We start from the raw sequence: 130,594 nt of genomic DNA, 5'->3' as shown, positions 1-130,594 counted from the left end.
GATAAGGGATTCACCTTTTTGTAAAAAAATTATTCTGCTCTCAATGATAAAATATAAAAAAAATATGGAAAGATAACATTTTCTTCCCCTCTATGATACTCTTCAAAGGACCCTCAGTCAAGGAAAATTTTCTCATATGGTAGATTTTCTTTTTGGTGATTCGGTATATTTTATTTGTACAAGTTACCAAATCTTCTCATTATTAAATCGATCCCATTGTTATTCTCCTATATAATTGTATGCAAGCAGTTACAGCATGTTAAATGGGAAATTTTCTGTTCGATTATCTAAAGAAGCATGCAACAAAAGAGGCATATTTTGTTTTCATTTCTCAACGCGAATCTATTTATTGAAAAAGATTGTAATGAACTTTTAAGATATAAGAATACAAAACAGATATGGTAATAAATTTTAACAATATTAGCAAACCTCAAAAGAGATAGATTTAATCTTGTAATTATTTGTAATTATATTCTTAAAGGCTGCCTGAATGCTTTCCTATTCTTGTAGAAAGACTCATTTTGCTAAGTAAATCGCGTCAAATCATAGAGTAACTTCACATTCAAGAAACGATCTGCAAAAAACATTCTATAAATTTACGAACCTTCAATTCTCGAACACCAACTTGAGAATTCTCCCAAAGGAGCTTGTTTCATATATATTTGCCACCTTAAATTAATGGCGACAAAAAACTTAGGAGAGGATAAGATTTGGGTAATGAAACATGTCTTCCTCTGCTTCATCTTGTTTTCTGTTTCTATGGGGATAGCAGATCAAAGCAGCGATGGTGGTTCTGATCATCAGACCCTTGAGATTCACAAGCTTCTTAGGAAGTTGAATAGACCAGCTGTTAAGTCTATTAAGGTATACAATTCATTTTTTTAAATAAATTTTTCTTCTGAAAATTTCTATGTTTTATATTTCATATTGGTTAACGATTGGTGTTTTATAATCAGAGCCCGGATGGTGATATAATTGATTGCGTTCATATTTTAAATCAACCAGCTTTTAAACATCCAAGGCTCAGAAATCACAAAATTCAGGTAATATATATATATATATATATATAACATAATGTGCCCTTCTTTCATGTTTCTTTGTTTTTTTTTTTTTGCCACCAATTAAATTAAAGGTATCTCTTATTGACAAGTAATTGTTCCTCATTTATTTGAAGATGAGACCAAGTTTTCATCCAGAGGGGAATATGTTTGAAGAAAATGAAGTTCCTTCAAAGTCAGAGCCAATTTCTCAGTTGTGGCACCAAAGTGGAAATTGCCCAGAAGGGACCATTCCTATTAGAAGAATAAGAAAACAAGACATCTTAAGGCAGAGTCTATCCACAAATTTGGGAAGAAGAGTCACAATAGAATCCATGAGTTTACATCCCTTGAAACTAATAAAGCTCAACAACACCAGGTATGTATTATCAGTATAACCAAAGTCGATCTCTGAAATTCCTGAGCCACTCTTCAAATTTTTTGATAAATTAAGATAGGTAGTGTTTGAATGGTGGATCTGGATTTTGAATTTAAAATCTCACATTTCTAATTCATGTATTTAAAATCTTTTATTTAGATAGTATAAAAAATTTCAAATTCAAAGACAACAAAAAAAAAGGAGATGAAAAATGAAAAGAGAATGAGTGTCAGAGAGTAACTCCGATTTCAAATAATTAGGGTGGGGAGAGATTTGAAATTAAAAAAAAAACATTAATCGATTATGCATTTGAATTTGGACCCCATACATCGAAACACGACATTATATAAGAGTATTTAGATCCGCCACTATCAATTTAAACAGAGTTTTTTTCATGTAAATAATTAAAACAAGCCGTCCGTGCTATGCACACTCACACACATATACATACATACATATATATATATATATATGGCAATATGAAAATGTTAAGGTTCGAAACACTCTGAAATTCAATTTTCTTGTTTGAAAATTGTTTCTCCAATTTTAATTATGTTTATTTATTATTAATGCATTTGTCTTGTTTCTTTGACGATTTTGGATCGTCTAGTTTGCCACAGTTTATGTGAACGGAGATAAGTATTATGGAGGCAAGGCAACTATGAACCTTTGGAATCCCATGGTTCAAAAGCATAACGAATTTAGCAACTCTCAAATGGGTATTCAAAATGGCGATACTAGGAAAGGTTACGATAGCATTCAAGCTGGTTGGCAGGTAAATATTCTTTAATTTCCTTCAAAAAAATTTAAAAGCAAACATATTATAGATCAAACTTTTCATTTCTCTCGTGCTTAACCTACGTTTCTCTCTGTCTCTTTTGAATTTGAAAAATTAGGTCAATCCACAGCTATATGGAGATAATAATACCAGACTTTTTACATTTTGGACAGTGAGTTCAATTCTCTTAATTCATCATCAAATGATGTATTGGTTGTTATTAAATTATTTTACTAATTTAATTTTATTTGACACTGGACAGGCTGATTCAGGTAAAACTACGGGATGTTATGATATGCTTTGCTCTGGTTTTGTTCAACTTGACAATGGAGTATCTGTGGGAGCCTCAGTCCAACCATTGTCTGTCTATGGTGACCCTAAATCCCAATTTGATATGACCATCCTTATTTGGAAGGTACCAACATTTTTCAATCAATTATGCAAACACATGTCTTAAGTTCAAACTTATCATGTGAGAACACACACACACACACACACACAACATTTTCTTGTAATTTAATCTCATCACATCATGTCCATTTCTCTATTCATATCAACTAGCTAGTTTGTTTCCTTACATCAGAAGGACTTGAATTCCGTTTAGTAATAAGGCCATATCTTTTTTTTTTTTAACAGAAACAAGACCATATCTTATACACCACGATTTACATATAAAAAAAAAGCAGTTATTTCCTTACTTCTATGAAAAGATTGACATGTCGTCGTTCGTCTTTCGCCCTTAACCCTTTTATTATGAAAATGAAAATAAGTGTTTAGTTAGACTATATTTCTCATAGCCACATCAATTAATACAAGGGTAGTTTTGGTAAAATGATTTCGAACAATGCTAAGTGTCCTACATTTTAGACCAAGCTTATTTGAGGGAAAAAAATGTCTTGCAATTTGGACCGGATCAGGGTGTATGTCCTATATGATGTAGGTATACACACCTGTATTTGTATGATATAGTCCTTTGATAATGAAGCATGCATACTTGTGAAATTGTGAGCAGGATCCAATCAATGGAGACTGGTGGATGCAATATGGGAGAGATAGAGTGGTGGGATATTGGCCGTCCTCATTGTTTTCTCGCCTCTCTGGCAGCGCGACGGCGATACAGTGGGGAGGTGAAGTGTTAAACTTAGCATCTGATGATGGGAAGCATACAACAACAGAAATGGGAAGTGGGCATTTTGGTGGGGAAGGTGTTGGGAGATCAAGCTATTTCAGTCGCATTAAAATTGTGAATGGGAAAAATCAGTCTCTGCCTCCTCCCAATGGTGTTGCCACTTACACTGACAATTTCAATTGCTATAATGTTCAAATGGGACTTTCTGATGATGAACATGGAGCCTACTTCTACTTTGGTGGTCCAGGGAGAAACTCTGCTTGCCCATGAGATCATTCCTAACTCATATATATGTATGAACTCTGAGAAGAGAGAGAGAGAGAGAGAGTTATTATTATATATGCAGATTTTTATATTATTAGTTTTCTTTTCCGAATGATATTTTTGGTCAAATTGGTGTATTTGTTGTTGCCTTAGTTTAGTTAATTGTTTTTTATTTATAGTTCTTTGTATTAACCTATTAGAATAAGAAGTACAATTGAAGTGAGAAAAAGGTTATAGTGAGACTAAATTACTGCATTAAAAGGCCTAATTTAGACGCAAGCAATATACATTTGTATGTGTTTCCGCGGGAAAATTAATTTCCATATTTCCAAAGTTATGCATCAGCCGTATCATTTACTACTTTTTGACATTTAATTAAAAGTAGTTAAATGTCAAAAATATTTACAACTTTTTTAAAAATTAATATTAATCAAATTAAAGCCATTATTAAAACCAGAGACTAGAGAGAAAGAAACAAGACCATTTTTGAATATAATTATAAATGTATTATTAAATTTTGTAAAAGATCTATTAAGAATCAGCAATAAGTAAGGTCTTATAAATAAGATTGGAAGGAGTAATTGTATAAGATCAATATTAAAACACAACATTTCACTGTGGAAATAAAAAATGACAATGCTTACTCTTGTGTTGGATTACATCAAGTCCATAGGATATGATGATAAAGACAATGTTATATACTACATGCATTGCCACTCATAAGTAAATAATAAATGCATAGAATTCAGCATAAACAGGATAACAAAGAAGAGCCCTTATTATATATTTCACCGAACAAATCTTAGTTGATACATGATTGAGTTAATAAAGAACTGAAAGTACTGTAAAAAAGGCTTCCAACAATAACAACAAAACATTACTTTTTCCCCCCACTTTTCCTTTCGATCTTCCGAGTTTTCAATGAGATAGGAAAGATCATGGGCAAGCAGGGTTTCTTCCAGGACCGCCAAAAAAGAAGTACTTGCCCCAATCATTAGAAGTACCAATTTGGACATTGTAGCACTTGGATTGGAAGTGTAATTGTGAATGTTGCCTGGAGGGAAAGCTTGATTTTTGGCATTAACAACTCCAATTTTCTTGAAAAAGCTTGCTTTTCCAAAACCTTCTTCTGGAAAATGACCACTTCCCATTTGTGTTGTGGTGTGTTGTCCCCTAGATTATGAATTCAAAACTTCACCACCCCACGGTACCTTTATTGCACTTTCAGAGAGGCGAGGCAATAGAGAGGCTGGCCAGTATCCCACAAATATATTATTCCTATAAGACATCCACCAATCCCCTTTCTTTGGATCCTTCTCATTATCATCAAAAAGATAAATACATCAAATCATTAATGTTTTAAACTGAACAAATTAGCTTGATAGATGTGAATCTCACTAATTGTTAATTTGATCCCTTACATTTGTTAATTACTAAAGGATAAGATATCCTTGAATTTTTCTTTTCTACAAAAATAAAAGTGAGAACTTTCATATCATCATGGGGAGGGCAGCAATGCCACTTGGACAAGGCAACCTAATGCTATCCAGCCCAAAATGCTTGGGCATACTATGAGTAGGCTTAAGTAGCGAGTTGCAAAATGCAGCCTGTTCATTCTTCAGGCTGGGAATCAGGTAGGGGCCTACTAGAGAGATCCAATATTATAAATATCTATAGATAAGAGATCTAACTACGAATGATAAGAGATCTAACATTTTCTAAATCTATCATTTAGGCAAACCAATCAAAGAAGTCACGCATTTAAAAATTAAAAGATAGATTAAGAATATATATAAAATTTAGGGTGTGTCTAATCAAATGACCTAAGTTATTTTGATAAAGTAGATTATCTTTAAGCATACTTAATATAAAGAGTCTAACAACAGCCACACCTCATGTTCTCATGTGATGAGATTCAAATCTGTTAATAGAAAGTGCGTCAGTATCTAATGTGCAAGGAAAAATGTTGGTACCTTCCTGATGAGAATGGTGATGTGATATTGGGAATTATTATCACCAAAGACAGACAATGGTTTAATGGTGATGTGACATATGTTGAAGACCATGATCATTCGAAGAAACCACATTAATTTTGGTTGCCAAGAAGTTGATGAACTCACTGTCCAAAATGCAAAAAGCCTTGTGTTATTATCTCCATAAAGCTCTGGATGCACCTAATAATTTTCCAAATTAATCAAAGAGAGTACCGCAGGTAAGCACGTGAGAAATTAAAACTTAGTTTCATATTATATTTCCTGAAATAAGTTTAGTTAGGATTTTTTTTTTTAAATAATTAGGACGTGTTTAGTTTTTATTTTAAAAAACTGTTTTCCGCTTTTAAAAACAGAAAAATTTTAAAAATTATTGGGAGAATGACATTTTAATCCCAAAAGACTAATTTAATGCCAGTAAAGTCCTAAGAAATTGGAAAATGTTGATAAAGTCCCAGAGTACATTGATCAAAAAGGAAAAGACAAAATCATTCCCCTCTCTCTGTAAAGCAGCAGGTGATGTTTAACGATGATCCTCAAAACTCTATCTCCCTATCACTCGTTCCCCAACAAAATCCAAAATTCTAGCTTCTAATTTCTGAACAAAATTCTTAAAAATTAAAAAATAAACAAAATTTATGAACAGAAATTCTTATCAACTATAATGACTAACATTTTCTAAAAAAATATTTTACAAGATATAATTTATATTGGAGCACAATATAAATCATTTCCTAGAAGTTTTATTTGATTCAAAATATAAAATAATTGGTAGAAGTTATATAAATATTTATTTCAATACTTTCTCCATTAAAAAATGTAAGGTATTTTTGAAATAGTTAAATATTAAAAAATATAAGGCACTTTAAGGGTTTCAAAGTGTAATTATTGTGCATTTTTTAAAAATACTCTTAATAAATAAATCACTTATATTTATTTTAAAGTGAACCATGGTATTAAATTTTGGCCCCAAAAAAAATATATTAAATAAGGGTAAATATAAAAACATGAAATTAGTTTGAAGACAAATAATTACTTTATTATAAGATGAGATTCAATTAAAAATGATTTATATTTTTAATGGAGGGAGTACATCTTTACTTTATTGAGTAATTAATGAGGATGTTTTGAACAATTCAAAAGTTATATTTGTTACACTCAAGGGTATAAATGTAAATATGTGAATTTTTAGAAAATCAATATTTTAAGAAATTTTTTAAAACATAAATCAATTAATAATGACTTATATTGTGGTATGAAAGGAATGCATTTTTATATGATATAACAAATCAAAATAAATTTACCGAAATCCAACTACTGCTGCAAGTAATTTTTCATTTAAAAAAAATGTAATTTAACCTACGAATTTTAAAAAAAATATGTATTAGTGATTATTTCCATATAAAAATGAAATATATAATTATAAAATAAAAATATATTAAAATATAACAATTTTAAATTTTTAATATTATACTATTAATTTAACCTAATAATTTTAATATAATACATTTATTAGTAATTTATTTGCTATATTATATTAAAACTTATAAGTTATAACCTGTGAAATATTCTTTTCATAGGAAAATGTAATCATTGTAATTAATAAAAATTTCTGTCATAAATTTTGCTTATGTTTATTTCTTTAAGAATTTTGTTTAAAGATTAGAGGCTAGAATTTTGGATTTTGTTGGGGAAAGGGAGGAAGGGAGATAGAGTTTTGAGGGTAATTGGTAAACGTGGAGAAATGATTTTTCAACCTTTACATCACCTATATTTGCTCCAAAAAAAAAAAAACCTTCACATCACCTATTGCTATACAGAGAGGGGGTGATTTCGTTTTTATCTTTTCAATCGATGTACCGTCGGACTTTATTAACATTTTTCAACTTGTTGGGACTTTACTGATATTAAATTAGTCTTTTGGGACTAAAATGTCATTGTCCCAAGATTATTTGGATAAATATTTTGGATTTAATTGATTTTAAAACTGTTCTTACTTTTTAATTTTAAAAACAAAAAAAATAAAAGCATCTTAAAATTTTTTTTATTTTATTTTTTTTATTTTTAAAATATACTGCATTTGATTACTAGAAAATATAGTTAGTTTGAGTAATTTCTATCATAAAATACTATCATTAATTGCCTGCAACCATTATTATTAGATTATTTTTTAATTGTAAAATTGTTAATACATTTTAAATTTTAAACAATTAAACTTGTAACAATATATCCCCACAATAATTTTAAGCAAACATCCATTTTGTGGGATCCAAAAATTCTCTCCCTCTCTACCGCTCTGCTCCCCCCTCTCTCTTCTCCTCTCTCCTCTCGCTCTCCGCTTTGTTTCCTCTATCTCTTACCTTGTCATTCCTGAAATGCCACAACTGCACCAGATCCCTCTCGATGGTAGAGTCTAGCTGGAGGGAGAGGAGAGGGCCATAGGTTTTGGCTAAGGAAGAGGGATTATGCTCCTCCACATATTTGGCTCTTCTTTTCACTGATTTAGAAGCAAAGCGAAAGGAGAGGAACGAAGGGAGAGAAGGAAGAGAGAGGTAGACAGGAAGAGAATTTCTGGACCCACAAAACCCACGTTTGTTTGAAATTAATGATAGAAGTTAGATTATCTCAAATTTAAATGTTCAAAGTTTAAAATACATCAAAAAAGAATTTAAGGTTAAAACTTAAATGGTTATTGAGCTTATAATTTAAGTTTTTTTTAAGTTGAAGGAGAAGATTATATCAAAATTGAATAGGAAACGCTTGGCTCTTAAACAAATAGTTTGATGGCAAAAATAATCTTCTAAGTTAATTTAAATTTAAATAATCTTCAGAATAAGATCGCCATGCCATGTGTAACAAAATATAAAAAGTGGGAGTCAAAACGGGAATAAGAAATTTCAAGAAACCAAATATGTAAATTCCATGTTTCATTAATATAAGTTATTCCTCTACATATAGGTATCTGCATATTAAAACATATATGTGAGTTCCAATTCTCAGCTACTTCATATTGCCCTCCACAATTGCGCCATATCCAATCCTGCAAAAGATAGATATAAATTCATCAAATTAAAGATGCAAAAAAAAAATGTTATCATTGCCAATTTTTGAAATTTCATGCAATAGATCATTGAAAAAAAAATAGGACAAGACTTACATACTTTATATATACTTTTATGCAATCAAATCAAAATAAATGAATTTTAATATGTTAATAATATTAATAACAAGAACTTATTATAGAATAAATAATCTATAAAAATATTCACTTGTCTTGATTTATTAAAAATAAGCATCTTAAATATATGAGGCTAAGTAAATAAATTTTTTTCAAAAAAAATAAACGTATCTCTCTTTTGCCAGAATATATAAATATATCAAATTATATAATTCTTTGCATAATTAAATAGATTAAATCAAACAAAATATATCCGACATAATCATTTTCTGTGGCCGATATTCTATGATTGATTTAACTTACCCGACTTTTATGAATCAATCTTGTTAAAATTAAAATTTCTCAGAACCAAGCCTTATTAATTGCTTGAAGAGTAGTGAAAGGGAAACCATTTTTTAAAAATCACTTTTACTAATTTAAACCATTAAATTAAAACTCCCAACAAATCAGACTTTAAACTTAAATAAAATCACTTTAATTTTCTTTATTTTATTCCATCCCCGATATTTGGAAAACCCAGGGATATTACCACCACCCATTTAGTCTAATCCGAGTCCCCACTATGACTATGCGGGACTGTTCTTAGCAAGAGCAGCTTCACCAATACCTCAGACATATTTTCGGCATTTATATTTAATGTAACTGCATATCCAAAACATGAACCCGAAATGCAAAGTAAGCCAAATCCTTCGTTCAGTTGAATCTGGTGCCCTCGTAGATATTTTTTCTTTAATTTTAAACAAACCGGCCCATAATTGTTAATTAATTAAAACGTACTTGTTGCAGTCCAAGTCAGGAGAAATCTCGAACGGCAAGGAAATGCCACAGTTATCAGGAAGATCATGAGCATTTTGAAGATTGACGTTGATGGTTTTAGCAGCAGCTTTAGCGCATTCACAAGCAGCCTTCCTATCTTCCGGCGTAGAAGCTGCAGCAACCAAAGCTTTGGCTCCGTCACAACACGCCGGCGGCGGCTTCGCCCCAGTCGGGCCGGTCAAGTACTCGTTGCATGGCTTCAAGTACCCTACTGCTTGGTCACACGTAATTGCACCATCACTGGAAGATGAAGCAGCTAGCAGAACCAGCAGAACCAGAAGTGAAGGCACAAAGTGAGAAGGATTCATGGTTTAGTATCAGAAGAAAAACGCGTTTATTAATTTCTTTGGTTTGAGTCTACTTGAATCATTTTCTTTATATGTTCTTGTGTGTGTATATAAAGAGAAGTGTTAGAATAGGAAGTAAATGTTGCTTTGGAATGATAGGCGCCGCTTGGAGTGACCCTCTCATCTTCGTCATTTCACATTGCTTGCCACACACTAGAAGAAATCAGAACGGCTAACTTCTTAGCTTGTCGCGTTTGCAAAAATAAGCAAAAGGAACCTGAAATTTTGGTGTCTTGAGGCAGTGTAAGCGGTGATGTATAGATATTAGTCACAGATTTGGATCCAATATTCCAGTGAATGGCCTAAATTCATTCAAAGTTTCTCAAATACAGCTATTAGCGGTTTTATCAACACTTTAAAATTATCAAGATACGTTTTCCTTTTTAAAAATCCAAAACAACTATCACGATCGAAACCCTCATTATGTACACCATCTCCTCCAATAATTTAAGATTTGGTGATTTTCTAAGTATTGTATGACCGAATCTCATGATAATCATTATTTGTACCACTCCGCACGCCGCTAATCGATATGTTAAAACAGGTTTGGTGAATTAAATACACTAATGTACCATTGGTCGGTGAAAATTGTCCTATAAAACTAGAAAAATTAATCATTTAATATTTATAGTTTTAATTTAGTTATAACTTATTAATCCATTATAGTTATAACTGATTAAATACACTAATGTACCATTGGTCGGTGAAAATTGTCCTATAAAATTAAGAAAAATTAATCATTTAATCTTTATAATTTTAATTTAGTTGTAACTCATTAATCTTTTATAGTTGTAACTCATTAAATACACTAATCTACCATTGGTCAGTGAAAATTGTCCTATAAAATTAGAAAAATTTAATCATTTGATTCTTATAGTTTTGAATTTTGATTGTTGTAATTCGGTTATTATAGTTTTGATTTAATTGTAAACCCAATCTTTGAATTTTGACTCCTGCAACTCAATCTCTATAGCTTTAACTAATTAAAATATTAATTCTTATATTTTAAAAAATAAAACTATAAAATTAAAACTACTTTAAAATTTTAAGGTTTATAATCTTTATAGAGATTAAAATTTAAACTACTGTAACATCATGTTAATATTTAAAATTTTATTTTTTACCATATAGGGACCAATATTTTGAATGTTTAATATTATAAAGAATGGGTTGTAAGAGTCAAAATTTAGGGAATAAGTTACAATTAAGTCAAAATAATAAGGATTGAATTATAATGAGTTGAAGTTTAAGGATTAAGTTATAATTAAATTAAAACTATAAGAATTAAATAATTAATTTTTTTCATAAAATTATTATGATCTAATCATATATTATGGGTATATTTGTCAGCATATTCTAATTATTTGATGAAAGCTGGATTGGTTGAAAAAGAAGATCTCTAAATTATTAAGTTTGGCTTTTCCACAGTTGATTCCACGTATGGTCCAAAATATTTATGGTGATCCGTGACAGTAAAGAAACACAGATAAACAAATAATTTCCGGAAAAGGGATAATCTAGTAATTTCCAGAAAACATAAATGGCCCTATAAATTGTGCACGATCAAGTCGTGATGAATACCCACCTGGGAACTTTCGTCTAGGTGCTTGCATCCTATTTATCTGCTTAGAATTGTGAAAATGATCCTAACACATATTCCCTCCTTTTTAAATTATAAAATATTTTAAAAAAATTATTAAAAAATATAAGATACTTTAAATAGATTAAAATTTTATTAAATGCATCAATTTTAATATTGTTCTTTCTCTCTCTATAATTAATTTTTGTCCCTTTTTTTTCAATGTATTAAATGATAGATATTTTTGAAAGTTTATATTTTTATTTTAAAAAGATAAAATTGTTGAATATATTTAATAAAATTTATTGATATGCGAAATTTTATCTAACAATGTCTTATAATTTAGGACAAAGAGAGTAGTTTTAGTCCTTTAAGTTTATATACTCCTCTTATTTTATTTATAAAGCACTTCTAACATGTTTCACCATAATCAAGAAAAATTTTAAAACTTATTAACTCTATATAAAAATTTAATAATTTCTCAACTTTACCCTTATTAAATATTTATGCTTTAACAATGTATTTTCTCTCTCCAACATTCAATGGAGGTCAAATTGAAAAATTTTTAATGAAAATTTAATGATGTGACTTATAAATTGAACCAAAAAATTTTTCTCTCTTTGCTCTATAAATAGAATTAGAGGGAGTAACATTTTATTTTGATTACTTAATTTTATAAAATATATTTTTAATTATTTAATCTTAACACTGTTAGTTTTATTATAAAATATTTTCACATTAAACTTTTAAATATGTTGGCAAAATATTTTCAAATATTAACATATTAAGTTTATTTTTTTAAAACAATAATGATTGACACAAATTAAAACTAACAGTGTTTTATGGTTAAAAGATCGAAAAGATATTTTGTAAAATTAAAAAATTAAATTGAAATGCTATAAAAAATTAAAGGACGAAAGTATACTTTTGCCAAAAGGATATTATATCTCTTAAAATTAGATCTTATGTTAAAATATATATTTAATCCTTTTAATTTTACATTATACTTTATTTTTATCCCTTAACTTTATAAAGTGTATTTTTAGTCCTTTAACCTTAATACTATTAGTTTTATCCTAACAAATTTTTACATTAAACTTTCAAATATTGATAAAATATTCTTAAATGTTAACATATTAAGTTTAATTTTTTTAAAAATAACAATGATTGATACAAAAATAATTATTTAAAATTATAATGTTATGATTGAAGAACTAAAAAGATACTTTATAAAATTAAAGAACCAAATTAAAACCTTATATAAAATTAAAGAACTAAAAGTATACTTTAACCTAAATATTATAAAAAAAGACCGATAGAGTAGAAATTAATGCTAGCATGTCACCATCAATACTAATATTAAAATGAAAAAAACTTATATATTAATGCTTATATTTAAGGTGCTTGTTTTTAATTAAATCAAGATATATATATCTTGTATAGATTATTTATTTTATAACAAATTCTTATTATTAATATTAATAACACATTAAATTTTCATGTCTTAATTTGATTTGATAAAAGTATATTAAATATATAAGAATAAGTATATAAGTCTTATTTATTAAAATCTCTTGCCAATTGAAGGATTTAACAAGGAGGGGCAACATTGTTGATGGATAAATCCATAATGGAGGAAGTATTTTTTAAGACTTTATTGAAAATTACTTTTTTCAATATTATGATATACGACTTCTTTTTTTATGCAAGGAGTGGATACACTATCAATTTCATTGTTGGTGGATATTTTAGAAACCACAAAAATAACAACGAAGATGCATATGGGTCCGATTAAAAGGCCCGTTTCATGAATAATGGGGCACCAAGGCCCACTTTATGACCCAGGCTCCAGAAAAATAAGACCGATCTATAGACAGGATCAATTGGATCCAGCTTTATGCTTTTCCCTCTTTTAATGTACATGTACTTTTGCCTCACTTATTTACTATCAATATTTGATAAAAGTGTAATACCACGTGGATCACTCATGTTCATAATTTGTGATTTTTTAGTTAAAAATTATACTTATATATATAAAATTATACTTATATATATATATATATATATATATATTGCCAAGTATATGTGTGAACAAAAAGAAAGTTACATAACAAGTCCAATTACCGTTCAGTTAGTTTTACCCATTTTGACTGGTCCTTCTCCTTTTTGGGTTTCTCATTATATCTTATTCATGTGATCAGTTCCCGATCGAACCAGCTAATTCAGTTCTCATAACTCTGAACCTCATGCTTCTGGATTTTTTTTTTTTTTTTTTCTGGGTGGGGGGATGAAATAGATTCATACTTTTGTTGTACAAAAAGTGATACAAAAACTTTAGAATAACAAATCGATACTGACAAGTTGATGGCATCTCTCAATGACTGAAACAAGTTTTTGTCCTAATACAAACAATCGATCAAAATAATTTTTGAAATAAGACCATATCATTAACATTTAACAATGAATTGAATCAGACTTGGGGCCAATTTGTTAAGAATTAAAGAAAAAAGTGATTTAAATTTAACACCTGAGTTGTTGAAAAACTTTAAATTAATCATGAAGCTTTTTTGGAAAAAATAATTTTTTGTACCTTTTTATTTTTTAAGTATTCCAAATAACTTGTTTTTTCAACACATTCCTGACGCATTTAACTTAAATTCTCCCAGTAACTCCATCATATACCCAACAACTTTCTCAGGTTTAACCTGACTAAAATCACTTCTTTTTTAAATCTTAAACAAACAAATGGCCCTTAATCACATTCAAAATCAAAACATTTACAATTACAACTGACTGAACATCAATCATTCTCATAGAAGAATGAATTAGCAAGGGCTGGGCAAGGAAGCAATAAAGTATCATCAAGTGTTTGAATCAGTGAATAATAGTGACACCTATTTCGGTGAGTGTTTATCAGTTTTTTATACATAGTTACACATACCAGGATTCCTAACACACCATAGTGGCTGAATGGGCTCAGCTCCTATGCCTCTGCTTACCATTCTGCTTCTCCACTCATTCAATCTATCTGTGGCCTCTGCATATCTCTTCACGCCCTTCTCATCTCTGTTACCAGACCACAGTGACTCCGCCATCGCTGATGTTCTTGGCCAAAGTCTCGAATCCAACACAGTTTGATCTGCTTGCTCAGACCACAATGCTACTTCCCCACCAAGAACTAGCTTTGCCTCATCTTCACTCAACCCATATGTGATATCATAGTTATAGATAAGTTGCCATGTCTTGAAAGGTCCACACCAAGACCCTCCATTCCCTTGGTTTCCACTTTGAATATCATACTGGGAATCATTCCCAACAAATTCCCCATGACCACAGTCCAGATAGTAGAATTCTGCAGACGAAACAATGGTTCTATATCCAGAAGAAACAAGCCGTTTCGTGTTGTTGTGTCCATTGTTCCATGTCTGTAGAATCACGTTTTCTTTAGGAAGGACTGTGGATGGAACATGAACTTGGTCGGATAGGAACACATCTTCCCAATAGACCACAGTTCGGTTGAGGGATAAGATATAAGGGAGAGTGGAATTGATGAATGTCTCCAGAACTTGGTTGACGGTTCCATTGTTGGCTAGGAAGCTTTGAATTGTGGGGTCGGTTTTCCAGCAAGCTGCGATGACCTCATCGGCACCAGCGTGGTAGAATGGTTCAGGGAATAACAAGGCAACATCTTTTATGACATTCTTAAGCACAGTATAGGTCTTAGGATTTAAGGGATTCAAATGTCCTGTTCCAGGTTCTGCGGCAAGTGGATCACCTCCTGGCGGATTCCAGAACATGTTGGCACATGTTACAATCTCAGGGTATGCCAATGCCCAAGATCCTGTGTGCCCTGTCAGTCAAATCACAGCTTCTTTTAATCAGTAATCATGGTAACCTGAAAATTATAAACATTGGCATAACAAGAGATGCGATACATACAGATCCTGTTCCATTTTCTTTTGAACAGTAATCAGCATTGTCTAGATGCATAATGACCCAAATATGATACATGCAAGATATAAAATGTGAAATATCAAACACATTGGGCTCCGTTTTTCAAGTATAACGCTTTTATATTAGAATAAAGGTTATAGTAAAGACAAAGTATCAGTACGACGGTGCCCCAAGCTGTAAACTTCAAACTCGAATGTTAAACAAAAACTGCTGAATAACTACTAATCAAAAGGCATTCCTTATGAGTAGACTAATAATCAGTCCTGAACATTCTTTGCGCGTTTTTGAACTCAATGAACCGGGCAATTCCTAACTTTTCAGTAACACTGATTACAAAACACTTCACCTAAGCATAAATTGAAGCGTTAGATATGAATGTTAAACACATCAAACACAAAATATGACTGGTATCATAATCCTCAGAACTACCGTTTTAAAAAGCTGAATCATGTTGGGAAAACGGAATAATTTTGGACTGTAATAAAGTGCCAATGCTAACAGAAACAATTACTTATCCGAAGTTCTAAACATTCAAGTCATACGAAAAGTATAGACAAATCAGTTATATCAATCAGCCTCTCTCTGTTTTTTTTTTTTTTTTTTTGGGGGGGGGGTATCAATCAGTTTTCTGCTCTTACACAGTGAAGTTTCAAACTTTAATAATCAATTATCAGGCCGATACCAATGGCTTAGGAGGGATTAGCCGATAAGTTGCATCCAAATAAAGTGAATAACTAGATTTACGGTTATGGCCTACCAGTCTACCACAGAGCTTTATAGTTTCAATTAGAATATAATAACACTACATATTTATATACATATATAACCAAATTCTCCTATTTTTGTATTTTACCATGATGATTACATTTAAAAAAAAAAAAAAGGATGAGTTGACTCAGTACATAATCTCATAGTCTGTCTTTTATGTTTCTCCGTCATTACATCATAAATTGAATGTCAAAGATTCAATTTCACCAATATATTTTTCTTGAATTCTGAAATTTTTTTACAAAAAAAAATTTGAAAGTTTTTGAGATATGTATAGATATACTCACGTAATCTCAAATTTTTAAGGGAAAAAAAAAATCCATGTTTGTGGTCTTAAATTATTCACAAGGAGCCTCAAATTCAAAAAGAACAAAAATTGTTTGCATCTTGGGCATTATAGATCGTGACTTTCAAATTAGGTACACTAACCAGGTGAGTCAATTTCAGGCAAAACTCTAACACCATGATCAAGCCCAAATTGAACAATCCGTCGAACATCGGCAGGAGAATACTGCATATCGGTGCCATACGACCCCTTATCGGCCAAATCTGGTTCGGACGGAACCACCAACGGAAAAGAATGCGAATCCGTAATGTGCCAGTGAAACACGTTCATCTTGTTCATACTCATGGCCGAAATCATCCTCAGAATATCCTCCACCGGAAAGTAATTCCTCGACGTATCAAGCAAAACCCCTCTGTGAGCGAAGATCGGCGCGTCCCAGACGTACACTCCCACGGCCACGATAGTCGGATTTCCCCATGCGAGCTGCGAGAACGTCTCCAGGCCTCGGATGGCGCCCCACGGCGTAGCTGCAGTGAGATTGGCGGGTCCGGTTGTAGGAATTGTGAGAGAATATGACTCATCGACACCATGGTGGAGCGGAGCGGCGGGATCAGCGACGGTGATGGTGAGGGACGGCAAGGGAGGGGTGTTATCGGAGAAATTGACAGCGGAGGGAGGAACAAGAGGATGGTGGTGCTCGGTGCGGATGAGGCGGAGGTAGCGGCTGACGGCAGCGACGAGGTGTATGTGGTGGGCGGCGTTGGTGGTGATGGTGAAGGAAGGGGAGAGAAGAGTGGCTTGCTGAGGAGAAGACCATGAGAAATTTCGTGGTTGGGGCCACACGGTAATGCCAGTGGTAGTGCCAGCAGCACAATGCACCTTCCCTATTGAAGAACTGAAAATGCAAAGTGCTAGTACAAGCACAAGAAGTGAAAGGGAAGGTGCATTGAAAGCCATTGTTGGTGGAATTGAGGAGTCCATGTGGTGCTTCGTTATATACTAAGAGGAAAACACACAAAAATAAGCTTTCTTTTTGCCTAAACATATAAATCACTATTTTACCTTATCTTGCTTGTATAAAAGCAAAATATTTTTGTACTATATAAGCAATAGTAGTTGTAAAATTTAACCCAGGATTTCTTTCAAGTAAAAAATAAAAATAAAAAATAGATTTGCCACTAAGACAATTAGATTTTGATATGGTTGATGTTTAGAATTGTGCTTTGTATTTATCTTGATCGACTCATACCTATCCTGACTATATTAGGATAGGATTGTCTTAGCCAAAAAAAATAGGATAAGAGCTTGTGGTACATGATAGAGAAGGGGTCGAGATAGGATGAAACTCAAGATACCTTTGAGACACCTCATTTCATCCCAATATTATATATATACACATCTTTTTATTATATATATATATATATATATATTAATTATTATATTATTTTTATTGTTTATTTGTTTATATTTTCTATTTATTTTGTCTCTATTTAATTTTACGTTGTTTTTCGATACTCAATCTAGCCAAATAAATTGTGAGATATTTTCTCATAATTATCAATATTGATTTGAAGAATTAAAAACACAAACCTGGATTGTTGCTATTCAAGTAACCTAATGAGTTTATTTTTTGAGTCCATACTTGGTTATTGTTGCTTATTATAATCTAAGTTTATAATATGTTCTAACCAAGTAACCTGCACATACACAAGAACTCTTATATTTGGGCTACTCATATCCTTATATTTATCTATTTATGTATTAAAACTCAATTGATGAATTTTATATATATGAAAAAATGTATAAGTCTCCATGTACGTTAGTTAAATATTACTAGTCATACGAGGATACAAGTGAGGATGGCCAAAACAAGTAAGAATAGATAAAACAAATAAAAATAGTTATCAAAACATCCCAATCACATCCCAACTCTTATCAGGACAGGACAGAATAACTTTTTAAATGAGATATAATATGAGATAAGAGTGTCCTGATCTTATTTTGTCCCATTGTGTAAATACTCCTAATTGTGGATCACATTTTAGTGTCATTATCTCAATTTATTTTCCTATTGCTTATCCGTGGACCACATATTACAAATACAATGGTAAATTTAGGAACTACATGTTGAAAATTTGTAACTTGTAAGTAGAACGGTAGGAAAAAGGTTCAATTTCTTGTCATTTTTTTATTAAAAAATTATCTTCATTAATTGCGTATCTCATGTAATCATTGATATTACTTTAACCCACTTAACATTAACCTACCATTCACAGATATATATAAAAGAAAGTTATTTTCAGTGGTAAAATAATCAACAATTATGATTTGATTAGATAAAAATTGAACGATATAAATCTCACTCCAATGCATCCTATAGGTTGGTCTTCATGTATGTAGAAAATAATAATAATTACTCCCTCTTGTTTAATTAAAATATAAGTTATGTTTTAAGAAAACTTCAAACATATAAAAAGAAATAAAAAATGAATAACACATTAAATATGTTTAAAAAATTATATCTCATTCCACATCTGTTCTTAAATTTTTAATTAAAACCAAGACAAAACAGCCAAAAAAAATCATTAGCATACCAAACAATAACAATAAGTTTTATCCCATTAGGTAGGATTAGTTATATGGATTATACAACCATATTGTACTCTATCATTAATCAATATTTTAAGAATATTATTAATTAAAAGGTACTGTCCAACAACCTTCATAAGTATTCTACTTGATCTTCCTTTACCTCTTAATATACCAATAACACCTAAATATCAATTATATTACAGGTCATAAATAATAAGTTTTTTTTATTCCATCACTTAATAACCTAAGAAACATGAAGATGTTACCACCTCCAGATGATAAATCCTAGTATTTGCATCAATTTTGTTCTCTTTATTCTTGGTTTTTAACACTTTGGGTATTTTGAGTATTTTGAACATCATTTGTATCGGATTTAATTTGCGATTTTGAGAATTAAGATCAAAATTAGGAGTGATAATTATTAGTATTTCTAACCATCAAAATTTTAAAATATCAACTTCTTATGAGATTTAATCTTAGTTGACCTTGAGTTATATTAGAGTTAACTTTATTAATTTAAATCTAATATAACTGCATATCTTAAAATTTGAATTTGAAATTTTAAGATAAGTTAATTCAATTCTATTAATCAATTGAATCAAGTATCTCTCATTAGCTTATAATAAGTTTTTTGAAACTTGAGTATAGTAGGATTAAAAATGTGATGAAATCAAAGATGTGCTCAAAAATAGATGGGTGTGATATAAATTAGAATAGTGGTTTATATTATTAACTCGTAGCTTTTGTTTTCTTACATTTGGCTTGTTTTTTATTGGACTTAACTCATTTGACACTTCTTATGATCATACGTAATTAAACTCCATTTGTTTCGTGACGCTTATTTCCCGGCTTACAATGTCATCAAAGTTTTATATATTTTTTTTTCGCAGTTAAATATCATTTTGTTTTTTGTTTGTGTCTTTATATAGTCATCTTCTGCTTCCTTTTCCGCCATCTAATGTTTTTTTTTTTTTTAATCTTTTTAACATTCTCATCGTGTGGTAAAAGGCAAGCACCGTGTATGACAATGCACTCTTCTGTATCCTTTTAGATTTTTTTTTTTTAAAATTGAGTTGGATTCATCACAAGCTTTTCTCATGAGAAGGATTAGTTATATTAAACCAATTTTTATTGACATATTATATTCTTCTAAACTTTATAGCTTATCATTGTTTGGCTGCAAGAAAAGGCTTGGTTTCTTTTCAACCTCCTTTTGGTTTTGGTCCCTTCAAAGTTCAAATGAAATGAAAAGGACGGGATTAAAAAATTAAACTTAGAGACAACATATGCATACAACAAGCTTCCAAGTATTAAATTATACATTACCCTTAATTATATAAACATGCTAAGACTATTTTGCTATTAATTAAAATCTTAAACATAACCATTTATTACATAAAGGCGGAGGTGAATTTATTGAAAAAGCCGTCCTTAATTAACAACAATATTTATGACAATGGAACATATATATTTAGTATAGTAAGAACAAGAACATGAGACATTTATAAGAACGAAAATTATATTTATATCAAAGTGATATTAAATCTCAACAGCTTATCATTTATATTCAAAAAAAGTAATTTTAATTTCTTAAGCATTAGCTCTTGAATCTGTCACACAGACACACACACACCTATATTTTTCCTGAGATCATTGTTTGCATAATAAAATTTCTTATGATCTTTGAAAACATTATTTTGCAATAAAAGCAACAAAAGCATTAAAACGTAATCCTCTAGCAAATCGCGTTAAGAACAACCAAGGCATTCAGTAATGTGATTGACACAAAACAAGTAACTTGTATTATTAAAATGATTAATTGCCGAGACCTTTCTTGAGTCCTCATTTGTTCTTCTAGGAACTGTGGTAGAGTTTCAGGGCCGTTTGGTTTAGCTTATTTCGTTTAAAAAAAATTACTTATTTTTTAAAAAATATATTCTGTGAGTTTTTAATATGTTCATTTAAACTTTTGAAAATAATCAAAATTTAAAAAAATATATTTTTAAGTATTTAAAAAGTTATCTTAAGTAGTTTTTGAAAATAATTTAATGCGATAGATGAGAAAGAGTGTTTTAAAGAGGGAGATATGTGAAAATATAATAAGTTTTTAAAATAATATAATAATAAATTATTTTTATAAAATAAAAATTAAGGAAGATATCATAAAATTTAAAAATAAGTAACTAATAATCACCTTTTTATTATTGTAATCAAATATAAAATATTGTTTGCTTTTTATAAAATCTCTACAAAATAAATCTTTTTTTTATAAAATCTCTAAACTGCTTAGAAATTCTTTATTTTTTAATCTTAAATAATCGGGCCATTAATTGGCTAGCATAATAGATAATCTAAGCTCCATGTGAATTTTTTTATAAAAATTATGTCAAATAATTCTATAAGAAATTAATAAATTTGAGTCAATTAATATACAATTCAGTTATTATGTTATGAACTACTTTCGTATGGTTTAATGAATGATTTAAATTTTGAAACAGAGCCTTGGAGTGTTGTTTTTGTCTCATTAAAGCCATCGAAATTATCAGTTGCCGGCCTCCCAATTTATTATTCATGATTTTTCTTTGACGTCGAAGAATTGTCTACATTGTCCCAAAAAAAAAAAAAAAGTGGACCTTCCACTACTTTGTTTCTATAATTTGGAAAAACAAGGCCGGCTCTCATTTCCTTGGTTTAATAAAAAACAAATAATCGAGCTGAATGAAAAATAAATAAATTTATTACTCACCTTAAATAAGGTTTTATAAATCATATGAATAAGAGATATTATATTAAGAAACACGTTGATAATATTTGAATATAAATTTGTGTTGTAGTTCTGGATGCTATATGTTTGTCACAAAAAATGTAATTTATCATACGTTTTTTTGCAAATTGAAAGTTAAGCAAATTAAATATTCGTCAAAGAATAAATTAACAAAAAAAAATTCCTCAAGAATAGTGGCAATATACATGCTCTAACTTGAAATAAGATCCCAAACAAAAGTTTGGAATTTTAAAATGGAAAATAATAAAAGACAAAATAAATGTTTTTGAATAGAAAAATTACATATAAGTCATGTGGAACAAACTTATTTATAAATGAGTATCAATAAATTTAGAAATCACAATTAAATTTTTTAAAATCTGAGTATAATTTGAAATTAAAGTAAAAAGATAACACTACTTCTATTAAAAATGTTGAAAATACAATTATAAAATATTAAAGTGATAGTTATGAATTATTAAAAATAATTGTAAATATTAATGTGTTAAACTTTGTTAGAAATATATGATTAATTTAATTATTAAATATGTAAAATTATAGTTCTAAAATATTAAAATAATAGTTATAAATTTTTAAAGAAATAGTTATACATAATTTAATTATATTGTAAAATGCATCAATATTACTATAGAACAACAGGTCTTCCAAGTTCAAACAGTAAATGGCAAGACTTAGTTTTTTTTTTAATTTTTTTACTTACAAAGTGATAACTATAAATTATTAAAAAGTATTTATAAATATTAATGTGTTAAACTTTATTAAAAATATATTATTAATTTAATTATTAAATATATAAAATTATAGTTGTAAAATATTAAAATGATAGTTATAAATTGTTAAAGAAATAGTTATATATAATTTAGTCATATTATAAAATGCATCAATATTACTATAAAATGACAGTTCTTCTTCGAATAGTAAATGACTAGACCTTTTTTTTTTAATTTCTTAATGATTATTGTAAATTACTGAAAAATAATTATAAATATTAATGTGTTAAATTTTATTAAAAATAATAATTAATTTAATTATTAAATTTATAAAATTATAGTTATAAAATATTAAATTTATAATTGTAAATTATTAAAGAAATAGTTATACATAATTTACTTATAATGTAAATTGCATTATTAATATTGGTATAGAACAACAGTTCTTTGAACAGTAAATGACAGGACTCATGTTTTTAAATTTTTCTACTTGTAAAGTGGTGGGACCTAGCCTTTTTAATTTTCTACAAGTAAAGCGGTGGGCCCATTTTTTTAAACAAATCTACCCGTAATCAGTGTCCGAGCTCTTTTTATTGTTTACAACCAATTTTTTTTTATTTTTATACTAATTTTTTAATTATTATATAGAAAATAAAAAATAAAAGATTATAAATATTTTATAATTAAAAAAAGTGGGTATAGGATTCAAAGGAAAAATGAATGATCAACATGGAATAAATATTAAAAAATATTCTTTTTATATCACAATATATGATATTATGACATCTTTTAAAAGTTTTACTTCATTTAAAATATAAGGCATTGATAATTTTTATAATTATTTTTTAACTATACATCTACTTCATTTATTATACTTTTTAAAAATAAATTATGTATTAAAATTTTAATTATCATTGTTAAGTCACTTATCTAAAGTATTTAATAAGGTTAAAATTGAAAATATGTACTAAATGTTTTTTAGAGTCATAAAGTAATTGCCAATTCCATGTATTATGGTTCAGAGGGAGTAATTTATAATTTTTTTTTACAAAATTATGTACATTAATTAAATTTTATTAAATATACTTTACAATCTTATTGTATTAAAGCAAAAATATAAATTTTTAAAAATAAAATTTTTTTCATATAAATTTACTTGTGAAACATAAATAGATAGTGAATATAACAAAAAAGGAAGGGTAATATTAAACAAGTATAATTAATAAAATCTTAAAATATTTTATATTTTGGGACACTAAATTATCTCCAAATGTGCCTTACAAATTAAGACGGGGGGAGTGTGTGTGTCACAATTTCCTTTTTCTTTTTTGTTTTTATACAAAAAATAAATACCTCATGAAAATTAATGGATCTCAATTTAAAAAGATAAAAAAAATAAACGATAAATATGAAACTCATACATAGTAATAATTTGATTCATGGCATGCGTAATACATATCATTTATTCTTTTGAAATTTGTTACCTGTTATGATCAATTTGTAAAATTTAATTGTTTTTAAAAAATTACTTATTCTAATGTCACCCAAACTTGAGCTTGTTTTTATATTATACTCTCTTTATTAAAAAATGTAATATATTTTAATTAAATCTTACTTTTCAATAAAGTAGTTATTTGTCTTTAAATTAGTACTATCTTTTCATATATACCCCTATTCAATATGATATTTTACTCTAAAATATAAAATAATTTATTCATTAGGGATATTGTTTTGGGAAAAAAAGGTAATTATTACACCTTAAAATACTAAAAATACCTTATATTTTTAAATATTCAAACTCTCAAAAATAACTTACATTTTTAATGAAAAGATTAAATGAGAGTTAATATCCCATGCATCTCACGGGTATAGAACTCTAGTTAGCATTAAAGCTATAATACATTATTAATTTAACTATTGAATATATAAAGTTACAGTTATAAAAAATTAAAATAATAATTATAGATCACTAATAAAATCATTATAAATTATTTGATTAACATAATATATTTTTAATAGGGGTATTATTATTTTTGCACCCTAATTTTAAATTACATTCATATCCTAAGAGACCTGATTGTGATATTTGAATTCTGCAAAAACTTATTTATAAATAAATTTACTCCACAAAACTTATACATTATTTTTCCTTTTTAAATCAAGTGAAGAGTTCTATAAAAAAATTAATTTGTGTTTAGTACAATTAATCAATAGATATTTTTATTAATATTTTTATATTTGATTATGTTTTGTAACGAATCAAAAGGTAATTTTCTTATAAACTTATTGGATCAAAAAATGTATTAGAATTAGAGCTTGAATCATCAACTCAAGAATACAAAGGATGATAGACTGATAAATATAGTTAAATCAACTTATCTTCAAATTTTGAATTCAAATCTTAAAATATGCAGTCATGTTAAATCAAACTGTCAAAAGCATTTTTGAAATACCGATGAAATTGCCATTGATAAAAATAGTCCAACACAAAACTAATGCCCAGCATTAGTTAGACTGAGCATATGGTGGTAATATCCCAAAATTTTCAGGAGGATAGCGATAGAATTTAAAAAAGAGTACATACGATGATACTCTATTGCTCTATATATACCAAAGACTTAGGGTGGCGCCATAAAAATATTTCAAGGCCGCCCTAATTAGTCTAACAAAGTGGATTAGCTTTGTGGTGTAATAATGTTTGTTGGTGAAGAAATTATGTTTTATTGACGAATGGCTTTTGAATTCAACAGTCTAATTATCAAGTAGATTAGGTTTAATTTGTGGTGTAATAATAATGATGCGGATGGAAATTGAAATATTGTTTGTACTAATTAGTAAGTCATCAGCTATAGATCAGTACATGCCATGTATATAACTATATATACCTAGCACATTAATGACTTTGTAAACTCACAGCAGATTATACATAGCTAAAATCCTCGCAAATATGAAGAAATATGTCTTGACAAGCTTTGTTTCTACTGACTAAGGGATCATTTTCTTTAAGAAGGCTATTCCATGACCATATAATTATTGCTCATGAAGTATTATGCTATCACAGAAATAAATTAAAAATCTAAAATGATCCCATGAATATTTGAAAACTAGACATATAACATAGCTGATGAGGGTTTGCTCGAGTTAGAGTTGGTAATTCGAATTAAACCTGATAGATAAGCCAAAACATATAAGTCAAAAAAAATATTTAGGGACTGGCTTAGCAAAATAATTTTTTAGTATTTGGGCTAGTCTGAATAAACCTGAAAAAATTTAAGCAATACACAAATAAAATTTTACTTTTCAAAAAATATAAAATAGATATTAAATATTAATTAATTATTTAAATTTTAGTTGATTTTATAATGAGAGACCAAATATTTGAGTATATTATTACTGACATTTTCTTAAAAAATAAAAAAAGTTCTTATTGTTATACTTTTATTATTTTTAATCTATAAAATATCTCAAAATAATATTAAAAATATATTTTAATCTTGATTTTTAAACATTAACATCCACAATTTTGTTAAAAAAAATTGAGTCTTAGCTTCTACATTTTTTAGATATCCCCAAAATATTTTTAAAATTTTGTAGAAAATAAAAAAATAAATTTTAAAGTAAAATATTAAATTTTATTAGAAAATCAAAAAATTGAGTATTCACGTTGGCCTATATGGCCCCTGGCGAAATCCAAAGAGATTAGGGTCAGGCTTGACTATTTAAATTTTTTAATATAAACTCAAGCTTATTAAATCGATCCAAATTAAATCTAACTTGAATAAATTCAACTCACACAAATTACTAACTCTAATTAAGGTAACTTAGTTTGTTTTGAGAAGTGCATAAGATATATAGTTAAGTTTCACATATAATACGAGAAAGAGTGAATTCTACTCTTGTGACTATGTAAGAGGAATAGTCACTCTTCTCTTCATTTCCATAAGGGAAACACTTTGAATCAATATTTTTAAATTCAGACCGGATGTTGAACTGGAAAAGGTAACGTTCGAAGTTTTTTTGGTTTAACCCGTTAGATCGACAGACAAACTGGTGACATAAAAATAATATTTATTAATTTGTTGAAGGTGCTTGGGATCTCAATGCTAAATACTAGATGGCTGGATCACTAGAGTATATTGAAGCAAAATGTTGGAGCTGGAGGCACATCATCATATCACGACTTATGAGTTTTTAATCTCAATACAAAAGGTTGAATTGCTAGCTAGAGTTGGAAGTAGAAGCAGGAGGAGAGATTAGAGTTTAAGCATGGGCTGTGGAAGAAAGACTATAAATTAAAGAAGAAAAGATAGAAGAGAATTGGAGATTAGAGGAAAAAATCGTTAATCTGAGCAACTGAGCCTTAGTTTTCTTTTCCTTTTTCTTTTTATTTTTTAGGCTTGGACCAGGTTGACCTGCTCCAATTTTTGGGGTCAACTCTGATTCTCTTAGGCCATGTTTGGTAGGTTGGAATTGTGAAGATGGAAATGGAATTGGGATAGGAATATGAATAAAGTGATGTTTGGTAGATATGAATTACAATTCCTGGGAATCCTAATTCTATGGAAAAAAGCTAATTTTGATTCCTTATGTAAATCTATGGAATTGGGAGCAATTCTATGGAATTGTAATGTTTAAGACACTTTTGCCCTCATATAAATTCCAGAAAGACAAATTTGCCCTCAAAAAAAAAATAAAACCCTCATATGCTAGCAAAAAAAAGAAAAAGGGAGTATAAAAGGGTGAATAATATTTTTTCTCATTATATATAAAGCGTTATAATATATATATAAGATGGTATTATATATAATATTTGTATATAATTTATATATTTATAATATTTTTTTGGTATAAGAAGTAGAATTGATTTGTTTGACATTTTTCTTCTAAATCTACATGTTAGTGTATTTATTTTAAAGTAGAAGGGATGGGAACCATTGTCAATTTTATTTTCAAGAAAATGTTCCCTCTGATGATAAAACTTTTTGTTTGGCCCAAGCTAGTGAATAATAGTTACAAATATAATCTATGATTTATATAATATTTTATTAATATAAAATACATAAGAAAATTGGTACACAATTAATTTTTTATTATGTTTTATTTTAATTTTTATATAGGGTATTTTTATCTTTTAAGTATAATTCCATTTCCATGTCTTGCATACCAAACAAAAGTAATGCAAGGATTACATCTAATTTTTCTGACATACCAAACATACTTTTATAATTCAATTCTATTCCAATTCTGATTCCAATTCTGATTCCAATTCCAATTCCAATTCCATCAAAAACTATTCCATCATACCAAACGGGGCCTTAAAATTACTCGGATTAATCTAGTCCAAATGCTAAATTAGCTCAACTAGTTGGATTAGATCATTTTATTTAGCGGGTGGTGGTTAGACTGATCGGGTTTCACATCAATGCTTTTAATATTTTGGATTATAATTTAAATTATTAAAATTAGATATTTATGTTTGATCGAGATATTCTTGATCCCTATATATTTTCTGAACTCTACATTTCAATTTCAGTTTCTTTTTAGGAAAAAGTTTGAGAATAATCAAGGAAAAATCATTCTAAGGTCCCATAGAAGCATTGTAAAATACACTGAAATCCCATAAATTCATCAAATAGCTGCTAGATCCTCAGGAACTTAAGGGTGAATAAATCTAAAAATAAAATTACTGATTTGTCCTTTACCATTAAAAAGGAAATTTTGTTTGAATGCATATCTCACAAAACCCATGATCAACGATACTGAATAGAGTTGGGAATTCAATCAGCTCAGCCCAAATAAGCCCAAACCCAACAGGCCTGACTCCCCAAAAAGCCCGAATAGCTAAGCCTAACCACAATTCCTTCGGGCTTTGAGCGGCCCGAATACCCAAATTTTATTTTTAAAATCTTTTTTAATTAAAGTTTTTACTTTAAAATTAATTATTTTATTCACAAAAAAATATAAAACACATTTTTTTGATACTTAAATGATGTATACAACTCAAATATATGGTATTTTAATATAAAATGACCTAAAACTTAAATAATTAATTAATATTTATCATTTTTTATATATTTTATAAAAATAAAAAAAATTTATTCGGGGTTTGGGCTTGGCCCAAATTTTCTCGAGCCTATCTCGAATAGGCCCGAACATAAAAATATCATAATTTTTCTAAGCCTGGCCCTAATTTTTTTCGGGTAGGTTTGAGCTAGTCCGTCGAGCTCTGCTCGAATTACCGTCTCTAATACTGAAAATTGATGCATATCCATGATTGTTGATCATGGTAAGGTAATTTTCACTTCCTCATATCTATGATTACCGCTCTTGTCTTCATCTAAGTGAGGTGGGAGTGTTCATCCGTGACTGCAATATTTCATCGACAGAAAACAATACAGTAATTGTTGAGTGAGTAAATGATTTATTATGCATTAATGATTTCATTATTGTTTAAGGGTAGGCTAATGCTTTCTGGGTATACCTACGATCATTTGATTTGCATAGCTAACGGGTATGGCTTTATCTGGTGTAACATTGATACGCTAAAAAATATCTAATACGAATAACTCTACATGTTGTTAATAGTGTATTTTTGTGTTGTCAATATGCTATGGATAGTTGTCGATATATTGTATTATGTAGGATGACTTGTAAGAATGCTTATACTACTGGAAAATATGTATTATGTTATATTTTTTTTCATATAGGGGACATTTTATATATTATTCTCAAGCATTTGATACAAGCTTGTTTTGTTGAAAAATCTCTATTGTACCTTATAAGACTGACTTATCGTGCAGGATGACCTTTATAGGAAGAAGATAGAATTCTTATGGTGGCTATTGAGTCATTGTAACAACGTGAAGGAGCACGAAGCCATGCCCTTATTAGAAAGATCCCAAGAAAGGAAGAAGAGGAAATAGAAGATTATTGATAGAACTTTAGGATACAACTTTATTGATAATCATGTCCTTTTATATAGTTTTCCATTTTGTGTAGTTACTTTAGACAATGTTATTATGAATGGTGATTACAAGTTTGTAAATATGGCAAATAGTTTGTTTTATTAATTAAATGTTGACAAGTAGCCAACTATGATTGACGAGTGGTTTTCACTTTATTGATAAGCCATGCATTTACTATTGACTAGTGCTGATACATAAGGTGCTGTTATTCCCTTTAAAAATTGACAAACTATAAGAACCTGTTGATTACTTACTGTTGACAATTGACAAGTGGTTATCACTATATTAACAAGCTATACATTTACTATTAACAAGTGTTGATGCATTAAGTGCTGTTATTCCCTTTAAAAATTAATAAGTTGCAAGAACCTATTAATTATTTGTTGTTGGCAATTAAGAAGTGATTATCACTATATTGACAAGTTATGCATTCACCATTGACAAGTACTGATATATTAAGTACTGTTATTCTCTTTAAAAATCAACTAATTATAAGAACCTGTGACCACTTGTCATTGGCCATTGACTATAAGTTATCACTATATTGACAAGCTATGCATTCGTCATTAACAAGTGTTGATACATTAGGTGCTGTTATTCCCTTTAAAAATTAATCAGTTACAAGAACCTATTAACTACTTGCCGTTGGTTATTAACTACAAGTTATCATTATATTGACAAGTTATGTATTTTTCATTGACAAGTGCTGATACATTAGATGTAATAATTCCCTTTAAAAATCAACCAGTTACAAGAACCGATTGATTACTTGCCATTGGCTATTGACTACAAATTATCACTTCATTGACAAGCTATGCATTCTTCAGTGACAAATGTTGATACATTAGGTGCAATAATAAAATAAATTCCAAATACATAAATAAAAAAGTATACTTGTCTCTGATATTTTCTAGCATGAATTAGGATTTTTGCAAGTCTTGGAGGTATGACCAGTCTCATGGCATCTTACACAATGATAAACCATTTTGTTTTGGATTTGAAATTCCCTTCTTTACGCTTTGGCCTACCCGAAAGCCTTATAGTCATTGGTAGCTTTAAGCAGGTTTGGGTTAATAAATTTATCACCGTCAATGCTTATGGACATAGACAGTCATATGTGGCTACCAACCTCATGTTGCTGGCATATATCTTCTGTTGAGCGATAAACTTGTAACATTCATCCACAAAATTGTATACATTACCATAAATTAGCTTGATTGTTGCATATGCATGTGCACAAGGTATTCCACTTATTTGCTATGCTAAACAAGAGCATGTTTGTGTGCTACTCATTTGATGATATCATTCTTATCAACTCTCATATGTTATCCGTTCCTTAATTGTTCTTATTCTAACACTCCTCTCAACATATTGCATACTTTCTTGGTCATAATTTTGAAAATGTCCCCTATATGAAAAAAATATAGTATATGTTTTCCAGAAGAACTTGCCATCTTACAGGTCAACATACACCACACACAGTATATTGACAACTACACACAGCATAATGACAACACATTCATCCACTATTGACAAGATACATTGTTGTTTCATAATAGAGATTTTTTAACAAAACAAGCTTATATCAAATGCTTGAGAATAATATATAAAATGTTCCCTATATGAAAAAAGAAATATAACATAATACATGTTTCCAGTAGTATAAACATTCTTACAAGTCATCCTGCATAATACAGTGTATCGACAACTATCCATAGCATATTGACAACACAAGAATACACTATTGACAACATGTAGAGTTATTCGTATCAGATATTTTTTAACGTATCAATATTGCACCAGATAAATCCATACCCATTAGCTATGCAAATCAAATGATTGCAGGTATACTTAGAAAGCATTATCCGACCCTTAAACAATCATGAAATCATTAACGCATAAGAAATCGTTTACTCACTCAACAATCACTGTATTGTTTTTTGTTGATGAAATACTGCAGTCGCAGATGAACACTCCCACCTCGCTTAGATGAAGATAAGGGCGGTAATCATAGATATGAGGAAGTAAAAATTACCTTATCGTGATCAACAATCATGAACATGCATCAATCTTCAGTATCGTTGATTATGGGTTTTGTGAGATATACACTCAAGCAAAATTTCCTTTTTAAAGGTAGAGGGCAAATTAGTAATTTTATTTTCAGACTTATTCACCCTTAAGTCTCTAGAGATCTAGCAATTATTTGGTGAATTCATGAGACTTCAGTATATTTTGAATGCTTCTATGGAACCTTAGAATGATTTTCCCATTAATCAATTCCTACATTTGTATATCATATCCAATTCAAAATTGAGGTTTCCATGAGAAAATTGTGTTGCTTTTAGGCAGTGGTTGTAGTTCTCTAACCGAGCTATTTGTTGCACAAAGGTAATTCCCATTTTTGAAATTTACTAGTAGCTTAAGGTTAGGATTTGATGTGGTGTTATCATTGGGCTAGTGTTATCACTAGACTTTCTTTGGTGTATCATTATATATAAAGAGCCCTAGGGCTTTTGGGTTTTTCTTTTTTTAAGTACTTTTTTTGGGAGGTTGGATTTGGGCCTTTTTTTTTGACATTTTTGCATTCTCTTTCTTTCCTCCTTGTAAGACATTTTCCATATTTAAACCATTTATTAAAAAAAATAGCAAAACATGTAAGAGCTTTTTATAAAAAAAAAAAGCTTTTTTATACCTATTATGCAAATATCCCCCTTTCTAAAACACTTTCCAAAAATATAATTAAGGATAGTATTGAAATGTTTTAGTAATTTTTGAAAAATATAAACAAATTTAACTAATTCTAACCACTTTTTATAATTTATGAGATTAAATGATTTAATTAAAAGATTCATAAACAATAAGCTAAAGTATATATTTAATTTTTTAACTTTATATAACATTTTATTTTAGTCGTTTAACTTTATAAAGCATATTTTTAGTCTTTTAATTTTAATATAGTTAATTTTATCCTAACAAATTTTTACATTGAACTTTTAAATATTGACAAAATATTTTTTAAATATTGACACATTAAATTTAATTTTTTTAAAATAAAAATATTAAATAATCATTTAAAATTAATAATGTTAGGGTTAAAGGATTAAAAGTAGAGGTGGGAAAATAGATGGCCTTAGCCCTTATGGGCCCAATCCTTTAGGGCTCAGGACCTCGAGCTTGGTTTCTCAAAAAATGATTAATTTTTTAAGCTCGACACTTATTTAAAGGGCTCAAGGTTGAGCCCGTAGGCCCGTTTTATATTTTAAAAAATTTACAACAACAACAACAAGCTTTTATCCCACTAGGTGGGGTTGGCTACATGAATTGCAAGACGCCATTGTGCTTTATCATTTATCAAGCTTTTAGGAATATTATTAATTAAGAGATCGCGTTCAACAACTTCTAAGAGTGTTCTCTTAGGCCTTCCTCTACCCTTCTTAATCGGACTCAAAGTTATATGTTCCACTCTTCTCATTGGTGCCTTCCTTGGTCTTCTTTGTACATGCCCAAACCATCTCAACCGATTTTCTACCATTTTTTCCTCAATAGGTGCTACCCTCACTTTTTCGCGTATGTGCTCATTTCGAATTTTATCTTTATTTGTATGTCCGCACATCCATCGTAACATTCTCATCTCTGGTACTCCAACTTTATGCTCTTGTTGTCCCGTTAGAACCCAGCATTCACTACCATATAACATTGTCGGTCTGATAGCAGTGTGATAAAACTTTCCTTTAAGTTTATTAGGCACCTTACGATCGCAAATAACTCCTTTAGCTTTTCTCCAATTAAACCACCCAGCTTGAATCTTATGTGAAATATCTCCACTGATTTCGCCATCATTTTGAATAATGGCTCCCAAATATCTAAACTTTTTCACTTGAGGTATAATTTGATCTCCCAATTTCACTTCAAAATTATTATCAAATAGTCTCTTACCAAATTTACAATATAAATATTCCGTCTTACTCCTACTCAGACGGAAACCTTTCGACTCCAATGTCCTCCTCCATAACTCAAGTTTGCAATTAACCTCTTCTCTTGTCTCTGCTATAAGAACTATATCATCTACAAAGAGCATACATTTGGGAATTTCTCCTTGAATATGTTCCGTCAAAACATTTAGGATCAAGTTGAACAGATAAAGACTCAAAGATGATCCCTGATGAAGTCCAATCTTTATAGGAAAATCCTTTGTTTGACCACTAGGCGTTCTTATATTAGTTTTTACCCCCTCATACATATCTTGTATGGCTTTAATATAAGCAATCCATACTCCCTTTTTTTCCAACGCTTTTCAAAGCACTTCTCTTGGTATACGGTCATAAGCTTTTTCCAAATCAATAAAAACTATGTGTAAATCTTTATTTTTACAACGATACTTTTCCATTAATCCCCTTAATAGATAAATCGCTTCTGTAGTTGATCTACCTAGTATAAAACCAAACTGATTCTCAGAAATACTTGTCTCCAATCTCAACCTGTGCTCAATTACTTTCTCCCACAATTTCATGGTGTGGCTCATGAGTTTAATCCCTCTATAGTTAGTATAATTCTGAATATCTCCTTTATTTTTATAAATAGGAATTAATGTACTTCTCCTCCACTCATCAGGCATTTTCTTGGACCGTAAAATCACATTAAATAACTTAGTTAACCATCTCACCCCTTCTTCACCTAAACATTTCCACGCTTCGATAGATATACAATCAGGTCCGTTGGCTCTACCATTTGTCATTTTCTTAATTGCTTCCCTTACTTCCTTATCACGTATTATTTGATAGAATGACAAATTTTGTTTTCCTTCACCAGTTACTAAATCCTCCAAGTTACTAGATGAACCCTCTCCATCATTGAAAAGTTTGGAAAAGTAAGTCTCCCATTTATTTTAATTTCATCATTTGTAACTAAAATTCTTCCCTCTTCATCCTTAATACACCTTACTTGTTCTAGATCTCTTGATTTTCTTTCCCTACTCTTAGCAATCTTATAAATGTTTCGTTCTCCTTCCTCCATCTCAAGGCTCTTATAAAATTCTTCAAAAGCTTTAGAACGAGCTTCACCCACAGCTCTCTTAGTTTCTTTCTTAGCCATACGGTACCTCTCCCAATTTTTCTCATTGTTACACAAATGTATGGCTTTAAAACAGTTCTTCTTATACTTGATTTTGTCCTATACACTATTATTCTACCACCAAGTCTCCTTATCTCTCGAACCAGAACCTTTTAATTCTCCCAAAACTACTTTTGCAACCTCCTGTATTTTTTTAGCCATATCCTCCCACATGATGTTAGCACTTCCCTGAGATTCTCAAATTCCTTTGTCCAAAAGATTTCGCTTGAAAATATCTTGCTTCTCACCTTTTAATTGCCACCACCTAATCTTTGGTGCTACTACTTGTCGATGTTTTTGAATTTTACTCATAATACACACATCAAGGACTAGGACCCTATGTTGTGTCGTTACAGCATCTCCGGGAATCATCTTACAATTTTTACAAAGTCTTCTATCTGTGTTCCTAACCAAAAGAAAATCAATTTGTGACTTTGAGGCTCCACTTTTGTAAGTGATGAGATGCTCATCTCTCTTCTTGAAACAAGTGTTGGCAATCTTAAAATCATACGCCAATAAGAAATCAAGAAGAGTTTGTCCTTCATTATTTCGCTCTCCAAAACCAAAACCACTATGCACCCTCGCATACTGACCAGCCTCCCTCCCGACATGCCCATTAAAGTCTCCTCCAATAAAAATCTTTTCACTTTGTGGTATGTGTCGAATCAACCCCTCCAGATCCTCCCAAAATAATTCCTTAAGACTGGCTTCTGTCTTGACTTGCGGCGCATAAGCGCTAACAGTATTAACAGTCTCACGTCCAATTATCATTTTTAAGGAAATAATTCTGTCTTCAATTCTGCTAACTTCTACAACGTTCTTCTTCCATTCCTTATCCATAATGATGCCTACTCCATTGCGTGTGCTTACTTTTCCTGTATACCAAAGTTTGAAACCTTGAATATCCTTAGCTTCTTCTCCACACCATTTTGTTTCTTGCAGGCAAAGGATATTGATTTTCCTTTGAATCATAACCCCTACAACCTCTACAGATTTAATTTAATGACCCAACATTCCAAGTACCAAATCTAATTTTGCTCTTATGGACTAACTTCTTTAGCCCCGCACGTCCAGAATGACGCGGTAGCCCTTGCTCATTTAACACTACATCCGGGCGCTGATGCAGCGGCTCTAACTCACTTATCACTGTACTCGAGCCATGCAGTGCGTTACTTACGGGTAACGACCTAGCATTAACATTATAACGTCTATTGTCTATGTTCATGATAGATTCAACAAAGTTTTACATTGGCTGTTGATGGCCTAACACAACCCTCCTTCTTTACCCGGGTTTGGGACCGGCTATAAAATTTTAAAAAAATTTAATAAAATAAAAAAATATAAATCTAGATATAGAATCTTAATCAAGTTTTAAAATGAAGATAGAAATTTTCTGTCAAGGTTAATCCTATCAAATTTGATAAATACAAAAACTTGTGTATCATAAAATACAACATTAATAATCATATTTAAAAAATTAATAAAAAATCTGTCAATATTATGTTAAAATAAATGGTAAAAGATCCAACATCAATTATTTTGACAATATAATACTTAAAAAATCATCTATTTTGAGAGAATAAGGTGTGGAGGGCTTGAATCTTTACCTAAACATAGCTTTTAAGCTCAGCCCTTTAAATCTGACCTTAATTCTTGACTTTAACTAAAAAATATTCTATAAAATTAAAGAATTAAATTAAAATTTTATATAAAATTAGAGAATAAAAGTTATTTTAGCATAGAAAATAGAGGAGAGCGAAGTGTGTTTTATTTCTGACCTGAAAAAGGAAAAACTTTGGCTGGAAGCAATTAATCATCATTTCCATTCAATTCAAATTTGTGGAAGATACTGATGTTCATGAGAAGCAATACAGCTAAAGGTCTTTGCATCAACTAAACATGTTCTTTTTTTTCCTTCCTTTTTTTTATAATATCTTTTTTATTTTTTATTTTTTGGGCAACATTAACTAAAACTTAAGAAAAGAAAAGGAAAAACAAAAACAAAATAAACGTCCGAAGCACTATTGGCTTTGTCAGCCAAAAGGAAAAACAAAAACAAAATAAACGTCCAAAGCACTATTGGCTTTGTCAGCCATAAGAACCTGTTGACCTAAACATGTTTCCGTGCATTCACGAGTTGTGTGAATTGCCATATATGTACATTATTGATGATTACTGACAATTTCAAATCCATTCCAGTTGCTCTTCCCTTTCGGCTCAGGTGGTCCTTCCTCTCCCAACAATTCACCAGGCAAACTAATCACAATGTTCTACAGAAGCTTTTTCAACTTCCCGGGCAACCATTTCACTTTCTCCAGCCCTTCTGCAATATCATAGCTTTTCTTCGGACCCCATTTTCTGAAATAGTTCAGCCATGGCGACTCCGCAATCTCTGACCCCAAATACTTCGCAGAAATCACTTCATACCCTACCCCCATATCCACAATCACATTACCCTCCGCAGTTGTATCGGTCCCTTGAAGATGAAGCCCTGCTTTGGGGTAAAACGCATGGCCGTGAAGTGCAGAATAAACGATGGGTTTGTTTCTGTTCTTAAATTTGAGCTCTGAGGAATCAACCCAGGTACCTCCACTGTGTTCTGAGAAATAAACTCGTTTGAGTTCTCCATTGAAATTACTGATTCTCAATGTTCCGTGTTCCCAGTCCCCCAAGTGTTCGCCGATTTTCCCCAGTGAAACAGTGATGAATTCTTCTTTTATTCTTGCAGGACCATTGAATGGGTAGTATAACCAGAAAACTATGTCTGTGAAAGTTCCACCAAACATGGATTTTATGTGCAAGTAAGCTTGTGAGCTTTGTAAATCACCCCCTTTAACTCTTTCCTTGTTAGATTCGTCTGCTGGAAGATCCAGCCAATAGGAACTGTCATTGCGATGATCCTGAGGAAGATTAGTGCCATTTTGGTTGTATTGGGGTAGGTTGTGATTCATGTCCTTTTTTATATAGTAATCCTCCATTATTGAAAAACCAATTTACATAGGAAGGTAGGTATTTTTCATCAGGATGTAAGTACATGATTGGAGAATAAGCTTGAACTATTGCTTGAATTTGTTGTAAGTTAGGCATAGAGGGTATGTGAACATTGATGTTTTTCAAACAGGATATAGACAGAGGACTGGTATTTCTACCATTTTGAGCTAGAAATGCACCTACCAGGACTCCTGGAGCTTTAATCCCTCTTTTGCTCGGTCTCGTTTCATACAAATTGAACTCATTAGAGTCACTGGATCTGCCTGGTCCCCAAATCCATTTCTATGTCTCAATCCGATCGGTGAGGTCTGACTGGACACACCAGATTTTATCGAGGGAGGGCTTGTCAGGTGTGGTGGTTACAACTAGGTCTACTGCTTTATAGCCATCAGGAGTAGTGGGTAGCCAAAAGTAGGCATGGCTATTTTGATTAATTTGCATAGAGTTGGTGCTCCATGTTTGTGTGTAGTCAAGTGGTTCCTTTAGTGCTGGACTGCTGGCTTACGGGTTGAAGAGTGCTCTTTGGCCACAAGAACCCATCCAAAAAGGGGCTTGTTGTTAGGTTGGCTATAGTAACCTAACATAGAGAATCCTTGCGGTAGTCCTGTTGGTTCAAAGATTGTAGCCCCGAGATTATCTGGAGCACCTTTATAGGATCTCCATACTTTGTTGAATGTTGAAATATGAGCCACTTGTATGTCACCCAGATTGATGGCCCACTGGCAAATCCATCACCTAAATGCAAAGGAGTAATTCATCACCAACAAGAATTGGCTAAATATAGCAGCATCGATCAAGTATGATAAATTTTGACAGTATCTGACATATCACAGCACTTCAATTTATGCTTGAATCTAACTTTGTCCGAAAGTATAACGAAGCACTTAGCATCATACAAGTGCTTCTGAAGTATCAGTGCTTCGCACAGGGATACTTCGAGTGTGGAATATGAAGCTGAAGTGTGCTTGTGTCGGACACTTTGTCATTTACATTCTAAATTGTGCTTGTATCAGATTAAGGAATCTGCTGTGTTCTAATTCTATATCTCTGCTTTTGAACAGGGAACAGTTTGAACATCAAGAGAGGAAAGAGAAGACAAAATGAAGATAACGGTTATTACCTGGTGGCCAGACTGGTGTCGGAGCAGGAAGCTTGAAAGTGGTATCAATGGGAAGAGTTTGATCTTTGCTTGAGATACGGTTTGCAGAAGGAAGAGTAAGACAGTTCCCCAACTCTGTTTTTATCAAAAGAAGATGGAATCCGAGAATATATAAGGAGCATATTTCTTTGATGCTAAATATGGCGATAAAGATTAAAGACTACATGTATGTATAAGATCATTTTGTCTCAATGATGTTTCGTGCAAGGAAGCCATTTGTCCTTACAGGTATTCGTCTAAAATCTTAAACCTTATGATATGCTACTCATTTGTTTCTTGAATTTCTTGTTAAGCCTGAACTCTCGTTCAAGATGCCAGATTTTGGACTGATTCATTCCAAATTCTGATTTAGAACAAGTGTCAAAGGCAATAAATGAAAAGCATCTAATTATCTTGAGCAAGAATACTCATTTTAGTTCTCTTACCAGTTTGTATTTTGTAGTATATGCGTAATATGCGAGTTTCGAGACAAAATTGAGGTTGTGTGTGTGTGTGTGTGTATTCCTATGGCTTAATATGCACGTTACATTTATTTTGAATACCTTATTTGGCTTCTTGATTGTTAACTAAATCATAAATTCAAAACTTTCAAATAGTTGAGATGAAAAACAAAAAAATTTAAATTTTAAGGCTCGGCCTTCTCAAGGGTCATGTCTTAGTAGTTACATATATCCATGAGTCAGTAAAAAGTGATACCAGCAGCAAATGAGAAAAATAGCACTGAGATTAATTCATTTTATTTACTTATTATATTTTTTTTATAATGTTATAATATCATCGCAATATTTAATAATCCAATCTTTTTTATTTTTATTTTGAAATTTTGTTTAATTGTTTTCATTATGTAAATAAAGCATTCTTTTTCCTCATTTAATTTTAGTATTTATTATTATTTTAAATAAAACTAATATTTTATAAGCAAGTGTGAAAACTTGTAAAAATCATAAAAGATTTTAAATAATTATTTATTATGTAAATTATTGAGTAAAATTTTATTTCTAAAATCAACAATATGATATTGTTCTATTGGGGAAAAAATATTCTTAAATAAAAGGGTTTTTTTTTTGGGCCAAAATTTTTATTAAAAACTTTAGTGAAGTGTTTTTCAAAATAAATACTTGGAAATATCATTTCACAATTTTTTTTGCGTGTTCTCTGATCTTTTCTCTGTGAAGCCTCATGTTGCCTACCTAGAAATCTCAAACAGACACAAGAAGATAGAGATTGCTAGCTGTATAGGACGAGCTTGAATCTTTGAAGCCAGAATCCGAACAAAGCAACAGCATACATACATAAGAAGTTTTCATATCCAAAGAAATTCGCAAACAAAAACAAGGCAGGTAAATGACGAAGCATACATAGCAGAGTCTACTGATGATTCTGATTCTCACCTGAAAATGCCTTGAACCTCCCAGCTGCAGCTCCGGCCAGTAGCCTTGCCGTCGCATGATCTCCACATAGAAACACAGACCACACAAAGCCTAAAACCATCATATTCATCATTTTCTTCTTCAATGTTCTCCAAACCCTACTTTCTCTCTCTCCCTCCACATGATATTATCAACAAAACCCAGAAATCTCCCCTTTTCTGTGTCTCAGTGTCTGTATGTGTGTGTATATACAAATGCGCGTGCATGCATGCATGTTTATACATTGCTTTCAAATATAAGTAATTGATGATTCTGTTTAGTATATTCTTCTCTCTCATTTCTTATGCCTTTGTGTGATAATCTCAATTAGTTTTTCTTGAAAACATTATTGAGAACTGAGAGATACTTGAATGAAATGTAAATTAATGAATACTCTGTAAGATTAGTACTGTTGGTTTCTAACATAATTAGGCCAGTATTGACTCTAATATACATGAATGCTTTTAAGACTTGCACTACTTCACGAAGCTTAAAGCCAATCCCTTAAACTTTGTGTTTGACACTATTAACTAATTAAACTAATAACGGAAGTTTGTCATGTCAGACAAGTCAGAATATTCTGTATGCATGTGATTATATGACATGGAATTACGAGTATATAACCGAAGAGTACTGTTGTGATGATGATGATGTACGATATATATAGGAAGAATTCTGCTTCGAGGGAAATCAGTAGACGATATGAATTTGGTGACGTACGAAGAAAAAGTAGGGCAACCAGAAGGAAGATGATATACGTAGGTTTAGTTTTATGTAAAATTATCTGATAACTTGGGCCGAAGTGGCGTCCGGTTTCGGTGTTCATCATAATGAGCAATTTAAATTGTTAAGATAACCAACGGGAGTTGGTTTGAGTAGTAAGGAGCTCGATTCCGCTTAAGCAAGATCTCGACTTCAAGCCTTGTGTATGCAAAAAATTTCCGCTAGGAGACTCACCCACCATGCCAGGTGTGTGATGCGGGTCAGATCTGGATGTAGTCGAGGCAACGCTTCAGTGAATCGGGTGGGCTATCAAAAAAATAAATTCTCAAGATAATTTGAACGGTTGATATTAACAAGTTTTATTTTATTGTTTATTTTATAATTATTAAAATAAAAATTATAAAAAAATTGTCTAATAAACTTATTTTATTATTAATTTAAACAATATAAATTTAATCTTATGGCTCAATTCAATATTAAAAAATTCAGAACTATTTTGGCCAATCCAATTTTAAAATTTTTAACTCACAACTTTTTTCTAATATATTTTTTTAAGTGTTACTTTGGAGATTATTTTTATTTTTAATATTATTATTACTAAAATAAAAATTCTAAAAAATTTAATGTTAAATTTAAACCGTTCCATGTATATGTGGACGATAAATTTTAAAAAATTGGATAGCCATTATATTTTATTTCATCAAAAATAAGAATTGGATTGTCCAAATTGAATCTATATTATCCAAATGGTTAATAAGGTTCATTTATTAAAATTTTACAATTTTTATTTCAATAAATAATAAATAAAAATAAAATAAAACTTATAAATTTAAACTATTTAAATTAAAAATTTAAATAATTTATATTACTGTGATGAGCTCCACCTCTTCTTCTTCCTTCTTTAATTATCATTGGATCTTGTAATATGTAAATATGTCGTGGGGATTTTAAAGTAATTCTTCGAAAAACATGATACCTGACCCCACGTTTCTTCTTACGAAGAGTCAATAGTTGTGTTTCAAAAACAGTCATTTGATGATTATAAAGCACATTGCAACTTGCATCCAAATGAAACAATTCTTGACGGAAAAATTACTGTGAGGATTGCTTAAATAGATTTAATTTTAGTTAAAAGCTCTTGAAGTTTTAAAATTTTACTGTGCATTTGGATTGAAATAAAATTTAAAAGTTAACTGAAATAATCTTATTGTCCCTTATAAATCTAAGCACATAAATAATTCATGTAGAAAAATTAATAATTAATGTATGAAATATGAACAATTAACGTTAGTGAAATTTACAACTCTCATTAATAATATAATGCTATTATAAATATAAATAAATAAAGTGAAGCGCATGAATAACTCGTGTGAAAAAATAAATAATTAACATATAAAAAATAAATAATTAACACAGGTGAAATAAGAGTTCTAATTTCATAGCATATTATGCTGTTAATAAAAATTATAAATTTCACCTACATTAATTTTTTATATCAATTATTAATTTTTTTTATATAAATTATTCAAACACCAAACTTTATTGGAGATAATAAAATTTTTTCGACCGGCTTTTTAATCTCATTTCTATTTGTAGTAAAATTTCAAAATTTTTAAGACTTTAACTGAAATTAAATTCGGTGAAGTGGTGAAAATTTCCCATTCTTGAACCCCGGACGGAGGTTTAGAACTCTTTCGCAGCTTGTAATTTTACCGGGTTAATTAATATATTAGTATTTAAAAATACTATGATTTTTTTGTTTGTTTTTTCGGTAATTCTCAACTCCACCATATATATGAGTTTTAACTTTAGTTTCTGATTTTCTGTTAAATAATGAGAAAAATCGATTCCCCCATTTCCTATTTTTTTACCCCAAAATTAGTTTTGGCTCGGCGCAATCACTAATAGCATTTGCATTCAATTCAACTTGTTAAAAAAAAAAAGAATGATGAATAAGAATCTTATAAAAATGTTAATATTAAATTAAAAATAAAAAAAGAGTATTAAATTTAAGAACGTGAATGTTAAAAAAAATTAATTCGATATTAATATTTTTATAGATTTCACTTGTCATTCTCCCTAAAAAAAAAAGGAAAAGAAAAAGTCAAATACAGCTATTCGTATGAAACAACAGTGAGTTATACTGATCTTCACATCAACGAACAACTTCATCTCCATTCCAGTTGCTCTTCACTTTCGGACCAGTGGGCCCTTCTTCTCCTAGCAGTTCATTTGGCAAACTTCTGACCAATTTCTCCAAAAGCTTCTTCAACTTCATGGGCAAATATTTCTCCATCTTCTCCAACTTTTCTGCAATATCATACCTTATCTTCGGACCCCATTCTCGGTAATAGTTCAGCCATGGCGGTTCCACAATCTCCAACCCCAAATACTCCGCAGAAACTACTTCATACCCCGTCCCCATATCCACCACCATATTACTCTCCGCAGTATCGTTTCTGAGCCCGACGCTATTGGTTCCTTGAGGATTGAGCCCTGGTTTAGGGTAAAACGCATGGCCATGAAGCGAAGAATATACGACGGGTTTGTTTCCGTTCTTGAATTCAAGATCGAAGGAATCGACCCAGGTACCACCACTGTGTTGTGAGAAATATACCTTCTTGAGTTCTCCATTGAAATTGCTTACTCTTAGCGTCACGTGTTCCCAGTCCCCTACGTGTTGGCCGATTTTCCCTAGTGAAATAGGGATGAACTCTACTTTTGCTCTTGCTGGTCCATTGAATGGGTAGTATACCCAGAATGCTATGTCTGTGAATGTTCCACCAAACATGGGTTTTATGTGCAGATACACTCGTGAGCTTTGTAAATCACCCCTTTTAACCCTTTCCTTATTGTCTCTGTCTGCTGGAAGATCTAGCCAATAGGAACCATCATTATTAGGATCCTGAGGAAGATTAGTGCCATTTGGTTGTATTGGGGCAGGTTGTGACTCGTCTCCTTTTTTATAGAGTAATCCTCCGTTGGCGAAAAACCAGTTTACAGAGGAAGGGAGGTATTGCTCTTTAGGATGCAAGTACATGATTGGAGAGTAAGCCTTGACTATTGCTTGAATTTGTTGTAGATTAGGCATGGAGGTTAAGTTAATGTTAGTGTTTTTGAAGCAGGATATAGCCAAAGCACTAGTATTTCCACTATTTTGAGCTAGAAATGTGCCTACAAGAATGCCTTGAGCTTGAGTTCCTTTATTTCTTGGTCTTGTTTCATAGAGATTGAACTCATTGGAGTCATTCGATTTTCTTGGCCCCCAAATCCATGTATGTGTCTCAATCTGGTCAGTGAGGTCTGACCGGACACACCGGATTTTGTCGAGTGATGGCTTGTCCGGTGTTGTGGTCACAACATGGCCTACTGCTTTATAGCCATCAGGAGGGTTTGGTAGCCAAAAATAGGCTGAGCTATTTTGATCAATTTGCAGAGACTTGGTGCTCCATATCAGATTGTAGTCAAGTGGTTCTTTTAGAGCTGGGTTACTGGTTGAAGTTGAAGAGTTGGCTTGTGCTACAAGAACCCATCCCGAAAGGGGCTTGTTGTTAGGATGGCTATAATAACCCAACATAGAGAATCCTTCTGGTAGCCCTGTGGGTTCAAAGATTGTGGCCCCAAGATTTTCTGGACCACCTTCATAGGATGTCCAAACTTGGTTGAATGTTGAAATCTGTGCCACTTGCAGCTCACCAAGATTGATAATCCCACTGGCAAACCCATCACCTACATGTAACATGGTAACAATCCTTCCTCAATGAGACAATATTTGACACAACACTTGCTTTGAATTGGACTTAAAACTCGCATATGTAATTTTTATCCTAAAAAAGAGCACAATCTATGAGAGATGGGGTGTTATACATGTTTAAGATATGATATAACCCTGTTTCTGAAGTCGAACAGCAAAAAAGGAGGAGAAACAACTATATGAATATATGATTATTAATTACCTGGTGGCCAGACTGGTGTTGGAGCAGGAAGCTTGAATGTGTTATCAATGGGACGGCTTTGATCCTTCCTGGAGATACCCTTTCCACAGGGCAGAGCAAGACAATTCCTCATGTCTGTTTTTATCAGAAGGAAATTGAATCCACATGGTAAGGTGAGTAATGTTCTTATACAATAACGGCGGATTTTGCAAGGAGCATATTCACTTGATGGTACATGCATGTGACCATAGAAAGTTTATGAGTGGAAACAAAAAAGACAGCCCAATGATGCGTTGTGCAAGGATGCCTTGTTGTCTCTATTGTATATGTGTGCTTATTAAATCTTATTAACCTTGAATTGTCGCTGATTCGAATGTATGACTTTGGAAAGGACTTTTGGGATCTAAAAAGGACTTTCTGAAAATGCACTTTGTCCCAGAGTTGTTTGGTTTATTATCTTTTTATTTGGTTGAGTTTGGGTTCAGTTTTTGGAACAGTTGTACCCTTGAAACATGAATTTGAAGGCTAGGACAAGATTGTTTCCAATAAAAAATACCCGTAAACAATAGAGGCACTTTAAGTTGTTTTCGGCTTCAGAGAAGTGTTCGTTACCCACGGGACAATCCTTCTTCCCATGCTATCCTCTTCTCTTCTGTCAAAAACAACTCTCTCCTCTTCCCATATTTCGCTGCTGAATCTGATCGCAAGGTCTTGTTGGAGGTGGCTAATCGAAGGCCACAAGTTCGTTTTCATAATCTTCTTCTCTGGAGAAATCATCTCCATCACAGGAATCTTCAATCTGCAAAAATCATCTTCGTTTATGGGTGGTTGTGGGTGCTTCGCGGTCTTCGTCTTCTTCAATGGCAAGGGTGAAGAGAAAAGAAAATGAAGATAATTTGTTGAGATATTTTAGGAGAGAATGAGGGATGGAAAAGTGACGATGAAAAAAGAGAACTTCCAAGTTTTTTCCTCCTTTTTAAATTATAATTATAATTAAAAATAAAAAAACTATAAAAATTTTTATGAATAATTGATAATTAATTTTAAAATAATATATCTGAATTTTTTAATGTTGAATTATAAGTTATAAATGTTCTTTTCTTTTAGTAATTATGTTTAAAACAAAATGTTAATAATTATCTTGATTTTATGTGATGTTTGTATATTCAGATTGTATTGGGTTATATAGTATTTAACATTATACATACATAAAAATATTTATATTTTTTTGTTTAAAAATATAAAATATTTTTAATTAAATTTTACCTTTAATAAAATAGTTATTTCTTTTTAAATTAATTCTATCTTTTCATGTTTACTCTTATTTAATAAAGTATTTTACTTTAAAATAAATATAAAGTAATTTATACGATAAGGATATTTTTGAAAAACAATAATAATTATACTTTAAAAAATTAAAAATATATTTTATTTTTAAACATTTAACTTTTTGAAAATATTTTACATTTTTAAAGGGAGGAAATATTATTTTTTAGTCAATATACCAAGTATTATTTTTATTTTTTTTAAAATCAAGTTTTACGTAACTTGGTTAATCATGATGATAAATAATACTAATTACCATCTTCATCATCGATTTCAAATGTAGACTCAAGAGAGGTAAATAATGTACATGATATGGAAATTAAAATGTGCATTACAATTGAACAATTCGTCATTTAATTTTTTTTATTTGAATATATTTAAAATTATTTATATTATTATTTATTTTTATTATTCAGCATCTCAAATTTGTTTTATTTTTTTTGGTCAGAACATATCAAATTTATTTTATTTAAGTTTTTTATTACGTATATTTTCTAAACATTTCATACACACACATATATGTCATTTGCAAAACAAAAGTTAGTATCATAAAATCAATCTCTTTTTTTATAATTCAGAAAAAAAAATTATTGCATACAAGATAAAAATCCAGGAAAAATAAAAAACTTAAAACATTTGCAACAGCATCAACAACATCATCATTAACATTATCATCAACATTAATATAATTTGACACTTCTTCTTATGGTGCTTCTTTAGTAACAAAGATATTAAGCTTTTTTATATCTTTCTTAATCATCTTTCATTATTAATATAATTTAATTACTGTATATTTTTTACTTAAAAATTTTGAAATATAATTATTTATATTTTGTTGTTATAATTATTTACTTGTAATTTGTAATTGCTTATACAATTTCATTTCACATCTTGTAAATAGAATTAGTTGATATAATATAATTAAGATAATATTTTTTAATATTTAATTTTTAATAATTTTAAATGTCTCAGTGCATCACTAATCACTAAGAGTAGTAAAATCTAATTTATAAGTAATCTCCAAAAAGTGTCTTGTAACTTTGTAATGGCTTTAACTAATTGTCAAAAGTTGTAAAAAATTTTAATATTAACAAGCTTTAAGTGATTTCTTAATTTTAAAAATCTATTTGGGAGCATTTTATTTTTGAACCACAGCAACTAGTTATTTTCAAGTTAGACTCAAAAACTTTGAAAACACATTAGAAGCTCATAGAAGACTTAATTTCTTAATGTTAACAAGTCATGCTAAATTGATTTAATGCATGTTAGATGATGCACAAATAATGTTGTGGCCTTAACAAAAAGTATCTTTACCTTTATCTTTGCTGCAAACTAACGCATATCAAATTGAAAAGTCTAAAATAAGATGCCCACTAACTATCCCAAACCATCAAGGTTCATATTGAAAAATTCTTATACCTCTTAACCTAAGAGAAGAAGTCACAAAACTCAATATTAATTATCAAATAAATTATCACCCACATTGAATGCCCCTTTCATGATAGAAGCAAGCAAATAAGTATTTAAATTTGGTGGCTGTATTTAATATAAACACTAAGTGCCTTTATCATCTAAGCCGTTAAAATATAAATCAACGATTTAGATAAACTCATTCATTTATTAATTTTAAATAAAATATAAATTAATAATTATTGATTTGAATTTTAATGATTTAAATATATAAACATTTAATATTTATATTAAATATAGTTATTGAATTTAAATCTCGTAAGTGAGGGTCAGAGAGCACAAATATCATGGAGAATAACTCCTATTGACGAAGAGAGAGAAACCCCACAAAAAAAACTCCAAAATCTTGCATTGTTTTTTCAAATTTCAATGTGTTTGATTAGTAAATAATTAACTACTGTAGTCCATAAAATTCTCCCAAAATATTTAACAAAGGCCTTCTAAAAAAGACATCAGGAGTAGCAATAAAATACTGATATATATATATATATATATAAAAGCAAAAAATACATTTCAAGTCTTGGATCAACTGACAGCTTCATCTCCATTCCAGTTATGCTTCACCTTTGGACCAGTGGGCCCCTCCTCACCAAACAGTTCACTCGGCAAACTGTTCACAATCTTCTCCAAAAGCTTCTTCAACTTCCCAGGCAACCATTTCTCTAACTTCTTCAGCTCTTCTGCAACATCATAACTTATCTTCGGACCCCATTCTCTGAAATAGTTCAGCCATGGCGGCTCCACAATCACCGACCCCAGATACTCCGCAGAAACCACTTCATACCCTGCCCCCATATCCACCACCATATTACTTTCTGCAGTATCGTTCCTAAGTCCAACTCCATCGGTCCCTTGAAGATTAGTCCCTGCTTTGGGGTAAAACGCATGGCCGTGAAGCGAAGAATAAGCAACAGGTTTGTTTCCGTTCTTGAATTCCAGATCGAAGGAATCGACCCAGGTGCCTCCACTGTGTTCTGAGAAATAAAGACTTTTAAGTTCTCCGTTGAAGTTGCTAACTCTTAGTGTCACATGTTCCCAGTCCCCCACGTGTTCACCGATTGTCCCCAATGAAATGGTGATGAATTCTAGTTGTACTCTTGCTGGTCCATTGAATGGGTAGTATACCCAGCAGGATATGTCTGTGAATGTTCCACCAAACATGGGTTTTATGTGCAGATAAGCTTTTGAGCTTTGTAAATCCCTCTTTTGACTCTTTCCTTGTTGTCTTCGTCTGCTGGAAGATCCAGCCAATAGGAACCATCATTATTAGGATCCTGAGGAAGATTAGTTCCATTTGGTTGTATTGGGGTAGGATTTGATTCATCTCCTTTTTTATAGAGTAATCCTCCATTGGCGAAAAACCAGTTTACAGAGGAAGGAAGGTATTCTTCATCAGGATGCAAGTACATTACTGGCGAGTAAGCTTGGACTATTGCTTGAATTTGTTGTAGATTAGGCATAGAGGTTAGGTTAACATTGGTGTTTTTCAAACAGGATATAGCTATAGCACTGGTATTCCCACCATTTTGAGCTAGAAATGTGCCGACAAGAAGTCCTGGAGCTTTAGTCCCTCTGTTGCTTGGTCTTGTTTCATAGAGATTGAACCCATTTGGGTCATTGGATGTTCCTGGTCCCCAAATCCATGCATATGTCTCCATCTGATCAGTAAGGTCTGCCCGGACACACCGGATTTTATTGAGCGAAGGCTTGTCCGGTGTTGTTGTCACAACATGGCCTACTGCTTTATAACCATCAGGAGGGTTTGGTTGCCAAAAATAGGCAGAACTATTTTGATTAATTTGGAGAGACTTGGTGCTCCATATCAGAGTGTAGTCAAGTGGTTCTTTTAGAGCTGGATTGCTAGGTGAAGAGTTAGCTTTTGCCACAAGAAACCCATCCAAAAAGGGGCTTGTTGTTAGGTTGGCTATAGCAACCTAACATAGTAAATCCTTCTGGCAGTCCTGTTGGTTCAAAGATTGTAGCCCCAAGATTATCTGGACCACCTTCATAGGATGTCCATACTCTGTTGAATGTTGAAATCTGCGCCACTTGAAACTCATCCAGACTGATTATCCCACTAGCAAATTCATCACCTGCATGTAAAATGGTGATAATCCTTCACCAATGAGACAGTGTTTGACATAAATCATACTTCAAATTGTGCTTTAACCTCAAACATATTTTGTTCTAAACTAACGCAAAAGCACAATCTGTGACACATGGGGTGTGGTCTTATGTCTAATGTAAGTGTTATCCATGTTTAAGGTATGACAGAACTTTGTTTCTGAAGTGTCAATGCTTTGCAGATAAATGCTTCAAATATGGAATATAGAGCTTATATATGTATGTTTGATAATTTTTCAAGTATTGTGTCAGATATGTCATGACATTTCAAATAATATATAACTGCCCTGCATCTGTTGTGTTTGCATCTTGTTTTTGGACAAGTAAGAATCTGAACAAGATAATGATGATTACCAGGTGGCCAGGCTGGTATTGGAGCAGGAAGCTTGAATGTGTTATCAATGGGAAGACTTTGATCCTTGTCGGAGATACCTGTTCCACAAGGGAGAGTAAGACAATTCCCCATCTCTGTTTTGATCAAAAAGAAAATTGAATCCACAAGGTAATTAAGTTGAGTAATGCTCTTATACAGACAAGAACTACGGATTTTGCAAGGACCATATCCATTTCGATGATACATGTGACGATAGCAAGTCTTTGAGTGGAAACAAAAGGGACGGCCCTATGATGATGTGTCGTGCAAGTAAGCCATTTCTGTTTCTATATGTGTGCTTCTCATGAAACCTCATGGGAATGATTGTTTATTTTTCTTGCCGTTCTTGTCAATTCTTTCTTTTGGACGACTTTTTCTTCTTATATAACATTGAATTCTCATGATTTCTCCTGTCAGGCACAAATACATCTCTTATGTGATGAAATAAACTTCAAGATGGACCCTTTAGATGGGGGAATTTCAATAAGATATTAATGTAGATTAATCATATAACAAGAAAGCTCTTTCATGTAAAACTCAACTTTTTTTTTCCAAGATTGACCCTAGAAAGTACAGGACCTAATGGGTAGTTTGAAGGACTTAACCTTTATTGACAGCTCTATAGGCATTCAACATTATTCTACATACATTTTAAAAAGTAATAAATTAAATAAAAATAGTTAAGTAATAAATATAAATCATAATGAATATTATAAAAAAGGTTAATTTCATGTATAAGAATTTATGCTTCATTCCTTCTATCTAAAGTCGGTAATTCGAATTTAGTTTGGCCGAGCTGAATTTAGTTTAGCCAGGCTCAATTCAAGTTAGGCTTAAAAATACTCAAATATATAAAAAATCTTATATAGTTAAGTCTGACTGTGATGTCTTGGGCTTTAAACTTATTCAGGCTAGCTTGTAAACTTCAATTGTTAAACATTATTTATTTTATTTTTAGTCAATTTTAATTTTTATCTTAAAAAAATTAAGATTTTTCCAAGCATCATAACATTACAATACACCTTTTCTTCCTTTGTTTATAACAAAAATTTTATGTGAATTAAATATGAAAACTCATCAAGATTAAGGCATACTCCTATAACTTCAAAGAGTACTTATAGAGATACTAATAAATTATCCATTAACAAAGTTCTCATAGGGATTTGAACTCATGGCCTTATAAATTATGGACCAAATTGTTACCGATTAAACCAACTTTTGTTGCTTTTTATTTTCCTATTCTTTATAAAGTGAGATCAAGCATTAAAAGAGTAAAAAAGAAAGCACATAAAGTAGCATCTTGTGTTTATTTTTCCTTAATCTTTTTAAGAAATATTCAAAACAAATGATTAATTTTATTTTATTACTAATAAAAAGAATTAAGGTATTCAGGTTGAATTTGAATAAACTTGAAATAAATAAAAAATTACTAAATTCTTAAGTTTGGTCTTAAAATTTTTCAAATTTTCTTGTGCCAACCCGTTATGCTTGACTTGGATTACGAACTTTGCTTCTATTTATGTATATGCCTTAATATGCTCACTGCACTTATTTATTTATTTATTTGGCAAAAGATCAGTTATGTTTAACAAAAAAACGTTATTTACGCAATGATCCCCCCATGACCGTGTGCTACGTATGCTTAATATTTTTTATTTATAAATAGTATACAAAAAGTGTAAGAAATAATAAAAGATCTTATGAATAACTATTCCTGCTTTACTAATAAAAAATTTCAAGGAAATTATAAAAAAGAAAAATCTTATTTCTAAAAACCAATAATATGGCATTGCTTTATTGATAAAAAGTACGTACGTACACACACACACATATATGATTGTTAAAAAAAAAATTTCTGGACAATTAATTTATTCTAAATATAAAAGTATTTTAATTTTTGAGTCGTACAAATAATCATGCTTATGTTTAAAACTTAACAATTTTTTCGTTAAACTTTAAAATTTATGGGAGTAGTAACTCTGCCATTTTTCAGTCCATCCTTTAAAAATGGAGTATCTGTATGACACCTCACTGATACTTATATTTGCTCGAATTTTATTTATTTGTATAGATAATTTCTTAAATCTTTAATAATGCACGCCTAAAGATTTTAAACCATATGCATATAAAACCTTTAAATTACAATTTTATATTCAATTAGAGAAGTATGACAAAATAACGGCAAGTGAGTTATGTACATAAATTTAAATGTTCAGAGGGTTGTTATTAAGTTTCAAGTAATGTTAAGAGAGTTATCTACACGGGAAGTTTCAACAAGTATATATAATATAGCCGAATTTTTATAAAAAAAAGATATTAGAGTTTTTTCTAAACTTAATATGACGAAATATCATTACAGCAATTTTTTTATTTTGTCTCTTTTTATCCTCTTGTTACCTAGCAAGAAATCAGCAATGATAAAAAATATTCAGATCCAACGAAAGCAAGCAAAACAAGAAAAATGAATGGAATGTGACCTGAGAATTCCTCCAACGGCGGCAGTGCAGCTTTCATCGGCATCCTCGTCGCCTCATGATCTCGACAAAGAAACACAAACCAAACAAACCCTAAAACCATTGTTATATTCATCATTTTCTTCTTCATCTCTTCGTCTAACCCTACTTTCTCTCTCTTGCTTCACGGATTTAATTATCAGAAACCCAGAACCTCTTTATACACTGACACAAGACCTCCTTCACTCCCTTCCCCTTAATTTGTTGTGGACTATTGTCATATAATATATATATATATATATTTATATCTGTTTGCTATAAATTGCTTTCACTTTATGGGAATATATATATCAACGAATTTGCGTTGGTATATCTTTCTCTTTCTATTTCCACCCTTCTGTGATAATCTCAAAATATGTCTTTTCTTTCCAAGTTTTCTCTTTTGTTATTTAATATCCGTTTTGTCTTTTTTCCTCAGAGACTTACAGTGTCACCGCATCAACCGGAAAGCAATACTGAGGACTGAGAGAAAGAGGAATGCTCGTTTAGAATATAATTAATCAGAATGTTTCTGGTATAAGTAAATGTAGCAAATATTAATTTTTGAGAAAACATTCAATGAATAAGTCTTAATTAAATTCACTTCAGAGTGAATAAATGATTTATTTATTTTTTTGGGTAAAAAAAATGATTGTTTATTCTAATTACCGAAGAGATGCAGAAAGAAGCGTAATTCGTAACTGAGTCTGCTACGTATGCATGAATCAAAACATGCATGCATTTATATTTATAGTTATATGAACATTAATAACTTCCTTTTTCATTCATTGGAGAAGATAATGGCTTTATCACCTAGTGGCCAGGCTAATGACGAAAGAGAAAGCTTGAATCAATGGGAAGATTATCAATTCCAAACATCTCTTATTCTGATACAACCGTGCCAAGTGTCATGATTTTTAAAAACCTATGGTGGCAATAATGACTTTATTTTTGTTAGCCGCGTGTTTTTTTTTCGAGACTATCATGTAGGGATACATATCTTATTTGTGACCCTTTTTTTTTAAACAATCGCGACTTATGCTACAGTTGTAAAATCATAGTTTTTTGTCATGGTTTACACAAAATGGTCGGAATTTTGAATTCTTATGCTTGAAGTTGTCACCATTTGAGAAACAAAGACAATGTTTCGTGCGCAGGCTATTGCTAGTATCACAAGGGACAATCATTGTTTCAAAACATTATTGACCCTACTAAACTTTTGCTCAATATAGATTTGTTAGTTAGCTTTCATTTCATGTGACAATGTTTCATTAACAAGATTAGAGAATCGTGGCAATAATCATCATTTTCTATCCATGAAAAATGTATAATGTTTTTGTAATGGTAGTAGGAAATTAATTTCATTACAGATAATATAGAAACATGTAATGTAAGTTATAAATGTTTGTTACTTTGACGTTGACCAAAAAAACAACTTATATATATTTGTTCAACATTATTTCTAAAACATTATTTCTATTTAAATTGAGAGGATGTCTATTTTAGGCTTGTTGATGAAGATATCTAATGATAAGAGAAAAGACATACTCCTTCCGTTAAAAATATAAGGCATTTTAGTAACCATTGTCTTTTTTTTAAAGTGTCCTTATTGATAATGATTTTATATTTATTATAAGTATTTAATAGGGTAAATATAAAAAGATAGGGTTAGTTGGAAAGTAGGTAAGTACTTTATTGGAAAGTAAGATTCGATTAAAAATATCTTAGATTTTTGAATGGAGGGAGTATGTATTAATTGTAAAGCTGTCAATAAGGCTAGCCCAATCTTTGAAGTTGTTTAAGCTTATAATCTTGCTCATCCTAAATTTACTACTCCCTCCGTCCTAAATTCTAGGATATTTTTTTTTGAGAAGTTTCTTCATCCTAAAATATAAGACACTTTAGGTAGATTAAGGTTTTATAAAATACACCAATTTTAATATTACCTTTTTTTTAATATATTAAATGATGGGTATTTTTGAAATTTTAACATTTTTATTTTGAAAAAATAAGATTATCAAGTGTAGTTAATAATATTTATTGATATGTGAGATTTTGTCTAAATATTTTATAATTTGGGATGAAGGAGTAATTTTTTTTAAGTCCAAGCTTATTGAGGGCTCGGGGCAAAGTTGAAAGGCTGCATATAAGCTTTTGTTATCCAAGTTGAAAGGCTGCATATAAGCTTTTGTTATCCAATTTAAAATTTTAATCATGTTAATAAATATAAACTCCAAAGGACCTGAATTAAATGTTAAAGACAGTATTAATACGCTCCAAAATATAATCAGAATAATAAAGATCCTGAAATAAAATATACAATTTTTATTTAGATTTCTAATTATGTTAATACATCATTTAGTGTCAAGTTTCATATATTAATTTAAAATAATTAAAATAAATCAAACATTTCAACAATTCAATCATATGCCAACTAAAAATAGATTAGACTGGAGGAAGTACTTATATTTTGAAGATGTGGATAGCGGTGAAGTAATCTTTTTTTTTTTCTTCTTCTTTTTTTAGTTACCTTCAAATTCGTGATAAATTCATAACCAAAACTAAAAAAGTCATAACACATATATTGTCAGCAAAACAATGAAAAAAACTAGCAAAGAAAAACCAGATAGTCTGAAAAAGGAAAAAGAGAAAGTAATTAAAAGCAATAACAATGGATATACAAGCCATCAGATCTCAACCATGTTAGGGTATTAGATAAGCCCAATACACAAGCCCAATTCTAGTTCAGCTGATTAGAGTTTTTTGTTGCAACCGTATTTTGTTAGTTTAGTTATATCTTGTTCAACTACTTAGCTTATACATGTAGTCTTGATGTACTGAGCTCATATCTCAATCCAATCATATCATTTTAGATATTCTTATTTCTCTCTCCCTCCCTCTCTCCCCTCTCACTGTACCCTTTGTTCATCGCATGGTATTAGAATCACCGACGTGGTGACTCCAACAAAAGCTTCATATTGTGCTATAGTAGTGATTTCTAATTGTTGTAATTAGAGTCGGAAAAAACGGCCGAACTCGTCGGATTAGCCCATTTAAGCTTGTATAATAGTAGGGTCAAGTTTGCAAATATAACTCTAAAATAATAAATCAGGCTTAAACGATATATCTTTTTTTTACTTGAGAGACTCATCTTAATTTTTTATTCACCGAAAAAGATCTAAATCTGTTGTTTTTACAGAAAAATTGAAAAGAAAAAAACACTCACATCTATTAAAGGATAAAATAAAAATGAATTATTTCCTGAAAGCTAAAAATACATATATTTTAAAAAAGTTATTATTCTCTTCAGTGACGAATTTCCTAAACAAGCCTATAGGATAAAACATGAAACATGCTAAATAATAATAAAATGAGAGACTAAATTATTTCACACAGAAGCCCATTTAATCTAGGACTTAAACGGGCCAGCCTTGCAGGGCCGAGGGCCAGCCCATTTAAGCCCGCATATGCATATTTTTTTTAATTAATTCTCATGATTTTCACTCTTTTTAGACTTAAAAAAATTAAATTAAATCTTACTTCACATCACATATTAGCCTATATTTACTGAGGATAGAAGGCAAACAAGAAAAAGGAAAAATAGCAATGAAAAATCACTGATTAAAAAAATTATACCAGTTAAGAATCACTTGTTGTCAAAATTTGAGTGAATATTTATAGATTCGAGTTAGCCTTTATCAATAAGTATTCATTGAGGTTTTAATAACAACTCATTTTAAATTAACAATAGTTTATTGTAACTTGTTTTTCATTCAGGTTTTGACAACAACTGATTTTAATTGACATAAATTTCATACAAAAATCCTTGGCTTCTATTTTCTAAAAAAAATACAATCTTAAATCTCCTAATTCATCTAGATCCACGATAATGATTCATTTAGTTCAACATTTACTCTTCTTTCTTCAATATGCTTTTCTCCTCCTTTTTGCGGCTACAAGTTGTCCTTGCTCTTTAGCAAATCATCACATCGCTGTCCTCATCCCTATCATCATAACTCACAAGTCATCCTTGCTCCTGTTTTTGCTCACTCTTTAGTCGTCCCTATTGCTCACTTCAATAATGCTCCCTTCTAAGAACCAAATCTCAACAATGCTTGACTAGTTGATGCTTATTATCATCGATTTTCCAAGTCTTCCTATCATTTATCATGCTCGTGCATTCATAACTCATGAGCTAAGTTCTATCTGATACACATATTGTGCTCGTGCTCTTTGTTTTCCTCGATCTCCTAGTCCCATATCTCAGTCCTTCAAAGCTCAATCTCGTCTAATTTCGATTGAGTGTTTGTCGACTTAGCCGATCCATTGCTTATTGCATTGCTATTATTTTATTGTATTTTTAGTTCATTTAGATGTTATTTAGTTAGTTTTTTTGTACCTTTTTAATTAGATATTATATTAGAATGAAGTAATTTTTTGTTTGATTAAAAAAAATTTAAAAATAAAAATAATTAAAAGGACTTAAAGCTCTCAGGGCCGATCCTAAACCTGCTATGTTAAGGGCCGGGCTTCGCATATCAGGGTTTTAAAGAGAACTTGGGCTTAAAAGGGCTGCTCTTTTAGGCCTGAGCCCTTGAAAGGCTGGCCCTACGGGGTCAGGCTAGCCCTTTTTTCCGGCTCTAGTTGTATTTGTCTTCATCTGTCATTCTCTTTTTTATATCTCCACTATTAGAAAAATAAAATTTAATAAGGATTAATTCCTCATTTTCCTTACTAAATTGCATTTTATCCCTTGCTAAATTTTTAACTAAAAAGAGGCTTGCTAAATTTGTCCACTTTGCGCATTGTCACTTGCTTCTTACCATGTCATATATTCACTATGTTTATGCCAAAGCCAAGACTTAAACCCTTGATCTTATACCTTTTAAGCTTTATACTCTTCTTTTTCGCTAGTTAAATTGAAAGGCACTTGTAGTCATTATATGAAAAATTAAATATATATTATTTAACTATATAAATATATCAAATAATATATTATAAAAATGCACACATATATATACATATTAAATTTTATTTTCAATTATTAATATGTTAAAAATCTTTATATTTTATTTAATTATTCTTTATATTATATTTTTAATAACAATATTATTTCATTAATGAAAATTAACTTAAAATAAAGAAAATTTTAAATATTAAATAATTTTATTATCAAAATTTTAGTTAATTTTAAATTTTATTTTATTTTTAAATAAAAATAATTAAATATATAAATAAAATTCATGATCAAAAGTTAAAATTTTTTGTAGTAATTAACTAAGATAGAATCCTCGCTAATTCTCTTATTTTAGATAAGGATTTGCAGTCCCTCTCTAATTTCATTGTTAATTTTAAGTTAAGGTACGAAATCAACATCTCTCACTAATTTCCTTATTAATTTGATATTTAAAAGAGGAATAGATGATCTCTTGTTAAATTCCCTTGCTAATTTGTATTTTTTTTAATAGTGTTCAAATGGCGCATATTCCTGCTCTTGTTACTATTTCTACTCCCAGATCTTTTTCTTACAAGAAAATCAATGTCGTGCTTGATGATCAAAACTTTCTTCTTTAGAAGCAGCAAGTGACTCTTATGGTCAAGCAGCATTGGTTGCACTCAATTCTTGAAGGGACTGAATTGGTTCCACCAACCTCTATACTTGATGATGAAGGTCGTCTGGTACCAAACCCTGCATTTGAGGTGTATGAACAGAATGATACGGCACTTGCATCTTGGTTACTGTCTACAGTGAGTAAGTATATTCTACCCGATCTTGTTAGATTTGACACAGTGTCTCAAATTTCGCGCGATCTCTTTGACATGTATTCTGCTAAATCTGGGTCAAAGGTTCTTCACTACCAAAATCTGCTCACACATAAGTGTAAAGGTGATCTCGCAATGAAAGAACACTTAATCAATATTAAGTCTATTTGTGACAATTTGGCTATCTCAGGGCTTCATGTTTTTTGTTCCATCTCAAATATCTCACGTGTTGAATGGTTTGACTTCTGAGTATGAGCCTATAGTCGCCATCATAAATGCTGCCAAAGGACAACATGACATAAGCACAGCGAACACTATGCTTCTTGATGCTGAAGCAAGCCACAAGTCCTATCTTCAATAGGTGTCCCTTATATTCAATATTGTTATGTCTATACGTTAGACTTCAACAAAACCTACACCAATTTGCCCATCATCTATCTCTCAGCCTGTGCAAGTTCATAATGCTGTTTCCTTCTCTCCTATTTTTGTTGGCAAAAGTCAACCACCTCAACTAAATTTTGTTTGAGGAGATACTGCAGGACGTGGTAGAGGATGTTTCTTAGTCTCTCGACCAATATGTCAAATTTGCTTCAAGGTTGGTCACACGGCAAGATGATATTACTACAGGTTTGATTATAACTATGCTCCAACGAATCCTTCTGTGGCTAACACTCAAGCTCATGTTGTCTCTGATATGTATGGTTGTGACTATGTCTATGATGATTCGTATCCATCCGAGGTCTATTACACTGCCTATTATCCTGATGGTAATCCTTATGTTCAATCTACTATTCCTAATTCCTATTACCACTCAGTCTTCTTCTACTACTTCCAATCCGCAAGTAGCTCTCACTCCTACTACTCAGGCCTATTTAGCATCTCCTAATACTGTAACAGATAATGCTGGGTATTTAGACTTAGGAGCTACTCAACATATTGCAAAAGATGCTGCTAATATTTAAGAGGTTGATAATTCTTAGACTTCTGCGCCAGTTGCTGTAGGTAATGGCAATTTATTAGGAGTTTCAGCTATTGGAAAATTACACATTTCTAACCCTCATTTTGTCTTAAATTTGCCTGGAATCCTACATGTATCGGCTATGATGAAATATTTGTTATTTGTCTCAAGAGTCTCAAAAGGTAATGGTGTTTTTGTGGAATTCTGGCATCACATTTGTCTTGTTAAGGATATGCAAGCTAGAAAGTTGATGACTCATGGACATGAAGTTGCTGGCATGTACAAGCTCAATGAAGCAGACAGAAATATACAAACAAATTCTATAGTTGAACCTTATTTTGAACAAAGTTTTAATGTTTCACTTCATGATGATGTTATAATGTTGTGGCATTTTAGACTAAGTCACCCTTCATATGATGTAGTCAAATAAGTCTTACATAAGAATAAAATTTCTGTTCCAATCAAATCTTCTTCTACTGTTTACTCTGCCTATCAACATGGGAAAAGTGATAAGCTTCCCTTTTCTGCTTCTGATACAGTTTATATGAAACCTCTTGAACTTGTTGTGGCTGATATATGGGGTCCATCCCTTCAATTGTCAAATGGATTTTCATATTATGTTTCTTTTATAGATGCTTACAGTCGTTTTATTTGGATTTATCCATTGAGTAAAAAGTTTGATGCCCTATCTATTTTTAAAAGTTTCAAAGTTGAAGTTGAGAACTTGCTTAATACACAAATTAAGGCTCTGCAAACAGATTCCGGAGGAGAGTTTATAGCTTTTAAATCTTTTCTGAGGTTATCTAGAATATCACATGGATTGATGTGCCCATATACGTAATGAACAAAATGGCCTTATAAAGAGATGTCACAGATAGATAGTTGAAGTTGGTTTATCCATGTTAGCTCATTCATCTCTTCCTCTTTATTACTGGACTGAAGCTTTTACTTCTGCTGCATTTCTTATCAATCGGTTGCCTACTATTGCGTTAAAGGGTGACACGCCATATCATAGACTTCTTAATAAACTACTTGATTATTCTATGTTGAAGGTTTTTGGGTGTGAGTGTTTTCCTTGCCTGCGGTCTCTGAATGCGCACAAGCTGGATTTTTATTCTACTTGCATTTTTTTAGGCTATTGTCAATAGCATAAAGGTTTCAAATGTCTAGATGTTACCGCTAGGCGAATCTATATCTCTAAGCATGTGAGATTTAATGAAGCCATTTTTCCTGGGAGAGTTCTGTTCAGATCTGCCTCTCAAAGTTTGTCTGATGATCATACCACTGCACCTTCTTCTCTTGAGTCATTCTTACTTTCTCCACAGCAATCATCACCAACCATATGGTCTCCATTATCATCATCCGCAGCTGATCATCCAGTTGTTGCAAATGACAGCATACGTTCTGTGCCTATTTCTACAGGTTCTTTTGATTCTGTGTCTGTTCTTGCAAGATCCTTTGATGAATCTGCAATTAGCGTTCCCTCCTGAGCCATAGAATACTCATCTTATGGTGACCAGATCAAAGGCTGGTGTTTTTAAGCCATATGTTTTTTTAGCTACTGGACTTGACCATTTTACCCTCGCAACATCACTGAAGCTTTTAATGATCCTACTTGGCGTGCTGCTGCACAAAAAGAATATGATGCTCTCATCAATTTTCCTACATGGCAACTTGTCCCATTACCAGCTGATTGTAAGCCTTGGGTTGTAAGTGGTTGTTCAAAATTAAAAGTCAAGCTAATGGCACTATTGCTCAACATAAAGCTCGACTGGTCACTCAAGGGTTCTCTCAAGAAGCTGGTCTAGATTGCACAGATACTTTTAGTCTTGTTGTTCGTCCTGCTTCAGTAAGAGCTCTTCCCACTTTTGCTATTTCAAATCACTGGAAGTTGCATCAAGAGAACTTGAACAATGCATTCTTGAATGGAAATTTGATTGAGGATATATATATATATATGGAGTAGCCACCCGATTTCGAAGTTCAATCATCAGATGATAGCCCAAGACTAGCTTGCAAGCTCATTAAGTCTCTCTATAGACTCTAAAAAGCTCCTAGAGTTTGGTTTTATAAGCTCAAGGACTGGGATTTGTTGATACGCGTGCAGACTCATGCTTGTTCATAAAAAAATCTCTTGACAGTGTTGCCTATGTTGTTGTTTATGTGGATGACCTCATTGTCACTGGAAGTAACGAGTCAGAAATTCGAGAGCTAATCACTCAAATGAGTGATCTGTTTTCCTTAAAAGACCTAGGTGATCTGTAATTTTTTCTTGGGATTGAGTTCAAATATCTATCTCATGGTCTCCTTCTGTCTTAGAAAAAATATATTTTGGATCTACTTTAGCATACTTCTATGTTATATGCAAATGGTACTCCAACTCCTATGGTTTTTCCAGTACAACTCTCTAAAAATCCTTTCTTCTCTGCTGAAGCTGCTGCTAAGGAGAAAGAGAAAGAGAAAAGTAAATCGTTTGACAATCCTAAGCTTTATTGAAGTGTTGTAGGATCTCTGCAATATGTCTCTTATACCAGAGCGGATGTGTCTTATGCAACAAATAAGCTTAATTAGTTCTTACATGAACCTCTGATCAAGCACTGGGAATGTGTCAAACGGTTACTACGTTGTCTTTGTGGAACTGTGAATCATGGCTTGTTTATCAAACCTATAACTCAGCTCTCTATTCAAGCATTTGATGATGCAGACTGGGGTGACAGAGGTGATGGCAGGTCTACTAGTGGATTTTTTTACTTTTCTGGGACCTAATCTTATCACTTGGTATTTAAGGAAACAAGTTGTAGTGTCTTGAGGACCACAGAAGCATAATATATAAGCTTTGCAGATGCCATTGTTGATGTGTTATGGCTAAAGTCCTTGCTAACTGAAATGAGGGTTCCTATTACAGGTACGCTAGTAATTTAGGTAGATAATTCTAGAATAGTCTCTTTAGCTGCTAATCCAGTTCTACATTCAAAATCAAATTACTAGTGGACTGGTTAATGTGTGCTATGTTCCTGCTTTTGAACAAGTTGGAGATATTTTCACAAAGCCACTATCTTTTGCACCATTTACTTATCTTCAACAGAGATTAAGTGTCCTTGGACATGAATATGTTTCTGTGCAGTGAACCCCATTATGTTGTTTTTGTTGATTTGTAATGGGGTGGATGTTAGAGTATTATACAAGCCCAATTCTTGTTCGGTTGATTAGAGTTTTCTGTTGTAACCGTGTTCTGTTAGTTTAGTTATATCTTGTTCAAGTACTTAGCTAATAAATACAGTCTTGATGTACTTAGCTCATATCTCACTGCAATCGTATCATTTCAAATATTCTTATCTTTCTCTCTCTCTCCTCTCACTTTACCCTTAATTCATTGCAAACCAATGATTTCACATGATTATTCTTTTGGATAAATTTGAAGATATAAAAATATGACATTCAGTTAACATTAAATATAAATTAATTTTGACGTTAATAATAGTAAAGAGTGAAAAAAAAAGAAATTAAATAACCATAAAATATTAATTAAAAATAATGATATATAAGATTTTATTTGATTGTATTGGTGTATTTTTATTGGATGGACAATAAATAATGTAATGCATCAGGTCCATCTAGAGTCGGTAATTCGGTGGGAAAGGGCTTATTCAAGCTTGGCTTATAATATCTTAACATATAAAAAAACCTATATAAGCAAGCCTAGTCCTAACCCTTTGGGCTTCGGGCTAGCTTAGATACTCAAATTGTTAAATATTATTTTATTTTATTTTTTATTTTTATGTAATTTAAATTTTTATTTAAAAAATAATATTTTTATTTTTTATCTTATTTTTATATTATTTTATTATTACTAAAAAAAGAATTCGGATATTCAAGTTATGCCCATTCAAGTTAGAGCTTAGCCTAGATTCCCTCAAGTTCATTTAGGTAGCTTGAATAAGTTTAAAGTAAAAAAATTTATTAACTCTTAAGCTTGACCATAAAATTTTTTAAATTTATTTAGGTTGGCTTATTAGATTTGACTTAAATTATCACCTCCATATCTATCTAAGAATTTCTCCATTCCTTTGAGATACTATAACCTTAGAACTTAGAAGACACTTTAACTCCCTCAGCATTTGAGCATCTTGATCACACATACCATTTCTGCAAATAATATCATCAGAGGCAACCTCCTCAGATGAAACAAAAGAACCATCACAATTTATTTTGACACAACCACTATTTGGTGCAAGCCAGCATCAATTAACCAATGGCCAAGCCATAACCATAGGTCAAAGGATGTGATGTATCTTTTAAAATTAAAAGCTCAAAATAATAATTTTAAAATTTAAATACATATTTTATAATTATCCTCTACTTGATTTTTTGTAATTACTATATAATAATTTTAATGCCAATGTTATTAAAAGTATTTCATTGCATATAATCCTACTAAAATATTATTTTGATAGTGATTAGTGTCGCCCATCTTTCATAGTCTTTGGAACAAAGTAAAGTTTTTTTTTTTTAACCATTGCAATAACAATATGTAAATCATTGTTAACTTAAAAAAAATTAAATAAACTAGTAGATAAATATGTCTTTTAAATTAAATATTATTATGCATATCAACAATATAAACCTCAAATTGATTATACAGTATTGTTGAATTAGTTAAATGTACATTCAAAATGATCTATATTTATAAGGGAGCACAATCTTATGGATAGAGGAGGCAAAATGTTAAAATTTATGCCACATGTAATTTTTCTCAAATTGACGGTTCCTGTGATGTGCCCTCCCCCCCTTTTCCAAAAACGGAAATGAGATTAACAAGCTTTTAGATGAATACTATTAGGATTAGTTCAATGAAGTGCTTTTATTCATGATCAATTTGACCATAATTTAATTATAGTTTTAACTATTAATTATTGAATTAGTGTCTTGATCGATTAAATAATTAGTCCACTTTTTAATAGCATCTATCCTTCCACTTCGGTGGTTTAATATACCATCTAGGCTAAAAATTAAAGTTAGCCAATTCCAAGAAACAAATGAGATATTATCTAAATTCTTTTTATTGAATTTTAATATTTGTATTTTAGAAAGAGCAGAGGACACATGATATGATACTATAACTTAGAAAGAGTAGAGGACACATGATATGATACTATAACAAATCTATCATTTCTTTTTTCTTTTTAACATCAACTAATCTATCAATTGCTATCTTAAAAATGATTATTCGAATTACACACAAAAATTTATTGCAAACTTTAAAACTTTTGTGTCGCAAATTTAAGAAAATGCACATGGCCAGGGACGGATTTAAGGAACAAACAAGGGTGCTTTCCCCATTTTACATATTTTTTTAAATGCTTTGCTTTTATTTGTAAAAAATGTTAAAACTAATTTTCCCCTCATTATTATGTAATCTTACATTTTGGCTCCCCATAGAGTTGTTTCTAGATCCCTTCTTGCACATGGCAGATATATTCTTCGAGATATGTATTAAATAAGAATGCCAGCCATACAGTACAGATAAGGATTTCGTCATCATGAATTAACAAGTTGACTTCAGTGAAAAAATCATATTGTATTTGTAGTTGAATTATTTTCAAAATCAGGGATTAAAAATTGTAGGAAATTTATAGTCAAACTTAAAAAAAAAAACGAGAGATGCCATATAAATGTGGACATCAGAAAACAAACAGTAATTACCTTTTTTTGAGAATAATGATATGACAAGAACTGACTATCAATTATAATTATAAATGAATAAATAAACATTGTTTTATGTAAATAATAAGTTAATTATATAAAATTGGAATTCCTCCTACATGACATAAGACTCTGTTTCCAGGAGGCCTGCATTATCTTAACCTTCTATAGTAAACCAAATTATGTAATTCAACATGCGTCAATATGTTAAAAGAGGACAATTTAATCAGACACGAAATGCAAATATTGCGTTATTATAAGTCCTCTTTTAGTAGTGGCCGGCACCATGAGGGACAGAGATGTCTTCTTGTTGTCTCCTGTTAACTGGTTTCTACACTTCGCAATATATAGAGAGATAGATTGACCATTGCTTCCATGTGAAGTAGCAGAGTGTTAAGTTTGTGCGTTGAAGGAACAGAGATTTGACATTGCAACACAGAGAGAGAAGAGATGGAAGCAAGTAAAGGTGGTGAAGTGAGAAGGATTCACATTGTCTATTTCCTCAGTTTGATGGGTCGTTCTGAAGAGCCTCATCTCATTCGTGTTCATCATCTCGCTCGTAATGGAGTCTATCTTCGAGGTCCCTTTGTTTCTCTGTTTCATTCACCAGTTTCCTATTAATCTTCCTGCATATTGCTATATGATTTAAGAAATATGTTTCATGTTTTCAATCTCTGCATGCTATTCTGTCTTTAATGCTCTGTTTCTCACTTGGACACTTCTCTGTTCCTCTTCGGTCTCTAATGCTTTGTTTCTTTCTTTTAATAACGATTAAGGTTTTGGACTTCTCTTTTAAACATGAAAGCCACACTATTGAGTTTAGGAAGTCATGATTTATTTTTAAAAAACAGATAAAAATGGGATGAATTATGATTAAGGTTTTTTAGATGGTGGGTTTAAGAGTTACAAACTCCTCTGTCTCTCTGTCTGTAGTACTCTGTTTCTCACTTTTGCAGGCCATGATTTTGTTGAAACAAACAGATAAAAAGGTTTCATGAGTTACATTTTATCGACTTTGTTTATGTGATAACAGATGTGAAGAGGTGGCTTGGGGAACTGAGGGGGAAGGATTTGGCAGAGACACATGCTTGGTCCTACAAGAGGTTGAATGAATGGTACACTTGTACTCTGCTTTTGATTTTGAGGGATCAAATTGTAACAGATTGTGTGTGAATGATTGGGATGCAGGATGTACAAAACAGGGTATGTGTGGCAAGACTTGTTGGATGACGATCTCATTACCCCAATTTCTGACAATGAATATGTCCTCAAAGGATCTCAAATCCTCCCTCTCCCTTTTGGTATGTCCTTCATCAAATAATGGAGCCTTGTCCTTTACTAATAATTTTCATAATAAGTTATATAGATAATATTTGTTGGAACTTATAAGAATAACGCATGATTTAGATGAAGGGAAAAATAAAAGGAAAAAATAGGGAAGATAGGAGAAGAAATTTTTAATCTAATCCTATCTAATACAAATTTCTTTTTTATATCAACTTAACTGACTTTAAAGAATGCATTTTTTTACTCATTTTGTTCAAATTTTCACCATAATTCTTTTTTCTTTCAATTGTCAAAACATGCTATTAGCAAATTTTATACAAATTTTTGTAATGTGTTCCAAAACTTTGTCTAATCTCTTTTCTTAGCTTAAGTAAACTATACATTATATCTTAACTCAAAATATTAAAGCTAGAATAATTTCATTTTTCACACTAGAATAATTTTCCTTGACCTGTTTGTTATACAGAAACTTCTCTATTTGGTGAAAGCAAAGCTTCCACATTGAATGAGGAGATTCCTCTACAAGTACATGACACGAGGGGCAACGAGCAGAAGCAGAAGCAACCATTGATAACAAAAGAACTTCAACTTCAAAGATTTTCATATTTGAAAGCGAATTCTCAGGAGAAACTATCTTCAGAAATCAGCTCTGATAGATTCACATTAACAGATACTGAAAATGAATCTTCTAAAGTTGAAGAAGACAAGCTTGAGGACATAACAGCCAAACACGACCCAAATCACGAACCGAGCCGAAACAATCTTGAGAATCACTCGCTACATTTTTCTCCGTACCATCATCCCAGTTCGTTGAACAAGAATAAGAATCAAAGTAGCCAAGACAACAAAACTGACACACCAGAGACATCATTTTCTATATCATTATCATCATCTTCTTCGTCGAAATCACTATCTCCCTTGAAAGGATCAAGCAAGAGATTTTCCTCTGGAGCTTTGTTTCGCAACTTGATCACTTGTGGGGCCTTAGATATAAACGACGACGTCACGGTCGTACTCAACCAAGCTGACAAAAATGTCTCCAGGAATTCTAATAATAACGCCCAGATTCGCAAAGATGACAGATTCGGAGGATCAGCCAGGAATCTTGGAAGTTGTTGGAATCCACAACAGCAGCAGAATTATGAAGCCAGGTATATAAGTAAATAAAAACTTGCGCTATGAATATTTCAAGTTGATTATACAAGCGTCTCGTATCAGGTTTTGTAATAGCATGAACTTTCATATTTGCAGAAAAAGCTGTGATGGGAAGAGCACAGTCACAAACAAGAACAGGAAGAAGCTAGGCGAGTTTCTGAATCAGATTCCTCACAGACCATTTGGGGGTCAATTTTCTCGAGATGATCAACTGAACATGGATGTAATGAGAGGACTCAGAAAAAGATTCATAAGAATGGACCATTATGTTTAGATCATCATTACCAGATTTCAAGTTACATGTAATCTGGAATGAGAATTCCTGTTGGCTACATCAGATTCCACGTGGACTATTGAAATGACTAATATTTTAAAAACTAGATCGGTTATTGAACCAGACAAAGTATTAGTTCAAGATTCAATGGTCGTATAGTGCTATTATTTTTGTCCTATTATTTATATATAATTTATGAGACTTAATTGATATTAATTTTCTTATAGAATAATTGTGTATAATTTTATGATCTTTTTTTAATAATTTTTAAGGTTCTTTCTTCCAATTTTCAAGTTAATTAATAGTTAAAATTGTATTTTTTAATGAAAGGGTGCTCTATGCACCATTTTTAAATGTTGAAAGAAGAAATTATATTATATAAAAATTTAGCATACGAAATACTTCTCATTAATGAATAATTAAATGACAAAAATATTATTTTATCCTATTTTCTAAAGAATCAGCCTGGCCCAACGCACATCCAAATGATCACATTTGATCCAATAAAGCATGAAGTAGCCATTGAATTTGAATTTAAATTTCAAAGAGCTTATACAATTAGGGTATGTCTCCATATTTAAAGAATACTTATATAAATATTTATATATTATCTATCAATAAAATCTTCATATCAAGATTTGAATTACTTTTATTCGAACAAAATCTTTCAATCCCCCTTCTCCCTAGTGAAATGTACGGCATACTAATCAAAAGGGAATTTTGAAAAGTTGTAAAAAAAATTATATTTAACTAATTATTTTAACTGATTTTCTTAATCGTGTGAAAGTAATTAACATGACCTTATAAAAGAAGACAGGAGGGAGTATGATAGTATGTTATTTGTTTTGTTAATTAAGATATATAAATAATTAAATATGTCAAGTGAGTATAAGATCATCAATTGTATTGTAAGAATATGATAAGCCCGTTAAGTGATTATGCAAAAAAAAAAAAACAAGAAGAAGATATTTTATGAATATTAATTAATAATCAATTCCACTTTAATCATAATACTAGACCAAAAAAACATAATAAGATCATCACTTTCTTATCATTCTTCATATCATGATAGGAGGATAGACAAATGTAGATGTGAAATTGAATTTTGGCTTTTGAAAAGTTGTGGGAACATTCTAAAAATAAAAAAATTATTGGAGTTACAGTCCATTTTTCCTCTTATACTCTCCTTCGATGAGCATTAGAAATCTTGTATAATTAAGTGAGGCATTTTTTTTAAATTATTTTTTAGAGAAGCAAAAATCTTCCTTTGTTAACTGATAAATAACGGATGAGAATTTTTGTTCTTTTAAAAAATGACTTAGGAAAAAAATGACACACTTGTTATTAAAAGGCACCTAGTGCTCTTTGAAGGACTGTACAAGGGAAAAAATGTAACAGCATAGCCCTCAACCCTTTACACTAGCGAATGCAATGCTGTCACGTATCCCCTCACAGGTCTATATGCGACTTTTCCCATGATAGTACATGGGTTATTTCTCACCCACCAATGAAGTCTTTTGAAACCTTCTCAGTGATTAAACCCCCAATCTCTCTTACCTTAAATAATTGAGGCTAAATCTGGTATCATTGAGTTAAGTAATACATAGATTATTCCTCACCCCATTAAAGAGGTATTTTGAAACCTTTCTAGGCATCAAGCCCCTAATCTCTCCTACCTTAATGAAGTTGTGGCCAACCCTAGTACCATTGAGTCAACTTGACTCAATGGTATTAGACTTAATCTCTACTTTCTTAATATAGTAGAAGTTAGAGGTTTAAGGCTGAGTCAATTTCAAAAGACCCCTATAAAGATGGGGTGAGAAATAACCCAAGTACCACCTTAGGAAAAAGCCGGCTTGGGCTCCGTGAGAAGTGTTAAAGCCCAGTTCAAAAGACTTTCAGTGGGGTGGGGTGAGGTCTATTACAAAGAATGCACTTTAACCCATAAAAGAAATCAAATAGTTTTTTTGTATCCTTAAAATTGGTTTTTTTTAAAAAAAAATTCGTACACCTAAGCAACTGTTGGTGGTAGTGTTTTCTTTATTGGTTTGAAGATATGTAATCAAAAAATTGTATACCTAGTCACAATAATCTATTGAAAAACTTTTGATTGTATAAGAAAAATAACTCCAAGTAATTGGAGTTAATACATTGTGAATTTTTATTTGGTTATAAAATTTTTCATCTTTTTCTTTATTAGTAATTGTGACGGAATTTGTAGCCATCAAGATCAATTAATAATACTTTTTGTCTTTCTTAGAATTTGTAGAAATAAAATTCCATATGTTTTCTTCTTCATAGGGTGGAAAAATTGCCTTTATTGTCTCAACCTTGAAACTCTAATTTTAAAGGACAAACTGTATGATATATTCTTTTGAAGTGTATTTTCTTTTTTGAGTTTTGTTGTTTCTAACTAGACAACAACTTGTTGATATGTCTAGGTTTTATAGGGATGATTTTATTGGAAACATAATCCTCTATCTTTAATGGTCCATTTGTTTTTTGGCTTACGGTTAAAGTGCATTTTCATCAATATATTCTTTTGAAGAATGTTGGGTATTTTATATTAATAAGTGAAATATTTTTTCTTCAATCATTTTTAAAAGAGCAAAAATCTCCCTCCATTAGTGGTCTGGAGGGAAATTTTTGCACTTTCAAAAAATGATTCAAAAAAAAATGTCACACTTATTAATATAAGGTATCAAATACTTTTTTTAAAAAAGTGAACAAAAATGTACTTTAATCCAAATTGTTGTTTGGGAACGCATTTATAAAAAAGAAAAAAAAAAAAACCTATCTTGAAAGCACTTTATAAAAGCTCGCCAAAGTACATTAGTTAAAAGTGATATCTAATCTACTAACTTTTGAAGAGTCGATTTACTGATGGGAGAGTTGGATAGTGTACGGGTTTCAATTATTTATAATTTTAATTGAACACATTTTTCAAACATTTTCAAATATATTGTACTTTCTCAATTCAAAAATACAAGTTATTTTTTTAAAAAGTTAAATATTTAAAAATATAAAATATTTTTAATTTTTTAAAATATAATCATTGCTTTTTTTTTTTCAAAAGTACTCTAATTGATGAATGACTTTATATTTATTATAAGGTATTTAATAGGAGTAAATATGAAATAATAAAGTTAGTTTAAAAGTAGGTAACTTTTTTATTGGGTGATGAAATTTGATTAAAAATGCCTTACATTTTTTAACGGAAGGAGTATTTGTTTAACAAAAATTACAACTAATAAAAATAAATGTTTTTTTTAATAATATATTGAAAAGCAATTTTTACTATATGTTATCTACAGTTTATCAAATTAATTTTTTTTAAAAAATATATTTTAACATAAATTTTATTATAATAATTAATTTATTTTAAATTGATTTTTACTAAATGAACTTTTAAAAATTAATTTTTAACTAATAGAAAACCAAATGGGCAGGGATGAATCCAGAAGTAGATACTCGTGGGGGCAAGAATTAAAAAATAAGAGAGGTGAGGAGGCTAAAAAATCTGATTTTTCTTTTTTTCAAAGTAAGAAATATACAAATTACTATAACAAATTATGAAAGTCACTGATTAGTCACTGCAAACGGGCACTACATCCGCTAGTATTATTAAAAAAGGAGGATTTGTGTCTATATTTAATGTTCGACAGTACTTTAAACAGAGTTGTCTTTAATGAAAGGACATCTATAAGCTATAAAAAAAACTATTCATGTTATAATAATTTATAATTTTTTTAATTTTTGAATATGAAAAACTTTATGATAAGTTTTTTCGACATTCTGTTCAAAAGAAGATTATTTGATAAATTTTAACACATTATCTAATTAGGAAAAAATTTACTTCAATATAAAAAAATTTATTTATATTAAGCAAAAGTCATAAGTCGCAATAATAATAATAATGATAATAATAATAAAGCGATCTATTGTCAACTGAAATACGGGCAAGGAATTTTAGTAATTTTAGTAATGATAATAATAAAAGAAAAAAGAGTTTATGAGCCTTATCTTTATTAGTTCAATTAATAAAAGTCGAGCTTGTAAAGATGACCAATTTTATAATAAACGGGATATTGGGCCTGGGCCCATAAGCACCAAACCGTCCTATTTGCCAGCTTTATGGAAATTGACACCGCAAGATGGGGCAGCTATGGCTTGTCTAAAATGGAATGATGTGCTTAATTGGAAATGCTGATTCCGTCTCATTCTCATGTTTCAATATCAGTGGTCTTTTTAGGAATGTCATTCGCAGTCAATGCGTTTTTGAGTTATGACACTGTGCCCTACTGGCCATGCAATTATGAATTATTTTTAAAGAAATGTCATTGTTGCTAGTCACCATGTGATGGCACTTAATTAATAAAGATATCCTGATAAATTAAAGTCGATGGTCTCATATATTAGAGAAATGTGACTGAGAAGATTAATTAGAAGGTTTCTTGATTTGAATTACTCCCACTGTTTTATACTCCATCCGATCTTATATGTGACTCACTTCTAATTCTCTTATTAAAATCGAAGAGTTTTAGTTAATTAAATTATTGATGTTATTTGAAAAAAATTCTCAATTTAGCTTTGCTAAATGTATTATTCTTAAAAATATTTTTTTCTTTTACATATAATCTTTTACTCTACTCATAGAAAATTGAAAAGTGTAAAATTGAAAAAAAAATTAATTAAAGATGTACATTTTTATGTAAAGTGGCTTGTGAAAAGGACCATCAATTCTTTTGGGAAGAGACTTATATATAAGAATATGGAGGGGAATAATATAAGTCCTTCTTATGAAAAATTTTTCATTTTATTTTATATATATTTTAAAAAATTTAAGCATCATTTATTAACATTTTTATCATAGTATGCCCTTATTTATTTCAGCAATTGTGTTTCAAAAACACTGTTATATTTTATTGATAAATGAAAAAAATTTGTGATGAAATTTTTTTTCTGTGACTTATAAATATGATTAAAAAATTTCTTTTTTTACCCTATAAGTAGGAGTAGAGAGAATATTCTATATTTTTTAATTTATGTAAAGACTAGAATGACTTAATAATGGTTAACATGCACATACATTTTGTTACTATTACTTCTCATGATAACTTGTTAAAATTATGATGATTGTATAAGGAATGAGTAAAAGACAAAAAGACAAGCAAAATATTAAACCAATATTATTAAAAGTGCAATGGACAAAGCATCAGAAAGCAGATAAGATTGATAGGGTAGAAATATAGAAATGTTAGCATAGCTATTTTTGTTCATACAATGTATATTAGAGAATTATGTACACATCAACATATTTAATTTAACGATATCGGTGATGAAAATGAAACTTAAGGGATTGGAAACAATAAAAAAAATAAAAACTAAAAACTAATACAAAAAGATGCTAAAAATATATGGAGAAACAAATACACACACACACTTCCTTCATTCAAAATATAAGATATTTTTTGAGGGGTTGAATGTTCAAAAATATAAAAAATTTTTAGTCTTTCTAGATGTAATCATTATTTTTTTAAAAGTGCCTTTATTGATGAATGATTTTATATTTATTGTAGGATATTTAATAGGAGTAAATATAAAAAGATAAGATTAATTTGATAGTAGATAACTATTTTATTGAGGAATAAAATTTGATTAAAAATATTTTATATTTTTAAACGAAAGAAGTATATATCTTCTATCTTAAAATATACAAAGAGTATTTATCCATACTATTACTTGGAGTTTGGGGACCCAACTTTAGAAAGACTTGGATTTGATAAGTGGTTAAAGTACTTCCTCCTGTCTCTATTACATGGTATTTTCTAAAAAAAAATTAGTCTTTAATATAGTCATGGGGAGAGTTGTTTATTATTCTTTTCGTTAAAAAAATATAAGGTATTTTTTGAGGAGTTAAATGTTAAAAAATATAAAATATTTTTATTTTTTGAGATGTAATTATTATCTTTTTTTCTAAAAATGCGCCTATTAATAAATAAATTTATATTTATTGTAGGATGTTTTATATAGATAAATATAAAAATATAGGGTTAATTTGAAAGTAAGTAACTATTTATTGAAGGGTAAATTTGATTAAAAATGTCATATATTTTTAAACGGAGGAAGTATTATTTTTTTAATTTTATTCTTGTTGTAAATTTAATTGTATGGCTCATTGTATCTATGAAGCCCTCTCTTTATATTTTTAATAAGAATAAAGTTAAAAAAATTTTAATTTTAAAGATACATATTTGATGAATTAATTATTACTATTCTTTAATTTTAACAAAATATTTGAAAGTGCTAGTAAACTTTGCGGAGTTTAAATAAGATTGTCCAAAAATGAAAATTTTGTCTTCTAGTGATCGCGATATAATCATCCAAGGGACTGGAGCACCCCCAACCACAACCTAAACTTACTCAGAAGCCTTTAAAGCCAAACCGACATTGCCAATTAACCAAAATTGACGCAACTAATTCTTTTTATTTAATTGACTCCGTTAAATCGATGAAAATAAATTAAAAATATTAAAAACTAATTTTGGATATATATTTTCTCTCTCTCAACCTGTCAGTTTTAATTTGAGTTCTAATCTTAAGTGTCATGTCGCTTTGTCTTCTTTGATTTTGATGAAGAGAGATTATATTGCATTGGAGATGTAAAAAAAAAAAAAATATATATATATATATATATAATGATATTTTAAATATATAATAAATATATTAATAACCAATTTATTAATGTTTCATCATTTTTTCAATAACTCCTTCTCAATGGTGTCATCGTCATAGCTTTAGGTAGTTGTTGGCGCTGTCACCGTCTGTCGTTTATCCAATTTTTAATACAAGTTACGTTCCAGCCAATAACAACCATCACTCCATCCTTCAACGGTATTGAAGTTATAACCATAAATGGGGTAATATTTCTTGTTGCCCTTGCTACAAGATGCCTTCTCAAAAATTCTTTGATTCTACATTGGATGAGTTATTAATTATGTTTTCAATATTATTTATATTCAAACAAATTAATTATCATAGAAAATGTTTTTCTTAATTGTTATAAAAATACTCATGTATTTAATATTTGATATTTGACGCGATAAAGATTTGTAAGGCTTCAAATAATCATTATTCTGGCCAAAAGAGTTATCATATCGGACTATAATATTAGTATATTCTCTCTGTTATTTTTTAAGGAATTGAATGTTAAAAAATGTAAGATATTTTTAATTTTTTAATATATAATCATTACTTTTTTTTAAAGTACTACTAATGAATAATATTATATTTATTGTAGGGTGTTTAATAAGAGAAAATATAAAAAGATAGGGTTAGTTTAAAAATAAATAATTATTTTATTAAGAATAAGATTCAATTAAAAATATATTAAATTTTTGAACGGAGAAAGTAGAAAAATTTTTAAATCAATAAATATCATGATCATGATATTAATAAACTTAAATCAAAATAAATGTTATTACAGCACATTATAATAAGAGTAAAAAAATGATATCAAAATAACAATACTCAAGTTTATAAGTTATTATTTTTTATTATATATTAATTATTAAATTTAATTTCGGACTTTTCATATAAAATTAAATCGATTCATATTTATATAACCTAACATTTTTGTCATGCCAATTTTGGAAGTTTAATTTATTCTTAAGTTTTCGGTGGAAACAGAAGTTAGAACACGTCGATTTTCTCTTCCCGATTCAAGCTAGCATTTCCAATAAATTTATTAATTGTTAATTACTCTCTCTCTCTCTCTCTCTCTCTCACAGAGTGTATATATACGCACGCGCCCATGCGCATATACGAATACGAGCCATGCAGTGAACCTACTGAAAGAAACCCAAAGAATTTCGATATTCCTGCAACAAATACGCTAACTAAGCGATGAATGCTTACTTAATGATGTCCCTCTTCTCACCTTCTTCACCTCAAAACTCTTCATCATATAACAGTCCCCCATTGATTCTTCAATCATTGTTCCCATATGATCATCGTTCTCGCAACAGTCCAATTAACTTCCAATTTCAAAGGAACATTCAGATTGAAAGGTCCAAGAAAAAGAAGAACTGTGGAGTTGTTTGTAGCCAGAATATCACCGAAAGCTATGGCGGAAACCTCAGTACTAGTGTTCTTGAGAAGCCAAGGGAGAGCCTTCTTCAAGGCAACCTGATCAGCAGCAGCACAACGACGTCGTTCATTAACATGCCTTTAGAAATCAGACCCCTTGAAGGTGCTATTGGGATCGTCAACTTTTTTGAAGGCAAGAACTTCCTCATCACTGGTGCAACAGGGTTTGTGGCCAAAGGTAATACTGTTTCACTTTCGTTTCCTTGCATGAAAAATTTCCAGCAAAATCAGGTGCGTCTGTTTAAAACAATTATGTGTTAAGAATATTTTTGTCTTGATGAATGACTCATAATAATTTTCTTATCTATTATCACCACCTGAAGCTGTTACTATATATATATATGTGTGTGTGTGAATAATTAATACCAAAATGTGTCTGTTCGCTATGTATTAGGTTCATATCTTATATATGATTTCTTTATTGGCACAAAACACCTCTCAAAGTAGCATCATAGATATCCTCCGTTCGGTTATTATTTTAGATAGAAACTGATTAACACAGAGAAGCATTTATGCAGTTTTTGTGGAGAAGATCTTGAGGATGGTTCCAGAAACAGGAAAGATTTTTGTGTTGATCAAGGCAAAAGACAAGGAAGCAGCCATGGACAGACTCAAAGCTGAAGTGAGTTTTTCCGTTTTAATTAACTTTCCTGACATATATAACCACACAATCACTTGCAGGTACTAACATATATATTGTGGTGATGGATCATTATGAGTGATGAACAGATAATAGAATGTGAACTGTTCAAGATTATCAAACAAGGTCATGGAGAAAGATACGAGGAGTTCATGATGAGCAAGCTGATCCCAGTGGTTGGAACAGTATGTGAACCTGATCTGGGGATGGATTCTCACACTGCTACTGATATTGCCAAGCAAGTTCATGTGGTTGTCAACTCTGCAGCCACTACCTCCTTCGATGAGAGGTTAGTCAAAATTTAGTTTATTGAATCTGAGAGTATTTGATTAAATGAACACTCACAATTTTATCACATAATAAATGAAACAATGTATTTTGCTTGAGTGGTTTTTATACTTTGGCGCTAAATGCTTCCAATTTTTCCCTACATTTTGCTACAGGCTATACGTTTGTATTTCCCTACATTCATGTTGTCGTTTATGAATTAAAATAAAACACATCTATCATTACTTGTTTTAATTTTCCACGACTCAAATTCAGGAAATTAACTTTAGAGAGTGAACTTTAGAGGATTTTGATTCTCGTTTTACATATGGGATATAACATAATAGTAATACTGAGACGATGAAACTTGCAGAGCTTTTAAGGTCAAAAACTCCTCTTTCCATTTTTTTTTTGTAAACTTTAAAAGATGTTTAACTTCATTAGGATGTGAATTATATCCATGTGAAGTTTAAAACATAACACTACTGAGATAATAAGCATATATAATCAAAGCTCTCCTTTGCACTCATATTTTATTTCTTTTTCCATTGTTAAGTAGGGGTCTCCAGGCACTTCTTAAATTTTATGTTATAAAGATGATAACAAATATATTTATTATGAGTTATGAATAATATAAATTATATATTAAATTTTATACCAATATATATTAATATATAAGGACTATGTTCAGATTTCTTAATTTAGCACACCATGTCATTGTAGAAACCGCATCCCATGATGAACATGGGATACTCGTCAATAATAATCTGATCCAAATGATTCAGATTGATTTTGGATGTTTAAATTAATTTTTATTTTTATTTAAATAAAATAATCTTATAATTGTCATTTTTAAAAAAATAAAATTATTTATTTTTTAAACAAATCAACCATTTATAGTATAAATCATTTAAATTAAATTTGAATATTTAAATCTCATTATAATAAAAATCGTGCAATGCTCATCACGGATCCGTGATGAGGACTTGTCAATGTCAATATCGTAAAAAGCCTTGAACATAAAGAAAGGATATTCAATTAATAATGTGCTATGATATTGTCTGAACATTAATTCTGCTAGGTAGCACTGTATCACCTAACCCTTAACAAAAAGGGCAAATAGAACTTTAGATTAAATAAGGAAAATAATAATATTTTGAAATTTTCGTTTCATTAATAACTTTAGGAAGAAAAGCCGTTTAACAAATACTCTACCATTTCAAAATATAAGTTGCTTTTAATAATAATCCACATACTAATAAATTTTTTATTTCTATAAAATATATATACCCTTAGTTTCAATTTATGATAAGTAAAAAAAAGTTATAAATTCACAGATATAAGAATTTATATTAATAAAAAAACTAAATTACTTATATTTTAAATCAAGATTAACCTGAAGAAAATGCTTATATGTTAGACTAAAGGGAATATATCCAAGGTTTCAGTTTGAGATTCCAAAAGTTAAGTGGAGCTAGATCCTGAATTTCTAAGATTTCCAACTTGACTTTTCATGTTTCTATCCCATATATGATGATTATGGAAATTTTTGTCAATTAACATTTCAAGTGCTAATCAAGAATTAAAATCATTATTCTTATTTGATATAAAATGCAATTTTCCTAAAAAAAAATGAAACCTTATGTTTTCTCATTACAAACTACAAAACTACCAAAAAAAAATAATATTCGCAAAAGTTGTGAGTAATATGATTTGAGTTGTCATCCCAAAAGAAATACTCTATATACGGAACACACTATTTTTTATTTATTCATTTTTATTCTATATCAAAAACTAATCTTTTTAATTTGTTGAGCGAAAGTCACTGCAACTATTAAATAGTTCAGGTTCAAACCATGTTGTAATCTTTTAGGAGAATGACATTTGAGGACCATCTAAAAACATTTATAGTTAAAGATCAGATCCTTAATTTTTTTTTTCTTGGTACAAAAGATCCTGAAATTTTATTGAGAGAGGAGTCAGGACAATTCATAACTCCAACTCTTCTCATCATGTTTCGTGTTAAATTGTTTCTTTATATTAATTCATTGTCAGGTACGATGTGGCTCTAAACACAAATACCAAAGGACCTTTTCGTCTTCTAAACTTTGCCAAGAAATGCAAGAATCTCCGTCTCTTCCTTCATATATCAACAGGTATATATATGAGTGCTAGAACCTAATACATTGTATTCGATATATATAAATAAGCAGTGGACTTTATATTGTGAGTGTGCGTATGTGACATTCAGCTTATGTTGGTGATGGAGAAAGACAAGGGATAATATTGGAGAAGCCACTGTACATCGGACAAGGAAGAGCTAGGGCAATCACAGAACATGATATAAATTTTGAGATAAACTTGGCATCAGAAATTGTCAATGCAGTCAAACAGAATCAAGCTACTCAGATGATGAAAGAGCTGGGAATTGAGAGGTACGAACGTAGGATGTTTCAGTTCTTTCACTTTTTTAAATATTCATATTATATATGGATAATTTCTTGTACAGTTTGCTTCGGGTATCTTTTCCTCTCAAGTTAAATTTTTTTATTATTGATTTGATCCCTTAGATTTGATTTGGTTATTGATTTGGTTCTTATCATTTGAAGAAGAGGTAACATTGGCCTGTAAAATTTGCTGATATGAATAACAAAATATTGACTTGCAGTCATATAGATTAATGAAAAGAAGTGTAATTATATCTAAGCAATAAGGAAAAGAAGAAAACTGCCTCAGAAATTGAAAAACATAAAAAAAAAATGCAGCTTAAGAGACTAGATTGATAAAAATTAAATTAATTTGAGAACCACCATAATTTGTTTTCATTCAGCTACCTTTGCATGCCAATTCATTAACATACTTTACACATCAAATCAATTTGAGGACTGATTTGTGTTTCAAAACCTAAAGGATTAATATGATAACTTAATACTAGGTTGATAAAATAAAAAAAAATGTTTTTAGATCCAATTTCTTCTCATTTAGCCACCTACATATGCCAATTAATCGACATAATTTACATATTGGATTAATTTTTTGACCAATTTGTATTTCAAAGTCAAAAGGATTAACATGATAGCTTTAGAAAACATGAGAGATTATATTGATAAAAATTAAACTTGAGAGATTAATTGAGACAAATTTAAATGTCTAAAAGTTTTATTATCCCTTTTAAAAACTTTTTCCCAACACATATACACGCTTTATATAAACTTGAAATCAAAATTGAAGATCAGGTTATATATATTTGGGTCATGATTGAGTGTTTAATTTGTTAAAAGTAATGTAAGATATGTATGATGAATAGGGCGAATATGTATGGATGGGCAGACACGTACTCATTCACAAAGGCGATGGGAGAGATGTTAATAAACAGCTTCAGAGATGACATCCCAATGGTCATACTTCGTCCTTCTGTCATTGAAAGCTCTTATACTCAACCTTTCCCTGGCTGGATTCAAGGATACAGGTGCTATCCTATCATCCCATTATTTTAATTTTTCATTATGTATGCTTTCATCATAATTCATTCTAATTACATCCAATATATGAATTATACATTTCATAAAAATTAACCTTTGGTTTTTGTCTCTTAGTTCTATAGTGGGTCCTTTTAGTCTTTTACTTTAATATCGTTAGTCTTATTAACTATGTCAGTGTTTCAATTTTAAATGGTGATGTGAAGCGTTTTCACAAAAATACTGAGATATTAAGTTTAATTTTTAAATGTTATCTGCATCTTAGTAAACTTTGAAGTTGTTTAATGTAACAGTAAATTTAGCAAACTTTCAATAATCGTGTTACTTTTCACGTCGAAATTAGTCATGTTATTATTATTTTTATAGAGTTTTGACAAAAAAAAAAAATACTGCAAGGAGTTCATTGAAAATTTATCAAACCGTATCACAGCTGAATTCACAATTTAATTTCAAGTGAAACCACATGAATAAACTGTAACTGGTCGAAAATATTTTTTTAAAGCTTTAATTTGCATTTAATTTATTTGCTATTTTTTCAATACATAATTCTCCTTTTCATTATAAAACAGGGTTCTTGATCCACTTATTATTAATTTTGGGAAGGGTCAGCTCCCAGGGTTTCTTGGAGACCCTAAAGCGGTTATAGATGTGGTAAGACCTCATTGGCAAACAATAAAGGTTTAGGTTAACTTTCCATTTCATACTTTACTCCTACTAAATATTAGAAAAAATTAATATGCAAGTCTTTATAGTTTTTCTCAATTTTAAATTAGGTTCTTGTAATTTTTTTTAATCAAGCTCTTATAATTTTATACATATGCAGAATTTTCTTAAAAAATAATAAATTTTATTATTCATTAATAATTTTAACTTTTAGGGATTATCATATCTAATAGATCAGACAATAAAGCCTTGATAAAAACAAAGTATATCACAAGACCTAATTTAAAATTAAGAAAAACTATAAGGATCTATGGATTAATTTTTCCCAAGTATTGAATATATACTCTAAATACTGTACTTTTTTTCACCAACATTTAATCAAAGTAAAAGAGGAAACTTGTGATAAAAATTTAATATCATGAATATATGCATGCAGATTCCAGTGGATATGGTTGCAAATGCCACAATGGCAGCAATTGCAAAACATGGTGCCGCTGCAACACCAGAGTTAAGTGTGTACCACATTGGTTCTTCTGTGGCAAACCCTATTTCATTTGGTGATGTTTTTGATTATGCTCGTCGCCATTTCAATTCTTTTCCATTATTGGAAAAGTCCTCAAATGGGAATAATCAAAACATCAAAATTCAAAAGATGAACTTCTTCAACTCTTTGGATGACTTCTCGTCTTACATTTCGATGGAGATGGCAAAGCAAACTGGATTGTTGGATGCAACAAAGCTTGAACCTCATCATCTTCATCAAACCCTCCAAAAGAAGTCCGCAAAGAAGGCACAGCTTTTTACTCACTTGGCTAAGCTCTATAAGCCATACATGTTTTATAAAGCATGGTAAGCAAATTAAACTCTCTCAGTTAAAACTAAAAAAATACATTTTTAATCCTTTAACTTTATATAAGGTTTTATGTTAGTCCTTTAATTTTATAAAGTATCTTTTTAATCTTTTAATTCTAACATTGTTAGTTTTATCAATAAAAAATTCTCACATTAAACTTTTAAATATTGACAACATTTTTAAATGTTGACATATTAGTTAAGCTCAATTTTTTTAAAAAATAAAAATGGCTGGTACAAAAAAATAACCATATGAAAGTTGAAGCTAATGGTATTAGCTCGAACTAAAAGATTGAAAAGATACATTATAGTATTAACAAAACAATATTATCACTATATGTTTGTAGAATTAAGCATGGAGTGTTGTGATGGTTGGATTTTTGGCTAGGTTTGACAATGGCAATACACAGAGGTTATATGGAGAAATGTCTGGTGAAGAGATGAAGAGCTTTGGATTTGATGTGGGAAGCATAAATTGGGAGCAATACATATCCAACATTCACATCCCAGGCGTGAGAAAACACATTTTCAAGTGTTGAATTCTTGAAGCGAAGGTCTCAGTAATAGTGATTTCATCAGTATATATATGTGTGAGAGAGAGAGAGATATATATATATATATATATAAAATTTGATCATATTATAAAATTTAGTTATGCATATTCTGGTGTTCTGCAATTGTTAGTGTATGATGATGCAGAAGAAATTAAAAGGGGAGTCTCCTTCCGTGGTTGTAAACTTGTAATCAACATCTTACCAGTATGAAATGTTATTATTAAGAATTCCTCTTAATAATAACCTTGTATTGAAATTTTTATTATCTAAAATATTACAATTAAATTTTTTTATAAAATTAGGAATTATACATGCTATGTTTTTAACTATAAAAACGCGCGCCCTCTGTCCAAAATAAAGAACAGAAGAGAGCCAGTCCAGAGGCTAGATGGACTAGACTAGACCAGAGGAGGATTGGGTGAAGCTTAGTGTTGATGGGGCTGTGAAGGGTGGGGATGGAGTTGCTGGCTGTGGTGGTTTAGTCAGAGATCATAGTGGCAACTGGATTAAGGGTTTTGCCCGGAGATTAGGAAGATGTAGCAGTGATGATGCTGAAATGAGGGGAATTCTCGCTGGTTTAGGAATTACTACAGAATTTACCATATAGAAGGGTGATTTTGGAGACTGATTCGGTTTCTGCTGTGAGATGCATGGAGGCATTGCTGATAAATGGAGAAAGGAGAAGTAGGGTTATGACCCGTATTAGCAATATACTGGATAATGGATGGGAAATCAAACTTCAACACATTTTTAGAGAAGGAAACGCTCGTGCAGACTGGATCGCTAAGTGGAGCTGCCTACAATCCAATTCTTTGTATGTTCTAGATGATCCACCTGATGGTTTCGGAGTTTATCTGTTTAGGGATATATTGGGCATGTCATGCCCAAGACTTGTTGACTAATTTTGTTTTTGTTTTGGGCTTTGTGCCCCCCTCTTAGTATCAAAAAAAAAAAAAAAAACGCGCGCCCTCTGGTTTTTTCCCTTGAAATTATGCAAATCTTGCATATGTTTTCAAAGTACACACAAATTAATGACGACTCTTGACATAAGAAAGGAGATCTGAGTAATTAATTAAGTTACTTTTTTATGGGAGGTTTTGTTCAATGCCTGTAAATCAATCAATTATACACGTTGTGCTCTAAATAAATACCATAACGTAAATTTTAAAAAAAATATGATTCAACAACTTTAAAACATTTAAAAAGCAGTCTTTCACTAAAACCTCAAAGAGCCATATATAATTAAGTTAACCTCAAAGCCTTGGAGTGGGTGAGTTTCAGATGACCTATATATTCGCCTTCATCTATAAATGATAACGTTTCTTTTGGCCAGAAGTTTATTTTTATATTTAGTTAGAGGAAATTAACAAAGCTAAAAACCAGCCAAGAGAAGGATACTCATTTTAGATAATGTTTACTTTTTTAGTCCTACTTATAAGTTACTTCTATCATGTTTCAGGAAAACCATAAAAAATCTTAAATCTTATTAATTTTATATAAAAATTTAACAAGTTTTTAACTCTCAATAAATACCCCCTCCAATCTTATTTGCAAGATGTTTTTAACCAAATCAAGTGGATTAAAAAATTTGGTTAAAATTAGTTAAGAGTCTTATTTTTTATAGAAATCCTAAATTATCCTTAATTAAAATTATTAACTTTCAAGTTTGAATCCTAAGCATATAGTTGTGTTAAATACTTGTTGGGAGAGTTTTGCCATTAATATAATCCTATTTGGCTCAGTCCATGAATAATGGGTAATTGTATTAAAAAAATTATGAAGTTTTGTAAGGGTCCTTATATTAAGGACTAAGCAAAGTTTGTAGGTGTTTTATAGTGTCCAAAGATATATCATCATCCAAATATACGCAACTAATTTCGTTGGTTGAATGAAGGCAACAATTCAAGTTGAAAATTCAACTATGTTAAAATGCTTGTCTTCATCCAAACCTCTCTATTCTTATCGAAAGTCGTCAAGATACTTGTTCTTTGGCTTAAATTTGTCATAGAAAAGTCATAACTTGTAAATGAAAAGTGAAACAGAAATAGAATATATGCAAATGGCCTGCTGTGAGTAAAGTGATTGTTGGCTTCAAATTTTATTGGTGGATTTTGTTTCTTTTCTACTTCTGATCTAAATTGTTTGATTCAAATGAAAAATATTTCAGATTCATATTTTACAAGTGGATCCTTTTTTTTTTCCCGAGTTTTTCTCCATTATAATTTTCGATTATTCAAATCAATTACTGTGCATATAATTTAATATTCTTACATTTTCTTATAAAATAATACACATTTAACTAATCCAAAGAAACAAATTACAAGTGAGAGAAAGTGTTCGGCCTGAAATTAAAATAGGCTAAGCATGATTATTTTATTTTATTTTGTTAAGAAAAAAGTGGTCCAAAATCCAAATAGTTTTATGTAAAGCCGCTATAAGTTCCAAGCCAAGTATAATGATTAACGTATAGTACTTAAAAAAAAAAAAACACGAGGGAGGGACGAATTAGAGACAACATCATGCAAAACACTTGACAGTTTGAGGGCGTGGAAGGCATTTTCAAGAAGGGAATGTATGCAAAACATTTGCTTATATTCTACTATTTTTGTTTCACTTTTGATATATTTTATTTTATAAAAAACATACGTCTTCAAAAATATAAAATATTTTTAATTGAATCTCATTTTCTAATAAAGTAATTACTTACTTTTCAACTAGTCATCTCTTTTTAGATTTACCTTTATTAAACACCTTACAATAAATATAAAGTCACTATTAATAAAGGTATTTTTGAAAAAAAAAGTAATGATTATATTTTAAAAGACTAAAAATGCCTTAATTTTTAAACGTCTAACTCCTTAAAAAATATCTTATATTTTTGAACGGATGGAGTATTTGTATTGGAACCTTTGACCCAGTAAAAGCAATTCAGAATATTTTGGATCTTTGGTGCAATTTTTTTTATTATAGGGCCCTTATGTGCAATTCTCCCAAAATTCTTTCCGACTTATCAAAAAAAAATATTTGTATAAAAAATTATAGAAAATCGTATTGTTCATAAACCAAGTCATTACCGTGTAAAGGCATGGCGCTTTACCTTTCTTCAGTGTTTTAGTTAGAACTTAAAAAAAATAAAAAATCAAAGAATCTCCGAGTAAATGCCAGGTGATAGCTTTGCTATGAATAATAATATTGATCATATTAGACCCTAACATTAGATGCCAATAATCTTAGACAAAAGTAAGCCTCATGGACCACACGGTTTTTTATTACTTATTAATCTATTGCCATTCATTTTCAATATTGTTTGTATTTAACACTGCAAAACAAACTTCATGAGAGCAAGACTTAATCAATCAGTCTTTGGAATATATTTAAGCCTTTAAACTCTTTCACATAATTTCAAAGATTTGACCCATCCCACACGTTATATATATGCAACATTATCAAGAAGAACAGGACATGCATGCAATTGATGATGTCGAAAATGGATTAAAAAAAGTCCTTTAAGTGCTAATTCCGCTTTTTCATGAATAAAATTAAATGGCCTTATATATATATATATAATCCAGCTTGACATATATATTTGACCTATATATATATATAAGATTTATAGCAAATTGTATGACTCCCAAACAAATAAATATTATTTAATTTTTTGTGTTCAATACAATACACAAAGTGATAGCTTTGTTGAAGGATACACTTTATTACATACTTTTCTTTCCCTCCTTATTGTTTGTAACTATCAAATGGGACCAAAGATTTTGATCTCTTGTTTTATAGCAGCCTTTTCTACTATATGTATACTGCTGTAAAAGAAAATTCATGAGAGCCACTAATTGAAGTTAACATTAACGCATCAACATATAAGTTTTTTGGAATATATATATATATATATATTAGATGACTTCAAAGACTTTACCCATTCCACACATTTTAGTTAACGTAACATCATCAAAAACATATGTATTATTCATGATTTAGAAAAATTTATGTCAAATATTATCTCAAAATATTATAACCAATTTTTAATGTTATATCAATCATTTTAATTCAATCGATAGATACATTGATTCAAAATTGATTTGCACACACATATATATATATATATATATATATGATGACACATTATTTAAATTAATGAAATGATATGTTTAAGTTCTTACATTAGTGCCAAAAACAATTTTTGCGATAGTTGAGAAGTTATTTTTGTAACACAGGTCAGAATGTATTAGAACTAAATGTGTAAAAATAATAAAAAAATAGAAAAAATTGATCTTTTAGTTCTTCAACTTTTAATTCACTTGTAACTCAATCCCTCAACTATGACTTGCCTATGACTCAGTTCCTCAACTTTTGAATCACATACAAATTAGTCCTTGAACTTTTGTTTATTTTTTTTTTTCATATTAGCTTATATCTCATATCAATGAGCTAGAAGAGGATATTTTAGAATAATATATGAGCATTTTTTTATTCCTTTTATTTGATAAGAAATTTAAAAAAAATAAAAAATAAGGATCGAATTATAGGTAAATCAAAAGTTGAGGGATTGAGTCGCAAAGAGTTATAGTTGAGAGACTGAGTTACAATTAAGTTAAAAGTTGAAGGATTAAAAGATTAATTTTTTTAAAAAAAATATTTCACGACAGTTGGTAAAGAAATTGTCACAAAAAATGATCATTTAATATTTACGATGACAATTGAACCTCAAAACTAATGTCATAATTATTAATTACATCAATAGTTTCAAGAGGCCACTGTCGCCGTAATTGGCAATTATAGCTACAGTTCACTTGCTTAATGTCGCCGTGATTGGGTATTTACAAAAAAATAAAAAATAAAATAAACAATTTTTTAGCAATATTAACGCTTGATTTAAAAATTAAAATTTTCATTTAAATAAAAATATAATTTAAACACATAAATTCTAAACAATACACTAAAATTTAATTGAAACTGACATGCATAAATCATTTAATTAAAAAAAATTATATAATATTATTTAATATTAAGGGAGATTGACAAGGAAGCAAAGTAAATAGCAAAAGTCAATATCAAACAAGAACATACAACCCATCTATCCACCCCAAGCAATGATCCATTTGCAAAATATTTTGGTACCACTCAGTCTTGCATGCAAGTCTTCTTCTATGAAGGATTGATTTTGCATACAATGCCCAATGAGTGCCCCTCCTCTTGCACATAGTTAAGGCAAGATTTCACCTCTTAAAGAGCAAAGCAATGGATATCAAATCATGCTAAACATTCTTCAACTAAATTATTGACTAAAATTGCATCAACATTACCGATATATACTTCAATTATCATAATCGAACACTGTAAATTCTTCAACTAAATTCTTGACTAAAATTGCATTAACATAACCGATATATACTTCAGTCATGTTTAGGGACTGTTGTCACAACATATTTTTGTTTGTAATTTTTTAAATAATAATAATCATAATAAATATAAAATATCATTATATTAAACAGTAATAATAAATATTAAATTAAAATTTAATAATGCATATTAGAAATAAAAATTTAAGAATGCATAATAAATTATACTAAAATTAAAATACAATAAATGTTATTATACAAATAAGATATTAAAAAATAATTTATAATATTAATTCATAAGAAAAATATAATAATTTATTTGTATATTATAAAATTAAAGATAAAATAAAAAGCCAATGTATTATCGCGATAGTTGGAATTGTCGCTGTAATAGCATCCCTTTTACAAAATATTTATTACTTCGCCGTTGAATATATTATTATCACAGTTCTTTGTAGAACTGTTACAAAAATAGTGTCATTAAAATAGTATTTTGCACTAATGTTATAATTTAAAGTAACTATTTGGTACATGTGATAGAATTTGAATTAAAATTATTTCAAAATTGAATTGATAGATGTGCCAAGTCATGTTTATATTATTAAAATATAGATGTTGAGATTAAAATGGAGAATTATTTGCAATGGATAAAAGCAAGGGGAGCTATGCTTTCTCATTTGCTAGAGTTCGAGAATACATTTCAATCTTCTAACTCTATTACATGACTTTAATGACTCCATCCCATTCCACACACGTTGTAGTTAACACCATAAAAAACAGGACGTGTATCATTCATGATGTAGAAAAATTGATATCAACCGATAAAATGTTGGTCACACAGTCTTGAGTTCAAATACAGCTTTCAACATGAGAACCTAGCTCATTGGTAATAATTAATTTGCAAGTACTTCTGTAAATGCTTTTTGATTTTGGCAAGGCATGTTCTAACCTTAATAAGAATGACTTATGAGTAAAAGTGATAAAAGTGTTTACTTTCCTTATTCGAGAAAAAATAAGTCCTATTTCATTTTAAGAAAAATCAATTTCTTATTTAATAAATCCTCATTCTATTTTAACAAGAATTAATTCCTTATTTAATCAACTCATACAGGGTTGTTTTCATCATTTCAACTTTAATCTTATTTTCATATCAAACCTCATGGCATGTAGTGCTAATTCAAATTTTATTGATTTTTATATGTGAATAATATATTTCAACGACCTTTGTATACAATTTTCCCTATTAAAATATCAAACGAGTAAAAATAAAAGGGCCTTTAAAAACAGAAACTGTAAACCCATTGAAAAAGTTTGGCGTAAAAAAAAAAAAAGAAAGGTAACTAAAGAAAGCCCAAACTGAAAATAGAGACTAAAAGGACAACAAAACAGAAAGCAAAGAAAGAAAAAAAAAGAAAAAAGAAAATCCTAATTCTCCTGGTAATATGTTCATTTTTTTTTAATTCTGGCGAGGCATGTTCTACATTCCTTGCAAGCCTCCCAATTAGCTCTAATGCCTCTTGGGCATGGAATGGCATTCTTATTGGCAGAAAACTTGTTGAAAAAGATCTCTGCTTGAAGGTTGGAGTATATGGCCTTTCTATTAATGTTTGGAAGGAAATGTGAATTCCAAACAGCACTGACTTGATGACTTTAATGAATTTTAATTGGGATGTTAGTTTTTGCAGACATATTCAAATCATCATGTTGTGAGACTAACACATAGAGTTTGGTTGAAGGATATATACTGCCATTTCAAACTCTGGATTTCTCAGCGATGAGTAATTTACTAGCCTGTAAAAGAGGCCTTCAAATGGCTACAGGTTGTGCTGAATGTGCGATAAAAAATAAAAAATATAGAAATTCATATTTTTTATAAACCAAGTCATTTCAAATTTTGTTATCCAGCCACATGATTTGGAGTAAACATGCTCCTTTTGGGACATCACACAGCATGAAAAATGAATTGTTGGATTCATAGCTTTTAGATAGTATATTTTCATGTGTGGATTTTATTATATATATATATATATTGATAAAATAAAATTAAAGCAATCACTAATCCATAATGTAAAAATATAAATATTTCTGGATTAAATTATGCAAATATAATAAAAATAAAAAAACCAAAGAATCTCTGAGTAAATGTGGGGCGATAGCTTTGCTATGAATAGTATAATATTGATCATATTTAGATCCTAACATTATATGCCAATAGTCTTTAGAGGAAAGTAAGCCTGGTGGACCACAAGGTTTTTATTACTCTATCACCATTCATTTTCAATATTGTTTGTATTTGACACTGCCAAACAAACTACATGAGAGCCCGACTTAATTAGTCTTTGAAATATAAACAAACTTCATGAGAGCATGGCTAATTAGTCTTTGGAATATATTCAAGTCTTCCAACTTTATCACATATAACTTCCAATACTTCACCCATTCCACACGTTATATGTAACATTATCAAGAAGACCAGGACATACATACGATTGATGATGTTGAAAATGGGTCAAGAAAAGTCTTTTAAGTGCTAATTCAGCTTTTCCACGAATAAATTAAATGGCTATATGTATAATCCAGATTGATACATATATTTGATATATATATTTATATATATAAGATTACATCTCACTAAAAAAATGTAGGATTAGTAATAAAAAATTTCATCACTAAACAGGTTAGAGATAGCATAAGTTATTGGTAAAATCATTGTTACTAATTCATTAACTATGAAATTTCAAATTCCATAGTGATGGAATTGGTGACAAAAATTTTTCATCACTAAATAATAAATTATGTATAAATGTATATACTATAAATCATATAATAAAATTTAAAACAATTTGTGATGGAATTAGTAAAAGAATTATGATGAAAAGATTTGCAAAATTATGTCGCAAAATTACAATAAAATATCATGAAAATTAATGACGAACATTTTTGTCAGTAAATTCTATTCTAAATTATTTCTAATAGTTTATTGACAAAAAAGTGATAAAATTTTTAGTGATGGAACATTTTGTTACTAAATTTTATCATAAATTTGCGACGAAATTAGTGACAAAAATTTATTCTGTGGCTAATTTATTGGTTTTTTTTAAGCGAAAATAGCAAATTATATATGACTCCCAAACAAATAAATATTAGTTCATTTTTCATATTCGATACAATATACACAAACTGATCTCTTTCTTAAATAAATATACATTTTATTGCATACTTTTCTTTCCCTCCTCATCAGTTGTAACTGTTGAATGTGACCAAAGATTTTGATGTCTTGTTTTATAGCATAAGCAACCTATTCTACAATATGCATATCGCGGAAACTTCATCAGAGTAATGACTAATCAAAGCTCGCATATATATAAAAGTTTTTGGAATACATTTCAATCTTCTAACTCTAGACTCTAGTGACTCCATCCCATTCCATGCGTTGTAGGTAACAATCAAGAATAGGACATATATTATTCATGATGTAGAAAAATTGATATCAACTAATAAAGGTTAATTCAATTAATAAGATTTGGTTCATAACTTACAAAGTTGTCGTGAGTGTAAATTTCAATGCCAGTTGTGTGAATATTATTGGTGGGTAATCTGTAAGTATTTTTATAAACATTTTTTGAGCCTAAAAGTATGTTTTGGAGATCTTGAAACCTAACTTACCTAAATTTTTGTTTATTAAAGAAGGAGGAAAATTGATATTGAATTGATAGATGTACCAAGTCATCTTTGTATCATTAAAATCCAAATGTCATTGAGAATTAAATGGAGAATTGATTGTCATGGGTAAATGCAAATGGGCTTTTGTTTTCTTCTCTCACTCATCAGTATTAAATAAAATTTCAAAGTTCACAATTAAAATTTCAATCCACAAGTGAACTTAAGGCTTGAAAATATATTATCAAAATATATGGTTGATTTCATCTATACTTAAAAATGATCAAAATATATTTTTTTCAACAAATTTAAAAGAATCATCAAGATTAGAACACTCTTTATGTCCTGTTGTTTTCTCCAAAAATTTGAGATTCAATACTTTTTGAATATTATATAACAAAATCTTTGACAATCGTTTTATTGAATTGAACAATTATTACCATGTCATGTGATATACTCATTGAATGACTAGATTTAAATCAACCAATGAATCTAAATCCTTCCCAACACCAAAGCAGACAACGCTTTTGCTTTGTAGAGCCAATGAAACTTTATGACCCATCTGGCCAATAGTTAGATTTTGCCCCAGAAAAAATTCTAGTGTGGACTCGGTGCAACACATCATTCATGTTCTATCCAAGAGAAATATAACATGTTTTATCCAATATCTTTTCTCTCTCTTTTTTATCATCAATGACATAATCAATTTATATTTACAATCATTTGACATAACATGTTTTTATTAAAAAGAGCATGCATGACGAGTGGTGCACCAATTCTACACAAGAATTTCTCCTTAACCTAGACACATGCATGGTTGAAATCAACAATGTGTCAGTATGAAAATATTATCAAGAATTCCATCTAAGTTAGCAATATTGAATTTTTTTATCTAAAATATTTCAATTTAATAATTATACGAAAAATCTACACCATCCTAATTTGCAGTTAGAGACAACTCAATCAGGAATCATGCATGCTTTTCTTTTCTTTTCTTTTCTTTTGTTTTTTTAAAATTGGCAGAAGCATTCCCATAACAAATATTGAAGTATACAAAACATTGGCAGAAACGTTTATTTTCTAATCACTGTACTTCTTCCAGTTTCCTTCGCCCTCTTTTTTTGTTTGTTTGTTTGTTTGTTTTGAAGGTCATCGTTTTAGATCTGATCCGTTTAATCTTCATAAAATTGTAAAGATGGTTGGAATAAAAATGGTTTTCTTAAACAGATCTGTTGTATTTCTTGCTGTACCTGGTTTTGTTATTTACTCTTCTTTGCAAATGCCGCGATGGCGGGAATGGGATTCGATAATAAATAAAATTTTCATCTCACTTCCATGAGCTACTTTTATTTCCATTTATACTTTCACTTCTATTTTCACTCTCGCTTCCACCGAAAACACTTTCCTGTACCAAACGGGACAAAAGAGATTGATGTTTCACTTTACCTTTTTTAAAGCCATCAATTAATTATTAATACATTATATTGTGGTCTAGATTCTATAATAGTTTATAACTTATTTATCATTGCTTCCTCATTTGTAATTGTGACTTTTTTATTTACAATTATTTAAATAATTAACATTTTGAACATAATTTTTAATTTTTTAAATATAATTATTATTGAATAGAATTTTTGGGATTACTTTTATTCTCATTTTCACTTTTATACTTATGTGTCTGTTTATTTAAATTTAAAATGTATAACGTATGTTTTTTCATTTAAAAATATAAGGTATTTTTAATCAAATTATACCTCCCAATAAGTTAGTTAATTTTCTTTAAATTAATATCATCTTTTTATATTTACCTTTATTTAATAGGATGTCTCACTTAAAGATAAACTACTGAGTGGTTTATTTTGTATGGGTATTTTTTTAAAAAAAAACTCATTAATTACATACTGAGAAACTAAAAATACATTATATTGTTTAACATCTATCTTTAAAAAATATATTATATTTTTGAACAAAGGGAGTATCATATAGGCAGCAGGTTTCCCAAAAAAAAAAAAGGAAAAAAGCTTTCAAAGGGCACATGACTTTGACTAGAGCTAGTAATACAGGGCCAGGCTCTACTTTGGTTGGGTTTATTTGGACTAGCTCCAAACAAGCCCTAATTTCTCGAAAGCCTGGTCAAGCTCGAGTTGAATCCCTTCAAGCTTCGAGTCTATTTCGACTAGCTTGAATAGTAAATTACAACCACCATTTTTTTTTTGTGATTTCAATGTTGATTTTTCACATTATGCATCAAAATACTGATTTTCAATACATCAACAAGCAAGTCCAAGTTCAAGTCCAAAATAACCATCCAACAGACAAGTTCAACGTCCAAAATAACCATCCAACGCACACAAGTTCAAAGTCCAAAATAACGATCCAACAAAATAACAAGCTACCATCTCATTCAACATATATAATAAAAGTTAAAAGAACAATCAACAAAATGAAAGTTGACCCAAGTCCAAGTCTTGTGGCTCTTCCTAACCATCATTACCCTCCAAAACTACAACATTTTCACTCTCAATAGTAGACGAATCCATATTTGGAGTTAGTTCAAGTGATTTCTCCTCTCCCTCTCCCTCTTCTCCCTCAATCCTCTATTCAATATCTGCAACAAGACAACAAAGGATAAACTTATAAAATATAATTTAATGAAATCAGGTCTACTTAATATTGCTCATGATAAGTTTAAATTTATAATAAAATATTAGGTTAAGGGTCACTTTTTTCCTTAAACTTTTCTCTTCGGGTTTGTAGGTACCTTGAATTCTTACCTTTGCATCTGCAAGTACCTTGAACTCAAGGGCAAAAGTGACTCTTAACCCAATATTTTATTACAAAAAATAAAAAAAATGGTGGGACACATCTTCTACCAAAAAATGGATGTTATGGTGTATTAATGGTGGAGTGATGAGACAACACATTTCAAACGTTCAAGGGTAGAAATGACCAAATGTCAAGTTTAGGGTACTCGCAGACCTTAAGGAAAAGTTTAAGGGCAAAATTGACTCTCAACTCTTTCTCTAAAAAAAATGTTTGGATGAATTGAGTCTAGCCAACATGTTACATATAAATCACCCGCACGATTATAGTCTAGGCTAGTTTATGTCACTTGTAGAGGGCTTTTCTATGTTGCCATTAGAAGGGACTTAGATTCAAGTATAGTAGAAAGTTGGCTAAACTATGCCACCAACAAGGTCTTCATAGTAAGATTTTAATTCATGAATTTATAGGTCATGAGCCAAATTCTTATTAATTAAATTAATTTTTATAGGCTATTAGTCTTTTTGGTTTTTGGCCTAGACATTTCATCTATATCTTATCTTGATAGAAATATATATGCATTACATGATTAAAGAAATCTAATGTTAGGCTTAGCTAGACTAAACTTGCCTAGTATATATAATTAAGGTGGACCACACAAGTTTATCATATATATATATATATACACACATGGGTGCCTTTCGTGATGTTCAGAAGATATTCAAGATAGATATGAAAGAAATTGTTTACACGTGACATAACTAAATTACTATTGTAATCATTATACCTTTTCATATTAATAATTTATGTAATGTATACATGTTACATCTATAAAATATTAATTACATTGAAAATTGGATATCCTGCAAGGTCGTACTCACAAATATTAATTATTTTTTCCTAAAAAAGTGTTAACTAATAACAGAAGAACGGATTTTCTCCTACTGAGATTAAGCAGGTAGTTTCGATCATTTATCTACTTGTATGTATATATATACACATGCTCATACACATACAAGCCATGAACTCAACCAGCACAGGGAATTCAGAGTTTTGATCATGAGGTCCCTCTTCTCAGCTTCTGCATCTCAAAACTCTTCATCGTATAATAGCCATCCAGTGATTCTTAAATCGTTGTTCCGACATGAATATTGTTCTAGCAAGACTCTTCTTAACTTCCAATTTCAAAGGCACATTCAGAATGGAAGATCCAAGAAGAAGAATCCTGGAGTTATTTGCAGCCAGAATAGCAGCGAAAGCTATGGTGGAAACCTCAGTGCTAGTGTTCGCGAGAAGCCAGGAGAGAGTCTTCTTCAAGGCAACACTAGCAGCACAGCGACGTCGTTCATTAACATGCCTGCAGAAACTTTTGAACGATCTATTGGCATCGTCAACTTTTTCAGAGGCAAGAACTTCCTCATCACTGGTGCAACAGGGTTTGTGGCCAAAGGTAATACTGTTTCACTTTCTTTTCCTTGCGTTCTATTAGTTTAGATAGAAACTAATTAACACCGAGAAGCATTTAAAATGTGCAGTTATTGTGGAGAAGATCTTGAGGATTGTTCCAGAAACCGGAAAGCTTTTTGTGTTGATCAAGGCAAAAGACAAGGAAGCAGCCGTGGAGAGACTCAAAGCTGAAGTGAGTTTTGACGTTTTAAATTTCCTGACATATAACAACACAATCACTTGCAGGTACTCACATATATTTTGTGGTGGTGGATCATTATGAGTGATGAATATGCAGATAATAGAATGTGAACTGTTCAAGATTATCAAACAAGTTCATGGAGAAAGGTACGTGGAGTTCATGATGAGTAAGCTGATCCCAGTAGTTGGAACAGTGTGTTAACCTGATCTGGGGATGGATCCTCACACTGCAACTGATATCGCAAAGCAAGTTCACGTCGTTGTCAACTCTGCAGCCGCTACCTCCTTCGATGAGAGGTTAATTACTACTCATAATAGCTTAGATATACAAATGAACATCACAAGATGCTGATACGATAAAGTACATATAATTAAAACTTCTCTCTTCATATAATTTTTTTCTTTCTTTATTTATTTATTTTTTTCCTTTGAATGGATACACTGAACTGACGGTCGTATATATATCTTTGGCTATACTCAATATAATTCTTTATATCTTTATATTATAATATGTATGATTCATTTCAGAATTTTTTTTTTAATCTACATCTCATCTATCATGTCAGGTGAATATTAAAAAAAGAGTTTATTAATAGGACAGAATCTGAAGATGACATTGTGCATTAAATATGATCTGCACAACCAATCTGTTACTCAACCATGTAGCCACTTTTTTTTTTTTTTGGTATAACCATGTAGTCATTTTTTTTAATAAGTTAAAAGGTCATTTTTGCTCTCAAACTTATCATAGTCTACTGTATTGTTACCCTGAACTTTAAGTTGGATCATTTTTATCCTAAAAGTTTGAAACTTAAGCTCCCCTATCATTGACGGCCATGCTTTGTTAGTCAACTATTTTGTTGACTTTTTTGCCACATGTGATGTCCAATCAGCATTTAATAGGGTCACTTTTGCCATTGAAATAGCTAGTCACCTAGGGTCACTTTTGTCTTGAACTCAATTTTTTATTTTTAAATTTTTTAAAAATAATTTTTTTTATTATAATATTACATATTTTTTCTAAAAACAAATTATATTGTTCAGAAATTTAAAATAAGTAATATAAATTCAAATTTTAAAGTACAAACGTATATTTTAAAGTTCAAATTTATATTTCAAAGTTTAAGTGGGCTTGATTATTCCAAAAATTCTTAATTTAATTTTTCAAACACAAACGTTTATAAAATCAAGGCTTCAATAGGTGGCTCAACAAGTTGGGAATACATGCTAGGCTTATAGAATCCTGATTATCCCAAAAAATGCCTAATTTTTTAAACCTAAACCCTTATAAAGTCCCAGCTTAGCAGCCTAAATTTTCCAAAAATGGGCTACCTGTTTAAGTCTAGATTTTATAAGAGGTTGGCCTCTAAAAAGTAGGTATTTTTGGGATAATTGGCCTTCTAAGTCTGGCATGTTTAAGTCTTGTAAAAGCAGTCTGTGGCTCATGCTGCTTGTTTAGGCTTGTTTTTTGTTTTATTCTTAAAAAATAAAATATTTTAATTTTTAAATTAAATTTAGAATTTAAAATATATTTATACTTTAAAATTTGAATTTATATTACTTATTTTTAATTTTTGAACATTATAATTTATTTTTAGAAAAAGAATATGTAATATTATAATATAAAAAATATTTTTTAAAAATAGAAAAAATAAAAAATTGAGTTCAGGATACTTAACCCTGAGTGACGAGTTCGAGAAAAAAAAAATTTAACACTTAACCATTTTTTCATGAGAAGACTAAGATCAATTCATCGCTTCAACTCTTCTAGCGTATGTGTGTGTTTGTAATAAACTTTCTGCTTTCACATTCACTTTCAGGTACGACGTGGCTTTGAACACAAATACCAAAGGACCTTCTCATCTTCTAAACTTTGCAAAGAAATGCAAGAATCTTCGTCTTTTCCTTCACATATCAACAGGCCTGTATATATATATATATATATTACTAGAACACAATATAACATCTGTTTCATTTTATAATCGTAGAGAAATTTACTTAAAGACTATATATATATATAATGCGATATTCAGCTTATGTTGGTGATGGAGAAAGACACGGGATAATAATGGAGAAGCCACTTTACATCGGACAAGGAAGAGCTAGGGCAATCACAGAACATGATATAGATTTTGAACTAAACTTGGCATCTGAAATGGTGAATTCAGTCAAACAGAATCAAGCCACTCAGAAGATGAAAGAGCTGGGAATTGAGAGGTACATGCGTTGGAGGATAAGTCTCTTTGAAATTAATAGATCTAACTATGAATAAGATTTTCAATTAAGTTTTATTGCTTTTAGAAGTGTACGTAATGCATGCATGAACAGGGCAAAGATGTATGGATGGCCAAACACGTACTCATTCACAAAGGCAATGGGAGAGATGTTAATAAACAACTTCAGAGATGGCGTACCGGTGATCAAACTTCGTCCTTCTGTGGTTGAAAGCTCTTACAGAGAGCCATTTCCTGGTTGGATTCAAGGATACAGGTGCTAGTCTATCATATATGCCTTGCCATTTTCTCATATCAGGGTTTCACCATTTATTATTTATTAAATACAATAATCAAATTTCGTCTTAGTAAAATTTGAAGTTGTCTAATGTATAAGAGAACCTGGTATGATTTCAGCAGAAGACTTTTCCTGCCAAAATTTACGTATATTACTTTTTAAATTTTTAATAAAGTTTGGAACAAAAATACAAGGAATTAAGTTGTCATATATTGATCAAAACATACAGATGACAGATGAATTCACACTCTTTATAACAATAATCAACAAATTAATTTCAAGCCCAACTACAAGCATAAACTGATTAATCACAATAATCATCTTCTAATATTTTCTTCTTCTTTCTGTGATCCATTCCATCACATGTCCACTTTTTCATCATGAAGCAGAGTTCTTGAGCCATTGATATTTAATTATGGGAAGGGTAATCTCCCAGGATTACTTGGAGATCCCCAAGCTGTTGTAGATTTGGTAAGTTCTCCTAAATTCTTTGGCTGTTGATTGTTGAAGCATTTATATACTATTTAAAAACCAAGCTTTGAATTACCAACGGGGCTTGAGTTTAGTAGAAGAGACTAGTCCTTTACAACGTGATGAACCAATGTTAAAATCTTTGCTGATAGAGATACTCACATTTAGTACTCGACAGTAATTCAAATAGGATTGGCTTTAATGGAGAGATAACCATAGGAAACCCAAAAAAAAAAAAAACAAAGAAAGACTAAGCTTGAATTTTATACTTTTTTTATGTTAGGTATTAATTGTCTATGGCATGTGTCGCAGATTCCAGTGGATATGGTTGCCAATGCCACAATGGCTGCAATTGCAAGACATGGAGCTGCTGCAACACCAGAATTAAACGTGTACCATATTGGATCTTCTTCTGAAAACCCTATTTTATTAGGAGACATTTTTTACTATGCTTGTGGCCATTTTAACTCATTTCCGTTGCCAAACTCAAATAATGGAAATAATCCAACTTGCATTAAGAGCATGAACTTCTTCAGCTCCTTGGATGACTTCTCTTCTTACATTTCAATGGAAATGGCAAGGCAAAGTGGATTATTGTTGGATTCTACAAACCTTGAATCTAACCTCCGTAGAATCCTTCAAAACAAGTCCATAAAGAAAGCAGAGATTTTTATTCACATGGCTAATCTCTATCGGCCATATACATTTTATAAAGCAAGGTAAGTATATTCTCATAACTAAGTAACCATGCATGATGGTGTTTTGTGATAGTACATATATAGCTAACTCCACTTAATGAGATACCACTTGATGTCATTTTTGTTGTATTAGTGATTGATTTTTCAAAGATAAATCTCTTTTTGAAATAATTTCTGACTCAACTCCAAACTAGCACACACATTTTAGATGCAACCTCATCTGAAAAGGAAAAAAAAATGTTTGACTTGCTTACCAGTTTCTTTCTAATATAATTAGATTTGATCTGCATAAGCATTTCTTTGAATTACTTTTTTGATTGATTATTTTCCCCATATGTTCATAAACATTTTTGATTCTCAATTTACAAAGGAATACGTATTCAGTATGTAGGGTACTATATATACTTTTGTAGATATGTAACTTGTGGCATTGAGCATGGAGTGTGGTGTTTGGATTTTTGGCTAGGTTTGACAATGGCAATACATAGAGGTTATATGGAGAAATGTCTGGTGAAGAGATGAAGAACTTTGGATTTGATGTGGAAAGCATAAATTGGGAGCAATACATATCCAACATTCACATCCCAGGTGTGAGAAAACACCTTCTCAAGTGTTGAATTCTTGAAGCGGAGGACTCAATGATAGTGATTCAATCAGCAGATATATGATATTAATGAACTACTATTAAGTTTTTAATTATGTGTATTTTGATGTTCTTGTAAGTGAATGCTGGGCTCAAACGGGACAACAAAAGCATAATGTTGGAGTAACAGATATGAGAATATTATGATAGATGTGCGGACATGCATGTAAAGATAAAATTTAAAATAAACATGCACACGAAAAAGTGAAGGTAACACCTATTATGAAAAAAATGGTAGAAAATTGGTTGAGATAGTTTGGGCATGTACAAAAAAATCACGAGAGGCACCAGTGAGAAGAGTGGAACATATAACTTTGAGTCCAATTAAGCAGGGTAGAGGAAGGCCTAAGAGAACACTCTTGAAAATTGTTGAACGCGATCTTTTAATTAATAATATTCCTAAAAGCTTGATAAATGATAGAGCATAATGGCGTCTTGTAATTCATGTAGCCGACCCCACCTAGTGGAATAAAGGCTTCTTGTTGTTGTTGTTGTTGTTGTTTGGATTGAATCCTTGAGGTTATCTACGTTAGATGTATTGGTCCTTCTCCTTCCAAAACATTAAGCTATCATCATAAGAAAAATAAATTTGAATAAAGTGGTGCTTTGTTTTTAGGACCCAAAATAGAGGTAGATAAAGTATGAAGCTAGATGCAATTGAGATATTGTAATGAAAAAAAAAAATATTTCCTCTGCATTGACTGATGCAATTGTGGAGAAAATATGTGAGGGGATTTCGATGATATCCATGCCTTGTTCCATTTCTTAACTATGATTCTATGACTGGAACTATCCCTTTTTTGTTTTTAAACAAACATTGGCAAAAACTTTCCTGTAATAGATGATATATTATACAAACACTCTCTATCAACCAGAAGTTTTTAATTTTTCGCTGAAATTAAACAAATCTTAAGTTGACTCTTGACAATAGAAGAAGATCTGTGTAAGTTACTTTCTTTTTTTTTCCTTTTTAATGGGAGGTCGTCCAATGCTTGTAAACTGAAGCCACGAGCTGACTGACCAATGGCTTCATTATCATTATCATTATCAATATCTTGGTCTAGTTGGTCATATAGGCGCGAATTTGACTCTTATTATCAATATAAAAACTTCGTGCCCATTTGAATTTCAATCAGATATAATAAATTATGAAAATAATTAATTAAGTAGTATATTTTAATCGTAATTAATTATATTATAACACAATCTGTTTGGATACTATTTTTTTTAAGTTGATTTTAACAAAATTAAAAATATTTAAATAATTTAATCAGAATCAATTTTAACTATATAAATTACTATATAATTTAATTTTTAAATATCAAACATCAATTTTTTAAGAATATAAGGTTTGAATTTTATTAAGAAAAGAAAGAGAAGGGAAGAGAGTTTGGTTTTATTTTTATTAAATTATGTGCTTTATTTGTAATTTTTTTGTGGACCTTTCTTTGCAATTTTTCTCAAGCTTTTCCACCGATGCTTGGGTTCTCAACTTCCATGAAAAATTGATTTTTTGCCCAGAAATTGATTACCCAAAATGTTTGGATAATTTTCTGGAGAATCAATTTTTTGGGCCAAAAATCAATTATTTCCTTATCCAAACACACACTTCATTGTTGGTGGAAAATCTGCTAATATTTTCATAAATGTTTGTTTTTAAAATTAGATTCTACCTTAACTAAACTTAATGAGTTCCAAAAATATAACTTACCTAAAAGAATGATCCAAGCGCCCCCAATGAATAAATCTAGTCACATCCTTCAATTTTAGTAGTCTTGCTCATACTTAAAGTTTTAAAATTTGAACTTTTAAATGATAAATTCATTTGTAAAATAAAAGTTGAAATTATCTCTATTTCAGATTTTGCAACTATTAAGTTGGAAATTTATTAAAAATAGAAAAATAAAATAACACTACATCTAAATGATGATCAAGTTTTAATCTGGATGATTCATATTGTGGTACATTGAAATCAATTCCCTTAAAACTTGCCAAATCATAAATGCATATTTTGTTTCCCTGGAGCACAAATCATCACAAACTGTCATGGCTGGAGAGATGTTCATGCATGTCTTCAAAAATAAACTAGGTTTAATCCAATCCAATTGAACCAAAACAACTAAATAAAACCTGTTTAAAATAAGAACTATTTTGATTTCCTACCCATATACAACCAATTAAGTTGGCTTTGTAATATTTCCAAAATTAACCACTTTACACCCACCCTACTATGGAAATTAAGATTAATGTCCTCCACCAACCATTACCATGGTAGAAAGCCTTTATCATAGTTAAAAAAGTTTAACCATATTAGAAAAGGAAAATACTTAATTTGAAAGTCTATTATAGTTAATAAAATTTAATTTATATAATTAAAATCAATCAAATAACCCCTACCATGGTAAAATAAAATTAAACAAAGTTTAAGAAGCTCAACTATAGTAAAAAAAAACAAACAGATTAAACTAATACAATGAGAAACTACTATGTGGTAAAAAATTTTGAAGGCGGGTTTAGTAAGTATGGAATCTTTAAAAAATTGGCATCCCAAAACCATGTAAATTCATTTTAAAATTGACAAGGGAGGCAAGTAACCTTTCAAATCAAAGTATTTAAGACGTAGGAAGCATGGAGGGTTGGATTTCAAATGAATTAAGAAGCGGCCAAGCAAACATCCAGTGTGACAGATTACATAGAGAGGTAATGGTGTAACTAAGGGACAGGTGTACCGTGATAAATACACTCTATATCATGTGTCATGGCTAATAGTATCATGCACCATAGCGCATTGTGTGAAATTTCATAATAGCACTCGAGGTGAACTTCTACTACAGTAGAAATGACTTTTTACATTAATTATTCTAGACTTTTTAAGTTAGAAAAGTGAGAAATGTAGAAATAAGTGTAGTAGTAAGTTGATTTTTCATGTTGGTTATTTAACCAATATGAAAACTACTTTTCACGTCAGTTATTAAATAAAATTGATGTCACACTCTCAAAATATGAAAGTGATTGGCACGTAATATGCACTTAATACTAGTACAAATTATGAATTTTATGAGGGATTTGTTTTATCGTATGCCCAAGCATATCTTTTTTGTTTTTTTAATAAAAAGAAAATAGTAAAGTAAAGCCATTCCATTTCGACAAAATACCCACACCCAAGTTCTATAGCTTTGGGTCTTGAAAAGCAAATGATGTAAAAACTCCAGGCAGTGAGATTTTTATAATATTTGTACTTGACGGTTGGATTTTCTACATCAGTTGCCAAGCTTCACATCTAATGTAGAAAGTGCATTGAATTTTTAAAAAATAAAAAATTAATTACTTTTTACATCAGGTGTCTTTGCACCCAATGTAAAAAGTATAATTTTTACATTGGGTGCTTCACACCCAATGTAGTAAATGCTTTGAATTTAAAAAAAAATAAAAAAATAGTTACTCTATAAAGTGCTTTGAATTTTTAAAAAATAAAAAAACAACTACTTACTACATTGAGTGTGAAGAAAGATATTTTATTAAAAAAAATATTTACTTTCTACGTCAAGTGACAAAATGACCTGATATAAAAAGTGATTTAAAAAAATTAATCACGTCTTTTGTTTTCTTTTCATCACACCTCCTCCGTTATGAGTGCTGCTCATCTTCCTCTTCCCTCTTCCTTCATCAGCGTCGCTTGTCTTCTTCCTCCTTCCTCCTCCTCTTCCTTCTTGTTGTCCTCCCTCCATAACCCAAAATCCATTTTCACTTTTGCTTGTCCTCCCTCCTCTGCCCCTTCCTCTCCCTCGGTACAAGGAATTAAGTTTTAATATATTGATCAAAACATATAACAGTTGGATTCACTCTTTATAACAATAATCAACAAATTAATTTCAAGTCTAACGACAAGCATAAACTATTTAATCACAATAATCATCTTCTAATATCTTATTTTCTGTGCTCTTTCCCATTGCATACTTTTTTTGTTGATTTTTCAAGCAATAACAAAAAGTCACAAACTCACAAATTAATTGACTTACAATTCACAACTCATTTTCATAAAATCTCAATTGATGTTACATATAATTCTAAATGTATTTTATAGGTAGAAAAAAAATCACAAATGATTAGCTTGTAATTCACAACTAATATCATAGATTTTCAACTAACATTACCAGTAATCCTAAATATATTTTCTTAATTTTCTAAGTGGTTTACATCACACCCCGGAACTAAAGGTATGATTAATACGGAATATGAGACAAACTCATATTTTATAAGCCTTATTTAAGAGTAAGCTAAAATATCGATAACTAATTTATATATATATATATATATAATTATAAGGTAAACAAAATTTTAAATATTTTGTAAAAATTTTTGATAGACTCTCCCTATAATTCGGACCTCCCAACATTTTTACAATAACAAAACCTGTCAACCAATTCAGCAAAGGAGCTTGGCTCCACACTAGTATATTATATATCAGTAAAATAAAACTAAGATTTAACTATGATATACGTGGATCACTAAATTACAACCTAATAATATAATATAATTTTTACCCATGAGATTATCAAAAAGTGCTTCCACTGTCCAAAAAGCTATGGGGCCCCTTAATGATTGGTAGAAGGTGCAAGGTCAACTATAATATCTGATACCAAAGAAATTTTTAGTAAGTAGCATTCTAATCAGAATTATAATTAAACTAATTTAAAAAACTAATAAATTTAGTCTAAAACATATACTTGAATTAAAATAAAAACCAATTCTTTTCAATAATGCAATTGTAAAATTAAACAATGCTAATAGAACAATATAAATTTATCAAGATTTTTACTGTTCATATAATATAATAATTTCAAAAAATGACACAATTTGGTAAAATGCTTTTAGAGAATTTATAAAAATAATAAATTTTAATTTTAAATTGAGGAGGGCTTTATCAGAACAAATAACAAGCGTGGATACACAGTCTACAAGGATAAATAACCAATCAAACGTGGAGACATAGTCTAAAAAGACAAATAACTAGTCAAGCACGGCAGAAAGTCACGAAACAAGTGCGACAGAAGCTATGAATCAAGTGCAGGCATGAAGATCACGAAAACAAGTGTGAATACGATGCTCACGAATAATCATTCCTCTATTCCACGTGCGTTAGCCATCGCACGGGGCTAGCATCTCTTATAAACACTCTGCTAACTAGGTGCATCATGGCACGACAATGGCTAACAGTACTGTCATTAGCATCTAGCGTTTTGAATTCAATCTTCCTTAATAAAATCAAGTTTGTATGGAGCAAGAAAAACAATTTCAAAAATTTTACTTTCAATCACTATTCAACTGTTATTTTTCATTGTTCAAATTATTATCATTTCCTCCATACAACAATCATTGCATAAAAATCTTTATATCTACATAGAATTATTAAATTATTTTTGAGAAATAATATCGTTTATCATACATCTGTTTCAAATGTTGCTTGTCAATGATATAAATTATCAAAAAAATCAACATACTTGCCTCAATAAAACAAATGTTAGAAAAATAAGATTAATAAGAATATTTGTATAATTTATAAAAGAATAATAGTAAAATTTAAATAAAGAAATTTTATAAACACTTTTTTAAAAATTGATTCGAAACGCTACAACTGAGAGTTTCACAAGAATTCTAAAGTCTGCTTCTCCTAACTTTTCAATTTAACTATAATTAGAGCCGTCAATTAGGGCCGAGCCCGTAGGGCCGGCCCTTTTAGGCCCGAAAAAAATGAGGGCCGGACTTCCATTTTATCTTTAAAAATGTAAATCGGGCCTAAAAGGGCTGGCCCTTTTAGGCCCGAAAATAAAAAGGCCGGCCCTTTAGGGCCAGGGCCGGCCCTTTTAGGCCCGTTTATATATTTTTTTTTTAAATTATAATATAAAAAAATAAAAGATTAAATACATAATTCAAAGAAATGAACATATTAAATGCATTCATTCATCCCTTATTTATTTATTATGATAATATTAGCTAAGTTTAATTTTTATTGGTATTCACTTTGATGTTGCTATTTGATATTAGACCTAAATATTTTAGTTTTCTTTATTGTTGTGGTGTAAATTAATTTAAATTTATTTTCTTAAACTTAATTTTATGAATAATAACTTTTTTTATAATTATAAATATATATTTTATAATTTTTAATTGAAAAAATAATTTTAAAAAAATAGGGCCGAGGCCCTGAGGGCCGGCCCTTTAGCCCTGAGGGCTAGGGCCGGGCCTTAAAAAATGGAACCCTAACATGTAATCGGGCTTATTAGGGCCAGCCCGTTTAGGCCCTGACCCTTCAAGGGCCGGCCCTTTAGGGCCGGGCTGGCCCTAATTAACAGCTCTAACTATAATGATGCTCTTAATTTCCTGACAAAATCACAATTCTAAAATTATTTATCCAATAATTTTTCAAGCACTTAATGGGCATTTAAGTTCAATACAAATAATATTAAAAATAATATTCTAACCAATTATGTTTTAAATATACTTGAGTTAAACTTTTGATAACTCTCAATTCATCCTCATATCTTCTTGTAACTTATTCTCAACCATGAGTTATAATAACTCATATCAACCATTCTCATGCTTCCTTTAAATTTAATAATTTGCCATACAAGCACTCTATGTATTCGTTTCTTTTATTTTGGTATTTTAAAATTCCAAAACTTACATATACTCTCTCGAGTAATATTTTTAATTCTTCTAAACTCCACTATAAAAATTTAATAATCTCATTTTCACAAACAAGCCTTTTAAGTATATTTATAAGCACTATGAGAACATTCAACATTAACCAAATCATGAATCAATCATTTAAGAAAATTCAATAATTTTTAACATTTAATTTCTTTATCTAATTCAATATTAATAAAATAACATCCAATATTATTTAAAATAGATCCTGAATTTCTCATTCAAGCATTTCTACAAACACTTTGATGATATCCAAATTCAACTCACAATATTCATCCAACTATTTAATCAACTTTCAACACTACTTCAATCATCAACATTCAGCCCATCACCAGTTTAAAATATTGCACATCATCAATTAAAATACAATTCAAATTCCTTAAATTATGATGACAACAATAAGGAATAGGAATATCATAATTCAGCTAGAGAAAGGGGAGGACGATTCGGTGCTGTTATAGAACTTGAAGAGGAAGGGAAAAATAACAGCTCACCTCAACGAAACTTAGTGGCAACAAAAAAAATTGAATCAGCTCGTGGTCTGCGTCAAAGAAGGAGAAGAGAAAAGCTGCGGTCTTCTACATGAACAGGAAGAAGAAAACCAGAGATTTTAACCAGCCAACGAAAAGAATCAAGATACCCTACGCAATACACAAAATTTTCAGCAGCTGAAGAGAAAGGAAAGAGAAAGATCGAACACACGTACACGCACCTCTTCAACCACGAAACAAAGCAGCAACGGGAAGAGATACAGCTACTCAACACATCATAAACGAGCAAACAGTAGAGGGAAAGGAACGAATGAATTTCCGGCAGTGGGAAGACAAGCACACACCAGCCAGATTGAAGCTAATGCAACGGAGAAGAAGAAGAAAACACAGAACCTCGACCTCTCTCTCTCACTCACTCTGTTCTGCGTTTACACCGACAATGAAAAAGGAAGTATATGAAATAATAAGCTGATTGGAAAAATGACAAAACAAAACCCAAAACTTGTTGAGAAATTACGGAATAAAACCCCACCAGACTTTTTCTGATATATTATTGCTAATACAATATTTTTATAAACAAGAAACAAGAACACTTTAGTAATTTTTCATATAAAATAAAATAAAATTAATCTTTAACTCAAGTGAGTTTCAAACTCTAAATATATATATATATATAGTCGCATAAGTGGTATAAATTTACCAACCCACTACTCCTTATTTGTTATAATTAAAATAATTAAAAAAATCTCAATAAAAAAAGAAAATTATTTAATTTAAATATATTTTTTTATCATTATAATTTACTTGTATATTGATATGAAAAAATTTTCAACTGACATTACAAGTAATTTCATCTGTATTTTATTAATTTTTTAACTAACTATTTGTATTTTTTAATTGCAAGGACCCTGATTTTTTATTCAAATTTTAATAATTCAAAATTTATAATTATCGTTAATATTTTTATGGAGTCTTTAATTGTTATTTTTTCAATTAACAATGCTAGAAACTAGCAAAGAAAAGGATACTCAATTTTATCATAGGTTTTATTTATAAGTTATTTATATTATGCATGTTTTACTATAATCAAAAAGAAATTTAAATTTTATTAAATCTGTCTAAAAATTTAACAAACTTTTAACTTTACTCCTGATAATATATACTTTAAAAGTAGCAAGCCATTCTCCTTTCTCCATCTGTTTTCTTTTCTCTTTTAAAAACAATAAAGGGGGGTAATTACAAGTGAGACCCAAAGGCTCTTAATAGGAGTAGAAATAGGCTAGATTGAGTTAGGCTTTAACTAAATAAGTATAAACCTCTATAGTAAGTCAGAGGTTAGAGTTTGACTTAAAGCCTATATAAGGTTTTTTTATAACTCAGGCCTAAACTTGCCTAAAGCCTAACCTGATTTGAAAACATATTTAAAAGTCTATTTAAAAGTAAGTCTCTTTTAATTTTAGATGTCTTAAATATATTTTAGAACTATTAGTATGAATATATAACATGATTTATCAATTATAATATATAATAATTAAAAGGACTTACTAATTATAATATAATATAATAATAAAGTAATAATATTAAAATTAATATATAAGTTCAATTTGATTGAAAATATAATTAAAAATAAAAATAAATTGGTTAAAAATCAAATTGTGAAATTAATATTTGTGATATATTATATAATATATGTTTGTGTAAATAAATCAGTCTATTGAATTTGTAAATTAAGCCTCGAAAAACTATGCCTAATTTATGTAATTAAATAGACTTAATAAAAATTTAAACTTAGCATAAGTCTATTTAATAAATAGACAAAATTAAATCTGAAACAGGTTATGGTGCAGGCTCTTGACAGAGGTTCGGCTTACAAAACGAGGGCTAGAGGAACCCTCACTCACAATCTATTCTAGCTGCCAAAAATTTATCTTCTAGCGATATGACGGCGATCACAAGAACACGCAGCAACAATCTAAACTTAGATCTCATCTGCCCAAAATTGACACAACCCATTCTTTGGAGGGAAGATGACACTCATCAACCTCATACTGTAGATGATAAACGAATTTACTGTTGAGATACAGTATTTTTTTCAACAGTGATTACATTAAATGCTTCCCAAAATCGGCACAACCTATTCTTTGAAGGGAAGATGACACTCTTCAACCTTATACATATATCCGCAAATGATAAATGGGTTTACGGTTGAGCTACGGTTGTTTCAACAGTGATTACATTAAATGCTTCCCAATTTTGTGTTGATTACAAGTTAAAAGAATTTCAAAAATAAACTAAAAAAAAAATTATGTGGCCATGGAGTTGCTAGCATCTTACATTTTGCAATTCCTCTTCTTCGTCCCTCTGTAATTTGCGTCAAATGGGTTTAACTTTTTATAATTTAACTTTTTTAAAATCCAAATTGGATTTTTTAAAATCTATCCCTTTTATTTTCAAATTTTAAGGTATCATTATGTTAATATATTTTTTATCTATTGTATTATAAAATTAGTTATCAATTTTTATTTTAATTTAGAGAGACAGATATTAATGGTTTGAGATTACAAATAAAATCAAACCCATGATCTCTCAGAGTTTTCACTTTTCACTGAATCACAACACATTTGACAACCATTAATTTTTGAATGATTTATAAAATCATACGGTCTATAGGATAATAACTTGTAAAATAAAATATGTTGTTTAAGTTTTTATGTGCACATGTAATAAGTTATCAAATATTTTTTTGAATGTTCTTATATATCAAGAATTTAAGAGCAAAGATTGTCTTTGAGGGCCAAAGGTAGATGTAATAACTTAAAGTTTTAAGTAAAGTTAAAAATCTATAATAATGTATATTAATATACTTTTATTAATTTTAGAGCAAATTTATCAAGAGGGAGAGCTAGTCTAGTGAAAATTAAGTCCACACCTTACCAATCAGGTCCCAAGTTTGATTCCTAGAGGTTCAAAATAAGAATTTTCAGTTTTATATGCTAATTATTTGAGCTTATGAAATTACTAATATACCCTCATGCCATCAGATTTTTTTTTCCTCTCTTCTTACTTGGTCAGATGCATTCCACACTAGAAAGAGTGAGAAGCTTTTGATCCTTCATCTTGCGATTCCCAACTCCACCTTTCTCTCTGCCATCCTACCCTTATCGCCAACGATCGTGAGCGCTTGTCGTTGCCTTGCAAAGGTCGAATCCTTCACTATCCTCCCCGCCTTTGTCTCATCTTCTCTATTCATTATTCTGCCTCATTCACTCACGGTTGTGTCATTGCTGGTGTGTGGGAGCTGACGTGTGAGAGTTGAATCATCAAGGCTGAGGTATTACTCACGAGTCTTTCTGCTTCTTGGTCATGTTGTGCTTGTTTTGTTCTTTTTTTTTTCTGTGCTTTGTGCCCAGATTTCTTTTCCTTATTTAGCCATAAGCTTCAGTTCCTCCTTCCCTTTTCTCTATCGTTCTTGCTTTAAAGTATGGAAGCTTCAAGTCCTCTTTCTTCTTGTGTTGTGTATGTGGGAGTTTATGTTTTATGATTGAAGTATTGATTTGTTTCCTTTTTTGCTGCTATGACTGTTTTAGTGGGAATAAGAAATTGATTCAAGTTGAAACTTTAATAGTAGAGCAAGATGGAAATTGGTCTATTTGATTTTCTGTGAGTTGAATCCATTTTTCTTCCCTTTTGACTGTGCACATATTGTTGAGCTTGCTTTGTAAATGAGATTTTGATGTCCCCATTTGTTGTAGCTGCTGTACGGGTAGAAGGAAGAATGGGAAACATTAATTTAGCAATCTTTTAGTATTTAGAGAATTAGATAACTCTTATGATTCAAACATATAGCCATGATAAGAGAAAAAGGGTTTAGATGACAATTTTTATTTAAAATTTATGTTGGAAGTTGTTGGAATGGATTTGAAGAAAAGATTGGATTGGAATTATGGATTAAAAAAAAACTATGCTTGCAAGGTGCTCGATTAAATTTCTATTAGAAGAAATTGGCATATGATGATTAGATACATGTGACAATTTAATTATTGTTAGTTAGAAAATTTCTGGAAGACAATTCTCTTAGATAGAAGTTGGAATTTTGATTAGTTCAAATAACGATTTAGGACAACCCTTGAAATTGGACTTGAAGAAGAAAAAGGACATGGTCTTGTGGATTAGACACTATAAAATAAAGGATGTTGGATAAATGTTTAAAAAGGAACATTTTGGATTTTAAGTGGCAATTATATATGATAGGTATGTCACCAGTGATTAAATAATACTAGAAATCATTTATGCTTTGTAATGGAAGTTAAAGTTAAAATTTGCATTTTGTTTTCTTGTTTTTGTTTGGAGAGATAATTGAATTAGTAATTTAAGAACCAAACCGCTATTTATATATTTTCCTTGGGATGTTTGATGCAATGTTGAGAAAGATAAAAGTAAAGGTTTTTCTTTCATTTATTTCTCTGAATTATTTTGGATTGGAGATTTTAGATGGTAAAGCATGTTTGAGGGAATAACAATGATATTATTTGAATGTTAGGAATTTAAGGACAAAGCATTGTCATTAGGAGACTAGATTGGAAGTAAGTTATAAACTTGGGAACTATACAGGTAAGTGAATAGCATCCCATTTAATTAATTATTAATAATCTTTTATTAAAATATTTTATTTTTATGAATTATGTCAAATTTTAGAAATTTTGGAACAATGATGAAGGACAGTTACATTATGATATGTGCATTTATTTTTCTTAAGAAATATATTTGTAATATTGATAAAGGTACCTTTGTTTATTGAATCTTAAAATTTCTTACTTACACAATTAATGCAAGTTTGTACATTCGTTGTGATGTATCAATTTGGCAAGTTTTATATATTTGAAACAATTCATGTGAGTTTGATATTTGGAATGAAAATTTTATTTCAAAAATAATTATTCCTCTCAGCATGTTTGAAACGAGATTTTTAAGAGGACTCTATACAGAACACTGCTGCTAATGGCAGTTCCGTTAGTCCGTGATGTGCTGTGGTTAATAACTAGTTAGTTTGTTTCGTGAGCTTTGTCCTCATGTTTGTTATTCGTGGGCTTTGTACCTGTGTTTGGTTTTCGCGACTTTGAGCCGCGTTTGGTTACTTACCCTCATAGATTGTGTGTCCACGTTTATTTCATAGCTCAAGCTGCATTTGGTTACTTACCTTCATGAATTGTGTGTCCATGTTTGTTTTCGTGGCATAAGCTGCATTTGGTTATTTTACCCTTGTGGACTATGTGTCCACATTTGTTACTTGTTCTGTTAAGTCCTCAAAATTTTAAATTTTTACTTAACATTTGGTATTTGAAATTTCAATGCTTTTAGTTAGTAAATTTATTACTTTAATTTACATGTAGATAATATGTTTTCTTTAAAGCATGATACGATAAAGCAATTTTCAGTTCACTCAATTTATGGCTATGAGTAAAATTTACAGATTTATTAAGTTTATTATATTGAAGTATTATCTCTTCAATTAGTTTGTTTAATTGTTTTGAATTTACTATTTTACTCTTTTAAATTTTATTATTTGGGGATGCTATTCACTGAAAAAAAAAATCTTTTGGTCTCAGATTCACTAAGATGACGCTGGACCTCCTGCCGATCATTAAAGGGGCTTACGATTGTGCTGGGTAAATATTTTATCTTTGAAAACGCCTTTTTTTTAACAATTAAATTTTTAATTATGTGTTTTATTTTAAATTTATGTTTAGGTGCTCTACGTTAGTTATAGTTAGGGTCCTACTTTTATTTTATTATGCTGACTGACTTTGAGTGGGAGTGTATCTCTGAACTATTGAATGTATATGGTAATAATTTTTGTTTTAGAGATTTAGGGAGATCCTAATTATAGTGAAGATTCTGTCAAAATTTCTAAAAACATATTAAAGCTTTCACTATAATGAATGTTATTGAGGGTGTCATGACTTCAATATAAAATTTAAGTATTTTTTGGAATTCAAAAGTTTTCTTGATTTGAGACTTAAAAGATGCATGATATAATTTACATCTCATTATAGTCACCCTTTATTTTGGGGCATGACAATAGATGACCAATTACTTAAGTAACCAAAGTACTTATCACTTACACTAATTTTAATTAGTTTTAAAATAATTTATATAAAATAAGTTGTTCACATTTTTAGTATCCACGGGAAGTACATATTCTAAAATAACTTATATGAAAATAAACAAATTGTTATTTATATTTTTAATAAGTAATGGTAATGAATAAAAAAATTTAAAATAAAGCAAATTGCTTATATAGCACGGAAGAAAGAAACACTAAAACAAAAACTCTTTAATTTTTAATTTGCAGGCGTCTAATGTATTGACTAAAATAAATTATTTTATATATTTTAGCATACTTCACAACAAATTCTAAAATTTAAAAAATTATTTATATTTTTCTAAACAGTTTTTTGCTTACTTCTTTTTTTATTGCTAACAAGTATTCTTCTATTAAAGAAAATTCTATTCGAGATATAATTTAATACAAAATGCGGACATCTCTTTCAAATCTCAACAGGATTTGTGTTGTTTATTTCTATCTTCCAATAACTAAAACACTTTTTATATCAGACTAGGAATAAAAAATAGTTAATTGAAATCACTAAAAAAATTAGAATATAAAGTTATTTTTAATTGTCTTTTTTCAAAAATAATTTATTAAAAGTTTAACGTCCTAATCTTCTTCCCTCCATTTCTCTTGAATAGGATGGATTAACATGTATGTGCATCGCACAAGGATAAAAATATAGTTAATTAATAAAAATTGAAGATATTAAATTATTGAAATGTTATCATGAATATATCGTGTTCATTATATACAATTAAAATATTTTTCATTATTGAAATAATTAATGAAAGGTCTCTCCTAAATTTTAAAAAAATGTAGTTAGTAGTGAATTTATAGTTAATTATTTGTGAATTTATAAAATATTTATTATGAATGGATAAATAATTTCATGACTATATATATATATATCATCATCATCATCATCATATGTGAATTTAAGAACAATTATTTGTAAATTTTAAAAAAGTTACTTATGAATTTATAAAAATTTCATTACGAATGGATATTCAAAAAATCTGAGAGAATCCTTAAGTCATTAGTATTCGCAACTAATATTTCATATATTCAAATTACAAGTAATATTTATTAAATTCATAATTAACTATCCTTAAATCACAAGTTAGATGCATAAATTCATGATACTATTTATTCATTTAGAACTAGATTTTCATAAATTCATTAGGAACCTTCCTAAAATTTATAAATGGCTATTCTTAAATTCGTAAGTGACAATACATAAATTTATAGAGCTATCTACCTGTTTACAATTGATCATTCATTGACTCACATACAAAGTAATCCTGTTTAAATTCACAACTCACTTTTTTAAAATTGATCACAAATCTTTAATAATTATTTATTTTTTAATTGCGAATAAAATCATGGTCCTTCCATAATATTTTAATAATTTAATTTTTTTAGCTTTACAAGCTCTGTAATTATTATTTTTATATCTTCTTTTAATTGAACTTGCTATGTTCCATCCATGAAAATAAATGAAATCAGTTTAAACTGAATTTTATATTTTGTTTTTGTTTTCAACATATCAGTTTTGAGATTATCAGCTTCTCAAGAATCATATAATGTGGATCATTTTTAGAAAGAGAGAACACACCCTTCCGTTAAAAAATATAATACATTTTTTAAAATTAAATATTTAAAAATATAAGGTATTTTTAATATTTTGACATATAGTTAATGATTTTTTCTTAAAAGTATTCCTAATAAATAAACCACTCAACTATTCATCTTTAAATTAAATGAGATACTCTATTAAATATAAAGGGGCAAATATGAAAAATGTGATATTAGTTTAAAAATAATTAACTAATTTATTAGAAGGTACAATTCAATTAAAAATACATTATATTTTGAATGGAAGAGTATTGCATTTAAATTGTTTCTATTCATCATTAAAACATTTAAAGACAAGACAACTTTTTTTTTTTAAAAAAAAAGGCTTCTTACAAACTCCTCATTGGTTGCACTTGCTATGAACCAGTGGTTCTCTCACTACTACAGAAAAGGGAATAGTTAACGCCTTATAATTGATGCTTATTTAAAAAAAATGATAAATAAAAAAGGTAAAGAATACTTGATGACTGTTCTAAAAAAAGCGTCAAATATTTAAACACATACTTGACGGTTATTTTTAAAAATAGTCAAATATATATGACACTTGTTTTAAAATAATCATAAAATAAATATGAAATTTACATGTCAGTTTTGGATAAACAAATATCAAATTAATAATTAAAAAAAATAAAATTATACACATATTTGACACTTATTTTAAAATAACTATCAAGTATGTGTAGTATATACTTGACAGTTATTGCAAAACAACCGTTAAGTATGTAATACTTGATGATTATTTTGAAATAACCATCAAGTATTTTCATTTAAATTCTTCTTCAAAAATTGTTCGTCTTCGAAAACAGACTTAAAGCTATCGAAATCCATTTTTCATCACTCCAACTATCAAAAAACACATTTTTGGTCTCGATTCTTTAAGGGTTTTGAATTCTCGGCCTCCATCATTCTCATGGGTGCTCATGTGTGTGGATTCTTGGCCTCTATTATTCTCCAATACACTCACCTCTCTATTTTACTGCATATTCAGCTTTCCATCTTCATGTTGAGGTTGATTCTTGCTTTTTCCAATCATTAATCTTCATTTTGAATATATGGCTTGTTAATTTTGATTTTCATATACAATAAATATTTTTTGTATTAATTATTTTGATCTGCATTATTATTCTTGTTAGTGGGTATTTGAAATTTTGAGTTTTGGGTAATTAATTATTGGATTAATGGATTATCCAATTGTTCTGCTGGTATAAAGAGATTCATTAAGCATATAAAAAAAGTATACCCTCTAATTACCTTGTTTGCTCTATTGGTACACACATTTTTGATACAAAAAATGATTCATGCAAGTTTGACTTTAAAAATAAAAACTTTATTTTTACTGATGATTTTCTTACATGTTTAAAATTGGATTTAAAAGGGACTTATTATAGAACACTGGTTGCTAACGGTAATTTCGTTAGCCCTTGGTGCGCCATGATTATGACTAGCTATTTTGACTTTTGTGAGCACTGCACTCACGTTTGTTATTCATGGGTTTCATACTTGCATTTGATTTTGTGACTTTGAGTCGTGTTTGGTTAGCATAACCCTTGTGGACTATGCGTCTACATTTGTTTCGTAGTTCAAGCGGCGTTTGGTTACTTACCCTTATAGACTGTGTGTCAACGTTTGTTATTTATTCTAATAAGTCCTTATAATTATGAGTTTTTAATTATTCGATGGATCTATTTTCATTGATTTTGATTAATCACATATTTATAATAATTTAATGCAATTATTTACTTTATTGAAATTATATGATAATGACATTTGATATGATATTTTAATAAATCAAGAATTTATTTAAAGTTATATAAAGTTCTTTTATGACAAAGTTTATTAAATATTTGTTTGTGAAAGTTGTTATTTTTAGCACATAATCATGTTAAACTTTCTTTTTATACATATTTAATTATTTATTGTTGGAATGCTATTCACTAGAAATTTATTTTGGTCTCAAATTTATTATCTGATGCTGAACCTATTGCTGACCTTTGAGGGGCATACAACTGTTCCGAGTAGAATTTTGTTTAGCACTATCCTCCTTCAATGTAAATATTTGAATTCATGTATTTTGTTTTGGAAGTAAGGTTAGATGCTCCACATAGCATATAACTAGAATTTTATTTTGATATATGTTATTGCTGGCTAGAAGAAGTTGAGGTCCTGATTGATATTATATTTTTTGTAAAATAGAGTGTTGTAGAATTTTTTGAAAGATTCTACTTATTGGGGAGGTTCTATTGAAATTTTAACGAAAATATTGAAACTTTTATTATAATAATTTTTATTAAGTATATCATAATTTTTATTACAAATTTAACTATACTTTAAAAATAGAAAGATTTCTCAATTTAGGACTTAAAGAATATGTGATAAAATTCACATTCTATGTCAGTAACCCTTTATTTTCGGACGTGACAAAGGTGAATATCAGGAAAAGAGTTTATTATCAGGATAGAATCTGAAAATAATATTACGTATTAAATATGATCTGTACTCCCTTCATTTTTGAATATTAGGGAAAAATTATTAACTCATGAAAGTTGGTTAAGTGCAGTAATAATGTATGAAAATAAAAAACACCATTGGCTGATCAAACAAGTATGCATTTGTAATAACTCAAGAATTTAAATAAGATTAAAATTTATAATTAAATATTTTGATTGCATTATTGTTTTATTTTAGAGTAGATTCATTAAAAAAAAAAACAAGAACGATGGTTTAGTGATATCTATTATTGGGTGTTTAAGTCTAGATTCTAAGTTTGAATTCGGTGGTGTAAGATAGGGATTTATTTTATTTTACTTTTGTCTTGATTTGGCTAAAATTACTATAGTGCCCTCTTAGTATTAAAAAAAAACACATTAAATTAAATAAAAAGGCAAAAGAGAAACCAACACGCATGCTCCTCTGCCCAAAAATCTCTGCTTTTCGAGTTCTCCAGACCTATAGAGAGAGTTTGAGAAGGGAAAAATAGATTCTTTGTTCCTCTTCTCGATTCCTTCGAACCATTTGCAGACCATCACCGTGAATCTGTTGTTGTCAGAGTCTGAACCATGAGTTTGCCCTCTCCCCTACATTGCGTCAGTCCCTCTTCCCCTCTTCTGTCACACAATGACAACACCCCAATCTCCTCTCTACTGTTACGTTGCTCGATGCTCAGATTATTCCTCTTCCTGGTTCAGCGTCATTGGATCTGCTGGTTCATGAGCTTCGCCTGCAGCTGCCGTGAAGCCTTACCGTGAGTTCTTCCCCTGTTTGCTATTTGTTTGCTGTTCATCTGCGTCCCTGTTCGTTCTTCTTCTATTTCTGTTTTGTCTTGCTGAAAGTCATTCTCCCCTTTCGTCCAAGCTGCTGTGGGTTAGTGTAAGAGGTTCCTTTCTTCTTCCCCTGTTCAACGCGGCAAATTCATCCTTCCTCCTTTCCTGTTCTACCGTAATCGATTGAAGGTGTAGAGCTTCAAATCCCCTACCTCTTTGCTGTTTTGTCTGTGTGATATTTGGCTTGGCTGTGATGTTTATTTTTGCTGTTGTTATGCATGATAGAAGGGAATACATGAGTTTAACTAAACTAAACTTGAATTTAAGAGCATGATTGTCGATAGATAATTTCTCTTATGTAGATTATTGTAGAAGAAGAATTAGATTTAACTTTCTTTGATCTCAATTGGCTTGCGTGAAGGGAAAAAAAATTGGGAAGCTTGGAAATTTAGATATTAATGAAATTTTTAAGAAAATGAGGAAGCTTGTATTATAGTTGGACATGAAGGCATGGAAGGTCTTTGACAAAATGTTTGATAGAAAGAACTTTGCTTGATTTTGTAGTTTATAAAATTTCATTAATTTTTATAAGAAGTATGTTTGGTTTAGGTACTATTTAATTGCGAATTAACTTGAGTATTATCTAGAAATTAGATAATTATGGAGATAATGTGTAATTAATGGATTTTTTTTTTTTTAGCTATATGGTTGTTGATTAATGGTTGAGTAAGAGATTTGATTGCTAAAAAGCTCAATTGAGTGATTGAAAATGATACACACTAGGCGTTTGACAAAAGGCTAAGGAAGAGATTGAATTTTAATTGAGTAATTAGCTATTTTTACTTTATGTGTAAATATTGGTTCTGAGGCTTTAAATTTATTATAGTTAAATATTTGTTATGTTAATTTGGAATAAAGTGTTATTGAACTTATTGAATGTCTATTAAGACCCTATTATATTTTATAGGATGTCTAGAGAAAGGGGATCTTGATAAAAGTGATAGGGAGTAAGTTATAAATTCTAGGGAGTATTTCAGGTAAGTAGATAGCTTCCCAACTGATATTTCATTAAAATCTTTTTTATTCAAATATTACATTTTTATGCAAATTCTTTTTACGACAACAATGTGATTATTGGATATTTGTTGATTAACATTTCTTTATTTTGAGAAATTAGCTTTACCAAATTTAAAATGTTATTTGATCAATTAAGTCAAGTTTGAACTTTGATTATGAGATTTTTATTTTATCAAATATTGGATTGATATAGAGAATGATTCATGCGAGTTTGACGTTGAAATTTTTTTTATTCAATAAATGCAAGCATGAGCATCGGATATGAAATTTGATTCTAGCAAGTTTTAATGCTTAAAAGTGTTCATGCGAGTTTAAATTTGAGAATGAGAATTGTATCTTGAAAGTAATGATTTTCTCACATGTTTGAAAATGATTTTAAAAAGGGACTTTATATGGAACACTGGTTGCTAATGGCAGTTCCGTTAGCCCTTGGCGCACCATGGTACACTTAGCTAGCAGGGTGTTTATAGGAGGTGCTAGCCTCGTGCGATGGCCAATACACGTGGACTGGAGGGATGATTGTTCGTGAGCATCGTACTCATGTTTGTTTCGTGTCTTTGGCCACGTTTGGTTTGTATTACTCTCATGGATTATGTGTCCACGTCTGTTTTGTGGGTTCGACTGCGTTTGGTTACGTACCCTTGTGAATTGTGTGTTCACGTTTGTTTTGTGGCATAAGCCACATTTGGTCATTTACCCTCGTGAATTTTGTGTTCACGTTTGTTACTTGTTCTGATAAATCTCTATAATTATGAGTTTTTAATTATTTGATGGACCTGTTTTTCATTGATTTTGATTAATGGCATATTTATAATTATTTAATGCAATTATTTGCTTTATTAAAATTACATGATAATGAAGTTTGATATGGTATTTTAATGAATCAAGAGTTTATTTAAAGATACATAAAGTTTTTTTATGACGAAGTTTATTAAATATTTGTTTGCAAAAATTATTATTTTTAGCACACATATTTATGTTAAAATTTATTTTTATACATATTTAATTATTTATTGTTGGGATGCTATTAACTAGAAATTTATTTTGATCTTAGATTTATTATTTGAAGCTGATCCTGTTGCTGACCTCTAAGGGGCATACAATTGTTCTGGGTGGAATTTTGTTAGTACTATTTTCCTTTTTATGCAAATATTTGAATTCATGTATTTTATTTTGAAGTAAGGTTAGATGCTCCACGTAGCCTATAACTAGAATTCTATTTTGATATATGTTATCTGCTAGCTGGAAGAAGTTAATCTCTTGATTGATATTATATTTTGTGTAAGATAGTGTGTTGTAGAATTTTCAAAAGATCCTATTTACTGAGATGGTTCTGCTCAAATTTTTACAAAAATATTGAAACTTTTATTAAAATGATTTTTTTATGTCATAATTTTTAATACAAATTCAATTATGTTTTAAAAATAGAAAGATTTTTTAATTTAGGGCTTAAGGAATGTGTAATGGAGCTCATATCTTGTATCGGTCACTTTTTAATTTTGGGGTGTGACAGTATTAATGTTTTGTCACGTGAATGAAAACTTTGATTTATGAGAGATAATTAGGAAAGTTGTGATAAATGCTGATTGATATGTGTAATTTTGTTTATAAAAAAAACAAAATATCATGTGATAGTTTCTCTATATTCAGAAATGAACTACGAAGTATAATTAATTAGTCATCCTACCTGACTGTAAAGCATCTTCTGATCATTCAGACGTGGTTGTCTTTGACTTTATCTTAATAATACAACCAACCATGTTGCCATTTTTTAATCAGAAGATTAAAGTCAATTCATCCCTTAAACTCTTCTAGCAAGTGCGTGCGTGCGTGCGTGCGTGCATGCGTGTATTTACAATAAGCTTTCTGCTTTGACATTCATTTTCAGGTACGACGCGGCTTTGAACACAAATACCAAAGGACCTTCTCGTCTTCTAAACTTTGCAAAGAAATGCAAGAATCTTCGTCTTTTCCTTCACATATCAATAGGCCTCTATATATATTACTAGAACACAATATAACATCTGTTTCATTTTATAATCGTAGAGAAATTTACTTAAAGACTATATATGCGATATTCAGCTTCTGTTGGTGATGGAGAAAGACACGGGATGATAATGGAGAAGCCACTTTACATTGGACAAGGAAGAGCTAGGGCAATCACAGAACATGATATAAATTCTGAAATAAAGTTGGCATCAGAAATGACGAATTCTGTGAAACGGAGTCAAGCTACTCAGAAGATGAAAGAGTTAGGCATTGAGAGGTACGTACGTCGTTCAAAACATTACACTTTACATAAGTCTCTTTGAAATGAAATAATTAATAGAGAAAGGAATAAGTTTTTCTTATGGTCTATTCTAGTCGTGATTAATACAGCAATAAGATTTTCAATTAAGTTCTCTTGCTTTTAGAAGTGTACGTAATGCATGTATGAACAGGGCAAAGATGTATGGATGGCCAAACACGTACTCATTCACAAAGGCAATGGGAGAGATGTTAATAAATAACTTCAGAGATGGCGTGCCAGTGGTCATACTTCGTCCTTCTGTGGTTGAAAGCTCTTACAGAGAGCCATTTCCTGGTTGGATTCAGGGATACAGGTGCTAGCCTATCATATATGCCTTGCCATTTTCTCATATCAGGGTTTCACCATTTATTATTTATTAAATACAATAATCAAATTTCGTCTTAGAAAAATTTTGAAGTTGTTTAATGTATAAGAGAACCTGTTGGTCAAAAAAATGTATAAGAGAACCTCGTATGATTTCAGCAGAAGACTTTTCCTGCCAAATTTTATGTATGTTACTTATTTAATTTTTAATAAAATTTGGAACAAAAATACAAGGAATTAAGTTGTCATATTTTGATCAAAACATATCGATGACAGATGAATTCACACTCTTTATAACAATGATCAACAAATTAATTTCAAGCCCAACGACAAGCATAAATTGATTAATCACAATAATCATCTTCTACTATTTTCTTCTTCTCTCTGTGCTCCATTCCATCACATGTCCACTTTTTCATCATGAAACAGAGTTCTTGAGCCATTGATATTTAATTATGGGAAGGGTAATCTCCCAGGATTACTTGGAGACCCCCAAACTGTTGTAGATTTGGTAAGTTCTCTCAAATCCTTTGGCTATTGAGTGTTGAATCATTTATATACTCTTTAAAAACCAAGCTTTGAATTACCAACGGAGCTTGAGTTTAGTAAAAGAAACTAGTCCTTTACAACGTGGTGAACCAATGTTAAAATCTTTGCTAATAGAGATACTCACATTTAGTACTCGACAATGACTCAAATAGGATTGGCTTCAATGGAGAGATAACCATAGGAAACCCAAAAAAAAAAAAAAAAAAAGAAAAACTAAGCTTGAATTTTATACTTTTTTTATGTTAGGTATTAATTGTCTATGGCATGTGTTGCAGATTCCAGTGGATATGGTTGCCAATGCCACAATGGCTGCAATTGCAAGACATGGAGCTGCTGCAACACCAGAATTAAACGTGTACCATATTGGATCTTCTTCTGAAAACCCTATTTTATTAGGAGACATTTTTTACTATGCTTGTGGCCATTTTAACTCGTTTCCATTGCCAAACTCAAATAATGGAAATAATCCAACTTGCATTAAGAGCATGAACTTCTTCAGCTCCTTGGATGATTTCTCTTCTTTTTCAATGGAAATGGCAAGGCAAAGTGGATTATTGTTGGATTCTACAAACCTTGAATCTAACCTCCATAGAATCCTTCAAAACAAGTCCATAAAGAAAACAGAGATTTTTATTCACATGGCTAATCTCTATCGGCCATATACATTTTATAAAGTAAGGTAATTATATTCTCATAACTCTTAAGTAACCATGCATGATGGTGTTTTGTCATAGTACATATATAGCTAACTCGACTTAATAAGATACGACTTGATGGCATTTTTGTTGTATTAGTGATTGATTTTTCAAAGATAAATCTCTTTTTGAAATAATTTCTAACTCAACTCCAAACAAGCGTACAAATTTTAGATGCAATCTCATCTGAGAATGAAAAAAAAAAAAAATGATTGACTTGCTTACCAGTTTCTTTCTAATATAATTAGACTTGATCTGTATAAGCATTTCTTTGAATTACTTTTTTGATTAATTATTTTCCCCACATGTTCATAAACATTTTTTATTCTCAATTTACAGAGGAATATGTATTGAGTATGTGGGGTACTATATATACTTTTGTAGATATATAACTTGCGGCATTGAACATGGAGTGTGGTGTTTGGATTTTTGGCTAGGTTTAACAATGGCAATACACAGAGGTTACATGGAGGAATGTCTGGCGAAGAGATGAAGAACTTTGGATTTGATGTGGAAAGAATGAATTGGGAGCAATACATATCCAACATTCACATCCCAGGTGTGAGGAAACACCTCCTCAAGTGTTGAATTCTTGAAGCGGAGGACTCAATAATAGCGATTCAATCAGCAGATATATGATATTAATTAATTACTATTAAGTTTTTAATTATGCACATTTCGATGTTCATGTAAGAGGATGATATAGAAGAAACATGGGAAAACTAATCTACCAATCCTTACCGTTATACCACATTTTTAATCAGACCCTTTGAATTTTTTTTTCCCTTTTAATTGAATCCTTGAGGTTATCTCCGTTGGATGTGTTGGTCATTCTCCTTCCAAAACATTATACTATCATCATAAGAAATAAATTAGAATAAAGTGATGCTCTCTTCAACTCTGTTTTTAGGACCCAAAACAGAGGTTGATAAAGTATGAAGCTAGATGTAATTGAAATATTGTAATGAAAAAAATTAATTCTCCTGCATTGAATGATGCAATTGTGGAGAAAATATGTGAGGGGATTTCGATGATATTCATGTCTTGTTTCACCTTCTTAACTGTGACTGGAATGCTCTCCTTCAAATTCATATTATTTATCTTCAGTTCCATTTCTTAACTATGATTCCATGATTATGAGCACGTGTTTCAAAAAACAAAAAAACAAAAATCGTTACTGATATCAAGGCCACTATGACGATGCTTTAAATCCATCATTCATTATTCAACAATGTATCAGTATGAACTATTATCAAGAATTCCTCCTAAGTTTGTAATGTTGAATTTTTTTTTTATCTAAACTAGGAATTATATGAAAAATTTAGACGGTCATAATTATTGGCGAGCGGTTAGAGAAGACTCAGTCAGGAATTATCCTTTTTTTTTTTTTTCAAAACATTGGCAGAAACATTCCTATAACAAATATTATATTATACAAACACTCTCTATTAACCAGAAGTTTTTATTTTTTCGCTGAAATTAAACAAATCTGAAGTTGATTCTTGAAAATAGAAAGAAGATCTGTGTATTTTTCTTTGTTCTTTTTAATGGGAGTTGTCCAATGCTTGTAAATCAATCACATGTACATGTAGTACTCTAAATAAATATCAAATATGAATTTAAAAAAAAATCAACGACTTTAAATTAATGTTCAACAAGTTTTTCACTAACTTCACAGAACTATAAATAATCCTCAAAGCTCTGGAGAAGTTTGGCAGAGTTTCAGAACACCTATTCACCTTCATCTCCAGGTGATATTTCACCAATAAATAAGAGAACATTTTTTTTTTGGTGGACGTTTATTTTTACATTTAGTTCGAGGAAATTAACAAAGCCAGAAACTAGCTAATAGAAGAATACCGACTTTAGATACTACTTATTGCTCTTCAAAACATGCTTTCTCAGTCCTGGAATGTGAATGCTGCAGATGTACTCCTCCCAATTTATGCCCCCTAGATCAAACCAAAACTCTCTGATCTCTTCCATGGACATCTCTTCCATTAACTTTTGTGCATTCCCAATGTCAAACCTTGCAAAGAACATCAAATCCTATGTTAATTTGTATGTAATATAGTGCCAATGAAAAAAAAAAAATGATACACATATATAGTACTGTGTTTGTCTATCCATGTGTGTGCATATTTTCTTTCTCTTACCTTCCTTTATAGAATGTGTAGGGTTCATAGGCTCTAGCCATTTGAATAAAATGGCGTGCTCTTTTATTACATTGAAGTATGAGTTTAGTATAGCGGTTAGGTTCAAGAGAGATTGGCTCCATCAGACCACTTTTCTTTTCCATTTCTGATGATATGAAAGCTGAAAAAGCATCAATGGACTCAAAAAACTTCATTTTGGAGATGCTAATATCATTCCCTTTTGGGTCAGAAAGTGGACAACATTTGAAATGCTTGTACCAATAATCAACCATATCTCCAAATGAAATTGGATTTATCATTGATGATCCAAAGTGGTACACAGTTAGGTCAAGATTGCCAGAATTCGCATGCTTTGCCATTACAGCTATTGCAGCATTCACTACCATATCAACTGGAACCTGTGAAAATTAAAAAGGAAATCACACACACACAGAGATATATGTACATACTGTGTTTGATATCAGAATTAAAACAGTCTGCTATCTAGTTGAATGTACTTATTACCATGTCCAAAATTGCTTTTGGGTCTGCAACCTTTCCTGGAAGCTTGCCCTTTCCATAGGATAAAATAAATGGATCAAACATTCTGAGTTTTTGACACAAAAATAAGCACAAGTTAATGAGATGGAAATAATATATATTGTAAAATTTCATGGGATTTGTATTATGATATATATATATATATATATGTAAAACACGTGTGTGTATGTGTGTGTAGCAGTACCTATTTCCTTCTATCCATCCAGGGAAAGGTTCTTTGTAGGTACTGCCAATCACAGTTGGACGAACAATAGCAATTGGTATATCACTTTTCAAGCTCGTGATCATCATCTCACCCATTGCTTTCGTAAACGAATAAGTGTTTGGCCATCCATGAATTTTGGCCCTACAAAAACAACAGCGTTCATTTTGATTAAACGATGCATGCATATGACTAATTGATTCGCTAGGCCAATTATTTCCATACATTATTGGACAAAAAATCTGAAAAAGGAGTTATATTATTTCTGATGAGCTTCTGCTTAAGCATATACTGTACGTACCTCTCAAGACCAAGTATCTTCATCTCTTGAGCTGCTTCGTTATCATTAACAAGATCCATTGGATTTGTTGCCAACCTCATTTCATTATCAATATCAAGCCTGGGAACAGATTTTTGGTTTTTTGAGATATTATTCCTCTTCCAAGAAACATTATTCTCTCCCATACATAATGGTCTTTCTTGTATTATTTTCTCTTCTCCATCACTGACATAAGCTGTAGGAAGTACACACATTGTTTATTATATTAGACAAATCAGTTTACAATATGAGTACTATAGAGTGTACGTAGAGCTTGATAATTAAACAAATAGACAAACCTACCTGTTGATATGTGAAGGAAAAGGCAGATATTATTGCAAGTCCTTGCAAAGTTCAGGAGATGAGATGGCCCTTTTGTGTTGCTGTTGAGAGCAACATCATACCTAAAATAGATTTTCCAAGAAGAAGCTTGGATTTAAGGGTGGATTTAATTTTTGTTTCCAATTATAATATTTTTCTTATATATTTAAAAAAGATGTTGTTGACCTCTTTTTTCGGGCCCAAAGTGAATGCAAAATAATATTGTATATTTACATAATTTTGTGAGTTTTTTTGTCATAATATTTGTGGGTATTTTATTAATTTTGAATAGTTAGACTAAGCAAATATAAATATTAATGTCATGTTTATGCAAAAAATATTCTATTAGAAATGGAACTAGAAATGGATTCATCTGCATGTTTGGTAGTCTAGATTTATGATTCCAACTAACTCACTTCCATTAATAAGTCCAATTGTCTTTCCTTACATAAGTCCAATGAAATTGTCTTTCCTTGATTGAATTGAGCGTCGTGACATTTTTTTCTCCCATTTAATACATGTTAGGACCATATTGCTTTTGCCAAAAGCAATTTCTGACCATTTTGCCCTTGCCTCTCTCCTTCCCCTCTCCTCTCTTGCCCCTGCTCCCTCACTCCCCCTTCAAATTTGAAATTTCTCTCTCTGGCAGCTCCCTCATCCAAATCTCTCTCTCCTTTATCTCTTTCCTCCTACACCCTCTCTCCCCTCTACTCTCCTTCCTCTCTCTGTCTCTCTCGCCTATCTTAATTTTCTCTCTCCTCCTCTTTCAATTTGATGCTTCATTTTTCTATTCTAAATTAATCTTTTGAAAACTCTTCCATCATACCAAGAGCCCTAGAGATTAGAGGTTATTGCAACAAGACTAATACATCAAGCAAGGACATGGCTTTGGTACATATTCTTTATTTGTTAATGTGGTGCAAGCTTTTCTTATTTGGATATGTAGTTTATATGAGATTTAAATTATCAAATAACAACTACCTTAAAAAATAACAAATTGTTGTGCTTATATATTCTTTACGTACCTGTCATCAAATTTGGTGCTGGCTGCTGAATTTACAAGGACATTCACTTTCGTTGCAATTTCATTGGCTGTGAAAGGGTCCATCCCAAGATCAGATTCACAAACACACCCAGGCACTGCCACTAGCTTGCTCATCACCAAGGCCTTGTAGTTTTTTCCGTACACTTCTTCAAGGCTCTTCAACAGTTCAGAGTCTATGATCTGTGTATGCAATTTATTTTATTATTAATGAGATTTATGAATACTACAATTTATTTTTCAAATTCCCCATAATACACAAATTCATATCTATTTAGTTCATTTCAATATCTGTAGTATAAAGGGCATCCAGCAAATAAATGAAACTTTAAAAACTCAGTTCCCATTCTTTACATGTTCTTTGACATCAACATGCAATATAAAATGTAAATATATGGCAAGTTATGATGCTCACAATAAAATGGAACAAGATGACTCTTTTCTCAAATTTCATGAAATTTATAGGGGGCTCACTTAAATCAGTATAAAATTTATATCAGAAGCCACAATTTACAAGTTATAAACAGTGCATGGAAAATGTCTAATTACGTGAACTATGTTCGAACAAGTATAAATAAATCTGTACCTATATATTCATCAAAACTCATTAAGAATATTTTTCCAAAGCAGAGACCTCGAGGTCTAGTTTTGGAATAGATTTACTAGAGGACTAATGTTTTGAAAAACTTGGACTCTATATATCTCATTTCTCTTTATAAGAGATCTCTCTATAAGATAAGGATGATGGGAAGAAGTTTGATGCAAAGATGTCTTATTATATTACCTCAGTTTTTAATCTGTTTAACGCTGCGTCCTTGTCTTTTGCTCTGATCAAGACAAAAATTTGGCCTATATCAGGTGCTGTTCTCAACATCTTCTCAAGAAAAACTGCAACAATGAAGATAAGTTTTTAGAGAAACATAATCATCAATAAAGTAAACCTTTATTTCAATCTATTATCAATAAATTTAACCTTATCCACAAAGCAAGTGCATACCTTTTCCTAGAAAACCAGTAGCACCAGTTATAAGATAATTCTTTCCCTGAAGAAACCTGGCAATACCAATTCCATGGCCATGTTTCTTCCTTTCTGAGTCACTTTCTCTTTTTGGACTGTAAACAACACTACTGTTAATGTTCTTAGGCTTCGTCTTGTTATCAGAAAGATAATTTTTCATATGGCTTCGTTTCTTGCTATTGATGGTTTTGGGAGATCCATAATGAATTGTTTGAGGTTTCAACAACGGAAAGGAAAAGCTAATATTGAGAGAAGAAAGCATTGCTTCAATAGCCAAGAGACTGATCAGTCAGGGATAGATAGATCGGTGCTCAAAGGGTTTGGCTTCTGGGCTGATTCATTTGCATGAGCTTGTGAGTGAGGACGCTGGACCAGCCTCACTTAAATAGGAAACTATTAGCTATAGGGGTCCCATAGAAGAGAAAGTTAGGTGAGATCTTATTAAATATCATTGGAGTGATGAGTCTATGATCTCTAATTAGAGTTCTCCTGAATAGGCTGTGTCCGGTTCGTAATCATCATTAATAAAGAGCGTTGTAATGAAATCCAAGATCCACATGAGAAGTGATCATGTTTTAGAAGAATCCAATTTGGTTTAATTTAGTACGGTTTGAACACTCCTTGCTCATGTCTTAATGGGAATTAACCATTAGGAGAAAACTCTTGTAGCACGTCCCAGTGGGATTCTTCGTTCTACTTTAATATTGAGGTTTGGAGGGAAGAAATAAAAAAATGATCAAAATATTTTTTTCATATTAATAATCAATTTTGTAAAGTCATGTCCTTAATTTCTTTTCTGGTCAGAATCATCTAGATTTCATGTTGTTGTAAGAAAGCTTGTAAAATAGACTTTCCAAAGACACGGTAGGATCCATTGGCCAAAGGCACCAAGAAACTTTCGTTTATACTGAGTTTGGCAGTTTGCACCAATTCGTGGTTCGGGGTGTGAGTATACGTATGTTTTGTTGTTGTTTTTTTTAATTGCCTACATGTATTCTCTTATTTGAGACAATTTTGATGAGATATGATTACGCATTAAATGTGAGTAACTCTTCCAATGAGAATTTAAACCTCAATTCATCATATTAGTGTTTTCACCATATCTTTATTAACCCTGGAGCCTGATTTAAAATGATGGATAGAAGTTAAAAAAAGAAATTAGAGGAAGAAAAAAGATTTAATCAAGCATATAATAAATAAAAATAATATTAATATAAAATATAAAATTTATGATTAATCATGGCCATAGCATATAACATATTAAATTCATTTAGTTTCGTCATTTTTTACTTGTTACAACTAATACCAATGAGAGATTTAAAAAACGAATTGACAAAATAATTATTTAATTATACAAATTGAAAATCCTCATAATCTCAATTGAAAACGGCCACATTTTTTTCCCTAATTCATTATTATTTAAGAAATTTTTTCATATTGAATCTTCCACCATTTTGAACTCGTATATACTCCCTCTATCTTAATTTATAAGATATTTTTAAATAAAATCACACGTAACAATGAAAATCATTAAATATGCTTTATAACTTTACTTTTTCAAAAAAAACATATCATTCATTTAATACACTATTTGTAAAAGAATATTAAAGAAAGATAATATATGAGAAGGGTAATTTTAAAAAATGTCATTAATAAAATTTTATTTTTATTAAAGTGTTTTACATTTTAGAATGTCGAACCT

At 30.2% G+C, this 130,594-nt stretch overlaps 9 protein-coding genes and 3 pseudogenes across 10 annotated transcripts; 6 read left to right on the top strand and 6 right to left on the bottom strand.

Annotated features, from left to right (window-relative positions):
* The first annotated feature begins 678 nt into the window (after positions 1–678).
* LOC129314143 (uncharacterized) lies at positions 679–3,593 on the top strand (annotated as a pseudogene).
* Positions 3,594–7,866: 4,273 nt separating this feature from the next.
* LOC129314142 (uncharacterized) lies at positions 7,867–10,024 on the bottom strand. Its single transcript, XM_054957513.1, has 3 exons — positions 9,534–10,024; positions 8,583–8,618; positions 7,867–8,149 (listed from the first exon to the last, which is right to left on the bottom strand). Exons 1-3 carry the CDS (start codon positions 9,878–9,880, stop codon positions 7,867–7,869), a joined length of 666 nt encoding a protein of 221 aa, XP_054813488.1. The 5' UTR covers positions 9,881–10,024.
* Positions 10,025–14,244: 4,220 nt separating this feature from the next.
* LOC129314141 (beta-hexosaminidase 2-like) lies at positions 14,245–17,463 on the bottom strand. The gene is made up of 2 exons (XM_054957512.1): positions 16,650–17,463; positions 14,245–15,348 (listed from the first exon to the last, which is right to left on the bottom strand). The coding sequence occupies exons 1-2, from the start codon at positions 17,461–17,463 to the stop codon at positions 14,420–14,422; spliced, it is 1,743 nt and encodes a 580-aa protein (XP_054813487.1). The 3' UTR covers positions 14,245–14,419.
* A 19,185-nt stretch (positions 17,464–36,648) lies between these two features.
* LOC129314140 (hypothetical protein At1g04090-like) lies at positions 36,649–40,308 on the bottom strand (annotated as a pseudogene).
* A 2,663-nt stretch (positions 40,309–42,971) lies between these two features.
* On the bottom strand, positions 42,972–45,776 carry LOC129312969 (hypothetical protein At1g04090-like). The gene is made up of 2 exons (XM_054955774.1): positions 44,906–45,776; positions 42,972–44,678 (listed from the first exon to the last, which is right to left on the bottom strand). Exons 1-2 carry the CDS (start codon positions 45,123–45,125, stop codon positions 43,105–43,107), a joined length of 1,794 nt encoding a protein of 597 aa, XP_054811749.1. The 5' UTR covers positions 45,126–45,776; the 3' UTR covers positions 42,972–43,104.
* Positions 45,777–48,205: 2,429 nt separating this feature from the next.
* LOC129312373 (hypothetical protein At1g04090-like) lies at positions 48,206–50,267 on the bottom strand (annotated as a pseudogene).
* A 15,276-nt stretch (positions 50,268–65,543) lies between these two features.
* LOC129314139 (protein SOSEKI 1-like) lies at positions 65,544–67,204 on the top strand. The gene is made up of 5 exons (XM_054957511.1): positions 65,544–65,673; positions 66,127–66,196; positions 66,282–66,394; positions 66,847–67,073; positions 67,187–67,204. The coding sequence occupies exons 1-5, from the start codon at positions 65,544–65,546 to the stop codon at positions 67,202–67,204; spliced, it is 558 nt and encodes a 185-aa protein (XP_054813486.1).
* An 8,448-nt stretch (positions 67,205–75,652) lies between these two features.
* On the top strand, positions 75,653–83,369 carry LOC129313096 (fatty acyl-CoA reductase 2, chloroplastic-like). The gene is made up of 9 exons (XM_054955977.1): positions 75,653–76,135; positions 76,476–76,579; positions 76,687–76,886; positions 78,920–79,020; positions 79,116–79,299; positions 80,172–80,333; positions 80,913–80,994; positions 81,443–81,855; positions 82,247–83,369. Exons 1-9 carry the CDS (start codon positions 75,715–75,717, stop codon positions 82,395–82,397), a joined length of 1,818 nt encoding a protein of 605 aa, XP_054811952.1. The 5' UTR covers positions 75,653–75,714; the 3' UTR covers positions 82,398–83,369.
* Positions 82,868–83,314, top strand: LOC129314138 (uncharacterized). Its single transcript, XM_054957510.1, has 2 exons — positions 82,868–82,885; positions 82,994–83,314. Exons 1-2 carry the CDS (start codon positions 82,868–82,870, stop codon positions 83,312–83,314), a joined length of 339 nt encoding a protein of 112 aa, XP_054813485.1.
* A 12,675-nt stretch (positions 83,370–96,044) lies between the features above and the next one.
* On the top strand, positions 96,045–100,032 carry LOC129314137 (fatty acyl-CoA reductase 2, chloroplastic-like). Its single transcript, XM_054957508.1, has 7 exons — positions 96,045–96,127; positions 97,651–97,751; positions 97,864–98,047; positions 98,159–98,320; positions 98,731–98,812; positions 99,125–99,531; positions 99,924–100,032. The coding sequence occupies exons 1-7, from the start codon at positions 96,045–96,047 to the stop codon at positions 100,030–100,032; spliced, it is 1,128 nt and encodes a 375-aa protein (XP_054813483.1).
* Positions 100,033–121,524: 21,492 nt separating this feature from the next.
* LOC129312715 (fatty acyl-CoA reductase 2, chloroplastic-like) lies at positions 121,525–124,008 on the top strand. Its single transcript, XM_054955392.1, has 5 exons — positions 121,525–121,702; positions 121,878–122,039; positions 122,480–122,561; positions 122,875–123,278; positions 123,732–124,008. Exons 1-5 carry the CDS (start codon positions 121,548–121,550, stop codon positions 123,880–123,882), a joined length of 954 nt encoding a protein of 317 aa, XP_054811367.1. The 5' UTR covers positions 121,525–121,547; the 3' UTR covers positions 123,883–124,008.
* Positions 124,009–124,912: 904 nt separating this feature from the next.
* Positions 124,913–129,231, bottom strand: LOC129312431 (fatty acyl-CoA reductase 2, chloroplastic-like). Of its 2 annotated transcripts, XR_008593559.1 has the most exons (10): positions 128,872–129,231; positions 128,659–128,762; positions 127,858–128,057; positions 126,815–126,915; positions 126,494–126,707; positions 126,175–126,336; positions 125,955–126,036; positions 125,709–125,848; positions 125,451–125,610; positions 125,185–125,323 (listed from the first exon to the last, which is right to left on the bottom strand). XR_008593559.1 is itself a non-coding variant. In XM_054955055.1 (9 exons), the coding sequence occupies exons 1-9, from the start codon at positions 129,152–129,154 to the stop codon at positions 125,167–125,169; spliced, it is 1,701 nt and encodes a 566-aa protein (XP_054811030.1). In that variant the 5' UTR covers positions 129,155–129,231; the 3' UTR covers positions 124,913–125,166. The 2 variants fall into 2 exon arrangements, 1 of the variants encoding a protein (XP_054811030.1); XM_054955055.1 differs by having other exon boundaries at positions 124,913–125,323; positions 125,451–125,848.
* Positions 129,232–130,594: the final 1,363 nt, after the last annotated feature.

The sequence above is a fragment of the Prosopis cineraria genome, unplaced genomic scaffold (genome assembly GCF_029017545.1).
Source record: "Prosopis cineraria cultivar Desert tree isolate PC_DT_omini unplaced genomic scaffold, ASM2901754v1 PC6, whole genome shotgun sequence".
Classification (NCBI taxonomy): Eukaryota; Viridiplantae; Streptophyta; class Magnoliopsida; order Fabales; family Fabaceae; genus Prosopis; species Prosopis cineraria.
Note: the sequence above shows the minus strand (reverse complement) of the source record. Positions and strands in the feature narration are given on the sequence as shown.

What these genes read in the sequence shown, in the direction of transcription:
- LOC129314142 (XM_054957513.1), bottom strand. Translation starts at nt 9,880, where the DNA reads ATGAATCCTTCTCACTTTGTGCCTTCACTTCTGGTTCTGCTGGTTCTG. An exon ending in CCTGACTTGGACTGCAACAA is followed by an intron (nt 8,619 to 9,533) that starts GTACGTTTTAAT and finishes TATCTTTTGCAG; the next exon opens with GATTGGATATGGCGCAATTG. An exon ending in ATTGTGGAGGGCAATATGAA is followed by an intron (nt 8,150 to 8,582) that starts GTAGCTGAGAAT and finishes TTGTGGGTCCAG; the next exon opens with AAATTCTCTTCCTGTCTACC.
- LOC129313096 (XM_054955977.1), top strand. Translation starts at nt 75,715, where the DNA reads ATGAATGCTTACTTAATGATGTCCCTCTTCTCACCTTCTTCACCTCAA. An exon ending in AACAGGGTTTGTGGCCAAAG is followed by an intron (nt 76,136 to 76,475) that starts GTAATACTGTTT and finishes GCATTTATGCAG; the next exon opens with TTTTTGTGGAGAAGATCTTG. An exon ending in TACATGTTTTATAAAGCATG is followed by an intron (nt 81,856 to 82,246) that starts GTAAGCAAATTA and finishes ATTTTTGGCTAG; the next exon opens with GTTTGACAATGGCAATACAC.
- LOC129314137 (XM_054957508.1), top strand. Translation starts at nt 96,045, where the DNA reads ATGGATCCTCACACTGCAACTGATATCGCAAAGCAAGTTCACGTCGTT. An exon ending in TTTCCTTCACATATCAACAG is followed by an intron (nt 97,752 to 97,863) that starts GCCTGTATATAT and finishes TGCGATATTCAG; the next exon opens with CTTATGTTGGTGATGGAGAA. An exon ending in CCCAAGCTGTTGTAGATTTG is followed by an intron (nt 98,813 to 99,124) that starts GTAAGTTCTCCT and finishes CATGTGTCGCAG; the next exon opens with ATTCCAGTGGATATGGTTGC.
- LOC129314139 (XM_054957511.1), top strand. Translation starts at nt 65,544, where the DNA reads ATGGAAGCAAGTAAAGGTGGTGAAGTGAGAAGGATTCACATTGTCTAT. An exon ending in TAATGGAGTCTATCTTCGAG is followed by an intron (nt 65,674 to 66,126) that starts GTCCCTTTGTTT and finishes ATGTGATAACAG; the next exon opens with ATGTGAAGAGGTGGCTTGGG. An exon ending in AATCCTCCCTCTCCCTTTTG is followed by an intron (nt 66,395 to 66,846) that starts GTATGTCCTTCA and finishes TTTGTTATACAG; the next exon opens with AAACTTCTCTATTTGGTGAA.
- LOC129314141 (XM_054957512.1), bottom strand. Translation starts at nt 17,463, where the DNA reads ATGGCTTTCAATGCACCTTCCCTTTCACTTCTTGTGCTTGTACTAGCA. An exon ending in GCCTGAAATTGACTCACCTG is followed by an intron (nt 15,349 to 16,649) that starts GTTAGTGTACCT and finishes TTTGACTGACAG; the next exon opens with GGCACACAGGATCTTGGGCA.
- LOC129312969 (XM_054955774.1), bottom strand. Translation starts at nt 45,125, where the DNA reads ATGCATGTACCATCAAGTGAATATGCTCCTTGCAAAATCCGCCGTTAT. An exon ending in AACACCAGTCTGGCCACCAG is followed by an intron (nt 44,679 to 44,905) that starts GTAATTAATAAT and finishes TGTTACATGTAG; the next exon opens with GTGATGGGTTTGCCAGTGGG.
- LOC129312715 (XM_054955392.1), top strand. Translation starts at nt 121,548, where the DNA reads ATGATAATGGAGAAGCCACTTTACATTGGACAAGGAAGAGCTAGGGCA. An exon ending in CCCAAACTGTTGTAGATTTG is followed by an intron (nt 122,562 to 122,874) that starts GTAAGTTCTCTC and finishes CATGTGTTGCAG; the next exon opens with ATTCCAGTGGATATGGTTGC. An exon ending in TATACATTTTATAAAGTAAG is followed by an intron (nt 123,279 to 123,731) that starts GTAATTATATTC and finishes ATTTTTGGCTAG; the next exon opens with GTTTAACAATGGCAATACAC.
- LOC129312431 (XM_054955055.1), bottom strand. Translation starts at nt 129,154, where the DNA reads ATGCTTTCTTCTCTCAATATTAGCTTTTCCTTTCCGTTGTTGAAACCT. An exon ending in TACTGGTTTTCTAGGAAAAG is followed by an intron (nt 128,763 to 128,871) that starts GTATGCACTTGC and finishes TCATTGTTGCAG; the next exon opens with TTTTTCTTGAGAAGATGTTG. An exon ending in GGATGGATAGAAGGAAATAG is followed by an intron (nt 126,037 to 126,174) that starts GTACTGCTACAC and finishes TCAAAAACTCAG; the next exon opens with AATGTTTGATCCATTTATTT.